General features: G+C 41.1%; 2 protein-coding genes and 2 long non-coding RNA genes across 9 annotated transcripts; 2 read left to right on the top strand and 2 right to left on the bottom strand.

Annotated features, from left to right (window-relative positions):
* The first annotated feature begins 32,844 nt into the window (after nucleotides 1-32,844).
* On the top strand, nucleotides 32,845-54,882 carry LOC310761473. Of its 5 annotated transcripts, none has more exons than XR_014547520.1 (5): nucleotides 32,845-32,973; nucleotides 34,613-34,683; nucleotides 37,580-37,711; nucleotides 39,642-39,732; nucleotides 54,397-54,882. It is a non-coding gene; the product is annotated as an uncharacterized lncRNA (long non-coding RNA). The 5 variants fall into 5 exon arrangements; XR_014547521.1 differs by having other exon boundaries at nucleotides 37,576-37,711; XR_014547522.1 differs by lacking the exon at nucleotides 54,397-54,882 and adding an exon at nucleotides 46,087-46,416 and having other exon boundaries at nucleotides 37,576-37,711.
* A 6,180-nt stretch (nucleotides 54,883-61,062) lies between these two features.
* Nucleotides 61,063-106,515, top strand: CXADR (CXADR cell adhesion molecule). Of its 2 annotated transcripts, XM_083611310.1 has the most exons (8): nucleotides 61,101-61,401; nucleotides 87,527-87,687; nucleotides 88,036-88,234; nucleotides 89,385-89,537; nucleotides 91,872-91,994; nucleotides 92,110-92,248; nucleotides 94,219-94,405; nucleotides 105,984-106,515. In XM_083611310.1, exons 1-8 carry the CDS (start codon nucleotides 61,347-61,349, stop codon nucleotides 106,023-106,025), a joined length of 1,059 nt encoding a protein of 352 aa, XP_083467436.1. In that variant the 5' UTR covers nucleotides 61,101-61,346; the 3' UTR covers nucleotides 106,026-106,515. The 2 variants fall into 2 exon arrangements, with proteins under 2 accessions (XP_083467435.1, XP_083467436.1); XM_083611309.1 differs by lacking the exon at nucleotides 105,984-106,515 and having other exon boundaries at nucleotides 61,063-61,401; nucleotides 94,219-98,213.
* On the bottom strand, nucleotides 92,033-129,144 carry LOC310761462. Its single transcript, XR_014547509.1, has 2 exons — nucleotides 129,036-129,144; nucleotides 92,033-92,194 (listed from the first exon to the last, which is right to left on the bottom strand). It is a non-coding gene; the product is annotated as an uncharacterized lncRNA (long non-coding RNA).
* Nucleotides 129,145-136,302: 7,158 nt separating this feature from the next.
* Nucleotides 136,303-139,612, bottom strand: LOC310761440 (glutamate--cysteine ligase catalytic subunit-like). The gene has a single exon (XM_083611297.1). It carries the CDS (start codon nucleotides 138,494-138,496, stop codon nucleotides 136,628-136,630), a length of 1,869 nt encoding a protein of 622 aa, XP_083467423.1. The 5' UTR covers nucleotides 138,497-139,612; the 3' UTR covers nucleotides 136,303-136,627.
* Between the last annotated feature and the right edge of the window lie 4,567 nt (nucleotides 139,613-144,179).

The raw sequence follows: 144,179 nt of genomic DNA, 5'->3' as shown, positions 1-144,179 counted from the left end.
ATGCCTTTATCTTCAAATTTCATTCACTCCTGAGTAGTCTTATTAACTCCAGTAGAATTTTACTGAGACTAATGAAGAGTAGGGATTGCAATCCTATATCATCTTACCAGGCAGTAAATGCCACTGAAAACTATGAGGCTTCCCTTTGAGTTGACACATCTAGGATCACACTATATGAGGAAGGACAATTGTTTCCTATCTTTGACAATAACTCAGACTGTTCAGATATTCATTATCTTTGGTAGACAAGCATGCAAGTGGGGAGTAGGCATGAGTGCACCAGCTCTGTTCCATCGCCCCCATCCCTATTACCCCCCAGCAGCAATGGGGACAGGGAAGCCTCCGGAAGAAGCACTGGTGATGCTATTATATATGAAAAACTTGTATAACATCCAGCTCTAGCTTTTAGAACCATCTGCTGCTCTAAATTGAAAGCTTCGGTTTTTATGGGGAGAACAATATCATGACCTTACATCTTTATGCACATGAATGAGCTAAAATCAAAACTGTGTTCCTAACCATTATTTTCAGTAAGATGGAATTTACTTTTTATGTGACTGTGCGTGCCTATGGCGGTAGAAGTGTTGCCTGATCTTACACAATCTGCTGCTGACTTAGAAATAAGTTCCACTGCTCAATGGGAGCTTATTCTGAAGTGAGCAAGCGTAGGATTTATTGTTAATGAAATATTTTGACAACAATGTATGGTGTTACTAGACTTACACAGCACTCCTAGGCATGTTTCTTTAGAACTAAGTCCTGCTCCTTTGGTGAGCTTTACTCCCTAGTAAGAATGCATGAGATAGCATCTGTGATTTGTAAAAAAAAAAAAAAAAAAAAATCCCTAGTTAAGTAGTGCTGACTAAGAAAGCATCAAAATGCTGCTAAGAAAGCTTCAATGGAGTTCCACACATAGTGCTGCAGGTTAATTGAGTAATAAACAGGTAGGCAGCATGGATATTGAGCACTGACCGTTACCCTTTAAGCGAAAGTAATTTCACTTTGCACATTTTGCAAAGTATTACTATATATCATTAAGTATGTGTGTGAAGTTTAGTTGTACACATTCTGATGCATGCTGCATAAAGAAACGGGCAGAGATTAAGACCAGAAGAGGCACAATGTTATTATAGCCATTATTTATTCTAGATTAATGAGAGGAAAAACAAAGCTACTTTGGTTTCATGTGGCGTACTGAAAAATCATTCATCTTAGAGCCTAGACCATCTATTCTATTCAAAATATATTGTGGTTAGTTGGTTTATCCACTTAGAAATGAATGATTATGCCAGTATCCAGTGATATCAGTTTTCATTACAGGGCAGTCTTCCAAGCTTGACTGTATATTTTTATTTCTTCCTTTTGTGCAGTTTTTGGTTCAGTGTTTTAAGTTGCAATCCTAACTCCACTTGCCTGGGAGTAAACTGCATTGAATTCAATAGCATTTACATCTCAGTAGACATGGTTAGGTTTGTGCTGTCAGCAAGAAAGTACAGTAGGCCTGCAACCTATGCGCATTCAGCTTTATGTGGGTGGCCAAAAAATTTTTAAAAATCAAATGGGAGGGGAAAGGGGCAGGGTTCTTGGAAATATGACTTAGACAATTCCACCCACCATTGAACTCAATGGGTTTTGACTATATGCAACTCTGGCTTTAAGCTTCATCCTCGGAACATAACCTCCATGTAAGTTGCAGGCTTACTGTGTGTCCTTTGACAAAACAGGTATAGGAAGGCCTTTTTTGTGCATTTAGCCAATAGTCAACCCCCATTTCCTTGTTTGCAGGATGGGACCACAACTTGAAAGTTGCTTTTCCATCCTCCGAGATTATAATTTTTTAAATCTTGAATTCAGGTGATATTTCAGTGTATTGTCTATGCAAGAATATACGGTGCATCTTGACACGTTACTTCTGCTAGATGAGATTAATTAAAATTTGAAGTGAATTTTAGGGTAACATATTGTATGCCCTTCCCTTCATTTCAAAGTATGTCCATCAGGTCATTACCATGTACAGAACTCTGTATTAACTATGGAAATATGTGCAAGATCTCACCATCATTCCAGTATTAAAATGGCTCCTTTGAAGGTTACATTACATCCTGCTGATCCAAACCTGGGAACATGAACTGATAAAGACTGAGCAATTACTTCATCAAGAGCGTTAAAAGACTCCGATGTTGTGTTTTATAAGGTCTTTTACATGGAAGAATTACTCACACTTCTGCATTGCTACTAAAAAAGGAAAGGAAGAGTAATATCAGAATGATTAGCACACTAACCCTTGGGGGGATTTCACCTCTTTGCACAAATCAGATCAGATAATGGGAAGGTTTCAGATGTAATTCTGGCTGTGCACCCACTCCTGTTTACTCATCACCCAGTGTATTCCCACCACTTCTGGGTGTGTGTGTGTGTGTGCACAGCATTAATCACAATCTATACTCATTCTGTAATTATTTGGTTGTTTCTTATGAAATATTGCATTATGATGCATTCCCCCCCACCAGCTTTGGTCTCAGTTGCAAGAAAGAATGACATAGCTGTGTTTTGTGCTGGTAACATGTACACAGCCTTGTTTTTTCATCCAGGTTCCAGCTTTCTGATACTATAGACATTGCATTTGCAGTCTAAGTCACCCTTGGCTTATTTTACTATAAAGACATATCCTGCTGTGGCATCAGTCTGTTCACATGAGCGCTGCTCATAGGGCTGAAATTGCCAATCATACATTTGAAGTAGCCATCAAGAGGAGAGTGAGTAAAGCAGGGATGGGGAAACATGGGGCCCTTTAATGTTGTCGGACTTCATCTCCCACCAGCCCTGGTCCCCATTGGTCCAAAGGTCAGGGATGATGGAAGTTGAAGTCCAGCAACCTCTGGAGGGTCACCTGTTCCCTGCCCTTGCTGTTTCTGTGTTGCTGTTTCTGTGGCTGCATCAGAGGTGGGGCTGAATGCCATCTATCTGGAAATAATTGCTATTAGCTTCCTTCCCTCCCAGAATTCTGTTCATTGTGCAGCTTCATTATAGAATAGTAGCTGAATTTGCTTGTTTTCCTTTGCCTTCCAATTCCTTTAGTGCCTTGCCTATGAAACTGGCAGCCATTCTGGCAAGGATTTGTCTATTCCACTTTTTGACCATGCTTGCTAGTGTTTCAAAAGCTTAATTAATAATAATGATGATGATGATGATGATAATAATAATAATAATAATAATAATAATAATAATAATAATAATGTCCCACAGAAAAGAAGTAATGTGACCAAGAAGCAGGTTTCCCCACCACAATCTGGAGATCTGCCATAAAAAATGATCTGGGGGTTCTGAAAACACATTAATTAACAGACTACTTGGCTAAAGCACCAAGGTTAATGCAATAATGGACTCCAATCTGCCATTATAACAGGCCCCTTGGACTGATCTTTGAACAAAAAAATTATTGGAATATCCAATGCATTGATAGCTCCATCTTCTCATAGGAAGGAAAGAAGCTGCCTGTCACAGAGCAAGCCAGTCAATAAATTACACAGTTCAAGCTGGAGTTAACTCTTTATTAGCAAAACATGATTTTCACAGTCTTGGCATAGTTTCAGGCCTAATGAACACAGCAGCTCATGCCCTGTAGGTCCTACTCCATGAAATCAGTTGCCTCCCCACAGCTGTCCATGTCTCCTCCTGTACAGGGCTTCTTCCAAACAATCATAGACTTATCCTGTGTGCTCCCTGTCTTTGCTCTTCCCACTTCATGCCTCTCCTGGTGCTGGGAGTCAAGAGGGAGGGAAGCTTGCCATAGCAGGAGGGGGAGGCACCCATGGCTCTTCACTAGCCTGATGCATGTCTGCATCTAGACCTCCCTCCTCCCACTCGCCTGCTTCATCTTCTCCCTCTGATTCTGGACATCTCTTCACCACAGGCTCTCACAACTCACTGAGCCCTGTTACCCCTTCAGCTTTTGACACCTCCTGTTCCCAGTCTTCTCCCTATCCTACCACCAAAGATGTGGTCTGTTCTTCTCTTGATGGTTCCCCAGCTGGTTCTTTCCACCATTCCTCTGTATCCAACCAGTCCATGACACTGCCGTATACCAAGTCAGATGATTGGTCCATCTAGTTCAGCATTGTTCACCCTGACTGGCACCAGCACGGGCACTCTTCAGGATTTGATACAGGGGACATTCCCAACCCTACGCGGAGAGGCCAAGGACTAACCCTCTGACCTTCTGCATGTAAAGCAGTTGCTCTGCTTCTGAGCTGTGGCCCTTCTCTTCTCTTCCCCTTTGTTTTTTTCCCTTTTCTGGCACAGTATGTATATGGCCAGAGGCCACACTGAAACAAATGCCATTAAGTGCTCTACCATAGCACTTTTCAAAGGATTAGGTTGCTGCTGGTAGACTTAGGGATGCCAGTGTGGGAAATTAATTCCCTTCATGTTTTACATTTTACCTTCCAAAACAACATTGTCTTTATGAGCAAGGCTAGTATCTCAGGAAATATTGCAACTACAATATTGCACAATGTAATTGGAGACAACGTAAAGCCCCAATATGCAGTGACTCCAAGAAAAACAAATTAATTCACATTAAGGCAGTATTAGATTGATCAAAGGTGACATAAAGGGGAAAACACATTTAAAAATGGAAGCTAGGAGGGAATGTTTTTTATTAAGACAAATGAGGGCACTGCAGTTACAAAATGCAATTCTCAAACAGAAAGTTTCTGGTCAACATTTGAACCTGGGGCAGCTTCACTGGTGTCAACTCATTTACACCATTATTTGGGCACAACATTGTTGCTCTAGAAGATGGATGGAGAGCCAGAAATTAATTATCTAGGTAATCATCTTTTGCACACCACCAACAATTGTATTTGGTAATAGTTTCAAATTCTCCCTGACTCGTATTTAAGGGACTAACTTTCTTGACTTTAAACTTGTTGTCCTAGCAGAGAATAAAAGAGATGCGGGGTGTGTGTGTGTGTAGAATGATAGTTGCTATCACACACACACGCATGCACGCACACACACACACACACACACACACACACACACACTTGTCTGAGCAGTTAGATGCTCCAAGAGTGCAACATGAAGTTGAGTTTGGTTTCCTTTGGAAGGAAATCACTGGAGGTCTATTGGTGTTTTGTAACATTTGTAAGTATACAGGTATAGCATGTGTGAAGGCACCACTTAAACACTCTAACAAACAGCCAAAGTCCGCTGCTCCCACATCAGTTCATCAGAGGGACAGTCAGAATCCCAAGATGCTTACAGAAACCAAACTCAGCTCTATGGAACAGTTTGCATGCCATAGTGGATGCCGTTTACAGGGCTTAGTGCAAACGTAGGCTCTCAGAAAGAAGATTGTAGACACTTTGCACCTCCTCTGTTCCCACTGTTACTGCACTGCCAGGTGCTAAGCCATGGCTTGGTATGCCATCTAAATTATGAGTTGTGGTTTGTCTCCTCCAGACAGACAAGCCACAAGATGTCAACCAATAACAAATATGGGCCACAGCTCATTGTTTTTCTGGAGTAAGACAAACCATAAGCCCACATTTGTAGACAACATGCTAAGCCAAACCATGGCTTAGTACAGCAGCAGCAAGATCAGAGGAGGAGCAAAGTGGACAGACTACAGAAGCCAGCATGCTCATATTAAGTAATGGTTTGGTTTAATGATAGGTGCAAACCAGGTCACTGTCTATTCCATTATCAGCCTCACTCAAACTGCAGTGGTTTTTTTTTAACACAGAGAAAGCCTTGCTCTTCCCCACTTGGGACTTCAGATAGATCAGCTCTTCTGACCATCACCTAGCCTTCTGAGCTCCCATGAAGACACATCAGCAGAACATAATGAGCTATCAAGAGCAGGCTTTTGTCAAGTCCTCAGGGCAATCCCCATTGATGCACCCACTTACAATAATCCTGCACACTCCACGTTGACCATCCTATGTTGGAAGAGGTGGCAGATCCAGGCCCCTGAGGAACACACTGTTGCTACCTCCTGCACTTGTTGCCTGCAGGAGGAATGGAGCCACTGCTGCCACCACCTGCTCCTCTCCAGCCTACTCTTTTCTCCTTCACTGCCTTCAGCATGCTGGGGTTCCGTGGGCAGCCTCCAGTCACCTCAGGTGGCAGAGGAGGAAAAGGCAGTGGGAAAGAAGCATTTTCTATGTTGCCTCAAGCAGCAAAATGTATTGGGCTGGTCTTGATGCAGGGAGCCTACTTGTGTAGGAATGCATGAAGAATAAAGGATGTCAGGGGGATGTAATAGTTGGGGGTGGGCTTCACAAGCATGGCCTGGTCCCATGTGAAGAGAGAACAACTGGAGCCTTAGGAATTGGTTAGAATAAATATTCTATATGAAGAAATCTTGTATATTTGGTATGACTTTGTAACATTTCTGTTAATACTTAATAATTATTTGGAGCTTGGTAATCCAAAATGGAGTCTTTCAGATTGCTCATCATAATAAACTGTATACACCATCATGTTTTATATGCTTTCCACTGCCTACAGTTTTGCACATCCCTTGGTGTTCCAGATAGACAGGATGGAGGAATTCTACCATATTAAAATTCAGTCCACATTTTCACAGATGCCTTTGTCTTTTGCTACACTGAATCTGGCTGGAAGCTGTTCAGAGGTAGAATTGATATACAAGCCTGAGGGGAAAGTAAGCTTTGTGCTAGTGGCAGAAATTTCAATTTTTGCTTGGATTCACAAATTGAAAATGAGAGCCTTTGCTCCCCACTTTCAGCAGAAATAAATCTTCCTAAACTGAACGGCTCTCTGTTTTTAGGCTTCAGCAGAAAGTCAACCTATTCAAGTATGCTGTTTGCCCCACTCTTCCTTGTTAAACATTTAGATCCCTTTCATCTTCTTTTTTCCTTTTTTTAAAAAAAGAATTCGCTTTGAAACCTCACATTTACTTTACAATGATCATGACAACCAAGGAAGCTATAAGTGATGTAGAATGGAAAGGAGCTTACATCGATGGCAACAGTAAATAATTGCACACGGTCATATAGTGGATCCTAGAAGCAGTTAGACAGTGACAGATTTATAGGTATGTGTAGTTATGCAGAATTAGGGGCCCCCTGCACCTGAGCACCCACCCCAGTTATTGGTACACATTGTTAAATGAAAGTATGCCTTTGAAATGTGACTACAAGCAATCATTAGTGGCCAGTGGGGTGGCAGGGGGGGCACCACTTCCCTCTTGCCTTCCAAACACAGCATGCTGCTGGCACTTACTGGAGGGGGGGCTCAGGGTGATGCCAGGCAAGCTCAGCACTGTGCTGCGCAATGGAGCCGATCCATTGGTCTTGCAATTGACTTGACTGCACAATGCCAAGCTCCCGTTGCTTCACTCTTCTCCTCTTCCTCCAGTAAGTGCCAGTGACATGCTGTGTTTGGAAGCTCGGAGAGCAGAGCTGCCTTTCTTCCACTGATAATTTCAAACAATGAATTACCATTGTTGGATTCTAGTATTTTAGTATGTTGCGCTGTTTCCGGTCTCTCACAGTAAAAAAGCAAAAAAGTATTGTAATATCTTATGCCTAAGAACTTTATCAGATGCATGCTCATAAAAGCCACAATGAGTGGCTGTAAATTCATATGCTGACATATTTGCTTCAGCAGATGAACACGGTTGCTCCTCTGTAATTGCTCTCAAAGTATATTAGCTCTTTTCCTCTGCATAGGCATAAAACATGTTTATAATGCGAGCCTATACAGCCTATAAGCAAGTTCTGTTAAATTCAGCAGTACATGCTCCCAGCTCCCAGTGTACAGGATTGTAACCTGAATCATATCTGTAAAACCAAAACTTAAGCTTCTGATCATCTTGGCACAAAGTCCATTCAAGCGATCCCCCAGCACAGCTCAAAGCAAACCAATCTATTTTTGTTTCAGCATATTCTGTTTGCCGTATGTTTTTATTCTTGCGTTACCAATGTGCTGTGTATAAACTGGTTGTGTAAAATGTTTAGCTGTCAAAAGCACAGTGGTGGGCAAAGCTGAAGTAGTGCCACTCCATTTAGTAACAAGGAGAGGGCGGGGTGTGTGTGTGTGAGAGAGAGAGAGAAACAGAGAATGTGATATTTGGAGGTTTAGCACACCTTAGTGGACACAGCTAGTATTGCTGTGCATTTTTCCTTTTTTTAAAAGAAAAAGCAATCCAAACAAAGGCAACTACCATTGTCTTAGGATTTCTAGTTGTACAGTTGTTAATAATTTGAATTATTTTTTTTTCTTTTTACATGAATGCAACTGAAATCCACATGATTTCTTTATATACACCTTTCATCTTCTGGTCAAATACACCATTAACAGGGAATCCTTACAGTTTCATTGCTTTCTTAATACATTGAAACCATTAGCAGCTCCACCACATCAGTATCCACAAAAACCTTACCATGGACCTGTTCTCAGAACAAAGCCAGCACATGGTAATTCTGAGAACAGCTACAGGCAAAAGGCCAGCTCATTTTTACTTCCAGCTTCTTCAGCTCATATCACATAGTGTTGTGTGTGATGTTGCTGCTGCCGCTGCCCTCATATTAAATTCAACCAGAATAATCATTTGGCACTGTGTCCCAAACATTAAAAATAAGTGATGTGACAAAAGCTGGGTATGGCAGCAGTATTTAGATGTCTACATCATCATGAGCTGAAGTGAAGGGTGAAGAGGAGTTGGCATAGCTGTGCCGGGTTTTTTCCTGTGGACTCCAACATACTTAGGTCATCTTGTAACTAGGGCTGGCCCTACCATTAGGCACAATGCTGCAGCCACTGAAGGGTGGTGGTTGGACAGAGCTGCGCTGCTCTTCTGTCATTTTAGAAAAGGCAGGATTTTGACATGGCATTTGCTTGAGTATTACCAGTATAACCAGGGTACAAATTGGCACCTCAGGAAAGCATCTTTGCCCAATAATGCATTTTATGTGTTCAAGAAAGGAAGAGCATTACTAGATATTAGTGTTGATGGGGCAGAGTTACATTATTCAACAGCAGCTATAGACCAAATTTTGAAAAACTGTGCACTGCTCAATTTTATCCATGGTTTATAGTTTTGTTCTGTTTTTAGATGGGTTTTTGAAAGTTGCATTACTGGTGTTGTATTTTTAGATGAATTTATAGTGATTCCCCCACCACATCTGTATTTTATATAAACCCTTCTAGATACTTCTTTTTGTACCAAGCGTAAAGGGTTTTTAAAAAATGAACAAATAAACAAACGATGACAAGGATTGCTTCTGGGACGGGTGAATGTGTCAATTTTGGTATCTCTCATTTTCTTGTTTTTCCAGTCTTAAATTCATTTCTCTACATTTCTACCTCATCTTGTGTGTTTTTTTATTTTAAAAAAGTCATCATGAAAATTTATCAGCATTTCTGTGCAAATTTGTCCTACTATACACAGTTTTATATGCAGTTTTGCACAAAATGCACATTTTTGCAAATCCATTTCAAGTAATTTAATGCATATTTGTATGTTGCTTTCAAAAATATGTACATTTTGTGCACACTTTACCACAGGATATGAATTTATGTACGCCTTTCTAAACTTTTAAAAAGATAAAACTTTTGAAAGCTAAAATAATTATTTGGGCTGACACAATCTTTATCGGCTACATATCAGCTATAGGAGCTGATACTTGGCTGGAGAACTGCACTGCAAAATCTGGATAAGTTGTTTGATCACTTAAGCATCTTCTTCTACAGCAAAGGTGGGGAACTGGATGCACCCGACATGGGCCAAGTTTGACAGATGGGTGGGGCTGTCCACCATTTTGTGGACCCTGTGTTATGTGCAACACTTGGAAGTCCCAACAATCTGCTGATAGTCAGGTCTGCAAAGCATCATGCACCGCTCTCTGAAACCACACCTGATCTTTGGTGCTTGCAAAATGTCATGCATAGGCCTTTGCAGGTACCCTTATGCCCCACCCCCCACAACAGAGCAGGTAGGAATGGTTTGTCCAAAATGGCCTCATGGGACTAATTAGACCAGCAGGCCAGAGGGCCTCCCTGCCTGCCCTATATAATCCCATTTTAAATATACATAAAATCTTAGTCCCATCTTAAATATACAAAAATATAGTCTTGAATTATTATTAATATTATTAATTATTAATCTATTATTAATTTGTATCAGGAGCGGAGGCCACTAATTGCTTCTGAACGTCGAGGCTGGAAGATCTCAGCGCCCTTCCAAACATTTGTTGGCAGGAGATTAAAACAGCTACTATAGCTGATATGTAGCCGATAAAGATTGTGTCAGGCCAGATAATTATTTTAGCTTTAAAGGTTTAGAAAAGATAAAAATGACATAACATAAGGTAAAGGTACCCCTGCCCGTGCGGGCCAGTCGTGTCCGACTCTAGGGTTGTGCGCCCATCTCACTTAAGAGGCCGGGGGCCAGCACTGTCCAGAGACACTTCCGGGTCACGTGGCCACGTGACGAAGCTGCTCTGGCGAGCCAGCACCAGTGCAGCACACGGAAACGCCATTTACCTTTCCGCTATAAAGCGGTACCTATTTATCTACTTGCACTTAGGGGTGCTTTTGAACTGCTAGGTGGGCAGGAGCTGGGACCGAAAGACGGGAGCTCACCCCGCCGCGGGGATTTGAACCGCCGACCATACGATCGGCAAGTCCTAGGCACTGAGGTTTTACCCACAGCGCCACCCGCATAACACATAACATAAAAGAAACTAAAAAGACCGGAGGTCAGGGTGGAGCTTTCTCGGTGCCATTTTGGGCAGAGGTTATTGGATTTTTCATACAGCGATCTTCGCTCTAGATCTTATGTAACCTGTGGACCCTTTGCACCTGGAATCCACTATGGCCATGATTTTCAGTTACCATTTTATTTCATTAATCTGTCTGTACCTAACTATCACCCATTATTCACAAAACCAGACTAAATGTATTTCCTGTCCCTGTATATCTGTATTATTTTGCTTTTGAAAATGCTTTTGTGGGTCTTTGGACCGAAATAAAGAATGTATTAGTACAGTGGTACCTCTGGTTAAAAACTTAATTCGTTCTGGAGGTCCGTTCTTAACCTGAAACTGTTCTTAACCTGAGGTACCACTTTAGCTAATGGAGCCTCCTGCTGCTGCTGCGCTGCCACCGCACGATTTCTGTTCTCATCCTGAAGCAAAGTTCTTAACCCGAGGTACTATTTCTGGGTTAGTGGAGTCTGTAACCTGAAGCATATGTAACCCGAAGTACCACTGTATTACCAAATGACCTGATAGCTGCACACAGCTTAAGAGGTGGTGCCATTCTGGCCCAAATCTGGATATTACTAGAACCGACAGGTGGAGTCTTCATGTTGCTGGCCAGGGGCTTTCCTTGTAGAAATGAAGTCACGCCCTCTGCATAATTATTTTGGAAGTTAGTTGTGCAAGTCACAAGGAACTTGTCTGGTCTTCCTTGTGACTTGCACATATTAAGGCAGCAAAAGCTGTAGTCATGTTATAGATTGTACGTTAAACACACACACACACACACACACACACACACACAGAGGGACATGTTTGGTTTTCATGGTGGTTTACCAAAGCTCAAGATAAAAGATGAGTGAATGATCTCGTCCTCCTGCCTGCTAGATCTTTTTAAGGCAGGACAAAGCACAGAAAAATCAGACTTTCGCCTGCTGCTATTCCTATAATTTGGATCTGTGCTGTTCTGAAATAATCAAAGATATCCATAATAGATGTGATTTCTAAGATCTTCTCTATGAGTTCTCCCCCCCCAAAAAAAAGCTATATTGTTTCCATGGATGCTGCCGTATAATCTAATTATTCCTGATGGGTTGTCTATTGTAGCCTAGGATTCTTCAAAGGAAAGGAAAACAGCAAGGTAGATCATTTCAGCAAAATTCTTTTATTTGTTAGGGACAATGTGTCACAAAAGCTCTAGCTGGGAGGGGACAGAAATCTCTTCTGAGCTTTTTTTCTTTGAGAATCCAAGGTTCTATACTCATGTAAAGCAGCTCTGTGTACAGTATATTTTATTCCTTTCTTTTCCTGGACGACAGAAGACAGTCCTCTCTCTCACCCTATGAAATATTTATGCCTTTGTATTGTAAGATTTACTGTAGACCAGGAGGAGTTAAAACAATCTCAGGCAATGCAGCCCAAGCCTTACACCTGCAGCTTGTGAAAGGGATAACGCCATTCATCCCAGTAGGGTATCTTTTCTTGAGAAAGACATGCAGTGGTTGCAAGGGAAGGGATGTACACATCCACCTCATTAAAGTTAATCAGCTTTCTGTTATTAACACTGGGACCTCAAAGCCCTGATGAAAATCAGTGCGGAAATCTTGCTGATCTAAGAGTTACCCCACTGCTCTGTTGTTGACCTTGCCCATTGTCCTGGCCAGTCTTAATGCCAGCTGGATACATAAGGCAGCCCCTGGCAACAACAAAATATACATATCTCTTCTTCCCTGCTTCATGTGTGTCCAGTATGCTTCGTGTATCCAACAATGACATCTGGCAACATGCAACTCTGGCTGTTAAGGGTATTATGGAATCGTCACACATTTTCGCACATTGCAAGGACTGTGATGCAGGACAACAATGAATCCATGCTCTTTTCTGATATCAGCCATCTGGATTTCCTAACTTTTCGGCAGCATCATGTTTCCAGCTGTTCTGGAATGTATGACAAATGGCATTTTGTCTCCCAAAATGTCAGGCTGGGTAGAAATGGTCAAAGGCGTTCTGCTTATGTATGATTTGACAAGAGAACACACGTTTGAGGTAACAGTAGAACCATAGTAAATATAGGCCAGGCATAGGCAAACGTGGCCCTCCAGATGTTTTGGGGCTACAATTCCCATCATCCCTGACCACTGGTCCTATTAGCCTGTTAACATCTGGAGGTCTGAGTTTGCCTATGCCTGATATAGACGAATAACAGCTATAGGAAGGAAACTTATATCCTGCTGAATATCATTAGCTTCACTGCTCCCAGCTACCCAAAACTTTCTGTTTACTGCCACTAGTATCATGCAGGAGCTAAGTGGCTGAGCTGTCAACTGGGAAATCCCTGCTTCAAAGCTACTATGAAGTTACTAGGCAAGATATTCGGAGGAAGGGAGAGGGACTTAGTTGTATCCCGAGCTAGCTTCACAGCTGTTTCTGGCTTGCATTGGGTCCAATCCTGGCCTCTTAAATGTGCCATCCTGAAGCTGGCCAGGTCCATCCTTCCCTCTCACTTTCCACCACCATCATTGCATTGTCAATAGCACAGCTCAGGATGCTACAGCAGTTCCAATACGCCTCAGGCTGCATTAGCTATGGAAACAAATGGAGAAAGGTATGAGCTGTTCAGAGTGGATCAGACTGCCTCGGAAGGTGCTGGGCTCTCCTTTGTTTGAGATTTATAAGAAAGAGGTTGCAAGGCCTCCTTTCAGGGACACTACAGCACTGGCAGAAGGTTGGAGAGCCAGTTTGGTACACTGCTTAGAGTGTTGGACTTGGACCTGGAAGAAAGAGGTTCAGATTCCCACTCAGCCATGAAACTCACTGAGTAACCTGAGACTGGTCACTGCCTCTCAACTTAACCTACCTCACAGGGTTGGTGTGGAAATTGAATGAGGAGGGAGAAAACCATGAGCTCCTTGGAGGAATGCAGCAAACAAACAAATGCTTTGTGATCCTTCCAGCTATGAGATCCTTCTATGAATACATGAAATGTTAGGAACACTAACTAACTAAATGGGGGCTTGCTCCCTCACTTTCACACATTTGTTTATTAATGGATTCAAGGAGCCGGGCAACTAGTTTCATGGATACATGAGAATGTTGGCCATATGTTACTTGGATAATTGGCTGCTATGACATTTGACAAACCTCTTTCCAAACTGAGAAAGGCCTCAAAAGCACTTTGTGGTATGTGGTAGGAGACTTTGCTAAAACAAAACAAAACACTGGGTACATTCAAAAGCCTCTGACATGTCTAAATGAGCTATTTGAATCCTAGGTTATATTTCTTGCACTTCATTTACAACTTTAGGTACCATGACAGCATTAGAGAACATCTGCATTGTAGTTGGCTGTATGTAAATGCTTTGTATTTGGCTTTCACATGTTAAGTATGAGGCTGTCAATGTGGTTGAGATCCTAAAGATAATGAACACATATTAAATAAGAGACATTTAGGCTGCAATCCTATACATGTTCTCCTGCGACCAGGCTCCTCTTAACTCAAGGGAACTTCTGAGAATAAGCCTGTGGTGTGCAGGATAATTAGCTTACACTTTACCATATTTATCTGTGGTGTCTAAGCACTGAATAAAGTCAACCTAATTACAGAGTATGTAGAGCTAAACAGATATATTACACTGAAAGAGCCTATGATTTTAACAAAAGGACCAAATTGCCAAATAACTAAGTTGTTAATTGATTCCAATAGTTTGGCAGATTTTGAATCACTAGCCCACAAAACAAAGAGATTTCTGAAACCACTTTGTTCCATGTGTAACTATCTGATTAGCAGATTACATAGACACTGCTAAAATAATTACTGCATGTGCATCCCTAGCTTTATATGAAGAACAGTATCTGGAAACTTTCCAAACTGTTACTAGCAGTGACATGTTCTTTAACTATTGCTAAAGCTATAGTTACTTTGATAATGTGTATCAAAGTATTATGCAATTCTTTAGGCAATGCCAAATATATGTGAGCCATTAACTAATAATACACTTTTTGTGCCAAACCACTCATCGCATGTTTGAAATTGCTTGTTCTATGTCTAATCATTTTCTTTTGCTGACAGTGCCAGTATCTGAAACAAGTTTCCTTTGTGCAACTGACACAGATTTTGAAACGCATGCATATTTCAACCAATGTATGCTATTCAGTCAGTTGAATAAAAAAAGAAGTGTACATTCTTCTCATTTGATCCTCTCCCTAACTGAACTGTGATTTAGTCTTGCTTATATGTCAGTATGATGAATAATGCAATCTTAAGGAGCTTGGTGACTAACCTATATCAATTTCAGGTAAATAAAATGGCTTTTTCAAAAGAAAGAGGTACAAAATCAAACAAAGTCCAAAACATTATCAGCCAAATGTACTGTACCTCTTCCATGGAAGAAGCTATAACAACTACAGTAGCAGCAACAACAAACTTTATTTTAAGAACAGACTTACTGGCTTGGGTGGTCGCACACCTTTAAGACAACGTTTTACACATTCTGAAATCTACTTTTCTACACAACTCTTGTTTTGTATCTGGCCTAATTACTAGGTCTGGTTTATAGTCATCCTAGGCTTGGCCTACACCCTATTGCAGCCAACAGGCAGGATATCATAGGACAAACATGGCCAAAGTAGTGTCCTCCCTACAATTCCCATCAGCTCAAACCCAATGATCATGGGAGTTGCAGTCCACAATCTCTGAAGGAAACCAAATTGGCTATCCCATCATAAGAAGTGGGCAACACTACAGTATGCTTGGGAATACACACTCTTTAGTCCTTGCCAATCATGCACAACTTTAAGTAGTCTGAGGCCGAATACAGAGCTGAGTCGTAAGAGTGCAAGCCTGTGCATGACTATGCAAAAGTATAGTAAATCCCACTGAGTTCAATGGGCCTTGTTCCTGGGTAAGAGCACATAGGACTAGAGTCTAAGGCTGCCATCCTAAATATGCTTACCAGGGAGTATGCATAAGTGTTATTGGACACAGTGGAATTTTGCTACTGAGTCATATGCATCAAAATATTATGTAATCCTTTAGACAATACCCAGTATATACAAATCATTAGCTAATAATGCACCTTTTGTGCCAAACTACTCATCAGATGTTTGAAGTTGCTTGTTGTATGCTTGCTCATTCTTATTTGCAAATGTATCTCTCCTAACTCATCTCTTTTCTAGATAAATAACTCCATCTATTATATTTTATGGGGCAAACAATATATTATACACAGTAGCATGCAATGTTTTCTCATTTTTAAAAAAACACACACCAGAAGGCTGTCCTGGAATCTGTCATGATACAGTACTTTCCTATTATAGGGTAAATTGGGTAGTGGCTGCTTGTATCCATGATTTACTTTGATCAGTAGGAAGCCCCAATGTGTTTTGAGACCCAGATAGGAGAGTTTTACAATACCCACCCCCTTGACCCCATTAGACTGCTTGTTTCAGTTTCTGCAAGGCTCCTATATGGCAACTCTTGCCTTCCTTTTTTGAAGTGGTGGTGACTTTGGACAGGCATCAGATCTGGTCTTTTGAAGTTTATTTTCACTCTGTACACTAGCACCTAGTGTAAAACAAGGAAAACCAGTCCTGGATGGGGCTGACAATCAGGTCCTCCAAAACTACTGCTGCTGGATTTTGCTGCAGTCAACACTTCCTTTAAGTCTGCTGCTGGGAATGCATCCAAATAGATGTGAGTGGTGGAATCAGAAACTGTGCATTTCCAAAGAGGATCTATTAACTCTCAAGTGGCAGATGATTGTCTGTTTCAGTATAACTGGAAGCTTTCTTACAGTGCAATCCTAAACACATCTATTCAGGAGTAAATACCATGAGACACAGTAGGAACCAATGTCCCCACTGTGGAAGGACATGTGGGTCCAGAATTGGCCTCCACAATCACTTATGGACTCATTGTTATAACTGTGTTTATGGAAGGCAATCTTACTTGGCTACGAGTGATCGCCAAAGAAGAAGAACACATATTTAGGATTGCACTGTTAGCGTGGGTAGTATTTTGATATATTTTTGTGACACTAGATTGTAGAAGACTATCTAATGTTCACCTTCATTACAATTGCACCGGATAGCAACAACCACTGAAGAATTCAGCCACTCAGATAATCATGCTCACAGGATGGAAAGAAAAAATAACTCATGAAGCATAGTGCAATGAATCACACACTCTGTTTGGAGGTTGTGATTAGTGCGGATGAAAGCTGAATCCAGCCCAAATCATATATTTTTTCAGACCCTGCAAGGAATTCATTTACCTGTGTGAGAGGCTTTGACCTACAAAGCTCCTCACTGCATGGGATCTGCAATCCTGAGGAACCACATCTCTCTGTTGCAGTCTGCATGTGTGTTATAGTCCAATGATCAAGCCCTTTGCCATCTTCCTCCCTTGTAAAAGGTTATCATCCTGATAGTAGAAAACATGATTTCTAATGCAATGCCCCACAGGTTTTGAAATGACCTGTTTCTAGACATCATAAATTTTACAATAAATCACCTTTGTTGTGTTATCTGTATAAAAGTGTTTAAGCTTTTACTACTGTCTTCTGTCCATCCAACATTGTTAAAATAATATCATTTCAGGTGCTGTTATGTTATACTACAGTGGTACCTTTGGTTATGAACTTAATTCGTTCCGGAGGTCCGTTCTTAACCTGAAACTGTTCCTAATCTGAGGTATCACTTTAGCTAATGGGGCCTCCTGCTGCTGCCGTGCCACTGCCACATGATTTCTGTTCTCATCCTGGGGCAAAGTTCTTAACCCGAGGTACTACCTCTGGGTTAGCAGAGTCTGTAACTCGAAGTGTTTGTAACCCGAGGTGTTTGTAACCTGAGGTACCACTGTACTCATTATTCTGATTGGTGATGGAGGGGAAAGCAATACAGATACTGCACCCATCTCCTCCTAGGCAGGGCCTATAAAATGAGATGGCCTACCTTTTGCAGATTCTTCAAAATAGTAGTGATTGACACATATGAGACCCTATGGGGTGGGTCAGCAGTTTTATTAAATTATTAATTCCAATTTCACTCATACAGTATCTAGCAGAAAATTAATGACTTTATACATTTGTGAAATGGGTCAGCGTTTGGTGAACTTTTCTCACAATATTTCAGTAGCCACCACTAGAGGGATCTTTGTCTAGCAGCTGGCTTATCAAAACCAGAACCTACAGAGTGGAAGAACCTATATTTTCTAATGAGGGTTTTTGTTTTGCTTTTTTTAAAAAATGGAGATAACATGCACAACAAAAATGAAACACAGCATTGAACTGTTTCCATACAAGGATGCATGCAACTGTTAAATTATTTATGTTTTATATAATATACAGTGGTACCTTGGTACTCGAATGGCTTGGCTCTAAACAAATTGGCTCCCGAACGCAGCAAATTCGGAAGTAAGTGTTCCGGTTTGCAAATGTTTTTTGGAAGTCAAACTTCTGACATGGCTTCCGCAGCTTCCGCTTGAGTGCAGGAAGCTCCTGCAGCCAATCGGAAGTCACGCCTTGGTTTTCAAATGATTTCGGGAGTCGAACAGCCTCCCAGAATGGATTAAGTTCAAGAACCAAAGTACCACTGTATACCCTGTCTTTCTAATGCACATAGTGCATCCTATAAATTCAAACCATGATATAAATCTATAAGAATATCAGCAATATAAAAATAACACTACAGCGATAAAAAAAAAATTCTTTCGGCTATTTAGGTCCTGCTCTTAATCTGATGCTCTCAGGGTGGGTAGCAATAAGATTTAATAAAACACTATCAAACAATACAAACACCAAAATACAGAACAAAATACTTTAACCTGGCATCTGGGGGCAAATTTGTCCATCAGCATGATATGTGTCAATCAGCATAGTGTGCTTGATGGCTGCCTTATCACCCTGGCTAGGAGCAAAATTCCTGTTGTATGACACCGATTCCTAGCCAATGCCGATTTCAGAAACTAGATACGAGAAAGGAAAAGGCAGCTCGTAGAAGTCTGCATTTCTCAGTATGCATACACATGATAACCAGATTTCTACGGAAACTGAATGGGAAAATTAGGTCCGGGACTCACAACCTTTGCTTCTATTTCTACAAAACCAATGATGGTAAAATTTTGTACTTTTATAGTTCGCCACCATTTAACAAGGAGTGTTTCCTTTTCAGGTTTAGCTATCCCTTCTTCCTAACAGATACTAAGCTGCAGGAAGCTGGAGCAGGTAATTCCATTTCCCCTTTCCTCAATTTTCCATTCTTATTTTTCAACTGACTCACACTGTCCTCATTAGGCTGTTTTTTTGTTTTTTAAAAAGACCCTTGTGTGTACTTTTGCAAACTCAGGCATTCCATTCCCTGTTTTGGCTCCATTCCCACTGACACTCACCCCTGGCCACTGCTGCTTATTTAGAGAATATTACCAGGGGAGACATTCCAGTGCTACTACAGCTGAACCTGAGAGATTTCCCAATTTAAAAAAACAGGATATATATTCCCTTAAACAGTGCTATTTTTATAGAAAAAAATGTGCTGGTACTCACCATGAAGTTATTATAGTAACTGCCACACTTTTAACATTTTTTGTGGGGGGGGGGAGATGTGGGTACTGCATTGCCTGGGGAACCTCCAAGAAAAAAGCACTGCCCTTAAAAAATCCATACTTGTCCACCTACCAATTCATCTACATCGGGAATGGGGAAATGATGCCACTCCTGATGTTGTTGGACTCAGGCTGCCATTGGTCCTCAACTAGCATGGCAAGTGGCCAGGAAGGATGAAAGCTGCAGTCCAACAATATCTGGAAGGCCACAGGCTCCTCGTTGTTAATCTATATAGGAGTGTGTGTTGAGACAAAGAGATAAAAAATAATATTCCGTTTATTTACATTTATTACTTGGCGCTGTGGTCTAAACCACAGAGCCTAGGGCTTGCCAATCAGAAGGTTGGCGGTTCAAAACCCTGCAACGGGGTGAGCTCCCGTTGCTCGGTTCCTGCTCCTGCCAACCTAGCAGTTCGAAAGCACGAAGTCCAAGTAGATAAATAGGTACTGCTCCAGCGGGAAGGTAAACGGCATTTCCGTGTGCTGCTCTGGTTCGCCAGAAGTGACTTAGTCATGCTGGCCACATGACCCGGAAGCTGTCTGTGGACAAACGTCGGCTCCCTCAGCCAGTAAAGCAAGATGAGCACCGCAATCACAGAGTTGTCCGCGACTGGACTTAACAGTCAGGGGTCCCTTTACCTTTACCTGGTGTTAGGAAAGTCATGCTCATTTTTCTAGGATATAATGAGCTATGAAACATTTATTTTTAGGCCTCTGAAATTGCACGTAAGAGGGTGAGGGGTTGTTTTTTAAAGCAAACAGTACACTTGGTGCTGCTTACAAATACATATTGGTTGATTGCCGACTCCAGGAGGCTGACAGAGGCGTCCTGAGCTTTGTGGCAGGGGCCTTTCTCTCCCCCTTTGTTCTGCTTGCTAAATAGAAGCCTTTGCTTAAATGTGACTGTCCATGAAGTGTCTTCTCATGGCATGTAGTGGCTGCAGGGGAGGAATCACTATGCAGATCAGCTCCCACTTCTCAGAAATGCCTCACAGACACTTCATACAAGCAGCATTTTTTTTCCTTCCTGGCCTCCCACTTCAGCTTGTCATTTGAGGTTTCATTCAGCCTGGTGTCAGGTGATTCATGTCCCTGAAACAGAGTGATGTATGTAGGTGGATGTCTGTGGAAAAAACAGGGAGAAAAGCACAGAGATAAAAATCCTGAAAGCTACTGCACAGCCTGTGTGCTTCAAAGGGAAAGGGATACCTGACAGGCTCAGCTCTTAAGAATGGGGAACTCTCGCCCCAATGCTTGTCTTTTTAGCTCTCTGCCACTTGCATATTCTCATGGCCTATTCAACCTATGTGTAAATAGACTAGGAATATACTGAAGAGCATAGCAGACCCTCCAAGTATCCCTATTTTCAAGGAACGTCCCTGATTTGGAGAAGCCGTCCCGGTTTCTGATTTGATCCTGGAATGTCCCACTTTTCCTGGTGAAATGTTGGACGGTATGGAGTTATCCGACCCCCGAGCCATCTGAAAGCAATCCTGTAGAGGGAAGTCTTTTAAATGTTCGATTATGTTTTTATATATGTTGGAAGCTGCCCAGAGTGGCTGGGGCAACCCAGTAAGATGTGTGGGGTATAAATAGTAAAATTATCATTATTGAGTGGGATGTCCCTATTTTCATCGGAGAAATGTTGGAGAGTGTGCGATAGGCCAGGTTTGGAGACGGGACAAATGCAGATTAATACCCAGCAATTGTAATTCCCACTTTCTCTTTCTAGTTCATGAAATCAGTAGGGTCTACTTAGTACCCATTAGGATTTCATCTGAGAAGTCATTTCCCAGCCTGTGTAAAATATTTCATGTGCATCAGAAATGAAGAATGAACTAGGAGGTCTGCTGGCAGAAAAACGATGCGCTGGGCATCTCTTTGGACCATCTGCCAATCTTAAATGCTTATCTTCATCAGTACCCATGGGCGTTATTGGATGAGCATTCAGGCAGATAGTTGGCTGAATTCAGAACTTGCCAGTAGATAAAACTGTAGCTTCACTGGCTCGCTAAAGCTAACAGCATTAGGCATGTTATTGCCACACCATTTGGCATTTTCTATTGCACATAAATGCTCTGACTGGTATGGAGACTGCAAGCAGCTATCTCCTACCATAATTCCTAAATGCTACAACTATTATTGTTGTTAGGATCAGAAAAGAAACCTATAAAAGAAAAAAATAAACCTAAGCAATCTCCCCATCCCGTCACCTGACTTCCATTCCAGCGGATCCCCAGCCATGGCTTCCGCTCATGGACATAGCACCTGGACTCTTTGCATGGTTATTCCTAAAGGTTTTATTCCAAAAATCAACACATGGCCTAAACTTAGATCAAGCTACAAGTTGCACAGTTCAGAAGTCTGATTGTTCCATGCCTTAGTCTGCCTTATTCTGCAGGCAGAAAAGTAGACCATTCACTTGTATTTTATCTTGTGTTTTGGTAAATCAGCATGAAAACCACTAGGCAAGTGGGTCAATGATATGAGAGATGCACCATGTTTGGAAGATTCTGCCTCCTTGTTGTATAAAATTAACAGTGTAGTATGGCCTGGGGTAAGTATTTTATTTTATTTATTGCAAAATGAGCTACCAAACCCATCCAGGCCAGAAGCCCTGAAGTAATAGGCAAAGAAAGCTTTTGTAACCTGTTTTTGATCCTATGCAAGGCTGCCTCCATCCTGTTTTATTTTTTATTTTTTAAAAATTCTCTACATCCTGTATCTTTTTCAAAGCATTGGCCGGGAATTTTGAATTCCACTTACTCACCATAAAATCTTTGGTTAACGTTTATTAAAGATTTAGCAACCTTAGGTGGATCTAGGGCCTGTTGGGGTCCTTCCCCCCCCCCCAAGCTATATTGTTTCCATGGATGCTGCCGTATAATCTAATTATTCCTGATGGGTTGTCTATTGTAGCCTAGGATTCTTCAAAGGAAAAGAAAACAGCAAGGTAGATCATTTCAGCAAAATTCTTTTATTTGTTAGGGACAATGTGTCACAAAAGCTCTAGCTGGGAGGGGACAGAAATCTCTTCTGAGCCTTTTTTCTTTGAGAATCCAAGTTTCTATACTCATGTAAAGCAGCTCTGTGTACAGTATATTTTATTCCTTTCTTTTCCTGGATGACAGAAGACAGTCCTCTCTCTCACCCTATGAAATATTTAGGCCCTTGTATTGTAAGATTTACTGTAGACCAGGAGGAGTTAAAACAATCTCAGGCAATGCAGCCCAAGCCTTACACCTGCAGCTTGTGAAAGGGATAACGCCATTCATCCCAGTAGGGTATCTTTTCTTGAGAAAGACATGCAGTGGTTGCAAGGGAAGGGATGTACACAGCCACCTCATTAAAGTTAATCAGCTTTCTGTTATTAACACTGGGACCTCAAAGCCCTGATGAAAATCAGTGCGGAAATCTTCCTGATCTACCCCACTGCTCTGTTGTTGACCTCACCCATTGTGCTGGCCAGTCTTAATGCCAGCTGGATACATAAGGCATTGTTCTTAAATACACAAACTTATTCATTTAAAATATTTATTTGCCACCTTTTAAGGTAATCTCTCCCCCCAACCCCCCCCCCCCAGCTTTTATATACAAGATAAGATATGACATTACAATCTCATATTTCATTAAAATAAAGTCACTGAAAGTAGCAGCAACAAATCATTTCATGATCCAGCCACACACTTGAATAAAACTAGTTCAAACCATTTAAGACAAATGGAAAGTATTAAAACCCAGAAATTCTGCTTGGCATCTTAACTAAAAGGAGCTAAAAATGTAAGTTTTTGACACCCAGTGTAAAGCCGATTCAGATGTAGCTACACATCTATTCCACAGATACAGAGGCACCATAAAAAAACCGCATTTCTAATGGTTGTCTCTCTGATTCATTTTGAAGGTGGCCTATGAGACGACTTCTGAAAATGATATCAAAGCCCAGGCTAGCAGTCACATAAGCACATTTTGAACTTTCGGTACCATGGCAGCATTAGTAAACATCTGTATTGTAGCTGAACATATGTAAATGCTTTATACTGAGGGTTTAATGTTGTTATTTATAATGTTGTCAATGTGGTTGATATCATAAAGCTAATGAACATGGAAGAGACTTTGAGGCTGCAATCCTATACACATTTTCCTGAAACAAGCCTCGCTGGGACTTACTTCTAAGCCTGCTCTGTGTGGGATGTAAACAGATGTATTATACTGACAGAGTCTCTGATTTTAACAAAAGGACCAAATTGCCAAATAACCAAGTTGTTAATTGATTCCATTTGTTTGGCAGACTTTGAATCACAAACCCACAGAACAAAGAAAACTCTGAGAGAAACTATCTGATTAGCAGATTATATAGCTATATCTAAAATGATTACTTAATGTGCATTCTAAGCTTTACATATATGAAGAACCGTATCTGGAAACTTTCTAAACCATTCCTAGCAGTTATGTTGTTTGTAATCATAAAGCTATACTTATTTTGATACTGTGCATCAAAATATTACATAATCCCCAGTATACACAAACCATTATCTAATAGGACACGTTTTTGTGTAGATATCCATAGAGCCCTGTACTTTGTACACACACACATACATACTGTGTCCATCTTTCCATAGGCAGCACCTGTAAAAGAAGTTTGAGTCACAATTTGCCAGTGCTGAAGCGCAATGTCTTAAAATACTGTTTTATTCTCTTTTCTATAGGAATATAATAGCATTGAAATGCATGGGTGTCAGTGGTTCCTTGTGGGTTCGCAGTTATATTACATTCTTAATCCAAATTTCTCCTGTATCATTTGCATTGTAGTAGAAGTATCTGGTTGAAAATTCATAGATTCATAGCATTTGTGAAATAGACCAACATTTGGTGAACTTTCCTCTTGACATTTCATTTTCTGCCACTAGAGGGATCTTGCCTAGCTTATCAAACACAGAAGTTTCATTTTCTGAAAGGGAATGGTTATTTATTTATTTTTTTAAAAGGTGTAAGATGCACAACAGAAATGAAACACAATATCAGATTGTTTTACATACATGTTCAACATTCACATGTTCAAATATATTTTTTAAAATAATCCATACTCTGCCTTCCTAATGCACTTGATATTTCATGTCAATTAAAATCACAAAACAAAAATAGAATCACTTTACATGATGTCATATAACCTTCCTGCAAATTCATGAAGAAGTTGTCTAGAAACAGCCTCTTTTTAAAGAGTTCCTAGAAGTAGCTGATATATGGGCACCCTTGCACTTAGATGGGGATTGCGTTCTGGGGGCCTCACAGGCATAAGTGAAATTATGTAAAGTGGGGGGCACCCAATTTAACAGGATGGGCGTGTGGGGAGGAGAGAGAAAAAAATTGTTAGGATTCATTCCCCGTGCTGCAGTCATGGGATTGTTTATATCACATGATGGTGTATGTTTTCATTCCACATTGTGGGAAGTGACTGAGACAGGATGTTTGTATTACTGTGCTTCCATAATGTAGGAATTTTGTCCTTTGTCCTTTCTCTTTCCTGTTTGATGCTGATGAGGAAGGAGCTGAGTTAGAATGCTCTGAGTGTATTATATGTAAATAACGTAGTTTAGCCAAAATGCTGCGCTATTGAGTCTGTTACGCTGACTGCCTCTGCTCTGCTGATCCTGAAGTGTGCTAATGCCTCTTGGTATTAGTCGCTGTGATGTTTGGGCTGGAGAAAGCTTTTGAAGCTCCTGAACGACCGACTAGGAGGGAAAGAACATGCCAGTCGGGCATGTGTCTCTGCCAGACGCCACTCGTATGTAGAACCTTCTGACAGTAATGGCCTTCCAAAAAGTGTTGGACACCAACTGTCATTGGACCCAACTAGTATGGCAAGTATTCAGGAATGATGAGAGCTGCAGTCCAACAATATCTAGAGGGTCATGGGTTCACCATTGTCAATATACATAGATGAAAAGGAAGGAGAGATATAAAAAGGTGTGTTTCAAATTGCTGTTATCTCATGCCTGTTGTTAGGAACGGCATGCTTGTTTTTCTAGGATAGGAAAGGGTATGACTTAAAGTGTGATTTATTTATTTTTATCTAAAATAGTATTCTTTACAGGTGCCAGAAACTGACAATTGCTGTAAAGGCATACTCATTTTTCTAGGTAGAAAGGGCTCTGAAATATTTATTTTTAGGCCTCTGAAAACCTTGTTCTTTGCAGGTGCAAAAACTGACAGTTCTTGTAAAGCAAATGGTACATTTTGTGCTGCTTACAAATATATTTTTGGTAGGCAGCTGATGCCAGGAGGCTGATAGAGATGTCCTGAGCTGCGTGAATGTAAGATACTTGAATACAGCATTCATGAAGCGCTTTATCAGTGACGCTACAGGCTTTGTGGCAGGGGCCCTTCTCTCTTCCTTTGTTCTGCTTGCTGAATAGAAGCCTCTGCTTAAATGTGACTGTCCATGAAGTGTCTTCCCATGGCGTGTAGTGGCTGTAGGGGAGGAATCACTATGCAGATCAGCTCCCACTTCTCAGAAATGCCTCACAGACACTTCACACAAGCAGCATTTTTTTCCTTCCTGGCCTCCCACTTCAGCTTGTCATTTGAGGTTTCAGTCATCCTGGTGTCAGGTGATTCATCTCCCTGAAACTATGGGTATAAAGGTAGATGTCAGCAAAAAAATGAACAGAGTGGGAGAAGCACAGAGATAAAAATCCTGGATAGTTACTACACAGCCTGCGTGCTTCCAAACCTGACTGGCTTGGCTTCTGAAAGTGGGGAGCTCTCATCCCAATGCTTGTCTTCCTTCAATTTTTAGCTCCCTGTCAGTTGTGTTGCAGCAGATAGCTTGGCATGCAAAATGGATAAGATTTTAAGAATGAAAAAGAAGCACCTCTCTACCTCAGCTCTTCAAAAGCACTGGAAAAACAGATATCCCTTTTGAGATGCCTTCAGGTCCCTCATTCAGTCTTCACCTAGTAACCTACTCCAACCCGTTCCTGCTGCAGTTTCTGAAATGTCTTCTAGGATCACCAAATATACAATGCAAAAAATACAGCAATTTGTCCCTCCTGAAGATGTTACCTATAAACACTATGTTTACTGACCCGGTTTTTAATATCTTATTATTCCATAGTAAAATTCACAGCTGCTTAAATAATTGGGATGTGTGTGTGTGTTGCTTCTCATTCACTCCTGCCAGATTGCTGGAAAACAAAGCCATAGTCATGTCATCTGAACTCCAAACAAACCATGAATACAAAGTGAACAACTAACCCTGGTTGCTTATAGAGAAACATACTATGAAACTGGGTCTGTACAACATGACAAACCAGACAATAGTTTTTTTCTTAGGAGCATGACAATAGAGGACTTTATTTTATCTATGGTTTAATAATGTGATGTGTGAACTAGGCCAGTTTGTGCGTGCTTCATCTGCAGAGTACATGCCATTACTTTTTGCTCTTTTGGGGACCAAGCTTTGGAAAACCAATCTTTGGGATCAATCTCTGGAAAATGAGAGATTTGGCAGAAGCCACCCACACTTAACCACTCTATTTGTCGTCCTTTGCCATCTGCAATCATGCATCTTAGGTATGCTTTGAAATCCCTTGCACAATTTTCAGCCAAGAATTCTGAACAATTTGATCACAGGCAACATGCTATTGATATCTTTGCCTTATAAAATATAGCCAGTAGGTGGCAATACTATCCTAAACATTATTGTTAGAATGTGTTCAGAAATGAAAATCGAAATAAATGCATGAGAATAAATACAATTGATGGTAATTTGCTACAGCAATCAGCATTAATACGTCCTTGTGCCTTTGTTTCACATTAAATGCCTCTAGCACTCAGCTTTTTATCTGGCTATTTCTATTTAAGGATATGATAACAGCTGCATAACAACATACAAACATATAAAAATAGCTACATCAACAGTGCTGGTCTACAGATGTGTCCTCTTAAATGCACCAAGGATGGATGCAAGAGCCAATCACGGCACTGGTCATGTCTCATTGTTAGCATTTCACTCAAGGGCAATGCTGCTCCATCATAACAATTTGTTCTCTGCTGTGTGAATGTACATATATGTTTATTTACTCATAAAGAAGTAGTGGCCATAATGGACAAAAATCTCTTCTTTGCTGAGCATGGTGTCATGCACAATGGAGATAGTAGCTGGTCCCTTAACAATCAGCTATAGAAAGAAACACTTTGCCTCTTTGTATGTGAAAGCTACCTGAAAGTCTAGTGTACTTTGTAAAGCGTATAACCTGGCAAAGGTGTTTTGAAATGGAGTTGGAAGCCAACAACTCATGTTTGTTGTTCCTAAAAAGTAGTGTTATGAGTTTGGTGGGGAATAGACTGTATGCCAATGCCTAGGCCTCACTTCTAATTCCAGGAATAGCCAAAATTGCTCCCTGGTAAGGTGATGGTAATTCAGGGGATCAAATAAGGAGCTCTGTGTGAGATGGCAAATGGGTGAGACCCCCTCCCCCAACTCGTGGGAAGTTAGAAAGTCAAAATCAGAGTTGAGAGCAGGGAGGACAGTGATGTGAACTACAGTGGAACCTCAGGTTGTGGATGTAATCTGTCCTGGAGGCACGTCCGCAACTTGAAGCGTTCACATCCAGAAGCGCTGCGTCTGCGTACGTGCGCGGCGCGATTTAGCGCTTCTGCACATGCGTGAGTGGCAAAACCTGAAAGTAACCATCCCGGTACTTCTGGGTTGCCATGGGACACAACTTGAAAAGATGTAACCTGAAGCGGACGCAACACGAGGTATGACCGTAGAAGCAAAGCAGCAAGCTGGAGAGAGGGAGAGAGAACAATGCTTGATTTCTGTTTGAATCCAAGGCTGCAGCTATGGAAGAAGCAAGACCTTCTTGGGAGGTTGATGCTGTGACTCCTCCATCGTAGGCTCAGGTTGTATATATGTGTAAATAAACCATATATCATAAAGACAACACAGTCTCCGCTATGCCTCATTCCAAAAGAAAACACAGAGCCTGGGTAAGTGCCTTGAACTCCTGGAATCTTGCACTGCTTGGAGATTGGGGTGGTGGGAAACAGGCTACAGACAGGGTGTACTGTATAACCAATACATTTGAAGTGCATGCACAGAGAGAAAGAGAAAGGGAGTGGGGAGAGAGGGTGAGGAGAGAGAGAGAATGCAAAGCATCCTGAGAACTGTAGCGTGTTAAAAGTGCTGAGAACTGCAGCTGCCAGGGAACCAGGCAGAAAGCCTTCTTGGTTGTCACACCCGCCTTGTAGAACACACTTCCATCAGATGTCAAGGAAATAAACATCTATCTGACTTTTTAAAGACATCCAAAGGCAGCCCTGTACAGGAAGGTTTTTAATGTTTGAAGTTTGTTGTGTTTTCATATTTTGTTGGCAGCTACCCAGAGTCAGATGGCTGACATATAAATGTTGTTGTTATTATTGTTGTTGTTAACCACAGTTCCCACGATCCTTACGGGCAGATGTGCTTTAAATGTGTAGTGGATACACCATGAAACACAACTTTAATGCTAAACCATTTATGAAGGGGAAAGCTATGCAGCAGGTTGCTGCTTGCAATGCAAAACTGAAACTAAAAACATGGTGTGTGACAGCTGACTAGGCCAGTTCCTGGTATGGCAAGCCAAGAAGTCCGATACACTGTGGTTCCTAAGAGTGAAGAAGAATCTAACTTCAAAACATAGTAAGGATACTTCTTTCTACCAATAAGTTCCTTTCTCTTCTCCCCCACACTTGTCGCCTAGCCATTCCTCACCACCACCCCATTTCTCGTCAACTTGCGAAAATGGCCTGGTCTGGCAATCATATAGAGTTCATGAAAGGAAAGAACTTGGATTTTGCTAGGCACATAGTTAATAGGGAACTGATCTGCAAAAGGCAAATGAGCTGCAGATGCTTGAGAGCTAACTTTCCCCTGCCCCCACAAAGCATATAGCCACTGGGCTGGGATATTTGGGAACTGAAAATTGTCCAGCTGGGAGCCCCTTTCCTGCTGATACTGATCTGAGGAAAATGAAAAAGGCAAATGTCCGTTGCTGCATTTCAATCATTCAGTAAAAAAAGAAAGAAAAAAGAAGTCAGAAGAAGCCATCATGGATATGCTGCATGAAGTTTAACCTCCTACACCAGAGCTTTCCAAACTGTGTGTTGCGACAAGTTAGCGTGTTGGTTGCAGTGTGTAGATGTGTTGTGTGAATGCTCCCCACGCTCCCACCAGGGCTGGAAAGAGGTTAGTTTAACCACCAGTTTACTAGTAAAACTGAATTACTGTATCACAAAATGATGCATGTCTAAAAAATGTGTCACCAACATGAAAAGTTTGGAAAGCTCTGTCCTACACTAAAAATTTTTGGTGTGGTTAAAGATGTTACCATACATACTTTGAATCTCTTGTTCTTTGATATCAAGATAGCAATAGCTGCAGAAAATTACCTTCATATTGATTTAAGAAGAACCTGTTTGATCGGGCCAAAGATTCATCTAGTCCAGCATGCTATTGTCTCAATGACCAACTGAAAGCTTGTGGGAAACTGGCAAGCATGACGTGAGCACAGGACCCTCTATCCTCCAGTAGCTTCCAGCAACTGGTACTCAGAAGCATTACTGCCTCTGACCATAGAGACAGAGCACAGACATCATAGCTAGTAGCCTTTGACATCCTCCATGAATTTGTCCAATCCTCCAGTCATCCAAGTTGGTTGCCATCATTATAGAGGCAAGGGCCATATGTAGGTTATTATTCAGCACATGTAAATCCCCGGCTTTCTTTCTAGCTGATAGAATCAGCGGGGTCTACTCAGTACGCATTAGGATCTTGCCCTAGAAGTCATTTCCCAGTCCATCTAAAAAACATCTCATGAAAGATGAACCAGGATGTTTGCTGGCAGGAAAATGATGCACCAGATGACATCTCTTTGGACCATCTGTCAATCTTAATTGCTCATCTCCATCAGTACCCATGGGCATTATTGGAGAAGCATTCAGGCAGATAGAAATAGTTGGCTGCATTGAGAACACGCCAGTAGATAACACTGCAGCTTCACTGGCTCGCTAAAGCTAACGGCATTAGGCATGTTATTGCCACACCATTTGGCATTTTCTATTGCACATAAATGGTCTGACTGGTATGGAGACTGCAAGCAGCTACCTCCTACCGTAATTCCTAAATGCTGCTACTGTGTGCAGGGAGTGAACGAGACTAGACAATAATAGCTGATGTGACATATTATCTCATGTTTCCGTTGGGGGGGGGACTCTGCTATTTAAAAGTCACACAATAAGGATGCCTCAAGCAAACGAGCTAATTTGCAAATTGACGAAATTCAGACATTTTGCACTTATTTATTTATTTCCAACATTTAAATCCTGCCCTTCAATGGTCGATCAGCATTCTTAGAGTGGCTTAAGAAAGATTAAAAAGAGGGAAATATTGCAAAACAAATGAAATAATAAAACAGGAGCACAACACAGGATGAAAATTCCAATCATTCCTATCACTGGCTGGCCTGAGATAAGGAGACCAATGATACTCAAACACATATCACTCTATTGCCATGAAATAAATGTTAATGATATTCAAATGTCCAAATGTAATAATATGTCACTGATTCGTACCTTCAGCACACTGAAACATGATTTTGAAAACTCCAGGTTGTAATGGTAACATACAGAAGCACAAAGTAGTCACATTGCATGCCAGCACTCCTGACAGAGATGCAACATACCAGTTAACCTGCACAGTTACCTATGAATATGTTACTATTGTGATGTAGAGACATCACTATGGGTACATTTTTATTTGCAACCAATGGTATTGGGCTATGAGCAGGACTTGTTGGCATGCTAAAGTCTCCATTACCAGAGAATCAAAAGATCCAAATTCTAAATCAGTAGCCAAATTAAAACACACAATTCTCTAACTGAGAATTACTGGATGACTATATGTCGTTTTCCAGATGTAGAATACTCTTCTAGCTGTTTCAGAGGAAGCCACTGTTTGCTCTATTATGGCTACAGTTAAAGATGTCCCCACGGCAATATCTTCATTACCGTGAGGCAGCCATATACCTAGTCAGAGCACTGGTCTATCCAGTCATTTACACTTAACTGGTGGGAGATATTCAGGGATTCAGACAGGAGTCAGTTGAACTTGGGATCTTCCACACGGAATGCAAGTACTCTTCCACTGAGCTATGGTGCTTCCAAGGTTTATTAATACAGATTATGTTGAGGAATGCAGTTACTTAAATAAAAGCAAATTCCACTGATTGGCTTATCATGAATGATAAATAACGAGGCATGCAAGGCCATTGTTCCTTTTCTGATTACTTCTCTAGATTTATTCTGTGTATTAGTTTCCAAGCAGGCTGGATTACTAGGATAATCCATGCAGGCCGTATGTTCTAAAATTTCAGCAGTTGTGCATTTTAATCCTCTACAAAGATCTAAGAGAAAGATAACATGCCTCCACTCTCCCTCTTTTATTGTATTGCTTCCTTTAAGCCATGAAAATGAAGGCAAATATTTTCCAGCTGGTCCACATAGAATAATAGAGTACACATGTGTTATAATTAGGATAATATTTATTGGGTGTCAACAGTGTACTGTGCGTTATACCAAACATTAAAAACATTGTGATTTGTGCCACATTGGATTGTTGGCATCTGTCTGTCTCGAGAGACAATGGAGTGGAGGGTGAAGTCAAACTGCTGGGTAAGCAGCACTGAAGTGACCTCCCTGGGGAGCAAATATAAGCAATGTGTATGGAGATCCTGGGCTGCCAGACAAGACCCCCGCCCCCCGTCTCACTGATGTGGTTGAAAGGAAAGCAGAACAATACGTTTGGCACCAGCTTGACTGCAAAAATTGCTGGCAAATGAAGCACCATCCATCCATTTTAGGGACTCCAGTCTGGATTATTGTTGGTTTTACTTCTTAGGCTTTTCTTCTCCCAAAGATGTCCCACAAGGGCTTAGGATCAGAGTTTTCCTTCCAGATGGGCTACCTTCCCAGGTTGACAAGCCCCACCTGCCCCTTACCTCCCTCTACAGCATGTGAAGGAACCACCTTCTTAACTGTTGGACCCACTATTGGTCTTGTCCGCTCAATCTGCCGGAGCCTATCTTCACATGCATGGGAAGTCCTTAACTCACTGAGGGTTTGAGACCCATGGGCTACCCTCACCTTGTTTAGCTGGCAGATGAAGCCATTCCTGAGGTGTGGTTCCTGTCACATGCTGATAGCTTCTAGGAGCCACAGATGGAAGCTGAAAAGTGCTGAAAGCCTACATCTCATCAAGAAGTGATCTGACCATAACAAGGGATTGATGTCAACGTGCCCCGCTTCCAGATCCTCTTCCTGCCCAGTCAAGAAAACATGGTCCAGAATGTGGCCTGCCACATATGTTGGACCATTGGCATGTTGGGACAGCCCCATGTCATAATGACAGCCATGAAGTCCTGTGTCCACCTCAAAGCCAGTTGTTTCAGCATGGATGTTGATGTCTCGCAAAACCAGGAGTCTGGGAGTCCTCAACATAGCCTCCAAGACCAGCTCTGTCAGCTCATGTAGGTAGCAAGGAAAGTGGTGAACCAGCAGAATCCCTGACCTTCTGCCCTGATCTGCACCAAGTACCAGGTGGGCACAGCTAGGTCAGACCAATTCCACCCAGCTCATGCACCCAGGTTTCAGAGATGCAGACCAGATTGGCCTCCTCATACACAATCAGATGATCAATGTCTTATTCAGAGCTGACCTATCATTCAGCAGCAACAGCCACAGACCTGAGATTGGCCTGATAGGACAACCACAATTCCCCAGGTTGGAGGAGGAGCTGGCACACAGCAGTCACTGCCTGCCTGTGCTGTATGCCTCTTACCTGGCCTGCCCCACCTGTCACACCATACCTCTCCTTACTTTGAACTATTGCAATTGCACGCCCTATTATCCCCAGCTTCTCTCCTCCCAGACAAATCTCTCTTTCCTCAGTAAAAACAACAACAATCCACACAAATGAAAAACAGTTAACCCGCCAACAATACCTCAACCTAAGATTTTGAAGCTGGAGTCAGTCAGGGCCCCATCCCTCAGCCAGATGGAAAAAGGCATGCAAGACAGGAAGGAGTTCCCTCAGGACTGATAGCCAAGTTGATCTCCAACCTCTTTCCAGAAGGATAGTTTCCCAGCTTCCATTACAGTATCCTTTTTCAGCTCTCTGCTAGTGAGCTGGTTTCATTATACAGTCATACCTCGGGATAAATATGCTTCAGGTTGAGCGCTTTCAGTTTGTGCTCCGTGGCGACCCGGAAGTAATGGAGCACGTTACTTCCGGGTTTTGCCACTCGTGCATGCGCAGATGGTCAAAATGACGTCATGCGCATGCGTGGAAGCGGCGAAACGTGACCCGCGCACGCACAGACGCGCTGTTGCATCTTACATTCTGTTCAGGATGCAAATGGGGCTCCAGAACGGATCCTGTTCGCATCCCGAGGTACCACTGTAGATGTCAAAACCACTGTTGTTAACAGTCAGAATCTTGATCTCTTCAAGTCAGACCTTTGCACAAACAAGTCCCATTAAATACAGTGGGGTTTACTTCCTGGCTGCCATATTTCACCAACAGTGCCCATGTAGAAAATGGGTTCATTTATTGTTAAATCAATATGCTTCCTAAGGGAATCTTTCAAATCATTTACAAATAATGGCTGCGCACCTTCAATCAGAGATACTGCACACAAACTGAATTGACATTATTGATTTCAGAAGTCCTCCTCCAAATTTACTGAGAGACAGATTTGACCCTATTGCTCAGAAACTGCTTATGCTGGAGATTAATGCTTAATACCTCTCGATAGGATGTTACTTTTTGCATATGCTTCAATGATCTGTTCCCTGGTTGTATTAGACTATAAAACCCACTGTATCTGAGCATTAAAAAGGAAATACCAAGGCAACTACGGTACATCTGAAAGATTTTATATTAAATAAAACACTGTCTCCAGGTTTTGTTAGTAGAAAACCTTGTTTGTGGTCACCAACCTGATACCCACTAACAGGAAGCACAAAGTAGGTTATTTGATACTGTTTAGAACCATCTGTCTAGTGTCAGTAGTTGATCCAATAGCAAAAATGATTTTGCTTATGTGTGTCTCTCCTGATGGCACTATATATCTCAAACTTCTGTTCCCATCTATTGCCTTGCTTTCCTATTCCCAAGATACAGCTACATATTTGTCCCATGGCCAGGTATATTCCAATCACTTCTCTTTTTCATTAGATTCTTGTGAACCCATGTAGGTCCAAAGAATGAGAGATAGACTGGATGGGAGCCAACAAACTACAGCTCAGGTGCGCAGAAATAATTGTAGAAGGCTTGCCTGTTCTGGGAGGTATCAACCAGAAATTCAGATTTGCAAAATCCTTTCCCCTATTTAGAGCCTAATGTAATACCATGTCGTAAAAGCTCGTTCCTGATTCTGCTAAATGTATACATTGATCCTGTCACTGAAGTTTCCTTTATATCCAGAAATTCACCACATGCTGTTTTGCACCACTGTGTAAAATCCTGTTCTCGCTAACCATGTAGATTTAAATATCAACCAATGGAAAATTACACTTCATGTAGCTAATGGTGGACTGTAGTCCAAAAGGGGAAGGGCACAATAAATCTGTTAGTCTTCAAGGGAGCCCTTTATAATAACAGCCAACCCTTTGAAATAATAATGAAAAACACAAATCAGCTCTCAATGCCCCCCCTTCACCATTATCCAACTGCAAGCAGTGATTTTCCACTGCTGTGGTGCATGATTAAATGTAAAGAATCCATTCAACACACTATACACCATTTCAGTCTCTCCACAGAGAACGGAAAATCCCACCCCATTTGTTGTCTTGATACAGATATGAAATAGTAGGTTGACTGAAACTACAGAGCTTTCAAGTTACTGAATTCTACACTTATCTGAAACATTCTAGCTTTAATTACTTTGGACCTCACTGAAATTAGTTTGTGCAGATAAAAGAAACTGTAGAATTTTGCAGGGTGGTGAACTTGCTGCTTTTTTCCATCTGTCTCACTGCTAACAGTATACTCAATAAACAGCTTGGTGGCCCTTCAGCTCAATGCCCAAGGCTAGCACCCAGCTCTGCTACCACTGTTTCCTTCTCTCTCTGTTCTGATGCAGAAGTACAGTGAATTATCCATCCTTCCTAACAGTATACATAACATGCAGTATCAGTCTCCACCCCATTGTTCTGCCCGGACACTGAGGTCCAGCACCGAGAGCCTTCTGGCGGTTCCTTCACTGCGAGAAGCAAAGCTACAGGGAACCAGGCAGAGGGCCTTCTCGATAGTGGCGCCCACCCTGTGGAATGCCCTCCCATCAGATGTCAAAGAGATAAACAACTACCTGACATTTAGAAGACATCTGAAGGCAGCCCTGTTTAGGGAAGTTTTTAATGTATGGCATTTTAATGTATTTTTAATCTTTGTTGGAAGCTGCCCAGAGTGGCTGGGGAAACCCAGCCAGATGGGCGGGGTACAAATAAAAAATTATTATTATTATAATTCGCATTTCAGAAAAAATCCAATTGCTTAGTAAGCGTGAACATTGTTGAATATGGCAACTGTCATTTCCTTAGCAGCAGCAATTATTATACATTAATTAGGCATTTAAACTGCATCACTTTAAATTAAGATGTGTCTTTCTGAGTTTAAGTCCCTATGAAAATTCTGTCATTGGTTTTAAATAAGCTTTTCTCCCCCTCTTTAAAAACCACTTTATTTTCTTTTTGGATTCAATTGATAGCCAGGTGAATGGCTACTAGTGCAATTCAATGTGCTGGTTATGACCTATAAATTTTATTTGAATTTTTCATTTCACTTTTAATTTGTATACCACCTATCTATATTACTATACGCAAGGTGATTTACAAGCTGAAGAAACAGCAACACATACAACAAAGATCACACACCTTATAACAATCTGCATTCATTTTGGCTCAGGTCAAGTTATCTGAAGGACCTTATTCCCTCATATGAACCTGCTTAGGCTTTGAGATATTTGGGGAAGGTCCTTCTCTCGGTCCTGCAGCCTCACTGGCACACTTGGTAGGGACATGGGAGAGGGCCTTCTCAGTGGCTGCTCCCAGACTTTGAAACTCGCTCCCTAGAGAAGCTAGACTGGGTCCCACCTTGTTGTCCTTCCGTCGGCAGGTGAAGACCTTATCTGTAAGGCACCTTGAGTCAGAAAAAAAAAGCTGGACAATAAACAAATAAATACATAAAGTGAGTGATGGTAAAGAATGGATCTGTGGCTGACAGAGTTAAGTACACAGGTTTGTGCAACTTGAGACAAATTAATATCAATTCATCATTACAACAGCCAGTGATTGCATTCACATGTAACATTAATCAATGGTTTGGAGATATAATGGTGAGCTTCCAGAAGCTCAAGAGAAGCCTCTGTCTGTCATGTCCCCTCCTTCCCTCTTCTCCTTTCACACATCTGGGAGGATTCCTGCTGCGTTTAGTTTCACTTTTAATGAATATTGGCTTAGTATTACGTATGAACCAGGTAACCTGGTTTAGAACAAAGCATTTATTTTTGATTACTAAAGAAACCAACTTCAAACAATAGATTCTGAAGTTGGCTGGCATAACTATCATTTGTTTTAAAGCATGGTCTATTGTTATGTGGAAACCACGTCAATAAATTGCACAGGATTAACACCTCACTTCTCAACAGAAGCAGGCAGCATGGGAGGGTGCTGCTCCTCACTGGACCTCCAGCTGATCGTGTTACTACTGCTTACCAGGAGGTAGAGGGGGATGGATGAAGCAGTGCTGAGACTGGAGCAGTGCAAATATACTGGTAAGTCAATCCAGTCCTCCCAACTGCAAGTGCAATGGCACCATGCCAGACTTGTGCTACCTCACCCCTTCTTCTTCATCGTCTGGTAAGCAGCAGCAACACAATGACAGTCAAGTGAGCAGTGCTGCCTCATCACACCAACTGATTTCAAAACTCTGTCTGAGGAAAATCCTTGTTCCAAGAAAAGTATCTGGCATCATTCCCAGTACATGGATTTAGAAGAAGACAAAACTAACTTTTTCTTTTTTTAGCTCACACAAATTTGGTTTTCTTAGGACATTGAGTTGTTCATAAAAAATATCAGAGTACTGTTTGCAGTTCATGGGCTATTAACCTCACTGTTCACAATGTTTTCATTTGTACCCAGACAGCTGTGTTTGCAGATATGTGTATCTGCAAACTGAGGCTATCACCTCATGCATCTTGTCCATGAAAGCTTTTCTCACAATAAAGCTGTTTTTAAAGTTCCACAAGATGACTTCTTTGGAATTGTACAAAGAAAGGTACCTCTTTAGAACTAATCTAACATTATCTCAAATAACTCTCTGCTACTTTCTGCTAGCTTGATTCTTAATGTCATAATTATTATTTTTGAAGAGTTGTGGCTGATTCAAGAATACTTTGTATAATAATTTCTAATCTTATGGTTATGACTCATCAGAGCTGTACATAAATACTCAGAATAACCCTAAGGCTTTTTTCTCTACAGTAGGAGCAGAAAACAATAATTATTATTTTCAGAAAAAACATGGTATAATTTTAAAGAAACCATCATACCATATTTTCCGCCCTGGTACACTTCTGTCATAGTCAGCACTTCTATGTGATAAGCCATGTGGTTCAATAGTGAGCCATTTGACATCTGATCTTGATCCATATGGAGAAGAAGTACTTGTAGCAATAGAATGGATTTCATGAAAAGCTACAATGACCCTGAACCAAAAACAAAACATTAATCATCACCCGTTTGTCTGTTCTACAGAACTGGATTAATATATATGATACTCACAAAGAACTTCACATTTTATTAGGCTTATGAAACAAAGACTAATTTGCCAGGGGCAAATTAGAAAGAAAATATAAGCTTCATTAAGGGAGATTAATTCAGAATAGACAAGCAGCAGCGCTGGAAACCTCTCAAAGTAGAGAATGAATTACTGTGTTGTCAGCAATAAGCCAGCTGTCAGATCTCCGTCATCCAGGTCAGTAAACAAATGAAAACATACATAAGGGCTTCCATCAGCTAGCTGACACTGATGTCTGAGGCATGTCTTAACACACCTTAAATCCCTAAAGTTAGCATATGCAAATCCATAGAGAGTTGCTTAACATTCACATTCCTGAGCAAGGATATACTTAAAACCACCGCAAGGGAGGGGTAAAACGCCTTATTACCATAGAATCATCAGTGCACAGGGTTTATTACAGAGTAACATAAAGACCATGAAAGCTGATTCGTATAGTCAAATTTACAACCTAAGTGGGAGAAATATCAGAGGGAGAGACAAAGGATATAAGAGAAATGAATTGCCATGACTAGAATTACACTCCCTTTGGTTTCATGTAAGGCTGCCTCATGGGATGAACATGGAACATTTTTCTGGAAGTGAAGCATTATTGGCCTCTGGACTGGCCCTGCCCATCCAGGCAGACCACTGGCCCCTCAAGAACAGGAAGGGGATGGGTTGCAGCTCAATGGTACAACACATGCTTCCACGCAAGGTTGGGAAAGATCTGAAACCCTGGACACAGCCTACTTCCAATCAGTGCTGAACTAGATAGGCAAATTGTCTGACTTAGTATAAGGTTGCTTTTTACGTTTCTATGTAGGGGCAATAAATGGCTCCCTTATGGACTGGGACCTTTCCTAACAAGTTCTTACTCGGACTAACGCATCCCAGTGTGTTCCTCGGTGCTGAGCCTTGACGATGTGTAAAACAGGCTTTCTTTTTGCTTACAGTGATAATGCGTGCGATCTTTTGTTGTCATTTGTCCATGTTTTCCTAACTCTACAAATGGCAATATCCTGGAGGAAATGTTGGAGAAAGATGCCTGCAACATCTATAACTGTGTTGCTTCTTGAAGCCATAATCTAAAGTGCATAGAGATATACTAAAAAAACCCAGGTGCCAACATGATCCTTTTGATCTTCATAAAATGGCATCCTTCCACTGTTGCTCTTTGAATGACACCTATAACTACCTTCAGGGGATGGCTTTCCTATTAGAGTGAGGCATCTGCCTCAGTGGATGCTGAGGAGCAGCAGCAAAGTGTTGGAGGACAGACTATGTGGACTGCCATTTGCCTCCTAAAACTGTTGACCTTAGGTGCAATGAAGGATACTGTCCTGCCACCAGTTTTGAAGTTTGATTCAGCTGCCAGTCCAGTTAGTTTCTTAATATGAAATGAGTGCCATCTTCTCCTTCATTTCAGGCCACAAAATGCCTTGGGTTGGACCCTGCCTACCTCTGCAGCACATGCTGATCATTTCATTGGTTTGGCCCTTCCTCCTCTGATGCTTCTGGTGAGCTGTGTGCCAATTGCTTGTCGGTTTGTTTATGTTATTATACAAACATCTTCTGTATAATTAAGGGTTGTTTCTAATTCTGCCATTCTGCTTGTGGAATAGATTTGTGAGTGCGCAACAGAACTTCTGCTCCATGCGGCTCCTGCGGGCTTTTCTACGAGGAGGGAGAAGGGACTGACTGGCCGCATCAGTCCCTTCTCCCATGGCAAGAGCCGCGTTGAGCTTGTGTGTGGCTCTTGGGGGCTTTTCCTGCCTTCCTCCCCCCTGCATTCGCTCCATAAGATGCACACACATTTCCCCTTACTTTTTAGGAGGGAAAAAGTGAGTCTTGTGGAGCGAAAAATATGGTAATATCGAAATTTGGATTTAGAATTGTGTTTTTTTTTTAATGTATGTTTATATTTTAAAAAAATCAAATGATAAAAATTATAAAAAAGAATGTGATGTTCTGTCTCTGTAATTTGTGTATGATAAAAAAAGTATACAAACCTATTTTTGCACCTGCATGGTTGCCATGACTAAGCATCCAATCCTGGGAGCATCCACTATATTTGTGCATACTCGGAGGTTGCTAACTTTCTTTTTTTTTTTGATATTTGAATTTTTATTGATTTACAAATAAAAGATAAACAAAAAATAAGAAGAAAAGAAAAAGAAAAAAAAAATAGTACACGTTACATGTTTCACATCAGATATTTCACATTTCCATCTCTTATAAGACTTCCTTCAGCTTGTCCGTAAATCATTCGTGGTAATAATTAAGATTACGCATTTCCTAGCTTATATTGACAATATATATCTCTCTCTCTTCTATTCCCTTTAGTCAATAACTCTTCGTCTTTCACAATGCTTCTTTAAATCCCCTTAACGTTGTTTGTCCCTCACTTATATATTCCAGGTAATCTACATATTTTCCCCAATCCTTAATGAACTTTTGGTCTCTTAAATATCTAATCTTTCCTGTCAATTTATCCAACTCCGCGTAGTCTAATAATTTTGCTCTCCACTCATCCACCGTTGGTATTTCCTGCTGTTTCCACTTCTGGGCTAGCGTTACCCTTGCTGCTGTAACCGCGTAGTACACAAATTTACAATCCTTCTTTTGTATCTCGTTCCCTAGTATCCCCAATAGGAAGATTTCTGGTTTCTTTAAAAACGTATATTTTAGGATCTTCTTGAGTTCAATATATATTTTTTCCCAGAATTCTTTCACTTTTCTACACTCCCACCACATGTGGTAAAAGGAGCCTTCCTTGTCTTTGCATTTCCAGCACTTATTACAAACCTTGTACATTTTCGATAATTTTATAGGTGTTATATACCACCTATAAAACATCTTCATGACATTTTCTTTTATTGTCGTACATGCTGTAAAGTTTAATCCATCTTTCCACAGTTTTTCCCAATCTTCAAATTGTATACTATGGCCCACATCTCTAGCCCAGTGAATCATAACGGACTTGACTTCCTCATCTACTAAATTCCAATCTAACAACATCTTATACATTTTAGATAAAGTTTTCACATCATTGTCTATAATTTCCGTCTGAAATTTAGAGTCTTTATCCACATATCCTCTTTCTTTGCTGTCTTTTTTAAACATTGCATTTATTTGGAAATACTGTAGCCAATCAAATACTAGTTCTTTAACCTGCCCATAAGGTTTCAATCTCCATTTCCCACCTTCTTTAATTAATAATTGGCTGTATGTTACCCAGTTACTTCTCATATTAATCTTTTTCACACTTAACACTTCAAGAGGTGATAACCAGTGTGGAACTTTAGGCTCCAACAGGTTTTTGTACCTTTCCCATATTTCAATTAGTGGACCTCGAAAGATGTGGTTTTCGAATCCCTTATGTACTTTCCTTTTTCCGTGCCACAAGTAGGCGTGCCAACCGAACCTGTTGTCGAAACCCTCCAGATCTAGCAATTCATTGTTCACTAACTTGACCCAGTCTTTCAGCCAGCAAAGACATGATGCCTCATAGTATAATTTCAAATCTGGCAGGGCAAAACCTCCTCTTTCTCTTATATCTGTTAACAATTTAAATTGAATTCTCGGTTTTTTGCCCTGCCAAATATATCTTGAGAGCACCCTTTGCCACTCCTTAAAGACTCCATTCCCCTTAATTATTGGAATGGTCTGAAATAGAAACAACAACCTTGGTAGCACATTCATCTTAATTGTGTTAATCCTTCCCCAAAATGACAGTTTTAGTCTTCCCCACACTTCTAGGTCCTTTCTGATTTCTTTCCACACTGTTTCATAATTATTCTTATATAAGTCTATATTTTTAGGGGTTACCCAAATTCCAAGATATTTAACTTTTTTAACCACCTCTATCTGTGACTGTTGTTGAATTGTTTCTATTACCCTCTGATCCATATTTTTGGCTATCATTTTCGTTTTCTTCTTATTTAGTTTGAAGCCTGCCACATCTCCGAACAGATCTATTTCCTTTAAGATTTCTTCAATTGTAGCTATGGGATCTTCAGTCATTATTACCAAGTCGTCTGCGAATGCTTTAATTTTGTACTCATTATGACCGATTGTTACTCCTTTTATTTTTTTGTTTTGCCTAATTGAATTCAGAAGGACTTCTAGCACCGTTATAAATAGAAGTGGGGAAAGTGGGCCACCCTGTCTCGTTCCCTTCTGTATCTTTATTTCTTCCGTTACTACATTATTTATGATCAATTTAGCTTTCTGCTCCCTATAAATTGCTTTTATCCCATTAAAAAAATCTTTGCCCACTTCCATATATTCCAAATTTTTCAACATAAAGTCCCATGCCACATTATCGAATGCTTTCTCTGCGTCCACAAACATCATTATAGCTTGTTTGTCATACCTGGCAGACAGATATTCTAACATATTAATTATGTTCCTTATATTGTCTCTCATCTGCCTGCCAGGAAGAAAACCCGCTTGGTCTCTGTGGATAATTTCTGATAACAAAATCTTCATCCTCCTCGCCAGAACTCCTGCAAAGATTTTGTAATCTATATTCAGCAGTGAAATCGGTCTATAATTTTTGACTTGGGTTGGATCTGCATCTTGTTTTGGAATAAATGTTGCTAACTTTCATCCTTTGGTTATCCCAGGCCTATCTAATCAGTTTGTAAGCAAAACAGATTAAAAAATGGTCAGTCAGAGAATGATGCATTGTGATAAATGATCCTGTGGGCACATGGACAGAAAAGGAATGTTGCACCAAAAAATAAATAAATGAAAGTTCCCCAGGTGCACTTTAGAAGCATGTACCGGTATGTGCTAAAAAAAATGGCAATGATTTGAAAGCTTGGAATATAGGAGACCTATTTGGTCCCAATTTTTCATTCATAAATCTCACTCAGTTCCAAATTGCAGTGGGGCCATGCCTCTAATCATTAATTTAGATTCTTCCGAAGATAATTACCTCACGTTAAATTATACTCACTGTAATTGTCTGAGCAAAATTGGTAATTGGGAAACTTGCTATACTGTAATTGTAATGCATCTCCCAAGGTATGTTAAAAGTATGCTTTAAGCTGTCACAAACAAGCAACACCTTTTCTTACCTTTCAATCTCTTTGATGTTTACATACCTGCTAGAACTTATGCAAATCTCTGTTTAAAGACACACATCCTGGCAACACCCCCGAAAGCTGTTATTAGTTTTAAGCATCAACTTAGGAAATGACTTGAGACTTATTAATATGCTCAGTATTACACAAATAGTTCATGGCAGCAAAAGGAGTTAAGTTTAGTAATATAATTTTGGGAAAAGAGATCTAGCTTTCGAGCTTCCCTTGTTTTGATCGTATCCATCTCTCTATTTAAGTCAATGTTTTTAGGCCAGCTAATCAAAAGTAGCAAATGTTTGAATGTGAAAAAAATGTCAAAAAGACAATAAGTATTGTGGGGTGTAATGAATATACTCAATTATTTTAGATAGAGCTTTGACCAAAAATCCACATCAACTACTGGCTGTAAACAAAAAGTTATCAGTTTTTCATCTTTTAACAATCCTGTTGTCTGCCAAAAAAGCTGAATGGTACAAGGACAGAAGTAGTCAGTGGGGGGTTTCCTGTAATTGAATGGATAAGCAGAAATGGGATGCGGTCAGCATTTCCAAGCTATAGAACGTCTAATTCAGCAGGCAATACTATGTAACTTCTGCAATGTGCTTCTAGCACTACTACTTGCCTGCATTTTGTTTCTTTTAATCATTTAAAAATATTTTTGTTTTGCAATTTTAGTATTTATTATTTGTTAGATGCTTTGAATATTTTACATGGAAAAGAGTGATGTAGTAGCAAATACCAAAAGCTATCCCAGAAACATTACACCAGCAGGTACAAGAAAACATATAACTGGAAAACATATCATCTGGCAGAACAGAAATATTTTTAATTTATGTCCAAAAGTGGCCAAATAAAATGTCATTCATATTTTGTAGGGGCGGGGGCTAGTAACGAAATCATCCAAACAAGCTCGAATTATTCATAGGGGGAACTACTGGCGGACCTACATTTTTGGGGGCCTGAAGATTGAACTGTTATGGGGCCCCTTTCGCAACCAGCAATGAGTTCTGGGTAACCACTGTTATCTTCTTCAATGGAATTGTTCCATGACGGATCACCACACCTTTACAACATCTGTGCCACTGAGTCTCAAACTATGGTATTGTTTAAACATTTACAACAAAAAATTGATCAATTGCAATCGTGCAACTCAAATTGGGTCTACTAGACCCAATTTTGAATCTCAAGCTTCATTAGTTTCATAGTAGATATCCCCCCCTGGGGGGGGCGGTACTTGACTACCAAAAACTGATAAGTGAGAATAAATGAGATCACTTAACTACCGACAAAACAAAACCTCTCTCCCTCTCCCCAGGCAGCAGCCTCAAATTCTCCAGTATAGGTAAGGAAGGAGATGAAGGAATAAATAAAATCACCTTTGGCGTCCCTACTCCAAAAACAGAATCTGTGAACAATACCCAGTATCAGAGACAGTAGTGATTCCTTTTTTTCAGTACTTTTTTTTAAAAAAAACCCTCTGTTGATTACAATTGTGTAATTACTCTCTGCAGCTCCCTGTTCCTGCAACTTGTAACAGAGTTCATGGTACAGTTCTGCTTCTGAACAGTGTGTGAATTGAGCATGTCAAAGTTCATTTTGATAAGGGTTTATCCTTTAACCACAAACCGCCTGTCAAGCAGCAGTTTTTTTAGCACTTTCGAGTTTCAGTGTTTTAGTTTCAGTGTTTTAGTTTCTTACAGTAGCAACCCCCACAAATGTATTCATTTATCCTATTCATTTGCATTCTTTATGGATTTTTATAATTTTGGAGTCCCTCCAATGATGTTTCCCTTTTCACATGTTCAAATTAGGGTCGACTGAATGTGCATAGACTGGGGTTGGCCTGCTGCTGTGATTCCACTCTTCCCTCACCTGCCTTTCCAAGAGTTCAAAATGGCTTACATCCATTGGCGGAGGAAGGGGGTGCGGTAGGTGTGGCCGGCCCCAGTGTCATCCCTGAGGGGGGTGACATCGCCGCCCTGCCCGCCCCCCCCCGGGACGTTCGCCCTGCCCCTGTGGGTGGCTAGCCCTGCCCCCGGGTGCACAGCATGTGCGCCGCTCCAGGTGCCGGAGCAGCTAGCTTCGCCTCTGCTTACATCATACACACAAAATGTCAAAAAATAAATTAAAAATATGAGAAAACCATGGCATTTGTTCTCCTGATAGCTGAATCCAGTGTATACTCTTTCTACTTGATGGTTATGCCAGGTTGTCTGTGGATGTTGCATTAATGCTACTGGATTTAGTTAACTTTGGACTCCTTCCCACTCTATGATTAACTGAGGTTGCATACACATGAGCAACATAAAATGCAGCTAGGTCATTCTTTTTCTCAGTTCAGATCGAACCTGCTTAGGGGCGAAATGCGTCAAAATACAGTATTTCATAAAGAATGCCACAGAATAGATATGGATTGTGCGGCCGACCTCGTGTGTACACTACTTCCCAAACCAGTGTTGGGAACACTGTGGGTGCAGAGAAAACAGGACTGCGTACACCGCCCAGGCAAATGATTATCTTGATTAACCAGGTAAATGATTATGTTAATAGAATTAAGCAATTATAACTACCAATGTTTCCAGGACACTTTAGTAACGATTGGGGGAAATTTATAGTATAAATCAGAGTCCGTATCAAATCCTATTTTCAGTGTCACTAGAAGCATATTATGCAAACAAGTCTTTAGCATTCTGAATTTCAGTATGAGGCAGTAGTTTCGCTAGATAGTAGTATTTTGGAAGGCAATGACGTAGGTGTCTGTTCTTTTTTTGGCTTGATCAGCTTTATCACATGCCATTTATGGAGCTCTCCCGGAACTCCACTGAAGGTTCTTTCTGAAAGCGTGTGGTGATACTCGTCAAGAACAGTTTGGGAAATGACTCAAAAGCGGCACACAACTGATGCCTTGTTCTAGCAACAATGTTGGGACACTCTTCGGAATCTCTCCAGTATTCTGCCTTGATGACTTGCTTAATTCATTATTTAGTATGTGAGACATGTATGACAAATACGTCACGGACAAAGTTCATTTTACTAATTGTTTGTCCTTTGACCAAACCACACACACAAGTGAAACTGCAAATCATTTGGCAGCGTCAGGTTTCTCTTTTATGGTATGTTTTCTTTGGATTTAGGTTTCCTGGTGGAATAAGAAGTACAGCTACACCTTCCTTCTAGAGTCTGTAATAAATCCTTTGTCCCTTTGCTTTCATTCTTCCTGGGTTCTTTTTCAGCTATTGTTTGGCTAGCTAATTGACCAGACTAATTTCAATTTTTTTTTGTGGGAAATGAGATCCCTCAATGCCAATCTTTGATACAAATGATGTATTTTAAGAACGTATGTTGTGTATGTGCTCATAACACTAGATTTCCCTTCCTTTACCTTGCACCATCCAGATGTTTTGGGCTCCCATAAGATGTGTTGCCTGAGTGTGATGGAAGTTGGGAGTCCAAAACATCTGTATTGGGCTGGGTTGGAGAAGGCTGCTGTAGATAGAACAAAACAGGGTCAGAGTTCCAGAATACAGTGGTGGGTTACAAACACCTCAGGTTACAAACACCTCAGGTTACAAACACTTCAGGTTACACACTCCGCTAACCTGGAAGTAGTACCTCGAGTTAAGAATGTTACCTCAGGATGAGAACAGAAATTACGTGGCGGCGGCGTGGCGGCAGCGGGAGGCCCCATTAGCTAAAGTGGTGCTTCAGGTTAAGAACAGTTTCAGCTTAAGAATGGACCTCTGAAACGAATTAAGTTCATAACCAGAGGTACCACTGTACCAGGTACTGTATTTTATTTTATTTTTTAATGTGTGCAAGGGCTCTAAGTAACCTTTGTGCATACTCAAAAATCCAATATTTACTGGTTGGTGGAATGACAGAATGGAAGGGGTGGGACTATAGGCACATAACTTTTCTCAATCTGAACACTTCATGTCATTGGCATGATGGGAAAAAGTGCAAACACTCTCTAAAAAACAGTAACATGTGACTTGTTATGTGGATAGTTCTCTATAATTTCATTATAGGTTTTCATTTTACAAAAACATCATTGAAATAGCACCTATAGCACTATAAACGGAAGGGTCCATGGTGACAGCATTAGAAGAATAGGGAAGAAAAGGGCAAAGTCAGTTCTGAAGAGGTTTGATGCTGGACCTGACAGGGAACATATACATGCTCTAGTGAGAGGCAAAGGGTAAACAATTGCTTGGCTCCATTCTGATTTGGATACTGTAGTTGATATAAATCTGGTGGATGTAACTTTGGCCTCTGTTTGTCCATGTTTAATGGATACTTTTCAATTTGTACAGTCTGAAGATGTGCATAAGATCCTTGGTAATGTGAGAGCTACCACGTGTGCTAGATCCTTGTCCTTCCTGGCTCAACGAAAGGGCCAGCGGAGGTGTGGCTGAGTGGGTGAAGGGGGTGGTCAATGACTCCTTACAACAAGGCAGGGCTCTGGTGAGCCTAAAGGTGGCAATTCTGTAATAGGGGCTGAGAACCCTTAACTGGGTGCTCTTAGTACTCATACCATTCTATATTTCCTAGGAGGCATTTAAGAAGCCCTTGCAGTTAAACTGATAGAGTTCTTTATAGTAGACATACTCAATGTGGGAACCAGGACATCTTTGGAAGTAACTGCTAAGGGAAGTATATTCTTCTTCACCTATTCTACTTTGCAGAATGGTCTCTTCCATTGTTCCCAAAGCAAAATATTTGCATAAGCCAGAGTTCCCTAATGTGGTCTCTTGCATACCCTCCAACATTTCTGCAATGCAAATAGGAAGTCCCATTCCATAATGATAATTTTACTATTTACCGTATACCTCACACATCTTATTGGGTTGCCCCAGCCACTCTTAGCAGCTTCAAACATATATAAAAACATAAGAAAACATTAAACTTTTTTTTAAAAAAACTTCCCTATACAGGATTGCCTTCAGATGGCTTGGAGGGGTTGAATAACTCCATACCCTCCAACATTTGTCCTTGAAAATAGGGACATCCTACCGTACTCTCCAACATTTCTCCAATGCAAAAAGGGACATCCTTGGGAAAAGTGGGACATTCCAGGGTCAAATCAGAAACCAGGATGGCTTCTCTAAATCAGGGACCTACCTGGAAAATAGGGACACTTGGAGAGTCTGCTCTTGAGGTTTTTGCCTGGTTCCTACAAAGTTCCCGAGCCCCCCACCCACTCACTGCCCCCTAAGCATAAGATGGTGAAGGTCATTATCTTCCTCTCCCTTGAGAAGCGCATAGAGCTGAAGTAGGAAATGGGAAGACTGATACCTTTTCCCACTTCATTTTTCAACTCTGTTTGCTTTCTAAGGCTCAGATTACCGTAGTTCTTCTGGAGTGGACTTATATCAAGATTGCCTGGAAAAGCAAAGTACAGTATAATTGTGCATTTGCATAGGGGGCTGACCTGGTGGTGGAGGACAGAAGTGACCAGAGAGGATGGTGCCCACAGCACTTCCTCAAAAATCCAAATCTGCCCATGGGCCTAAAAAAGGTTAGCCACCCCTGGTAAACTTTCAAATTGTGCTGTGCTCTTTAAAACCCCTGTTTTAGATTCAATGCAAGAAAACAGGGGACCTTCAAAGAAGGAAATTCCTTAAATAAACCAATCTGAATATTTAAGAAGGAATCCTTATTGTTCAGCATCTCTGTGACTACTTAAAACAATTGAGCTGGCATCCATGTTGACTCGAATGCAAATAGTCCCTGCAGGCTATTTGAGTTAAAGAGCTGCTTGTTTTATTCAATTGCACTTTGGATTTTTATTTAGTTCCTCCCTAGGGGATACTGGGTTGATGTATGCTTGCTTTCTCAACTCATTATATTCAGCTATTATACATTCACTAATCCTTGTGTTTTAATTAGTAATTGCAGAACTCGGTGTAATTGGTTTTTATTGTATTTTTCAAATCATTGTAACTCTTCTATTTCACATTTTTATTTTGTGAAAATTGTTTTGAAACTAGGTGGGGCCTGACTTCTGACCCTAGAAACTCATCCACAGATAGCGTTCTTACACACAGGAATTAGCATGTTTGCTGGCTGTCATAATCCACCAATGCTATGACAGTCCCAACACAGAAGAATCTGAAGAAAGGTATCTAAAGAAGGGTATCTGAAGAGGTGTGCATGCACATGGAAGCTTATACCAAGAACAAACTTAGTTGGTCCCTAAGGTGCTATGGACAATTATATATATCTATTTCAGCCCCAATGCAGTAAAACAGTATACTATGATTGAGGCCTATTGCTCATGATGAACATTTTAAAACCAAGGATTCTGACTGAATTTCTTAAATATATGGTTATTTTAATAGACATTGCTTTTATTGTGCCTGGTAATGAATAAATATTCAAAATAATGTGCAAATTGAATTGGTTTGGAAGAGTCATTCATTTATTTCTTCACAAAGAGCTTTCTGACAATGAATGTCTTGAACACTCTTTCCAAATAAACTCTTCCACTAGTCATGAATTTTAGGGGCTGCTTATTTAGATTTGTAAGAGCTTTGATTTCAGCTTCAAGGCCCACAATCATGTGCATTCATATTCTTTCTGTGTTTTTCTTGGAATTGTGGGAATTGAGTAGCCCTGAGCCAGTTTTTTTCATTTTATCATTGAAGCATCACAGGGACAAAGCAAATGCGAAAGGCTTGGAGCAAATATCCTTCGACATATATTATCATTTTGTAGATTTTCCAAACAACCCTGTAGCATCTGATATGCCTTTGGTGTGGTTATGAGTATGGGTTTTTACATTAGATGTACAAAAAAAGTTGTGGGAATTTAGGACATACTATACAGTACAGCTTCTTCCTTAGGTTGGTAGAATTGGAGTAGTTTTACAAAAGCATTGTTGAATGTTTGTTGCTTGCTGCCACACAAAAAAAGCACATGTGCAAAGCTAGCTTGCACAACTATTTTTATTCTTCATAATGCACTAGAAACAAACTGTCATTATCGACTGGAATTCTAAGATTAAGAAATCATATAAATCATAGAAGAAGAGACTACTTGCTGGAAGAGTACTGTAGTCTACTTCTCTAACATAAGCCATGGCACACAGCAATAAGGAACCATATTGTGCTGGATTCTTCAGAGGTGGTGCTAAAGAGCTTTTATCTTAACACATGCTTGTAGTTTCCCCACTGTGCTGCTGTTATGAGGCAAGCCATTTTGAATCTGCATCCACTTCATTGTAAATGAACAACATGCTGCAGGAGATATGTTTGAGAAACCTTCTCACACAGTGCAAAACAATTCTGGAAAGTGTCCACAGTATTAACTGAACACCCAAAACATCGCACATTTTATCTTCTTATGTGAACTACAAAGCTAAACATATATTAGGCTTGTCATTTTGAGGCATCTTGGAAGATAATTGATAACACTATTACTGATGATTGTAAGGCTGTGAAAAATATTTGGGTAAATTTATTAATTTATTCATCATAATTTATAGGCTATTTAATAATATCTAAGTGCTTAACATAAAATAGCAAAAAGATAAAATAGCAAAAATACTATTTGTTAGAAAACAGAGAGGCATGCATGCCATTGTATTGGCTGGAGAAATCAGTATTCCCAACTCCAGTTTTCAGAGCAACTATGCTAAAGAGTGACTTTCCTTCATTTCTGATGCAATCAGGATTGTAGAACCTTTTGTTTTAGATGGAGCAGAGGATATGGGAGGAATCTGATAATTAGGTCTGACTTCCTGCCCTGAGGCATGATAACTTTGCCCAAAGAACTTGTTTTCCAAACTATTTTAGAATGTTTGTAGCTTTCTTCTGAATCTCTTCCACTATAGGCTCCATAGGTCAAAACCAGCACCTCAAATTGGGCCCAGAAAACAACCAGCAGCCAGTGCAGTCAGGCCAGGATCAGGGCAACAAGGCTCAAACTGTTTTGTCTTGGCTGCCAAATTCTGCACAAGCCAGTTTCTGAACTGTCTTCGGAGATAGCCCCCCACTCTTAATACTGTCATATCCTTTCATTTTAAAGCTAAGTGTCTGTAACCTGGCTAGACTGAAAATTTAGCATAATGAAACTTTGCAGCTCAATGTTGGAAATAACAAGTTAAGCCGTAACAAGTGCTTGGCAACCAAATAGTAGAAAGGATACATTTGGGTGTGTATGTTTGATTGGCTTTTGCTTACAGAGACTGAGAGCACCAGCTGAGAGCACGGAAGTATAGAATCATGAGTATTGTAGAGTTGGAAGGGATCTTGAGGGTTATCTAGTTCAACTCCCTGCAATAAAGGAATCCTGTCCTGGGCGGGCTCAAACCACCAACCTTCTGGTTAACAGCCAGATGCACTGAGCCACTGTGCCACAGGAGTCTTAAGGTTAGTGGATATGAGCTTTGAAAATCAAGCTGGAACAAGCAACCTGAGATTTTCTATTTTAATATATGGAGACTCTGGGCCTACATAATGCATGTTCCCATGTTTGTGAAGTGGTCAATATTGAGACCTTTTCTGATAGCTAGAAAACAGATTTTGGCAATGCCATTCTCGATCCTGTTGGGTAGGATTTTGCTCTCCGACCCATGTCCGTACAAAAGGAATTCTTTCTCTGTGCCAGTTCAGAGAAGTCTATGTGGTGAACTCCTAAAGAGGCAATGTGTCTGCAGTACTTCCTTTTCACATCTCACCCTTTTCCTATTTTTGCTTGCTACAAGGATTCCTGGCCAAGATAATTGGTGTGACCATCACTCCATCCTTGCTCTCTCTCTGTGTGTGGGGGGTGGGGTTAGGGTTAGTCTTCTTAGGTAGGATAAATCTTCTCTACAATTTCTATTCCCCTTTCCATAAATATAACTTTCTTTTAGAGAAATGGCACCCTAGCTGTGTAAAACTCTGATTAGGAAATAAAACTTTTAAACTTTCATTTTTGGTCTGGTTGTTTGCCTATATATTCCAATGTGAAGAAGGACCTCAGGCTGTGGTTATTTGTAAAGAAATCTGCTGGGCTGTGTCTCAGGCCTGATCACTTTGGCACACACAGCAAGGCTATTGTTTAATAAATTAGCAATCCAATTCTGGCCCCAAACTGGATCCTAACAAGTAAACTGAAGGGTGGCGTATATACTGTGATCTATTTTGGAACTCATTTGGGCCTTGAGAATTATGAAGGAAAGGAATGAAACATTTTTGCAGAATTGATGACACATCTATTTACCATTTGTTTTGAACTATAGATTGGTTTCACTTCCTTATTACTAATCCACTAAAAATGATTCTTCCATGTGTCATTTCAGAAAATATAAAATTATTAGAACACACAAAGAAACCAGCAATGAGCTATTTTAAAGGTGGGATTCACAATTCAGTTTGTATAAAAAAATTATCTCCATTGCTTTCTCATTGCCTATCCTCAATAACTGCTTGAACAAAGGTTCACTGTAAAGGACTATGCAACCCTTTAAAAGGAACCTTATCTGCCAAAATAAGGTATTGTTTAACCTTGCAGTAGGCTTTCCAGAGTTAGCATAATACAGCAGACTGTTGAAACCTGCCCAACCTGTTTTAAATGTTTTGAAAGCAGTTTGCATAGCTTGCTCTTTAAATACACATGTTGTAAAGGGTTTCAGGTGTTATTTCAGAAGACAGGTGCAGCAGCTTAAAGAACAAGGTATCTTAGGGATTACAAACTTATCTGAAACTACCATTGAACTTAATAGTATTTATTTCTGAGAAGATTTCTTAAGTAGACATGTATAAGATTGCACTTATAGTCTGTTCCTGATAAAGTAAAACAAGTGAAGTGTCACTCTTGAAAGAAAATGGGCGATCACAAATTTTAAAAGTGTGTGTGACATTTAGATATAGCTAAACAGTTTTATTATTCATATACCCACTTATCTAAGAATATGTACCATTGAACTCTGGTGCAAAAAACTACTCATTGTGGTTTATATGTTGTAACACAGGTTAACATTTAAATTCTATGAAACAATTACAAAAAAGAGAAAGGGTTCACATTTTTTTAAAAAAGCATAAAACATTTGTATGCCCCGTAAAATAAATGCCTACTGTAATAAAAAGGTTTTTATGTAGCTAGCAAAAAAAAGGGCAGGAGAGGGGAACCAACCACACTTTATGGGGCAAGGTGTTTCGTAATCTGGATGCAGTCTTAGAAAGGGCACTGTATTGTCCCTCCCACCAGCTGTACTTCCTCTCTAGCTCACAGTCCAATTCTAGCTTGTTTCCTTGGCCTGAGACTTTAGTGAAACCTACTTCCTATTAAGTGCCCATAGGTTTTCTTCGCCTTGTGGTCTACAGTCTCACTTCTGAACCTATGATCCATGGACTATTGACTTGTCTATTTCTGCTTCTTTCAGCCACACTGTTTGACTGATACATGATCACTTCACTTTCTTACTACACCTTTGGCTTTTATGAAATTATGTAATTGGGGAGTCATTATCCCATTAATTTCACACTGAATTCTTGTAAAGTATTCATCAGATTCTAAAGATGTTTCATTATAATCAGACCTGAGCCAAGTATCATTTATTCTAACCACGTGACCCTTTCCTTGGAATAGATAAGTTGTGGTTTGCTTTCATGCCTATTCTTAGGTACGGAGTTTCGATAACTATAGTTCAACTGCAGAAACACTGTGGGGTTTATTTAATTAATGCTTGCTCCATGCTAATCACCATGGTGCCTTACTGTGTATATCAGGCATAGGCAAACTCGGCCCTCCAGATGTTTTGAGACTATAACTCCCATCATCCCTAGCTAACAGGACTAGTGGTCAGAGATTATGGGAGTTGTAGTCCCAAAACATCTGGAGGGCCAAGTTTGCCTATGCCTGGTGTGTAGTATTGCAGCCAATATTGATGGAGCTGCGTTCTCCTGAGATATGATGCTGCTTGTTTCTCTCTTTCTCCCCCCCTTTCCCCTGGGAGAGTAAAGAAAGACTCTCCTCTTCAAAAGCCTGAAACTAAGTCATTCCATTTCTTCTTACCTCAGACTCTTACTTTCTTCTTTTGCTTTTTGGCAGTGCAGTGCTGGAGGGCACATCTCCCTCAATATGACAAGTACTTTTTCTCCACAGGACATTCATACTTTCAGGGGATGGGGGCAGGATGGACACCTGTGTTTCCACTGCTGTTCCTCTCAACGGTATGACCAAATATAAGCAACCTGTCTGTGAAGCAGAAGTTCATCAAATCCCCCAAATATGTACCATGCAGATGTGCCTTTATCCACTCATGGCTTCCCATTAAAATTAGTCATTAAAAACCATTCAGACACCTTTCTCTTCCAGTAGTGTTCATCATTTAGCTAGTCAAAAAAGAGAGCAGGAGAGCCAGTGCCTGTATCACACACTTGAGAGTAGACTGAATAGACATGAGAGTAGACTGAGTAGAATGCAGGTGAGTAATCGGACCACAGGCTCCCAACTTCATTTTATGCAACCCACAAAGCTCCTATACCTTCATTTCCCCATTTTACTGACTTGTGTTTGTCCCTCGCTTTCTATGTAGAAGCTTGTTTTAACATGTTTCCCCTTGTTGTATGGCTTTAGGAATCAAAGTTTTATTTTTCTCCTTTTATTTTTCACACACACGCTGAGTGTGTGTGTGTGTGTGATATCGAAGTCAGAAAGGAATTACCTTCACTGACTTTCCAGAGCAATGGCTGTAGTGGTTCGTCAGAGAACAGGGAAGCAATAGTATTTCCCCTTTTCTTGAACATGATGTATAAGTGACCATGATGGCTACAATAAGCGATTTAATGATGAACAATGATGTTGATGTTTAGGTTCACATAATTTTACAGATTTAAGCCCCCTAAAGATATCTTGTCCATACCATTTTGTAAAGAAGAAAAGACTGCACTAAATTCAATTAGCTTTCATCTTTTCTCCATAAAGCCTCTTAATTTTAGCGACTTGCTGAGATACAAAGATCTCATTTCAAGCCAACAGGAATATCATTTCCCATTCACTCATGGGAGCAGATCTGTGAAGTCTAAACACAAGAGTTTCAGTTTCCAAAATGCTGTATAGTATTACATAAAATTACTAGGTGGTGTTATGTTGCATAAACATGAAGACCACCAATCTAACAAAGATAGCTTTTTATTTTTCTGTGCAGGGTATAATTACCTGATTAACTATTCCATCATGTACAATTTATGTCAACAGGCCACGCAACCAGGTTTTTCACTCATCTAGTCTATAAAAACAAATTTAGACTACTACTGGTCTTCAGAACATCAAGGAGAGTGATGTATAGTCAAATGTATATTTCCAATCATCTATGATCACTCATATTAAATAGAAAAATACCACTGCAAATCTGCCTAACGTAATTCACCCCTACTCTCTAAATACCCAGGCTCTCACCCTGAGTGGTGCCACAAGCATCCATAGCAAATGACTCTCATTTCTTATCCACATTCGGAACGGAGAACAATACATACACAAAGGAAAAGAGAATGGCAGTATGCCATAGATTGTGTTCCTTTCCCCTTCCCAGTCCTGGGGAAGCTCAGGAACCTCAACAAGAAACATGCAGATGGCTTTACTGGCTACCCACATCTCTCTTCTCCTTAGCAGCTGACACAAATAGTGTTCAAGGTCCTAGACTGTATGCATATAATCATTTGTACTGGGAAATCAATGTGTCTTGCCTCCTAGTGTTCCCACTGTCCAAAGACTGATCTGAACTCAGAGCACACCAATTATTAAGGTAAGGTAGTTATGGGGGCAGATATCTCAGTACAGAGATACTGATTTCTCCTCTCTCCCATTTTTCCCTTTTGCAATATGCAAAATAGTTCACATCAAGCAAATAAATTAAATCCCTTGCTTAAAGAACAGATGCAGGTTGAAATTTCCAGATAGGTAGCCATATTAGGCTGCAATGCCAAAACCAGCAACAAGTTTTATTGCAACACAACTATAAAAAAATTTGATTCTATGATAAAGACTAACAAATGTCTCAAACCAGGGATAGCTGCCCAGATTTTGCTGGACCACAGCTCCCATCAGCCCTGATCATTGGCCATTCTGGCTGAAGCCAAATGGAGTTGCAGATCAGGAACATCCACACCATGTTGGCTACACTGTTGTAAATTTAATCTGATGGTTGACACTAATCAGCTGTGTTAGGGTTGTAGTCAACATTAGTTCTGCTCAGAGTAGACCCTGACAGTAATGGACCTATGTTAGTCATGGATACAACTTTTACTCTTCAAGGTGCCACAATACTATCTGTTGTTTATTCAAGTTAAAGAGATTCATGTTGTATCTAAAATGGCTAAAAAGACATTGGCTTTAGGGCTTGCTTAGTAACAAAGACTCACGATCAGTCTAATTTGGCAAGCCACAAGTGCTTATTGTAATCTACCAGACTTTTCTTTTGGGGAAAAAACATACCTTTTAAAAAGCAATGCTAAATATATAAATAACCCCTTACACAAACATTTGTTTTGCCTGATCTGGAGGAAAATCTGAAGAAGCTGTTAAGCACAGTGATTGCCTTTGTAAAGGGTAAACAGTACTTTCAATTGTACTCTCAAGGAAAAAATGACATGCATCTACTGCGTCCCCTGTAATTTTACCAGGAAAACAGAGACTCAGATTTGGCAGGTAAAAGCTGTAGCTTTATCTATGGTAATATAACTAATGATTTCAAAAGATATAGGGGACATTTACATATTCATTATTTCAGTAGAAATGGAGGCATCCTGATTCTCATCGGTGGGAGCCATCTACCACAGCAAGTGACTAATAACCACCTTTTTGTTAGCAAGAAGAAAATACACCCTCTTAGGTAACAACCCATTGGCTCTATTAATGTCCATAGAAGGCATAAATTAACTTGGGTTAATAGGGCTAGATTGATACTACGAAGGAATACTCTCAGACTCTGCCCAGTCATTAAAACTCATTTTAGTAACCACAGTTGCATTGTTCTCTATACAATGCTGTTTCTTCCCACTGCAGTTTAACTAAAACCCCATTCCTGAGACACTTGATGCTTTAGACAAAGTCCCATGCCTTCAGCAGAAATACAAAATGATGCTTGTGAAAGAAAATCCAAATATATGGAATTCATCAGTTGTGATACCACTTCAGTTTTTCAAAGTGTCTTGCTGTTCACTTGATTTTTTGCAGCTTCAGACTATATATTATTATTTTATTTACTTTCCCTGAACAATTGTGTCTCTTTTTTCACCATGCTGTCTGTAATTTACAATTCATGAACTCTGTGTATTGGGGAAATCCTCCTTTAGTGTCTGTGTAATTTAATTCAGATCTTTCCTCTTCATGGGATTTCTTCCATGCAGGGACCTTATTGGGGATGGCCCCACAAGGTCTTTTGCACCGTAGCCCACATTTCCTGGTCTGCTCTGTGCCTTTTTAAAAACATATTTTTTAAAATAGTTTACTTACAGAGCAGTTGAGCATCCTGTGAAGCACAGTACAGTTGAACCTTGGAAGTTGAACGGAATCCATTCTGGAAGTTCATTTGACTTCCAAAATGTTCAAAAACCTAATTGCGGCTTCTGATTGGCTGCAGGAAGCCAGTCAGAAGCCGTGGAAGCCCCGTTGGATGTTCAGCTTCCAAAAATAGTTCGCAAACAAGAACAGTCACTTCTGGGTTTGCGACGTTTGGGAGCCCAAACCTTCAGGAACTAAGCTGTTTGAAAACCAAGATACAACTGTACTAGTGAGACTCCAGCTACCTGTCTTTTTCATTTGCTCAGAGACATCTATCCATATAAATTAATATATGGGTATTTTATACCAATTTGTGTCATGCCTGGGCCCTTAAGTACCTAGCTATTCCCTTACTCCCATTTCCTCACAATAGCTTTTCTTTTAAAATTCTGTGAGGATTTTTTTAAAAAAAGACACTGTATGTAGTTCAACATTTTGCCATAAAGTAGACCCAACCAGCCTCCAGAAATCAATCCATGTAGACACTGGGCCACCCCAAGCAAAGAGCATTCTGTGAGGGTGTTTATAAAGGAGTAGTTGCAGGTGACTCTTGACAACGAGCCAAAGCACTTCCAATTAACCATGGCGCACTGTTTCATAATAAATTATTACTGGTTGAGGTATTCAGTTTTGTGGGTGGATTTAGGCATAGTTAAATAATCAGTCACTTGAACTACAATATGAAATTGTTATAGGAGAGTTAGGGAGTTCACAAACATGAATTTAAGGAGTTGCTGTAGCTGAGGGGCTTTTTTAGCTGAATGCTTTTAGCTGAATGCAAAACATATCACCATTAGAATATGGTTTGACACCATGTGACAGAATGAAGAAATCTCTTCAGTTAATACACAATCCCATAGCTGTCAACTTTTCCCTTTTCTTGCGAGGAATCCTATTCGGAATAAGGGAATTTCCCTTTAAAAAAGGGAAACGTTGACAGCTATGCAATCCTTCCTCCTAATAAACTATCCTTCTCAAGCAAACTCCTATTAAACTGTTTCTCATAACATTTTAAAAACACAAATACACTTCAAATGTTCAAGGTTTAGTTAACAATGTACCATCAGCTATCTCTATCTACTTGTCAGCAAAATTATATTTGCCAAGCTCAGTGTCTATTCTGAGAATGGAGATAACTGGGCACATGCAAACACATTCCAGTCCTAATCCTTCTTTCCAATGCACATTATCATCCTTCTTTTAACTGAATGTTAATGTAGTGGCTAATGTTGGCCTTTAACCTTATACTTTTACCTATTAGATTTCTTACCTGCCCTTTACTATCAGGTCCCAGGGAAGGTTATAATGCTGAACTATACAGACAAACAAACAAACAAACAAGTTACAACCATAACAGCATAGCCTGACACAAGTCATTGCAGCGCAATCTGTCTACCTCATAGCACTGCTGTTCACGTGAAAATGACATCCTGAGCTCTAGGGAGAGAGCCAAGACTTTAAGTAAGTAAGTAAGTAAGTAAGTAATAATAAAGGCTTGTAAATACACACTCCAGCCTAAGGTGTATATTTTAGACCACACTGCTGTATAAAATCCTGAGGTCCTGATCAGAGTTTAGAACTGTTTAGACAAATCAGCAGCTCTAGTTTTTAAACATTTGAGTTCTCACAATGAGTTTGATAACATTTCTAATGCACTGTTAGTGCAACTGTTTAACACGAGTGTTGGTTGGATCTCCAAATCCACTGAAGTGGTTGACAAGTGCAAGTGTGTCGGGGTTTAACAGAGAAATCGAAGCTCCTCTTATGCTGGCTGGGGAGAAGGGTTGGATTGGGTGGACGGGTCCCTCCGCCCAGTTCTGCTGGCTAAACTGACCTGTTGGTGGAGCGATGCAGGTGTCATTCTGCCAGTGCAGAATGTGGGTACCCTATCTGTGGGTAGGAGTGCTGTTGGTAGGGTAGGCAGCAGAAGCCCCCCAAATGAGGTGTTCTGGAGGAAAGAAGGAGATGCTGAGCTGGCTTGGGATCCACTGGCTCTGTTGGCCCACTTGCTGTAGTAGTAGCTCTGCACTGATTATTCAGCCCCTTCTTTCCCTCCTGGCTACTATGAGAGGTAGAGCTGTAGATGCAGCAGTAGCCATGTGGCTCTCTTAAAGCCCCAGCAGTAGGAGCAGAAGATCTGGATTGCTCCCTTAGACCTGGAATCTTTTTTCACTAAACAAGTTCAGTGAGGAAATGCCTAACAGTTCCTTAGGGCAGGGATGGGCAGAAGGTATTTTGGCATCCGCTAGTAGATCCCTAATAATCTGCTATAGGTTGGGAAGGGTTTCTGACTCCCAATTGCTTTACAGTTGCAACAATGCAACTTTTTTCATCTAAGGTGCTGAAATGAATAAAGCCAACAAGGCTGGCCTTACCATTAGGCAGAATGAGACAACTGCCTCAGGCAGCAGACTGAATGGGGCAGGTAGCATGGGTAAAGTGTTGGAAGGTAGAGCTATACCCTACCCTAATCTGCTGTCTTCAGGTGCTGTGGAGATGTTGTCCATAGCCAGTGCTGGGGTAAGAGTCAACTATCAGTATGTCAGGGTTCCATATGTGGAATATCTTTTTTTTTTTCTTTGCCTAGGGGTACAAAATATCTTGGGAGTGGAATTTTGTGCAAAAAACCCCGTGATCTTCAGTCATCTCTGGAGCTGAATTCAAACGCCAACATGTGCTCAGAAGCACCCTGTTCCTTAATTTATGGTCATATCCACACCATCCCTTTAAAGCACTATTATGACACTTCAATAATTATGGCTCCTCCCAAAAAATCATGGGAACTATAGCTTGTTAAGGGTGCTGAAAACCCCTATGCACCTCCCAGGGCTACAGTGCCTTATGTAAACATAGTTAAAATGGTGTTGAGTGTGGGCCTTTGTGCTGTTCGGTTGGGAGTGTTGCTGTAGCAACTCCAGCTTAGTTAGAGCATACCTACCTGAGTGCCACATGGGCAAAAAACAAAACATGGGGATTCTGCGGAAAATAAATCGAACTCGCACTCCTTAATGGAAATTGGAATGGCCCCACTTCACTCACAAACAAGATATCAAAAAGGGGCAGGGGAACTCACACCGTTTATGTGTGAGGCTTTTCTTTTCTTTTTTAAGGTGCTAAGGAGCAAGCAACCCTAGCCATGTCTACTCAGAAGTAGATCTCATTGAATTCAACGGGGCTTACTCCCAGGTGAAGAAGCAGCCGCGCAGCTTTTGCAGCCATTGTTGAGAGAGGAGCGCGCGCGCTGAAAGTGACCGCAGGGGTGTGCGCGGCGCTGCCTCGCCCGGCGGGCATTGCTTGCTCGGTGGGAGGCTGCAAGGTAGGTGGGTGTGAGCTCAGCCCAGTCAGACGCGCAGGCGGGGAAGCCCGTCCTCCGCGGCGAGTCCGGCGCCTGCCTCAGCCTCCCATTTGTGCCAGCGCAGCGGAGCAGGCGGCGGCGGAGCCGTGGCCAGGCGGAAGTGACGGCCGCTTCACCTGCTGGGCTTGCGAGGGTCGGGCCGAAGAGTGTCCGCCGGGAATTTACTCGGGAGTCGCCTCAGCTGCTTCTCCCCGCCATGGAGTCGCTGCTGCTGGCGCGCTTGCTGTGGAGTCTCCTGTTTCTGTGCGCAGGTAAGGAAAGGAGGCGACGGAGCCGGCACCCTGAGGGGAAAGAGACCCCGCTTCCTCCCCCCCACCCCGCTTCGCTTCCCCGACACTGTTTTCCCTGCGCCCCGCTTCGTGGCGGCCCCCGCCCCACCTTCCGCGCGCGCTTCCCGGGCGCTTCTTCTGCCGGTCTCCGCGGGAGGAGGTGGGGGAACAAAGAGTCGGAGTCGCGGTGGGCAGCGCGCGCGCGTGGGCTGATTTTCGCGAAATATGGCTGGAGGTCCTCAATCACTCAGCGCTTGGGCTGCTCCAAAGTATTGCCTACAGATACCCGCGCGCACTTTCTGAAATAAAAATGTTTTCGGAACTATGGATGAAAAAGAGAGATACGAGCGCCTCTGCTTGGCGCGAGGTACTTCGCCTGTTGGCGGCTTCCCATGTAGCTTTAGTGTTTTAAAATGTGATGTGTGCAACTTCTCTCTCTTTTTAAACCTTTTTTTGTGGGCTTTGTTCCTTGGGGGGGGGGCGGCGAGGGCGCGCTCAAACCGGACTGGCCTCAACCTGGGCTGGCCGAGCTCCTCTCTCGCTCTGTCTCTGGTGATTCACCCGGGCTGAGGTCGAAGGCTTTGTTGTGTGTGCTGAACGTCCGTCCGCCGCCCTTCCCTTCCCCACGCCCCATAGCGAAGCCCTCCCTCCTCTAGACTCGGCTGCCAGCCGGAATTTGTGTGTGTTCCTTGCGTGGGATGACTTCTTCTCTTAACAAAGCAAATAAAAGCAAGGCTTCTTCCAGATCCTAGCACCGCCATCTCAATCCGCACAATCCAAACGCGGCAGACTGGCTGTGCCTTGGAAGGTGCAAGGCAAAAAAGGAAGGGAGAAAAAGATTTTGCCAAACGTGGGCTCTTCGACAAGCAGCCAAGCCGGCAGCGCCAGGAGGGCTCAAGGGAGAGAGGGAGGAGGGGCAAAGCTCTCCTTGCAATCTCTGTGATCTGGGCAGCAGCGTGGTCCTTTCTTCTACTCTCTTCCCCTGTGTTTCTGGGAAAGAAAGAAAAAGACACCGAAGATCTTTTTAAAAAAGCAAAATATTGTGCTCTTCAGTTTAGGATTAATTTTTAGCCTCTCTTCAGAATTTGACTCTGTGACTGTAGATTGGGAAGCTAGTTGAATACTAGAAATAAATAGGATTAATAGCTGCATGTAGAGTAGGTCCTTTTTTTTCCCTTTTTTTTTTCTTAAAGGCTGAGGCTATTTTGCGGCTTGAACATGTGAACTCAAAGGCTGCCTTCATCACAGTGATTTTTTCCCCTTGGTATCTCTAGGAAAGAGAACCTGTATTACCGGCTGTACTGAAATAAATCCATAATGCATGGCGAATGCATGTCTTTTTACTTTGGCACAATTCACAAAATGGGCAGGACTGTTTCTTAGTGGTTTGATACGACTTATATTTAGAAGATTCAGTTCCTGAAATCTGCAGGAGGAACAAGACTGGCTGGAGTGTCTATGAAGAAGTCTGGCAGTCTTGAGGCAGTTGCACAATGCATAGATATTAGTGCACATGTGGTTGGTTTGTTTTTAAATGGAAGTCATATCCATAAAAAAATTGAAGTGGCTTTCTTCTAGTGTGTCGTCTTGTATTGAACTTGAGATACTGATGGAGCATCTTTGGAAATGAGTTGATGTAGATGTTCTGCTCCATGAAAAATGCTTTGCCCACCAAGTATTGGGACTGGAGCATAGGATGGTGGGAGTTTTGTGTGTGTTCTCCAAGTTGTAAATATCTTTGGTATGCTAACTTTTCAATAACCACAAACTAAATTATAAATGTAAGTTTGCAATCTGGATACCTTTGAAAATATAAAAGTCTTTTTGAAGGTTTTCTTCATAGAACTAGTAATGTAATAGTGGACAATTCTCTTCATTTTGAGAAATTGCTTGAAATTATTTCCTCTTCTCAAAACCTAGCTATTAAATTGCATGCAACAATCAGAATTCAATGCATGCAACACCTGTGGGGTTAAAAGCTATGCAAAATAAAAGCTTTTCAACACTTTTCAGCCCTTTGTTTCCTGTTGAAATGTTTTATGCTATTGTTGATGTCATACATGCTTTGGAACATTACTCATGGGATAAAAATCCTGTCCAGTCATCAAATAATATTTTGTTCAAAGTACATAGAAGTAAAAAACTGATTCAAGTTTTAAATAGGGGTCTCCATAAAAGGCGGATCTACACGGATCCTCATGGATCCTCCACTTTTTAAAAAATAATTCCAACAAATGCAGTGTCAAATCACACCTAGAAGGCACGCCTACAAACTGGACTATAAAAAACGTGGATCCCACACTTTGCCGCCCTGCAGCACCACAAAAACATGGATCCGAGGCACGGATCCTCATGAATTCATATGATTTTTATATTGAAACAAAATGAAAACACCGTGCTACTGTAGACCACATCTTAATCTGTAGGAGGAACCAAAGAAATCACGCATCCACTGTTTCGTGGTGCCGCAATGGCGCAAAAACATGGTTAAAAAACACGGATCCTCATGAATCCTAATGATTTTTGTACTAGATCAGCCCAAATTCACTGTCAAATTACACATCATGGCCAGGGGCACAGCATCCACCACAGAAATCACAGGTCCATGGCTTCCTGGCCATACCGTGGCCCAAAAACGTGGTTTTCAAGCACGGATCCTCATGGATCCTCACGCTTTTTGCATTGGGCCAACCCAAACTCACCGTCAAATCACACATCATTCCCAGGGGCACAGCATCCACCACAAAAATCATGGATCCACGGCTTCCTGGCCACTCCGTGGCCCAAAAACGTGGTTTTCAAGCACGGATCCTCATGGATCCTCATGATTTTTGCACTATATCAGCCCAAAGTCAAAATCAGATCAAACATCATGGCCAGGAGCACAGCATGCAACACAAAAAACTCGGATCCACGGCTTTCTGGCCACTCCATGGCCCAAAAACGTGGTTTTCAAGCACGGATCCTCATGGATCCTCACGCTTTTGCATTGGGCCAACACAAACTCAATATCAAATCACATATCATAGCCACGGGCACAGCCTGCACCACAAAAAACTCAGATCCACGCCTGCCTGGCCATACCGTGGCCCAAAAACGTGGTTTTGAAGCACGGATCCTCATGGATCCTCATGCTTTTGCATTGGGCAAACACAAACTCAATGTCAAATCACATATCATAGCCACGGGCACAGCCTGCACCACAAAAATCACGGATCCACGGCTTCCTGGTCATACCGTGGCCCAAAAACGTGGTTTTCAAGCACGGATCCTCATGGATCCTCACGCTTTTTGCACTAGATCAGCCCAAATTCACTGTCAAATCACACATCATGGCCAGGGGCACAGCCTGCACCACAAAAATCACGGATCCACGGCTTCCTGTTCATACCGTGGTCCAAAAACATGGTTTTGAAGCACGGATCCTCATGGATCCTCACACTTTTTGCATTGGGCCAACCAAAACTCACTGTCAAATCACACATCATGGCCAGGGGCACAGCCTGCACCACAAAAATCACGGATCCACGGCTTCCTGGTCATACCGTGGTCCAAAAACGTGGTTTTCAAGCACGGATCCTCATGGATCCTCACGCTTTTTGCACTAGATCAGCCCAAATTCAACATCAAATCACACATCATGGCCAGGGGCACAGCCTGCACTACAAAAAACTGAGATCCACGGCTTCCTGGCCATACCGTGGCCCAAAAACGTTGTTTTGAAGCACGGATCCTCATGGATCCTTACGCTTTTCGCATTGGGCCAGGCCAAACTCACTGTCAAATCACACATCAAGTCCAGGGGCACAGCCTGCACCACAAAAAACTCGGATCCACGGCTTCCTGGCAACTCCATAGCCCAAAAACATGGTTTTGAAGCACGCATCCTCATGGATCCTCATGCTTTTGGAGCATCTCCACGCCCATTGTTCTGCCCAGACTCTGATGTCCAGCACCAAGGGCCTTTTGGTGGTTACCTCACTGTGAGAAGCAAAGCGACAAGGAACCAGGCAGAGGGCCTTCTTGGTAGTGGCGCCTGCCCTGTGGAATGTCCTCCCATTAGATGTCAAAGAGATAAACAACTACCTGACATTTAGAAGACATCTGACGGCAGCCCTGTTTAGGGACGTTTTTAATGTGTGACTTTTTAATGTATTTTTATTTCATTTTTTGGGGGGGAAGCCACCCAGAGTGGCTGGGGAAACCCAGCCAGATGGGCAGGGTACAAATATATTAGTAGTAGTAGTAGTAGTAGTAGTAGTACTTTGTAGGATTTGATAATCTTTATAGGTCTTTTAAATTTCTAATCTATCTATATATCTATCCCCTCCCCCTTTTCCCTTTCTGTACTTCCCTATCCTTATAAAATTGAATATATATATTTATTTTTAAAATTTATGGCTCCACAGTTTTCTTGGTCGCCCCATATTCATTACCCGATCACCTATGCTGCTCATGGCCAGATCACTTTGGGGCACTGCCATGCTGTAAAAAGATTCTCATGAAGCACAGATCCCCATGGATCCTTAGGTTTTTTATGTTTGGTCACCCTGAAATCACTATCAAATCACACATGATGTATATGACCACAGAATGAACCACAAAAACCACAGAGCACAGCCAAGGAACAAACACTATATTAAATACTTTAATCCTCATGGATTGGCATGATTGTTAAATGGACTCCACCAAATTATATTGTAAGATCACACCAATGTCCATGGAATGACTGAAATCCAAACACTATCTGAAATGGTTCTGCATTAGCAAGAACATTGAATTAAAATGACATTCATATTCATAGCTTCCACTGTGAAGAACAGCACCTGGAAATTTTTGACGCTGCTAAACCTCAAGAATATCCAAGGCAGAGATTGTGATGATCTTACCTGTGAATGTAAATTATCAAACCAACTAGATGGAGACCACCAAAGTAACCATGAAAAACAATCACCTGTCTCGCGTCAATTCAGCTACAAATGGTTCTGGGACAAAAGTTGGTTGCTTTGCGGGGGTGGTAATTATAAATGGAGGTTTAACTGCAAGTTTTCTTGCCAACAGATTTTGTCAGTGCAAACTTTGAAATAGGGGGTTTCCAACGTGGTGCCCATGGGCATCATGGTGCCTGCTGACAGCTTTCCTGGAGTCCACCACGTGTTTTTAGAAAAAGAACAGGATTAGTGGTGAATTGTGCCCAGCATGACTTCAGATTGTTCATAGTACATTTGATTGACTGCAGGGACTTATGAAGGGGCAGCGGGGTGATGGTGCCCCGGGGTGCCATGCTGGGGGGAGAGTGACAGTACGGTCGCTGTACCGGCTGCCACTTGTGCGGCGTCCATGTGGGCTGCCGCTCTTGCGGCAACTGTACAGGCAGCCCCTCTCGCAGCGACCGTATGGGCCATATGGGCAGCTGCTCTCGCGGTGACTGTACAGGCTGCTGCTCGCGTAGCGTCCATACAGGCAGCCCCTCTCACGGCGGTCATACAGGCTGTATGGGCAGCTGCTCTCCTGGCGACCATACGGGCTGCCACACGCACAGCGGCCATACGGGCTGCCATGCATGCACAGTCCGTACAGGACATTGTGTGCGCACCCATCAGCCAGGACTTGTTACCATATTATAGCTGCCACAAAATCTATCAGCATGCCACCAGAACCAGGGAAGCCTTGCCAGTTGCAGCTCACACAGTTGAAGCGAAATAAAAGACAGAAGAGTAGATCGGGAAGAAAGTTCCCCAGGCTGCAGGAAAAGATAACAGTAGCTCCAGCAGCTGACTCAGTGCAGGCTGCTGAGGGGTTTGACTCCTTAAGATCACCAACTGACTATGAGACACCTGGAAAGCACTCAGCCTCAGATGACCTCCACTCCAAAAAGTGGGAAAGAGGATTTAACAGTGACCAATATTGATTCTTTTGATAGCAGCCCCATATTCTCAACACAAAGTGAGAAGTGTTTGGACAAATCACTGATTTGTACATCAGTTTCCCCATGGCACAACTGTACCTTCCCCACACTCAGTCTACAAACCATGGGACTTGTGGGTTCAGTTGGCAACATCCGTGTGTATGACTATGACATAACCACACTGAAAGGATCAAACTGGATAAATGATCGCATAATAGATGCCTTTCTTGCCTCCAGGGTGATAATGGCCAAAGAGCTAGGTCATGATGGAACAATTTTCCCACTTACCATACTTGCCACTTCATGCAGATATGTCAAAGATTGCCAGTGTAAGCTCTGAAGAACTGTTTGAGATTTGGAGTGCTAAAGAAAGATGTTTTGATTATTCCAGTAAATGACAGAGAAGTCCACTGGATACTGATAGTAATCATTTTTGAAAGGAAGACCATGTTCTATCTAGATTCCAAACATGGATTGAACCACTCTGTGATTGATGCAATAACATCCAATTACAGTTCATACAAAAGGATATGGCTGCCATTAGACCCTGGATTGCAAAAGAAATAATACAGTACTGTGAGGAAACCTTTTTTTAAAAAAAGTAATATTTATTAATAATTTCAAAATTACAAAAAAAAAAGAAAATAGAGAACAACTACAGTACATGAAAAGAGAAAAAAAAGAGAGAAAAACGCAAAAACATAAAAACCAATACAACAATACGGCAAAAAAGGAAATAAAACAAAAAACACAAATCCCGGGTTACATATCTCCAACTTCCATTTGCTTGTTTCATTGACCTCCTCACACCTCCCTTTTTGTATTCTAGTTTAGTTAATTATTTCAGCAAATTCTTTCCATCTTTCTCAATTTTTGTTAAATAATTTATCTTATCAATTTAACCTATTATTTAACTCAACAGATCCTTTCCATCTTTCCCCATATTCTGTTATTCAAATTACCTTAATTTATTTAACCTTGTCTTACCATAAAACGCCTTAAGGCTTAAAACTTAATGCTCAGTTATCCATAACTCCTGATATATTCTGCTAGAGTCATATAGTTTCCTTCTAACATTTTCCCTAATATTCATTCATTTTAGGCTAATTCCCCCAATAAAAAGTTTTCTTTATAAATTTTCTTCCAATCTTCATCCAGCGTCTCTTCTTCCTGGTCCCGGGTCGTGTCAGTCCTTACTGTCCATTCCATCTAGTCCATCAACCTGGAAGTCATATGTCCGAGGCTCTTAAGTCTCTTCCATGCCCCTTCTGCAAATCTTCTTCTTTTTGTTTATACTTGCCCTTTTCCTTGTCGATTGTTGGTCTCTTTCTTAATTTCTTCCCTTTCTCATTGGGGAGCAGATCTCTGGGGGATTCAAATCCAAAATTGTCTCCATCTCCCTTCATCAAAGCCGCCCATTCCCCACAGTTCCACTCTCCACAGTCATCAGTGTACTCCAAAAGATATTTAAAAGCATATTTCAAAGTCTCTCCAAAGTTAAGAACCTCCTCAGCTCCAGACTCCCCCTGGCCCACTCCAACTTCAATCTTCAATGACAGCGGTTTATGCTTCTGTAGGGACTCGGGTCTCTCCATTTGTAATGTTTGAGATGCGGCCACATCCTCCTCCATTATCTTCTGCACTTGCCCAGTCAATACAGGTTCATAGGTTGGTCCTTGAATGGTTTCTGTCTCAATATTCCCTGCTTGTCCACAGTTATTAACCACAACAGTCACCAAGTCCATTTTCGCATTCATCAAATCCATCTTTTCATGCATCTGTTCCAGCAAGGCATTTGTCTTGCATAAAGCAAGCACCCAAACTTCCTTCCTGCTCATACTTTATCAAAGTCAAACAAGTCTGGTCCCACGATCTTAATCTGACAGTTGTTGAGTCCTCAAGTAGACTGTAGCAACAATTTAACAGGCTCCCTCTAGAGGAAGCAATTTCTATTTGTATCCATTTCTTTAAGGCAAGTCCAGCAAAGGAAAATTACTTTAATTTTTCAGATATTTTGTTTCATTAGAATGCAAAAGGCAACATTGGAATCAGTTTATTTCTCTTCTTTAGTTATCTGTCAAAATATTCCATTCACAGTCAATGAACCTCTCCCATTATTTCTGTCTCTGACACCCCGTTCCTGTGGGAAAACCTATTTCGAAAGACAAGACAAATAATTTCAAGTGGGAATTGATGCTGTTCCTCCCAAAGAGACAAATCTTGAACGAGAGTTACATTACTGTGTCTCGATCATGCCCAGAGGGATGGAAGGATACACTAACCTATTGCTCAGATATTTTACCTTCCTTGTTCGAAGGCTGCTGGTCACTATGTTTCTTGAAGGAAGGGTGCAGGAGGCCCAGTGGTGACCTAACGTTGGTTTACTGTGAAGGAAACTGCAAGGACTGGTACCACTGCTTTCACATAGCCATTGATTCAAAAGATCTTCCAGAGGTTTTCATGTGTCCAGACTGTCAATCCACTGTGGCCAAATAGATTTTGAAACTGTGAACTGTCATATTCCACAGGTTGGTATAATACAGCAAAATCCAAGCATATAGTTTTCATCATCATGGCAGGGATGGTCCTTTTCCATAGAATTCTTATTTATGGAGTTAGTTTTTATATCCTGCTTTTCTCTACTTTAAGAAGTCTCAAAGTGGCTAAAAATCTCCTTTCCCTTCCACCCGCACAACAGACACCTTGTGAGGTAGGTGGGGCTGAGAGAGTTCAGAGAGAAGTGTGACTGGCCCAAGGTCACCCAGCAGCTGTATGTGGAGGAGCAGGGAAGCGAACCCAGCTCACCAGATTAGAGTCCACCCCTCTTAACCACTACACCACAGAAACGTATCTCTTAAAACTCTGGAGCAAGCTGTTCAGTTCAGCCTCATAGTGATACTGATTTGTGGAGGGAAGGTTGGTGATGAGCAAGATCTGTTCCCATTTCCCAACACAGAGACCATAGAGCAGTTTCTTTTGGGGGCTGATCCTGCAGAGTGTTTCTGTTCAGAATTTCTGTGGCAGAAATTGGCTAAGTGCCTTTATAAACATTCAGCTTCTCAAATCGAACCCCATCATGAATCTTTCAGGTGTAGCTGTTGGAGGTGGAGGGCAGAGAAGGTGCTAGTCCTTACCTCCCTCCTCCCAGCCCCATGATCCGTTGCCCAATGGGCTGAATTTCAGGGCTTTTGCATGTAAAGGGCAAGCTTGTTCTTTACTTGTTTAGATCTTTAAACTTGGGAACAGATATTTGGCTCCATGACCACAATGACCAAAAGGGTCAGCTTCTAGAGGACTGTAAAGATCATGATTGTACTTCCCCTACCCTCAGCCCTAACTCCGTTGTGTATTTTTTGTTATGAGACTGAGTGTTTGGGGCTGATGCCGTAGCATTCTTGTCTGGGGGCTTGATGGAAAAACAGAAAAGTGTCCCTCACCTAACTCTCCAATGCCCTTCAACAAGAATGCTGTAGGAAATATTGCTAAGCCCAAAGGGAGGCAATAATTTGCTTCAGCTCACCTTGTTAATGGCAGAGCAAAAGCTATGAGTGTGTCATTCTCAATCAGTCTACTTTCAGGACTGATTTTAGAACCCTCTTATATCAGGCCACATGGTCACTGGAGGTGGCCCCATCATGCAAACATGACTATCCACACAGGGACCATCTATTTTTGTTTTTTTCTGATACTGGATTTTAAGTTACAGATACATCTTTTAAAACAGCTGTCAGTATATCACACTGTATTCCACTTGCCTTCCAAAGGAACATGTGGCTCTCCCCACATAGCGGGTTAGGTTGAGACTGCTGATCCAAAGTGATCAGTAATTTTTACGGTAATTACAATCCTGCTTTCCCTTGTACCAGCTTACCTTGACTTTGGTAAGGCCTTTGAAAAGGTCCCCCATGATATTATTGCAAAACAACCAGTAAAATGTGGGCCAGACAAAGCTACTGTTAGGTGGATTTGTAATTGGTTGACGGGCTGAACCCAAAGATTGCTCATCAGTGGCTCACCTTCATCCTAGAAAAAAATGACTATTGGGGTTCCACAAGGTTCTGTCCTGGGCCTGGTGCTATTCAATATTTTTATAAATGATTTGGATGATGGAATAGAGGGCGTGCTAATCAAATTTGCAAATGACTGCAAACTGGGAGGAGTTGCTAATACACCAGAGGACAGGGTCAGAATTCAAAATGACCTGAATAGCCTAGAGAGCTGGGCCAAAACCAACAATATGGAGTTCAATAGGGAGAAATGTAAGGTACTACACCTGGGTAGAAAAAATGAAATGCACAGGTGGGGGACACTTGGCTTGACAACAGTACCAGTGAAAGGGATCTGGGAGTCTTAGTCCACCACAAGCTGAATATGAGTCAACAGTGTGATGTGGCAGCTAAGAACGCCAATGCAATTCTGGGCTGCATCAATAGGAGTATAGTGTCTAGATCAAGTGAAGGAATGCTACCACACTATTCTGGTTGGTCAGACCACACCTGAAATACTGTGTCCAGTTGAAGAAGGATATTGTCAAGCTGGAACATGTCCAGAGGAGGGTGACCAAAATGTAAAAGGTCTGGAATCCAAGCCCTATGAGGAGAGAATTAGGGAGCTGGATTTGTTTAATCTAGAGAAGAGAAGATTAAGGAGTGATATGATAGCCATGTTTAAATATTTGAAGGGATGTCATGTTGAAGAGGGAGCAAGATTGTTTTCTGCTGTTCTAGAGACTAGGATGCAGAATAATGGATTCAAACTACGGGAAAAGAGATTCCACCTGGGCGCGGTAATCCAGTCAGGGAAAAAGGGAGGCATACTATGTTTAGGGCACTGTTTCCAGCCCCTTCCCCTTTTCGGGGTGAGCATAGTGGATCCTAAAAGCGGCTGCTCAGTCATGGATACAGCTGCTGAGCTGCTCAACTGCCTCATTCCTTGAGTCAGAACGACTGAACGCCCATGTGTCGGTTCATGACTAGGGGCTTCACATTCCTGCCCCCGTAGCCATTTAGTGATCGCCATGGGGGGAGGGTTTTGGGGGGTTGGGTTGGGTTTTTGGAAGATGCCTGTGCGTGAATTTGTTTAATGTGTGTAGATCAGTGCACACTGACCAACGCACAGTCTTCGCAGTAGGGCTCTGTTCTGATGGCATGAGTAGTCACGACGAACTGGTGGATCCTATCTGCTGCAGCCTTCATCTGCCTTCACAGCCGTTGTAACACACTGCTTGTTATCACCCGTCTGTTCTGCCGTTGAGGACTTCTTGGATCATTCTTTGTCTAGCTCCTTCCCTGTTATGTACTAAGCTTGGATCCTAGAACAATAGGCAAGTAGGATCCTAGAATGCAAGAACTGACTGGCTTGCATGAAAAGACCAATCAGGCTCCAGGAGGGAAGCAGAATCAGCCAGTCAGACGGGACTCATTGTGTAAATAATGTATATAAAAGCCTGAGGTTTTGGGGGAAATTCAGTCACTGTTTTACAAGCTGCAATAAAGAGCATGAAATCACTACAGGACTCTGAGCATATTTAATTTTCTTTGACCTTACCACCTTGGGTGACCCTGCTGGGAGTACGAGATTCCCAACGGCTTCGCTCACAAGGGTCATAGGAATGTGCAAGCCCACTCACCATGACAAGTGAGAGAACTGAGATAGATTGCACTGAGCCCTGGTCTCATTAGACAAAGTGTTCCACCAAAAAGGCTCTGGCTCTGGTTGAGGACAGCTGGATATGTTTTGGGCCAGGGACCACCAGTAGGTTGTTGTTAGATGAGCGTCACACTCATGGGGATGTATTGGAAGATAATTCCCACAGATAAGAAAGGTCACAGACTGTTTAGGGCTTTAAAGATTAGCACCAAAACATTGAACCTGATTTGATACTCCACCTGGAGACAATCCAGCTGATGAACAACCAACTGAATGTGGGCTCTCCACAAAGTCCAAGTAAGAACTCATGCATCTGCATTTTAGACCATTTGGAGTTTCTGGAGCAGTCTCAAGGGTAGCCCTGCATCTCTCTCTCTCTCTCTCTCTCTCTCTCTCTCTCTCTCTCTCTCTCATTCTCTCTCTCACACATTTATACCCTGCACTCCCCGGCTCAGGTGTACAGCAAGTTAAAGTAGTCTAGTAGAGTGGTGCCTCGCAAGATGAAATTAATTTGTTCCGCGAGTTTTGTCGTCTTGCGATTTTTTTTCGTCTTGCGAAGCACGGTGTCGGAAAAGTTTTGGAAAAGCTTCAAAAATCACCAAAGTCTTCAAAAACCTCAAAAAAGGCTACCACACCGCGTGCTACGAGTTGCTCCTCGAAGTCAAGTCGCAACTGTATTAACGGTGTTAAGAAAAAGGAAACAAACTTGCAAGATGTTTCCGTCTTGCAAAGCAAGACCATAGGGAAAATTGTCTTGCAAAGCAGCTCAAAAAACCAAAAACCCTTTCGTCTTCCGAGTTTTCCGTCTTGCGAGGCATTCGTCTTGCGAGGTACCACTGTATGCAGGTGACTACTGCATGGATCACCATGGCTAGGTTGGAAAGGGACAGGTACGGTACCGATTGCCTAACCTGACATAGATTCGAAAATTCAAGTTTGGCTACATTTGTGACCAATGCCTCCATAGAGACAGAAGCATCCAGGATCACACAGGGACTCCTGATGGCAGCTACAGGTGACTATTGCGCCCCATGAAGAGCTGGGAGCTGGCAAACCAAACTGAAATTATTCTGGCCCAGCCATTTTACGCCCATCTTTAAAGGATAGAGATTCAGCCGACTACGTTTCCTCCATCCCAGCACACCCACCTAAAAATTGGCCAATATATCCAGGGTAGCATCTGGCCAGGGCCATGAAGCAGTAGATCCATGATGTTTGTGGTCAGATCTGTGGTTATGTACAAGATATGTTAATAAAGGGTGAATTTGGGGTTCCCCAATGCAAAAAGCGTGAGGATCCATGAGGATCCGTGCTTCAAAACCATGTTTTTGAGCCATGGAGTGGCCAGGAAGCCATGGATCCGTGATTTTGGTGGTGCAGGCTGTGCCCCTGGCCATGATGTGTGATTTGATGGTGAGTTTGGGCTGATCTAGTGCAAAAAGCGTGAGGATCCATGAGGATCTGTGCTTCAAAACCACGTTTTTGGTCCATGGTGTTGCCAGGAAGCGATGGATCTGAGTTTTCTGTGGTGCAGGCTGTGCCCCTGGACATGTTGTGTGATTTGACAGCGAGTTTCGGTTCGCCCAATACGAAAAGTGTGAGGATCCATGAGGATCCATGCTTCAAAACCACGTTTTTGGGCTGTGGTCTGACCAGGAAGCCGTGGATCCGTGATTTTTGTGGTGGATGTTGTGCCCCTGGCCATGATGTTTGATCTGATGCTGACTTTGGGCTGATCTAGTGCAAAAATCATGAGGATCCATGAGGATCCATGCTTCGAAACCACGTTTTTGGGCCATGCCGTTGCCAGATGACCGTGGATCTGAGTTTTCTGTGGTGCAGGCTGTGCCCCTGGACATGATGTGTGACATGACAGTGAGTTTAGGGTAGCTCTATGCAAAAAGCGTGAGGATCCATGAGGATCCGTGCTTCAAAACCACGTTTTCGGGCCATGGATTTACCAGGAAGTCGTGGGTCCATGATTTTTGTGGTGCAGGCTGTGCTCCTGGCTATGATGTGTGATTTGACAGTGTGTTTGGGGTGGCCCGATGCAAAAAGCATGAAGATCCATGAGGATCCGTGGTCCGGAACCACGTTTTTGGGCCACGGTATGGCCAGGAAGCCGTGGATCCGTGATTTTTGTGGTGGATGCTGTGCCCCTGGCCATGATATTTGATCTGATGGTGACTTTGGGCTGGTCTTGTGCAAAAATCATGAGGATCCATGAGGATCCATGCTTCAAAACCACGTTTTTGGGCCACGGTATGGCCAGGAAGCCGTGGATCCGTTATTTTTCTGGTGGATGCTGTGCCCATGGCCATGATGTTTGATCTGATGGTGACTTTGGGCTGGTCTTGTGCAAAAAGTGTGAGGATCCATGAGGATCCGTGCTTGAAAACCACGTTTTTGGGCCATGCCACTGCCAGATAACCGTGGATCTCAGTTTTTTGTGGTGGATGCTGTGCCCCTGGACACGATGTGTGATTTGACAGTGAGTTTGGATTGTCCCAATGCAAAAAGCGTGAGGATCCATGAGGATCCGTGCTTGAAAACCACGTTTTTGCGCCATGGAGTGGCCAGGAAGCCGTGGATCTGTGATTTTTGTGGTGGATGCTGTGCCCCTGCAAATCATGTGTGATTTGACGGTGACTTTGGGCTGATCTAGTGCAAAAAGCGTGAGGATCCATGAGGATCCGTGCTTGAAAACCACGTTTTTGGGCCATGGAGTGGCCAGGAAGCCGTGGGTCCGTGATTTTTGTGGTGCAGGCTGTGCTCCTGGCTATGATGTGTGATTTGACAGTGTGTTTGGGGTGGCCCAATGCAAAAAGCATGAAGATCCATGAGGATCCGTGGTCCGGAACCACGTTTTTGGGCCACGGTATGAACAGGAAGCCGTGGATCCGTGATTTTTGTGGTGGATGCTGTGCCCCTGGGAATGATGTGTGATTTGACGGTGAGTTTGGGTTGGCCCGATTCAAAAAGCGTGTGGATCCATGAAGATCCGTGCTTCAAAACCACGTTTTTGGGCCACGGTTTCGCCAGGAAGCCGTGGATCCGTGATTTTTGTGGTGGATGCTGTGCCCATGGCCATGATCTTTGATCTGATGGTGAGTTTGGGCTGATCTAGTGGAAAAATCATGAGGATCCATGAGGATCCGTGTTTTTTAACCATGTTTTTGCGCCCCTGCGCCCCCCCGAAACAGTGGATGCGTGATTTTTTTGATGCTTTCTACAGAGTAAGACATGGTCTACAGTATCATGGTGGTTTTATTTAATTTGAATGAAAAAATCATATGAATTCACGAGGATCCGTGTAGATCCGCCTTTTACGTTTTTCCTTAAATAGCAGCCTAGAATCAGACACCTGTTTTTACTGTGTGGTAATAAAAGTGACGATTGATTAAATCTCATTTATAAGGCAATACTATTTTAACTTTGGTCTGATGTCAACAAATGCTTTCATTTTATCCGGAAAACTAGTACTTATAAAATAGATGGTTCAGAAATGGATTTCTTTCCCAATTGTCACAGAATTATACCATACACAGATAACTTAGGTTGCTCATCAAGTGCTGCACTGAAACTTAATCATCATAATTCCTCATGTAACAATGAAGGCATATAATAACACTGACCACTAGTTTATAGTTTGTTAGCTGGTAATTAAGAATTTTCAGAATTGAAAACAGGGTTGTACAGTTGAAGGTTTGCAAATTTTGACTTGGATTACTAGTTAAATTATTGTTTGTAATCTTCATAGAACTCTCCCTGTAACAGACCTTTGGAATTTGCAGATACATTTAGGAAGAGCAAGTGCTTGCTTGCTCTTCTGCTAGACTTTTGCAAATGGAGAAATGGGTTCTGGCACTGCCAGCTTCTGCAAATGTCTAATGGGGAAAGGGAGTGAATCCATGACTCCTTTTCTTCCTCCCAATTCTCTGTGGTGGAACAGGAAATGTTGGTAATCCTATAGTAAGAAAAGCTGCAAAATCCTATAGTAACTAAAGCTGGGGATATAAGGGGAGGGGAAAGGAGTAGTTTGTTTTCTGTTTTTTTACTTACTACAAAACCCAGAGGTGGGACAGAACTCACAGCTTTTGCTCATTAAACGTTTATGGGGAGAAAAGGGCAGGGTAGTTAATGTCTCATGAATGGAAAAGCAGGGATTGATTGATTGATAGATTTATATTGATTAAATTTGTATACCGCCCTTCATCTGAAGATCACAGGGCAGATCACAACATTAAAATACATAATAAAAACAAAAGCAAATCAATAACCCCTCCTCACGCAACACATTTAAAAGGCCAAATTCTGAGCATTTGTAAGGTCTTACTTCAGTGTGCATTCTTTTATGTTTAATAAGATCAAATGGAGAAGTAAATCCCTTGTCGCAGTCTGAGCGTTCTTATGTCCTCTCCACTTCATGGGTTCTGTGGTGTGCAATAAGCTGTGTGCTGCTCTGGAAGCCCTGCTCACATTCCAAGCATTTATAAGGCCTCTCCTTGATGTGGATGAGTTGATGTCTAACAAGGTTTGATTGAGAACTATACCCCCTACCTCAGTCTGAGCACTTGTGTGGATTTTCCCTTGTATGTCTTCTCTAATACACTTTAAGGCTGTTCTTCAATAGAAGCTCTGTCCACATTCTGAGCATTTAAAAGGCTTCTGTTTAGTGTTGGTTCTTTGATGCACACTAAGGTTGGAATGAAAAGTATACCTCTTGCCACAGTCCGAGCATTCGTATGGCCTCTCCCCTATGTGGGTTCTCTAGTGTGCTTGAAGGCTGCTGCTGTAATTTAAGTTCTGCCCTCGTTCTGAGCATTTATAAGGCCTCACTCCAGTGTGGGTTCTTCCATGTTCAGCAAGCTTTTCCTTGTAACAGAAGCCTTTCTCCCCACATACTTGGTACACGTACGGCCTCTCCACAGTGTGGGTTACTTGGTGTAAAGTAGGGCTTTGCATGAAGCGTTTTTTCACACAGTTCACATTTATAGAGATGCTCTTCAGATGTGGGAGGGTGGTTGCTAGTAGCAAGCAGGTGAGTTAATGTGCAGAACCTTATATATTAGAAAGAAATCAAATTGGGAACACCTAATAAACAGTTAAAGTAAGTCAGAGCAGGCTTTGTAATTTTCCTTGTTACATCTGTTTAATGCAATGGCTCTCAGTATCTTAACCACATTTGATTTCTGATTTCCACAGTTGATGGCTCGACCACATGTTGCACGGATTCTTGTTCTGCATCCTTCTTACTAGTCCCTAGTAAGAGTCCCTAGAGCATTTCAATGCGTGGAAATGAACAGGATAGTCCATTGGTGGTGAAAGGGTGTCTCCCAGGAAGTGCAAAGCATTCCACTTCTACTACAATGCGGCTCACTTGCGGCCAAAGCACCTGTCAGTTACAGGTGGTTGTGATTGGCAAGGAACCTTCTTTTTGTGGGAGGAAGGATATATGTGAAGACAGATTGTGCCTACTAAAAAGTTGTGAATTGCTGGATTGAATGATTGTTGGCTTCACTTTAATTATTTAAAGGATTTTTATCCTGCCCATAAGCTAAGACTTCCCGAGCAGCTTACAGATCATTTAGTTAAACCCAACAAGACAGTCCCTGTCCTCAGGCTTTCAGTCTTAACTTTGGGCCTGTACAGATAATGCAGTGCAAATCAGATCTGATCCCATGTGATTAATCCTAGACATTCAAACTAAAATGTGCACACAGTTTTCAGACGGAAAAAACACATTTCTCAGCAATAATAATTTTTAAAAAATTAAGATGTACACAAACTGTTCACCAATCTTTGTGTCTTAATTTTTAATTTCATTATTTGTTAATTAAGGAAGAATGCTAAAATTCCCATTTTTGCAGTTCTTGTCTGGCAGGCATAACATGTCTTAAGTATCTGATAGCTAAATATTTTATTCGTTTTTGAATTTTGTTCTAGCCTTATGTGTCTAAAATAACGAAAAGACGCTGCAAGGTTTTGTTTTAGAGTTTGTCTTCCCTCTCTAATTGAGAGTTTTTATTGAGTGTTCTATGTTTTAGAAACTTCCTTTCATTTCCCTCAGTAATAGTCTCTAGAGGTCTCTGGAAGTAATTATATATTACAAAGGGAAATGTGGTGGTCTTAATTCTGTGTTTTCTTGTAACATCAAAGCAGTGACAGGGTTGGCAGTTGCAGTGGTGTGGAGATGGAAGGAGGTGCATAAGCTTTCTGCTTCCTACCATTCTCACTGCAAATGCCCAGCCCAGCAAATGTTTACTGGTTTTCCAAAGATGTGGGTAGGATGTTAACTAGCTACCGTGTAGTTCTGCTCTCTCATTGTTAACCACTTTCTAGGTAGTGTTTTCTAGGCAGGCACTGGGCAGCCAATCTGTAGTGGCAAAGGTTTGTGGCAACACCTATATAGGAGCTGGCCGGTGTGACTACAACATAGTCTTCTCTAGGACAGTCCAGCCTCTCAGGCCAGGTGGGTTGGGCTGCAAGAGTACTTTGACACAGAACCTGCGAGCCGCACACTGAGTTCAAATTGTAATACAATAAAATACAATATATACAAAATAAAAGGAGGAATCAGAATACAGTTGTACCTTGGTTCTCGAACGCCTTTGTACTTGTACGTTTTGGGTCCCAAACGCCAAAAACCCGGAAGTAAGTGTTCTGGTTTTCTAATGATTTTGGGAAGCCGAGTGTCCGACGCGGCTTCCACTTGAGTGCAAGAAGCTCCTGCAGCCAATCGGAAGCCGCACCTTGGTTTTCAAATGGTTTCAGGAGTCAAATGGACTCATAGAACAGATTAAGTTCGAGAACCAAGGTTCCAGTGTACATAACAGCTTCTAACACAGCACATTATTAATGTTTACAACAACCAGAAAAATCATTAAGTGGTCCACCAAAGACCCTCAGCAATTTTCAAGTGGTGGTGGTGGGGAGAAAGTTGGGAACTACTGGTATTGAAGATTTACTGAGGAGAAACTACTCAGGAAGAAGACTAGGAACTTTAGTTGACTGGAAGTTTTAGATCAGAAATAGCAGCAGTGGAGTTTGTTAGCACTGTCTCGCCAACAATTGACTAAAACATCCACGGATGGAGATCTATTTTCTCCTTATTTAACTGATACCGCAGCTCCCTTCTTTTCTGGGTGCAAGAAGCTTGTATGTATAGTAGTTACCTTCTCGTTAGTGGTGCCCACCCTGTGGAACGCCGTCCCATCAGAAGTCAAAGAAATAAACAACTATCTGACGTTTAGAAGACATCTGGAAGCAGCTCTGTTTAGGGAAGTTTTTAATATATTTTTAATCTTTTGTTGGAAACCGCCCAGAGCTGCTGGGGAAACCCAGCCAGAAGGGTGGGGTATAAATAATTACTACTACTACTACTACTACTACCACTACCACTACCACTACTATCACCTATTGACCAATCCTATAATGATGATGATGATGATGATAATAATAATTTATTTATATCCCGCCCTCCCCAGCCAAAGCTGGGCTCATTGCCATGTCCTTTCTGCTTCCAAAAAGGTAGCAAATATCAAGTGATGCTCGGTTAGCTCCCTTAAGTGCAGACCATTTCCTATGTAGGATTGTTTTAAGGATTGTAGCATGGATTTCTATAAAATATGATTGAGGTAGCCTAACATTTCTCTAGTATTTTGTCCTATGCTCATGATTCCACTAATGATATGCTCAGTGCCAGAAAACTCTTGACAGTGTGGATGCCGTCAAAAGAGTTTCACATATGGTTAGAATTCACATTGAAGCAAAGACTTATGCTGGCCACCACTGATCTCCAAATGCCCACACTTACTGCCTCCACCAATTCCATAAATGAATAAATGCATACTTCCTAAGGGCAGGGTCATGCAGCTAAAATACCTTTTTTAGGTCGTTATCATCATCATCCCTTTCCTTGTCCTAATTTTCCATGTGTAACATTCTCTACTTAATGATAATAGGGCTTTGTTAGGTATCTATTTTTTTTAAGGTGTGGGAGGAGAGAAATGTCGCCCTGCATGACACTCTAGTAAAGTGGCTGTTACTGCCCAATTGGAACTGCTACAGCTTGCACTGCAACATGGGGCAGTTGGCTTGCACGGTAGCGACATGCAGAGTCTTCAGCTACTGCGAGCCAGCTTGTTCGTGCAGTACCACAGAAGCAAAGCCCCCCCCCCCATGGCTGTCAGAGAATGGGGAGAAGGCAGGTCAGCTGATGAGGGAGGGGAGTGTGGACAGGAGGCAATGGCAGCACACAGTCTGGAACTGTTCCCTGGTGCGTTGCAGAAAGGATACTAGGAGGAGAACTTCCCAACCTCTGCTGCAGGTTTGGCTTGGCTGTCCCCTCCCAGTCTTGCCCACTTAATTCTAGAGTGGGGGTGCCCCCCTTTCATGCGAACGCCACTCTGTATACTCCTTCCCATCTCTCTGAGTCCCTTCCTCCTTCCCTCTCACCTGGCTGCTCTTGGCTGGCCCAAAAACAAAGGTAAAAATAACAAAACCGCAATCTGAGACCAAAAGAAACTCAAACCAGCAACCACAAAAAGGGGCTGTTTGGGAAAGCCGTCTCTTAGCATTAATAATAAGGACGATAATGATTATTATTATCCTATTCCAAGTACTTCCACAATTGGGCCTTTGTTTTTTACTATTCTGCTGAAAAGTGTGAGTACCTAGGATTTCAAGAACTACGCTGTCAAGGAAAGTTTTGCTCATCTGCAGAAGTTTACATTTGCAGCTAAACTAAAAAAAAATCTTCTCTTTACCTGTCAGGTTGCTTAACAAATACAGAGACTCTCTTTGGGAGCTGCAACTATATTTAACATAACTGCAATACAATCCTCCTCCTCATAGAGGTGTCATATGTCCTTGGGAACTGCTGTTAAGAGAGTTGCCTTAGAAACATCTTCAGTCTCTCCCAAGTGGCACAATAGGTACCTGGATTCTGTTTGGCTACTATATTTACTTTTTCAGCCAAGAAGGGATGGAAATAAAAGCATGGTCACACAGAAGTATATTATATCTAATCATCCATCCCAGGTTACTTCATAATGTATGTAAAGTATCAATTTCATTTTTTTTGGGAAACCCACTCCATTTATCCATTCTACAGTGCTGGCCAGTATCTTCAAAAATACCTTTAAAAGCTTAGTGAAAGGAGGTTTTCAGCTGGTGCCTACAGTCAGATGATATCAGTGGCAGTCAAAACCCCAGGATGGAGGATGTTCTGTAATAAAGTTGTCGTTTCTGAGAAAGCCCCTGTCAACTCCTAGACCTGCAGATTACAGAAAAAGGGGGTTCCTCCAATTGATTCTCAAAGCACCAGCAGTACAGTATGGGAAACACATTCACTCAGGTAATTTGGTCCTAAGCTGTTCAGGGCTTTTTTATATGTCAAAACCATCACTTTTAATAGGGCTCCATAAGAAAAGGCAGACAGTGCAGGTCTCCCAGCACTGTCATTCCACGGTCCCAAGTTGTTAGGCCTATTAGACCTCCAGCAGCTGCCTTCCTTATGCACTAGCTGCAATCATTTCAAGGGCAGCTCCACATAGTACAACAAATGAAAATGGGTAAAAGCCCTGCTAGATCAGACCAAAGGTCCTTCTAGTCTAGCTGCCTGTTCTCATTGTGTCTGTTCACAAGCCAGAAAATGAGCACAATAGCACTCATGATTTCTAGCAACTGCTTATCCTTGAAGTCATGATTAGTAGCCACAGATCACCCAAACCTCCATGATTATGTCTAATTCTCTTTTAGTTGGTGGCCACCACCTCATCTTGTAGGAGTGAATTCCATAGTTGTACTGTGCACAGTGTAAAGTAGCACTTCTTTTTGTTAATTATTCAAGAGTCTTTGGTGAGAAATTTTATTAAAAACTTAGGTTGTGCTGCGAACTGCATGTCTTGCAGTAGGGTGCATGAAAGACATTACTTTTCCCACAATCCAGAGAAACCTTGTGAATATCAGAGTCCTCCATTCTTTCTGGACAACCCATAATTACTCCAATTTGTAAGTGTCCTAATGGGAGATAAGACAGACTTTTCCTTTCCAGTAGAGGCACAGCAATGTACTATTTCAAATGCATCTCAAGAGTACCAGCAAAGTACCATTTCAAGCAATGAACTCCTCCACCTTGATGCAAGACTTGTCAGCATCAAGACAGGGACTTCAAATCAGTTTTGGACGATATATTGCTATATTGCCGAGCCCTACACTCCAAAACTCAGGAAAGGCCGTGACATTCTAGGGGCAGGACAAAAAATGGCCGGGGCAGCAAAGCACCAGTCACACTGTTCTCAAGTTGTGTTGTGTTGTGTTACAAATATGACGTTGAATTTCATGCACTGCAGCACAAACTAAATCTTAGAACCACAAGAGAATGTGAAGTCAGTGCACAGGGGCCAGAGTGTTGCATCAAACAGTCAAGTTGGCAAACATGCATTGCTGCACATGTCAGCAACTGGTGAGATAACAAATAACGCTGATGCCATAGGCTCCCTCATTCTGTTGATAATTCTTTTGACCACAGGACTGACTGGCTGGTGCTCTCTTTTACTGCAGCTGAAAGAAAACAAATGTTTTCTGAATTTGATAAATGTGTCTCAGTAGAGCAAGGCCATCAACTGTTTGTTGCTAGGAGAAATGTTTGGTTAACTTTTAATTAAATTAGATTCTGTATTTGTTCAGAAAATGCTGTGAACACACTAGTTTTTAATAATGGAGATATATTTTTATTTATATATTTATAGTTTTATTTTTTTTATATGAGAACCAGGAGTATATCTGTTCAACTGCAGAAAACATTAAAGCTGTGCTGTGAAGTAACGTGTTAAAAAGTATTTGCTATGACATAATTTACTGTGAGGACTGTACTGGTAAGGACTGCATCAAACAATGTATAGTCCCTGGTAAGGACATACATCAAACAATGTATAATTTTCCAAGTAAAATAGACAACAGCTCATGTAGTAGGATTTGACTTTCCTTGCCTCTGCCCAGTAGCAGGTTTTCAGTGTCTGCCTTGGAAGGTTGCTGGGGTAAGTGTGGGCTCTCTGAAGCAGATTTTGGAGATCCCCATTGGGTTGCAGAAGGTGAAGTCTTCTTGCATAAGTAATTCTTCTCTTCCAACGTTGGATTCCTCCCAAAACTTATACATGAAATTTCAGTTTTAATTATGTGTTTGATTTATTTATTGCTATCTTGACTTTAAAGATCTATGAAGATGCTGAAAACAACACAGTTTGGTTCTGTCCATGCTAGCTTAAGAAAAGAAATAGACATTTGTAGTGTAGACTATGAGCTTGAGTTAATTACAGGCAACAACTGTCTGATGCACGTCTGTGCATGTGTACATCACGGCGAACTGGAAAAGGAGGTGGGGTGGTCTTATGTGTGCTCTGTTGTTGCACGCATTGGCCTGGAATGCAACCTCCACACAGATTGGCTGTTGCCTGTATTAGAATGTAGTTCTCTGAATATTTTACTTTTTAGTAATTAAGTAGTACCCTAATTTTACATGAAGGAAACTAGTGTGAAAGCTCTTGTGGTGGTATGCTTTTCATGTCTACCTGGTCTGCTCGTATATCTAGCCCAGTGTGGTGCCCTCCAGTTGTTTTGGACTACAAACCCATCAGCCCTAGCCAACATAACTGCTCTGACTGGGGTAGTGAGAGTTGTAGTCCAAAACTTCTGGAGGGCACTAGGTTGGTAAAGGCTGTTTCCTATATAGCTATTAGAATTATAAAGTTAGAAGGGACCCCGAGAGTCACGTAGTCCAACCCCCTGCAGTGCAGGAATCTTAACATGTGGTTCTCCATCCAAGTTGAAAACATACAGGACCCTGCTTAGCTTTGGAATTGTGCCAGCAGTTCTATTGCTGCAACAGTAGGAAGATGAAGTCTATAGGGAAAGTCAATGCATCACTTACCTTGAAAATTGCCCTACATTGGTGTTCATATGACACTTCTGTAAATCATGTAGACTGAAAACAGAGCCTGGTGAATTCTTCATTGTGACCCTAGTGCTTCTGCAGCACCGGGCGTATTGATCGTTGCATTATAAGCATGAGTTGAACCACAGCTCTGGCACAAAACCAAGAAAATGGATTTGGTGTTTGCGCTTGCATCTTTCTAAGATGTGCATCCCGTTCAGCTCTAACATTGCATGAGGGAGCTTTAGAACTGCAAGATTACATTTCATGTCCAAGTAACACATTCTGTCTACAGAAAACCCACACTTCCATACATGTGAAAGCTCATGTGAGCTGTCCGAGAGAATGAGAAGAGCACCACGGTACCACCAAAACATTATGGAAGAATTTCATGTTGGAATGTTGGATAAATTTGAGGGGAGGGGAGGGGAATAAGATTTCTATATATATCTAAAAGGGCTTTTATCCCAGATATTTCTGGCAATATATCTGTGTTTATGTTTTATTTCCTATCTTGTCATACCTTTGTAGAAAACAGTATTGGACAAACAAAAATCTGTTTTAAATATAAATCTATATGTTACAGCATATGTTATGGATTAGTGGCATTTAATAACTCTAGTAGTGTATGGTGGTATAGCAATTCTTGCGTGACTTATCCTTTGTTACTTGGATGTTAATGTAAAAACAGTAGAAATCTGTCATAAAAATCTAATTGGTAGCAAAAAACAGTATAGGAACAAGTTTGTTTCTTTTTTAAGCATTGCAGAACACACCTCACCATTTATATGGAATAATTTTGAAAACTACTTTTCACTTTTTTTTTAGAGTTGAGAACATATATTCTTATTTAGAATCCCCAAATTTGTACAAACATTTCTCTTGGTCTTTACTTAACTATCTCTGAAAAAGTTCTTTGGCCATTATGCAGATGTTGTAATCATTTGCTTGTGTCAGAAATGTGTGTGTCAGAAATTTATTGTCCTTCTGAGTATAGCATGCAACTGAGGATTATGCTGATGTTCCAGGAGGAGATGAAGCAGAAAAGGCTGCCAAAAGCATTAGATCTGAAAACTCATTTGGGATTTTATGAAAATGCTAAACTACACAGTTGTTTAAAATTAAGCTGTCTTTGTCTGAAAATGGAACTTCATGATATGACTGTAGATTTACTGTGTTCTCTTTTGAAGAACGATGTGAGAAATGTCATATGAATTCACTGAGAAATAGCAGTCATATGTTGATAGTCCTACACTTAAAATTATATAACTTGTGAAAAATAGGAGGAATGAAGTAAACGTTTCCTGATTCTAGTGAATTGTTTATCAAACAGTGGCCTGTTTCTCGTGTTACATTAAGCCATAGTTAAAAGAAACGATGGTTTAATGTGAAGAAGCTGCATGTACCACTGTCCAAAAGTCCACACTTCACTCCTCTCCTGCTCCTGCTGTGCTGTAAAAGAAACAAGCCAGAATCTCACCTTTTCATGAATGAAAACATGAGCTTGTGGTTTTTTTCTAAGCTAGGTTTGTTTTGGGGGGAGAAACTAATGATAAGTCCGTGTTCGCACATGATGACAAGCCAGACTGTGGCTTGTTTCATTTCCAGCAGGGGAGGAATTGAAGTGCAAATAGCAGTGCATACAGCATGTCCACATAACTGGTTTACCATGTGAATTGGGCCAATATGTCAATACTAGATTATTGTCTGAATTTGGACACATGGGAGTCTCAACGTTTGACATTACCAACTTACGCCCCCCCCCATTTTCGTGGGAGAGGGGGTAGTTCAGTAATAACACAGAGAGAGTGTTATGTACTGAAGTTCTCACCCTGGGCCAGCAGGGGGATACTGTAGATAGTTTTCACTCAGGTCCACATATGCAAATAAGAGATTGAAAGTGACATTCAGTGATTGGGTAGTTACAGAAAATGGTTACTGTTGCGTTCTAGTGGAGCTCTATATAAGCAGGCTGGCTGAACCCTTCAGTTCAGTTCTTTTCTGGCCTGTGAATAAACAAGAGCTATTTGAAGAATTGCTGTGTCGTCTGATATATTCACCCACAACTTAACAGAGAGAGATTTATGGCTGCTCAGAATGACTCCATGAAGTTATTGCAATGAAAGTGCTCAACTTTGCCTTCCTCGTCCCTTAATTTTATAGCGTGTCTCTTAGATTGTAAACCATTATTGTAAAATGGAAACTACTTTTGCTGTGATAAAAGGAGGTAGATAGTATACTGTTACATCATTATGCAGGTACCGTGGTTGTAGAATTCAGTCCTACTTGCTTTAGCCTGCACAGCGTTGCACTGGCCTTTAAGTATAGCAGAGTAATGAAAAAGGTATGCAACATCTATTTAACATAAAAAATTCTTCAAAAGATATGAGTAATGTTTTAGTCCCTAAGGGCAAACAGCTAATGTAATCACTGTTTCCTTTGTACCTTGCAATACATAGAAATGCAAGAGGTTTGCAATAGTTGGTTCCAAGTCACGTGGTTTATTTAGATGTCTAAAAGAGAGAGAAGCTATTCCTATTTTCAAAGTTGTGCATACAATATATTTTCATACTTTTTAAAACTTCTAAGGTGTTACAATTTTGGTTTGCTTCTAGATCTCACTGAGGGCGTAACAATAACATCAACTGAACAGACGATGGTAACAAAGGCTCTAGGAGAGAAGGTTACTTTGCTCTGCCAGTATACTCTTGCAGCAGGAGATGAAGGACTACTTGACATTGAATGGGTTGTCTTGGAGCCAAAAAAGGAGCAACCAGTAAGTGAAAACCTTTATTAAACTCCTAGGTCTTCCATATGTTTCACTTCCATTTTGAACGTAGGTGAGCCCAAAGCTGAGACTAAGAATTCAAATGTTTAACCTAATGTCCTTCCAGAAAATAGTTCTAGGACATATTTATTTACTACTGGGAAAAATCGAAATCATATTGGATAGAACATACATAACTGTAGAGCATGAGACTCTTAATCTCAGGGTTATAGGTTTGAGCCCCATGTTAGGCGAAACACTCCTGCATTGTAGGGGGTTGGACTAGATGACCCTAGTGGTCCCTTCCAACTGTGATAACTCATATACAAGATAGTCATCTGTCTCTTTTCCTTTCAGGTAATTATGTACAGTCAGGCCACGGTTTATGATAAGTATCATATGGCTGGGCGGGTACAGTTTGTTAATCAGAACCCAGCTGATGGAGATGCGAGTATTGATATCCTGAACTTACAGCCGGCTGATAGTGGCACGTACCAGTGTAAAGTGAAGAAGGCTCCTGATATGCAGACCCACAGAGTTCAGCTGATTGTACTTGGTAAGATATTTCTAGTTTTGCAATTGCATAAACTGTACATAGTGCAGGCTCGTGACACTCTTTTCTGTTGAGAGCTGTATTTGCTTGGAGATATGTGTTGGCTGCATGTTGGCAGGGGGCAAGGCTGCAGCAGCAGCATGTGGAAATGGGGCCAAAAGTAGGTGTGTCCGCCCCCCCCCCGCTTTCATCCCTTTTCAGCAGTCTGCGGAATAGGGGGAATAGATAACTCTTTGCTTGCAGAGGGCTTCCAAAATTCTGAGCTGCAGGTTGCCCTGCTTTAGTGAGTTATTAAAGGTAAAGGGACCCCTGACCATTAGGTCCAGTCGTGGCCGACTCTGGGGTTGCGACGTTCATCTCGCTTTATTGGCCGAGGAAGCCAGTGTACAGCTTCCGGGTCATGTGGCCAGCATGACTAAGCCGCTTCTGGTGAACCAGAGCAGCACACGGAAACGCCGTTTACCTTCCCGCCGGAGCGGTACCTATTTATCTATTTGCACTTTGATGTGCTTTCGAACTCCTAGGTGGGCATGCATACAATTAATATTACTTTTTATCTGATTTTATAAAGTGGCTGTAAGTATTGGATGAATAGTTGGAGATTTGCTAGTATTTATTTTAATTCATATAATTTATATATCATCCTTCATCCGAGGATCATAGGGCAGTTTATAGTATTAAAACAAACAGAACTATACCACCACCCCTCCCACACAGTTTAAAAGGCCGCAGTCTAAGCACGGTAAAGAGGAGTTGTTAGATGGACAGTATTTAAATCAGCCCCCTTATTATCTTGCATTAGCTGGGCCAGGAAATAAAGCATTTTGCATGCCATATTTCAGATTAAAGGGCACAATGACCATAAGTTTGTTACATTTCGAAGCAAGACATAGTACAAACTGGTGGGTGGGACAAATATGTGGTGTGATATGCTAAGAAATGGCTCTGTAGTTGGTCTCATGGAAGAAGTAGCTTAATCTTTTTGAAATTGTAGTAACAATTTGTTGGCAAACTACTGATATTTGAAAGAAAATAAAATATGTGTCTAAAATGTCTGTGATGTGTGTATAGTTTATGTTGCGGCTACATATACCATTTAATGAGTACATAGTTCTAAGTTTGCATTCATAGTACAATAATATTCTTTTAATAGAAAAACCTCAAAAGACCAAATGCTATGTCGAAGGATCGCAGGAGATTGGAACTGATGTTACTCTGAAATGTAAATCCCAAGGAGGCACTCCCGTTATAAGCTACCACTGGGGGAAGATGGGTAAAGAAGGACTTCCGGACAGATCATCACTGAGTATGCTTCTATATTATTACTGTCTTTTTCATATTTGAACACGAGTGTCTGTTCCCTTCTAACTTCAAATGCTAAACTAATTACAAGCAGAGCTTTGAATTTTAAAGAGTTGATTTTTAAAAAATTGAGTCTGCTCTGCTGAGTTTCTTTAAAGAATTTTCCAGAGATGTTTCCTTGGGCCATGAAGGTAGTAAAAAAAAAAATGCCCCCTGGTGAGCTCTGGAACTTGCCGAAAAGAAGAGTTATACAGTGGTACTTTGGTTTAAGAACAGTGCTGTTTATGAATGATTCAGTTTACGAACTCTGCAAAACGTGGTGTCCCGGTTTGCGAACTTTACTTTACTCAGTCCAAGAACAGAATCTGAATGGTGGAAGGGCACAAAAATGATTTCTATCATGCATTTTACTGCAGTGATTTCCAACCTTTATGAGGATGCTTTTTTAACCTCAAAAAATTAATGGTCCCCCACATGCTAATTGTTGTAATTTTATGCAACTTTAAGTCGTATAATGAATAATGAGCAAAAAAAGTATGAACACAGTAGCATTTTTAAAAGAAAATGCAAATGTGCCAAAATCAAAGAAAGCAGCAAGGATTTGTTTATTTATTTCCTCAGTGTACCCACAAATCAAAACCTAAGCAATTAATTCCAAAAGGTATTGCATATCAATTTATCTATAAATTCATTTATTTCTCCAATATGCCCCTTGATGAACCCAATGAATACATTCAAAAAGGTATGAAAGACACAAGATAAAATTATTTATTTCCCCAGCACACCCAGTGATCAACAACATAACTAAACAATCAAATTGAACCAAAAATTTATTTCTGAGTAATACCCAAAAGAATTATAAAGAAAACTTTAATTGTATATATGTATACATTATATGTATATAATTATATGTATACATTATATGTATACATTATATGTATATAATGTATACATTATATACATTATATGTATATAATTCTATATATGGCAATTTATAGAATCATGACTCTCTTGTATTCTTCGGTAAGTTTCCTAATCACTGTAAGTAAATCTACTTATATATGCAGTTAATTAGATTCTATTTCATTTATAGTTTTATTTGTTTTGTTTTTTTAATAAGGTGGCAGGCATGAGCAGCAAATGCTGCTCAGAACAGCAGGCAACCCTAAAAGGTCTGATGCCCAAATGATCTCTAAGACAGAAAACTCCCCCAAATCAGCAAATTTTATTCTTTAATAAAGCACCAAAAGTAATCTCCACTGCTGCCGTAACTGAGGAACTCAAATGCAGCCAATAATTAGTAGGCAGAAAGTCCACAGCATGGAGATCACTAAAATTAAATTGAGGGTCTACAGCCCTCTACAACGGTGTATTTCACCTTCTACAATAAACCCTAAGTGTTGTGCATCATAAAAGGCCCGAAAACGCCAAATGCAACATGCCTCTGCTACGTTCTTGCAACTTGCCACCAGGTTTTCCCAAGTACACCTCACAGCAACAAAAGAAAGTAGAGAAGGCATAGACCAGTGCTGTTGAACCATGTTCCCACAGTTTCCAGCGGTCACAGTCTCCTCAGGGATAACGTGGCACTCTTGGGAATGTTGCTGCAAAGAGGTACAGCAGCATAGGAAATCATCCAACTGCAGACTTGGAGCAGCGTTACCCATGGATCCCTTGGGGGTTCCTGGCCCTAAGGTTGGGAAACAGTGTCCCAGTTCCTTAAATATTTTGTTAATTTTTCCTATTAATAAAACTATAAAAGCAGGCTGTTCTCAGCAGTCAGTTAATTAATTTTAATAGAAATTTTCATTGGATAATACTAATAATGTGAATTATAAAAAAGCTTGGAAGAAAATAGTATCCTCTTGTAATACTATGAAGCTTATCCAGGCAAGGTAGAAAAACCCAAATCTCCTAGATCAACCTAGATTAAATGGGTGAGTAAATATGTGGAGGCAGGAGTTTTTCCAGACACCTTATGAAAAGTCAGTTTAAGTTATAGCTAGTAAACATCTAAATAGCAGTAGCAGATTTGGTTGCTAATCAGTTTGGTACCTCATAGCTACTTCATCTTGATTTGGAGGGTGATTATAGCAGCAGCCCCAAGACTATTCCTAATAGGAATGGGGTGAGTGAGTTGGCAGAGTGAGTGTCTCTGAATATGTTTGGAAACCAAACTTCTTCTGCACCTTAGCTGTGCTGAATTATTTTGTGTAAGTAATATGCACAGTCAAAAGTTAAACACGTAAGAACATAAATCCATGCTTTATTGATTCTTCCTACCGATGCTACTTTTGACAAATTCTAATTAAGTTTATATGTATATATATATTTACAGATTCAGATACAGGTGATCTTTTGATTAAAAATGCTTCTCGGGCTTCCTCTGGCACATACAAATGTGTAGCTTCCAACAGAGTTGGCGCAGATGAGTGTTCTCTTGTGCTGAATGTCACCCCTCGTAAGTATTATGTTTTGAAAGCAAAAACATAGAAATAATAATTTGGTAAAGCTTTATCATTAAACTGAAAAATTAATTCCTGCCATCTCATACATCATTGTTCTATTTGTTTTAGCGGTGAATAGAGCTGGAACCATTGCTGGAGCTGTAATAGGGACTCTTTTAGGACTCTGTTTATTAGCTTTTATCATCTTCTGTTGCTGCAAGAAACAAAGAGAGAAGAAATACGAAAAAGAAGTGCATCATGATATAAGGTGTGTCATTCTGGCATGAGAAACTAGGCATGAGCTCAAAAATTTAATTGTCAATTTTACAAAATGTTTTGACAAAGGCATATGCATGAAATACCAGAAACGTTGACATCTACTCATGTACTTCTTTGACTACATATTTTTCCCTTGTCCTGCCCTCAGTTTGAAAGCTCAAAGTTACTTATAACTTATACAAACAATTTAAAGAATATTAAATATATAAAATAGTGTGTATAGGGTTTATAAGACTAAAATATCCTAACAACTTGCCCTGTGGAAAGTAGTACATAAACTACCAATTTGAACTATTTCACTAAAAAATCACCACCTTGCTTAATCTATACAAACATCCTTTAAATGCAGGGGAGACTATGTAGTGTATGTGCCAAAGTTGGCCCCTAAGAGGCAGTTTCATAAATGTGTAGTCATTCCTTAGATCAAGTACCTGGTATAGTATTTCATGCTTCAGCTATTTAGTGGTGGCGGCAAAGAAAGTTTCTTGGCCATCATTGCATTCACAAGTATCCATCCAACACACCATTGCAGAGTTACCTGACCAAGAGAGCCTTGCTTTGACACCATTGAAGGCCTGCTGTAACAACTTCTCCATCTATACTGGATCAGTTTAGGTAGTTGCAGCTTGAGGATGATGTGGACAAGCTGTAGGGGTTGACTGGGTGGATCCAGAGGGTGCTTAATCTTCACTGGGGATTGGAGAGTTATCTTCTGCCTTGAAGGAAGCAGTGGTGCTCCCTCTCCTTAAGAAGATATCCCTGGACAATTATCACCCAGTGGCAAATACCCCCTTCCTGGGCAAGGTGCTCAAGAAGGTGGTGGTGGTCCAGATTCAGGCATGCTTGGAAGAAGTTGATTATTTAAATCCATTCCAATCTTGAGTTCAGGTTTGGTCATGGCACTGAAACTGCCTTGGTCTCCCTGGTTGATTACATTTATTGGGGGAGAGATGGGGAGAGTGGAACTCTGCTTGTTTTCTTCAATTTCCTGGTAGCTTTCAGTACTGTTGACCACAGTATCCTTCTGAAGTGTCTCAGAAGGTTGGCGCACTGTTTCAGTGGTTCCACTCTTATCTCCAGGGCCATTTTCAGAAAGTAATCATGAGAGGCTACTATTTAGTGCCATGGGAGTTGTCCTGTTGGATCCTGCGGGGTTCAATCTTGGCCCCCCATCCCATGCTATTACGCATCTTTTGCAAAACCTCTGGGAGTTGTCATCAGGATATTAGAATTGTCATCAATATGCAGTTGACTCCCAGCTCTGTCTCTTTGGTCTAGTTGTGGTGTTAGATTGGTGCTTGGATGAGGGGATATGCTGGATGTGGGCCAATAAACTGAAGCTGAATCCTGAAAAGACGGGTGTTGTGTGTTCCAAGTTCTCATGTGCAGGAGGTCGGGAGATGGCCTGCCTGGACAGAGTTGCCCTCCCCTAGAAGGGGCAGGTTCACAGCTTGGAAGTGCTGTTGGATCATTGCAGGCTCAAGTGGATTTGGTGGCTAGGAGTTCCTTTTTTCACCTCTGGCTGGTTTGCCAACTCTGGTCCCTTCTGGACAGAGATAACTTTGCTCCTGTACTCCATGCTCTGGTAACTTCCAGATTGTATGGAACTGTACTTGAAGGCAACTTGGAAACTGATTGGTCCAAAATGCAGCAGCCAGACTTTTGGCTAGGCTTCTGTTTATATCCCATATAACCCCTGTTTTGAAATAGCTATACTAGTTGGCAGTTCATTGCTGGGTCCAATTCAGGTGCTCAGGATGGTGCTTAAAGCCCCAAATACCTTAAAGACCACTTTCCCTACAGACCTCAGGTGCCAGGATAGGCAGAGGGGGGCCTTGAGGCAATGTTTCATTGAAATAAATGGTACCAAGTCAATATGGATAGGGATGTTTCTAAGTGTTTGGGTTTTCCTTCCTACAAGACTCTTAAGTAATTTTAAAAATCTGCTTAATTTTTCAGAGAGGACGTTCCTCCTCCGAAGAGTCGTGGTTCAACAGCCCGAAGCTATATAGGGAGTAATCGCTCTTCTTTGGGTTCAATGTCTCCTTCCAATATGGATGGATATGCCAAGACTCAATACAACAAAGTACCAAGTGAATACTTTGAGCATACTTCTCCTCAGAATCCAAATTTTCAACCACCAAAGGTAGCTGCACCTAATCTAAGTAGAATGGGAGCAATTCCTGTGATGATTCCAGCACAAAGCAAAGATGGTTCCATAGTATAGTACAGCATTAATTTATACTTTCTGCAGTTCAGTGCATTAACTTGTTCCAGTTCTACACTTTTAAATATGCACAGAATTGATCTCGAGCACTGACAAGTGCGCTTTGTTTACCACCTTTGTACCAATTTTGACCATATACACTAAAAACTGAAACTTTTGAAGAAAGTTTTGTCGTCTCTGAGTAAACATGAAACACTAGCAATATTTAAATTCTGTATGGGTTGTTAAATGAACCCTTTGCTCTGAATTTTTGATAATATTAGGAGATACTGAACTGTATGACATGAATTGTTTGTCCTTACATTTTTAGAGTGAATGAAATATATTCAGCATCTGTTACAGTGATGGAAATGTCTTGTGTTAAAAAATGGACGTAAATTCTTGTAATATAGACCCCGGAATATTTTTATCAACAACTTTAAACTGAATGAATTTTCAGTTCCAGCTAGACACAACCAGCTTGGTTGATTTTTTTATTTCAGTTGTTCAAAAGGCACTACCACTGGTCTCTTTCTCTTGTAGGAAGATAGTAATTTACTATGACCATGCAGCCACTAAATATATCTTGTTCTGCTTGCCCCATGAGCATAAACCTCTTTATTTTTGGATACATAACACTGTGTGTGTTTGCACAATAAGCACCTGATTTTTTAAAAAAGAAAATTTAAAACTGAAGTCTTATTTCTAAATTAACACTTGGCATTCTGTAACCAATACTTGCTGCATGTCAGACACTCTGAATTTCTGCGGATTTGTGTGTGCAGAAGTCTGAATTGCGGGTTGGTTTGTTTGTTTTTTAAAAAAACCCACTATCACTTGTGTGTTCTTGGGATATTTAATATTGCTCTTTATGTTGTGTAACGATAGTGAAGGACTTAAGGATTTTGTCCCCTAGCTTTTCTGCAGTATTGATACCTTCAATGGCTCTTTCCAATACCTTCTGATAATATTTTTTGGTTGTTCCTCCCATCTGTGTTCCTATACTATTTTAATTAGAAAACAGAAAAGAAAAACCTAGGAGGCCATAAAAGTGAAACCTCTACTTAATTTATAGCCTTTTATCTGTTTATTTAAATAACCAGATGAATTACTAGGAAGCCATTGATACTGAATTTGTATAGAAATGTTCCCTGTCATAATTCCACGGATTTAAATATCAGCAGATATTTAAACTGCCATTGCAGTAAGCTATATTACTGTGTATTATTTGCTCTGATGTTAGTAAATACAATGTCTGCATTATCTGCTCTTCCAACTTGAAGAAATTTGGATTACCTGTGTGTGTAGCTATGAAAACATCAGATAAAAAACCAATGCTGTAAATATCTGTGATTTTCTTAACTTGGGTAGATCTGATATTTTCATGTATTATAGTGAGTATTGCATAACTTCACATCAGGACTCTTATGTGAAGTACATACGCCCTGATGAATTTTGGTAGTGAATAGATTGTAAGTGTGTAAATAGTATTCATATACTGAGATGTTTTAGATTATCTGATGCCGTTGGATTGAATATCCTTTTTTTTTCATCTGTGCCTTTTCAATAAACTTTACATCTGATTGTAAGTTAAGTTTTAATTATGGAATATTCTGGTGCCTGACTTTACTTTTCTTAAAGGTGCTACAAGATGAAGGTATAGTTTTCAACACAACACTGTGACTTAATTCCTTCTTACTTGATGTTTAATTTTTTTCTCCCTTGCCAATGTTTTGGATGTTGCTCAGTTGCCTACATAATGTCATAATGTATTTCAAAATGACTCCTTTTTGTTTGTTGCTGTGTCTATGATACCTTCATGGGGATTGTTACTATTTCCTGTAAAACTTGTTTATCTACTGTGTTGCACCAGACAGATGGATGATTAGGAATTTAACATGTGGCTTTTGAAAAGAGGAGACAAATAATAATGACGATGACGATGACGATGATGATGATGATGATACCTAAACATGCAATATGAAAGCAAGCCTCCTTTAAATATGTAACATGGTAGAACCATTGTTTTTTTTTTGAGGGGGCGGGGAGCACACACTGCTATTCAAAAAGGTTACCCTTCTGCACTGTTTCTGAAGTAATACAGTCCAGATTCTAGAAGTCTGCCACACTGCTTAAGTAGATTAACTCTCACTGAATGATTTAAAAATGCCGTGTTGCACAGTTTATAAACATGGGGTATATTCATATAGCATTTTCTCAGTACTCTCTACTTGTGGTATAAATGGGCAAAAGGCATAATTGTGTGGTAGCACACCAGTCAGAAGAATTTCTGCATATTTATTAACTTGTCATCTCACATGAAAGTAATAAATGGGTAGAATGAAGGATAGCACGATGAGCCTTCAAAACATAGCTCTTAGGCTTTGGGACCTTGACAGTGTCTGCTTGTTTATAAAATTGCATGGAGATTGTAGTAATAGGAACTGACATAGCAGATCTATATGTTTTAGGTAAGAAGTGACTTGGGACAGACTTTGCTCTAAGCACTTAACTTCTAGACCCTACTGAATAACCAAAACACCAGTCTGAAGGACACTGCTATTATAAACATGATAAGGTCCGAAAAAGTTTCCCGTGGTAAACTGTCAGATTTTCTTTAGGCTGTGTGTGTTGTTGCTTTGACAAACCAGGAAGCAGGAAAAGGGAGAGAGGTCATGGCCTGGGATGGCACTGTGCCCCTGCATACCAATAGTGTCAACACAGCCAGTTCATTATTGTACTAATTTACCAACTGGATGCTGATGATCTGTAGAGGAGCTGTGCAACAACAGCACAATCAGTGTTTGAGAGAGGGGAAGCTGGTATGTAGGGATTAAGGTTAATATGGTCTGCATTGATTTGACATTTAAAAAATAGATGTCAGATACTGATTTATGTAGAAGAAAAAATAATGTCATCCCAGTTGCTAGATGGGAGGAGGTAGCAGAATAACCTAAGTAAAAGTCTTCAGATGATATAGTACTTCTGCTAAACCTCTCTCTGAAAGGCAGCAAGCAGTTAAATAAAAATATTAGCGCCATCTGTAAGGTAGTTCATTCACAGCAGTTTCGTATGTTGTTGATTTTAAAATGGCAAATCTTTTAGCTTAAATATAAAATCGCAGTCTTCATGAAATACATTTGTTTTCAATCAAAAGATGGTACCTAGAATGATTTAATAATTTTAATATATTACCATACATTTAAGCAAATAAATATTTAACAGTATCCCTGATTGGCACGCCCTCATAACATTGAACTGATAATAGTTTTAAAAAAGGGATTATTTTTAAAAACGTCAGTAACAAAGTTTTGAATATCATCTCCTTGGGTTTGAGCCTCCTCACTGTTGATGGAGGCAATCTTGATATTGTTCCTCTTACGAAATAATTCATTTTTCTTGGCATGTACAAGTCGTTGTCGCACAAAGGGTAATTCATTTGTGGTAATTCATTTGTTTAAAGGCAATGGGATAAATGTACTTGTGGACCTTCCTAGTTTTTGCTCATTATTAAGAATGCTTAGGCCCATTTGGTGTTAGTGTATAACTCAGCAATTGGAGCAATAATACAGGACATTAATGAGGCACCGTGATAGGTTTTGGATTTGGCAATGAATGCAGTTTGTATGCAATTTGCTTTTTCAGACTTCTGAAGTACAAGCACTGAAATTTGTAGGACAAGTCCCAAATTGTTGTAGTTTCATGACTTATGCATTACTTGAAATAAAGTTGTTAGTGAAAACTATTATTCTGATACAGTGTCTGAGTGTGTGTTCTCTCTGTACCCGCCCCCATCTTCTCCTGTAAGTAATTTTGAAAGGATTATTCGTTTTTGTGAAAGTTGATTGTGGTCTTTCTTAATATTCTGCTTCTTCCTTTAAAAATTAAGATAGAAAGTAAAACCATGCGGAAAGCTGGGGCAGTTGTCCTGTTTATTGGCATCTAACTGTTGAGGTATAATTTGTGTCAGCATGAAAGATGTCAGCTTATCCACAAGCCTTTTTGCAAATGTATTCTAACACATCAGACAGCAAACTAGAAGGAATTGTGGGTTTAGGGTGGCTGTTAGCTATATTGATGCACACTTTCTACTGTGCTAATGCAGTTGCCTTTGCATCCAAGGGACAGTGAAACATGGAATTAAACCTTAACACTTCCCAAGTAGGTGCCTAAGCATAATTTGGACTCGACGCACCATGAAAGCAGCCAACATTAAGCTTCAATCATGCCTGGCTGTGTGTGGAACTTCAGCTTTCAATCTGCACGTAGTCCAAAAGGGAAAATCGTAATAACTGCACACCCAGTATGGCCAGCAACCTTGGGATATTTTTATCTTAAGTATTTATACTCCTGCATATTTGTATTCCTGAATATGCTCAATACTTAGTTGATGTGTGCTTTCTATGTATTTAGTAAGTTTTATGTTCTCCCTTTCATGAAAAGGAAAATCACATAAAATATTTTTAACGCAATGCAAATCACATGAACTTTGTATTTCCAGAGGATGGCAACATGTTTTATGAAAACAAAGATGGCTTGTAAAAAGTAATGGCTTTGTTATTGCATATCTGTTCAGCCTTGTGATTATTATTGGATTTTAGATATTTTAACTACAGTATAATGTATGTTGTCAGACAGATGATTGAATGAGTAGGTGTGTGAACATTGAAACTATTGAGGTGTTTTTTTTTGTATACTGTACCTTCATTATATAGAAAGAGCAGGTCTATCAAGAATGGAGTCTGGAGTAAGTGTCTGGATGTTATTGTGTATATATTTTAATTATATTTTGGTTTTTTACATTTCTGTTGTGCAAAGCACTTGGAAGCACTTCTTGGGAAGCTGTTTATAAATCCTTCATTAAATCTCTTTAGGATTTTCAAAAATTGGTAGCAGGCATGATAGTTTATTTTTTTTCCAGGTTTTCCACAAATAAGAGTCTGGATTCTTGAAAGTAGCTAGCCCTTTTCATTGTTGTAACAGGAAGAGAGCTTAGTACATTATTTGCTTTCAGGATTTATAAACTGCTTCCCAACAAGTGTGTCTGTAGGAAAGACATGTAAAAACAAAAATCCATATGCAATAAAAATAAATTTATACATAACAATCTAAAACCACGTATTAAATCATACAGATTCCACTTGCTAGTAGTAAAAAATGGCTGAGCCTCCCCTAAGGGAAAGTTTCAGTAACTATCTAAAAGCAAAATACGAATATTTGTTCACAACAGGGGTTCCTGTAGTGTTTAAGATTGGGGTGAAACTAATGATAAGATACTTTCCCACCAGTATTACAGAGATTTGGAAAACTAGAGAACATGAGAAAACCCTAAACTCATTCATTTTTTTGTAACATAGTTTTTATTCATTTTCATCTGTTTAACATTGTTGCAATGAGATACATATTCACTTTACATTAGAGCAACAGTTACCTAAAGTTAAAAATAAAACAATAAACACCCAGATAAACGTTTCTGAATATATTCACAAAGTTAACAATTACTACAAATACTACAGATATGAAATGTTTATTAACGTTAAATTGGCGACCATAAGCAAAAGGTACTTCGTATCAACAACAATTAGAATTTATAGGGAGGAGAGAAGGGAAAAAAATAAAAATAGGCACTTTATTCATGCCAGACTGTGCTGTAAGGTATGGGTACTGTTCCCAGGCTGCATACAAATTCTAAACTCATACTTTTAAAATTCTCTTTGTGTGTAGAAATTTGTGTAGTTTTCCCATTCGGGGTATGATTGCAAAAGTTCTACTTTTGATTTAAAGAAAAACATGTCGTCATAACTTCTGAAGCCAATTTTAAGATTATGGGTTGAGATAAAAATTCACAAAGCCCAGAAAGGCTTGCCCTCAAAGCTTGCAAAGGATAGTTAATGATGCTCAGAAATCAAAACCTGAGAATACTATAATTGTTATACTACTGGTCCTGTAGTATAATGCAGCTCTAATAATAAATTATATCCCACTCTTACTCTGAAAATATGAATAGTAGAATTCGTTTGTTGTCAAAGGTGTGACGCTTGATAAAATTATAAATCAATTTAGGACTTTCATTCCCTTTCTGCTTATATCTTTTTCTGTTACTTTTATCTAATTCGCTATACTGAATCATACGGGTGCCAAGTTAATAAAGCACAAAAGCTATGCAAGGCTTTGGACTAGTGAATGATTACTTTTGAGGCTGAAGCAAGCTGACATCTCTGGGCACAGCTGGTGAATTGAGGAACATAGTTGAGAGCCTGTGTTGTAGCTGCCAGCTTTCTCTGTGCTAGATGCTACTGCTTTCTGGTAGTAAATAGATTACCCTTTCCCATCACCTCTAATTCTATAACCATCCATACTGTAGTATTTCCAGTAATACAATATGCTTAACAAAACAAACGAAAGAGGAAGTGCAATTTGTTAGTCATGGGCAACTTAAAACCATCAGGAGCGACGCCTCATGCCTTTCATATGGACTGAAGATTTTGGGTGTCACGTGGCAGTACAGAGTTTCAAACAAATATGTGCTCTCCCACATTCCAAGCATGTTTGCACTCCTTTCTCAGTGACACCTATGCTGGCTTGGTCATGTGCACAGAATGGAAGATGGCAGGATCCCCAAAGATGTGCTCTATGGGGCTTAAGACACCAGGTTCATTGGCAGACCAACTGCGTTACGAAGATGTCTGCAAATGTGACGTGAAGACTGGCAACATCAACCCTGCCGTGTGCAGACAACCACAGTGCCTGGAGACAGATAGGTTGCGTATCAATAGCAGTGACCAGAGAAGGAACGACTGCTGTAGGGAGCACAGAGAGAAGAAACACCATGATTCATCTGCAGCAGCACAACCGGGCGCCTTCATTTGCCCCAGCTGCAACAAAACAGGTCTCTCCCATATCTTTGTCTACAGCAACAGCAGGCGCTGCAACCTTCCAACAGTTCAAAGGAGCAGCCCTCCAGTGTCTCCTGGGACAGACGGATGCCAACAAATATCTGTGGGACTTAACATCTCTCTGGGAATAGGAGTAGAAGCTTCAGGGAATGGAGTGACAAATATTGGATCTCAGCCTATAGATTAATACTTTCCCCCATTGAACTGCAGGTTTTATTTAACCTTGGGATACACTGGTTCTTAACATAGCCTAAGCACTGTGGCTCATGCACTGGTAACCCTAAGGCTGGATTTTGGCTGGGGCGGGGAACTTTCTTTTCACACCAAAGGCCCCATTCCCATCTGGGCATCCTTCTGTGGCCTCCATGCCAGAATGGGCCAAAGGCTAAAGTGGGCCAAGCAAGTAATGCAAGTTTTTCCTTGGTACAGAGAGTTGGTTTTTACACCCACACCCACCAGCCCTCTTCTCCATCCAGACCACAGAGAAGCAGAAGTTAAAGGACACATTCCAGCCAAACAAAAACATTCCAGCCAGACAAAAATCCCATCCAGAGCAGGAAATTGATCAATTATCCAGATCAATTATCCACACAGCACCTCTGTCTTTACCGTAAGCCCCAGTTTGGACAACACAGTAAGGCAAGCTTTGGCTTAACTCAGAACAGGAGAAGCAAATATGTTGTGAGTCCATATGTTTTCTCCAGGAGCCCACATGTTTTCACAATTTCACTAAACCAATGTTTGGCTTAAGTGTGTCATGCAAACCAGGCCACTGATAAGTACCTGGACTGATGTTAATAACCAGGATTAGAAAAGGGTGCACAATGGTGGAGAATCAGAATGACGATTGAAAATGAATTTGCCAACATGAAGTAAATGTTCTTGTGATCTTGCTTGTTCCGTTTCCACGTATAATAGCACAAACAGTAGGCTGAAAACTGGATCTTGGGTTGACAACCTAACTGCAAAATATTTTTTGCCTGGGGGTGGGGGGAACCAAGCCGTGCTGCTCTATATATATATATATATATATATATATATATATATATATATATGTTGACAGGTACTTTTTTTTAGAATGGGGTGGCCTAAATAAAATATAAACCAGAGACTTGACCTCTGTGGTAAAGTAAGTAGCTCCTCATTGTTGCAGTAAATGTTGCTTAATATTGGTTAGAAGCTGTAGAAATGCTTTTTAGTTTATGCTGCTTATCGTCTTAAAATGGTGAAAAGTTTAGGTGTATGACATGACCCATTTGTAGACCCTAGTGTATTGATTCCTTTTGACTTTAGTAAATGTGTAAAAAATTCCCTTGTGGGGTTGGGGGTTGGTGTAAGACTACTCAAAGACTACATAATCTCATAAAAGAGTTTGTCTATACAACATGCACCAACCATTTCCCAACTCGGCTGCTTATAGCATTATTCAGTATTTCGCAAAGCATTTTAAGTAAGTGGAGGAGGAGGGGTGCTTTGCAAATGCATATTGTCCTTTAAATAGGCTGACACTGCCATACCTGAATAATAAAACTGCATTGATAGAGAAAATAATTCATTCACCCTTGTGGCATAAATTTCATTGTTTTACTCTTTTTGTAAACAATTTGAGGTATTTCTTACAATCAAGTGGCATATTAATTTTATGAAAAGATTTTTCTTTTAGTGATTGCATATCACATTTTTGAAGCATCCTATACCACTGCTAAAAGTTTTGATTTAGGAAACATTTGGCTTGGATCAGCCAGGATTTGTTAATGCGTAACAGACTGTCTAAAATGTTTTATTCCCCTTCATGGTGATAAAGCTTTATATTTTCTTCCTCTGAGTGATGATACTGTATAAACTTTCTTTTAAAAACTGCATTGGTTCTATAAAACCAATTTAAGTTTCATTTCCTGTTCATCTCTATGGAGTTCATTTCAATTCCACATAGTGAATTTCTGTATCTTGAATATAGAACATCCTTGGTTAATAAAATATTATAAGATGTAATTATTTCACAGCATTGAATTTTGAAAGAGTTTTGGCATGCAGCTGTTCCCATAGTGTGTGTGTGTGTGTGTGTGTGTGTGTACACACACACACACACACACACACACACACACACTATAATGGAACTAAAAGGGCTGATATTTCACCCTGCCATTATTGAAAAGATGAGTAGTTCAGCTGAAAACATACTGTTCACCAAACACCTAAAATTCCACTGTGTGAAGTAAGGGACATTTGTGTTTTTTGCATGAACCGATCTGTTGTTCTCACTGTGTTAATATAAACTTTCCTGATATACCAATAGCTATAAAGCCCAAAGTTAAATTCCTTTTATAGCAAAGCTGTCAGAGGAAGAAGCCGCTGACATGTCAGTTCATCAAAGACCAAACTTATCTAAGGCACTTGGAAAAAAATCTTTTTTGGTTCACTGCCCTTCTAGGGAGATATAAATTCCTGGGACAGGTCTTAATGCATCAGATGAGAAGACTCTGGAAGCAGGAAAGAACACTTCTCTAGAGCAGAAATAGTACACCCTGATCATGCCAAATCATACAAAAAGTTGAGACATCAATTCTCCCTTGTTTCCAGGGATGATGTGCTTATAAGGGAAAGAGGTAGTTTTGTTGGCTGAGAAAATCCCTTGGTTTAAGATTCCTTGTGACAGGGAGTAGACCTAAATTGAGCTAACCAGGGCATTCTGCTTTATTTGCTTCCAGTACTTCTAATGAATACTTGCAACATTAATATCCTTTAAAAGTCTGTTACGTATCAGACAGAGGTTCCCTCTCTTATATTTTTTATTCTTGCTGAAGGCCTTCCTTTTCCAGCCAGTATTTTAAATGACTATCTGTATTGTACTTGAACTTTTTAAAATACATCTTTTTATTGTAGATGTTTTTCTTTTTAAAATTGCTTTTAAATGCTTTATGGCAAGCGATTCATAAATGGAATAAAGAAAGATTTGTGGCTATTTTGGCATATCCATTGTTTCTTATGCTATGTTGTTCCTGTACGAAGTAAAAAAAATCCTTTCCCCTTAACTGGCATCTATTTCTTAAATATTTATCATTCTATGTTTTCCCCATTACCACTGTTTTGCACCTGGCTCTGGTTGAGGGATTTGGGTATTTTAGAAGAAAAAAACCCCAGTAGATCCCACAAGCCTAAATTCTGCTCACCCCTAGGTCAATGAGTTCCTGCCCATACTGAAACCTGGGACATTGTAGCATGCAAATTAGTTTTATGTTAGTGGGCTCTCATTAACTACCATATTTATGCGATTCTAATGCACCAGTGAACGTAATGCGCACCTCAGTTTTCAAAAAACGCTCTAAACCAAAAAAGTATTAGCTGGCGCCATCAAATCTAATGCATACCCTAATTTTTGTGACATAATTTGGTCCAAAAAGGTGCACTTTACATTCAGGTCAATACAGTACATACCTATTTTTTAAATCCTAAATCAGGGACTAGGACTCACTTTGCATATATGCAAGGGATTTAAGCTGTAAACCACTCTTGAGAGCACTGCAGTGTTGAAGGTGTAAGATATAAATAAAATAAAATGTACAAATATTGAATTTAGGCATAAATAGGAAATGATTTTGTCCAAATAGTTTTGCAAGTGCTTGCACAATCAGCAAAATATCTTCTGGATAGTCATTCTTCTGTTCTTTAGCTAAGCTGGATACATCCCTCCCACAAGTGGAATCTTAGATCCAGACCATTGTGCAAAATTCAGAAGGTTTTAAGGCTTAATAAAAGACTGTCTGAAGCTTATAACACTGAGTCTTCTGGGTTCCCCCCCTCTAAAAAAGTTTTTTTAAAAAAGAAAAAAAGAATGATCATTAAAATGATAACAGACCTAGACCTAGAGATGAAAGCAGAATGAATAAGAATTAAAAGAAGGCAACAGCCTTGGAGACAGTTATGCTAATAATGTCAGTGGAACATCAGCTTGCAGAACTTGATAAGAATTTGGAGTGAAAATTTGGGAGGGAGATGCAGCAGTCGGAGAAGGAAAGGTTTAAACTAAGATACCTACACAAATTAAAAGTAGGGGGTCAAAAATGTCAATTGTTTTGTGTTTTTGAATTCTGCCTCATACTCGTAACCTTGAGTTCTACATCTTGCTTCCCACCTGCTCCTTCAGTCTTTAGAATTGGGAGTCAGAAGTACAAGCGATTCTGCAGTGTTTCTTACTTTTGTAATGTGCACCATCTTGTTCAGAATGATTTGATTATATGTAAAAAAGAAAATTCATGTATAACATATTCCTAATCTGGGATGGAAAGAGTAGTAGCACTTGTGTTTGTGAACTAGGTTTGAGATACTCTATATAAAACAAACATACAACAGAAAGAATCCTAAGCCACTTAGTTTCATGAATATTCTTTTTGAATACGTAGAACTGGTTTTATTGGAGGGGAGAATTTAGATCCTGGAGCATTTATACAATTTTAATTTCATTGACTTTACAGTTTGAATTAGACTTGCAGTTATCCAGCCACGACAATTTTACAGCTCAAGGGTGTCTGGATTAATTTTTTTATATTCCAGTTCAAATTGATTATTTATACTTGAATATACTAGAGCTCTGTATTGATTGATAATATTTTCTCTATTTATAGTATGGCCACGCAAGCAGGATGGGTGACATAACAGTGGTATAAACTTGAAGAAACAACTTGTTTGTCATGAATTTCAAGTTACGGAACAAATGAAGTACTCTGTATTTTGTCATAACTTTTAGAATCTACAGACAAGATGGTAATGTAGACTAAATTTATATTGCAGGTAGCATTTGGCCTGCTGAATGTTTACAACATGTTTTGCTTTAAAGATTTCTTCCATTGTAATAATCCTAGACATGAATATGTGGGAAAATATGAAGGTTAACACTGGATCTGCGTACAAATTCAAAAGATCAACCCAGATAACAATGTAGCTCATATTTTTTGTGGTTAATTAATTCAATCTGTTTGCTTAGATTTGTATGAAATTACACTTAGCAATGAATTAGTATGTTTGAAGCAACATGTGCCTTCCATACTGTATATTTTGGTGCTGTCTTTTTTAATCTTCTGATTTTTTAAACACAAACACACCTTTTTTTAAAATACTTGTGCTTTGTAACACTTAATAAAATTTTGTACGATGATACCTTACATGTACAGCAAATGTTTATCCATTGAAGTTGGAATTGTAATCGCCATTGATTTCTATGATTTGCATGGTGGTTCAGTAATTTTAAGTGTTGTGCTCTTAAGATTTTTTTGCAGTGAACCTGCTGACTGCTTCTTAGATACTGTCATTACTCGCACTTCGATTTGGGTCTTGAAACAAATAAGAAGCCAGTGCAATTGAATAATATGTTCACCACCAACTTTCCTTCTCAGGAGGGGGAGTCCACAGAATTCTGTATTGGCTGATATTGCGACGCAGGAAGAATAGGCTGGAGTGGAGAACATCTGGCTTACAAGACATATAAAAGCCACCCATTTACTTCCACTGAGAAGCATTTTTCCCAAGCCTAACGCCCTCCCAGAGGGCTATTTAGGAAGGTTACAGCTATAAAGGCAAGGCTTAGTCCAGGGGTCGGCAAGGTTTATCTCACCTGGGCCAGTTCACTCCAGTGGAGATCCCTCCATAGGCTCCATTGTGTGTGAGGCCGCAATTTCTGGCGTCTGCGTCTGCACAGATGCAATTTCCGGCACTGTGGAAGCGAGTCCCTGCACTGCACTGCTGCTTTAGCACAGCGCGTGGGGACTCGCCGAGCGGGCAACTCGGTTCGGGGCCCAGTTAAACGACCCCCGTGGGCCACTTGTGGCCCATGGGCCTTAGGTTGCCTACCCCTGGCTTAGTCCTTCCCTCCTTCCTCCATAAAGATCGCACCGCCCTCTGGCAAGACTCCTAATACAGTTTTCAATACTTTGTGTGTATAAGAGAATATGAATGGAGGGGAACGGAGTCACATGATGTGTGGATGTGTGTGAATTGGTGTGTGTGGGGGGAATAGAGGAGAGAGAGAGATGCTAGCCCTGCCCATTTTAGTACTGGTCCTGCCCACCATTGGCATGCAGTCCCAGAAGTTCATCCATGAGGGAATTTGTTCCTGAAAGATGTTTCCACCACACCTTGTACCTTGCACATTCATCTAGATGGGTAGATCTGTTGACTCTCTATCCCTACACTGACCCACTACTATAGTTTCTGTCTTGCCTGGATTAAGCTTCTGCTTCTTAGCACTTAACAGCACTTAAATTAGCATTATGTGCTAGATGTTGGCCTCTGTTAGCTTTTAGGGGCTAAAGCTCAGGTTGAGATGGAAACAAGACCTCTGCTGGTTCAGTCTTATCTAAATTGCCTTTAAACTTTTTTATTTATTTATTTTTTGGTAAAAAGTGGCAGATACATTTAATTAATAAATAAATCTAAAATTAATTTATCCCAACAGACCTTTTTGTGGGATGTTAATGACTTGGTCGGATTCTGATACTGGTTTACTGGTACTACTGACTTTGCCATAATTTTTTATCTGTTTCTGTTTTATTGTTTGTTTGATGATTTGCAATTGATACTTTTTTCGCTTTAATTTCTTGTACCTTGCCCTAGTTTCACTGTGTGAAGAAAGGCAGGCTAGAAACATTTTTTATTAAAAATTAAAATAAATAAAATAAGATTAAAATAAACAAATTCTGTTCTTTTAAATAGCTTCTGTAAATAATAACAAACTGAAGGACCACATCTCAGTGGTAGAGTATCTCTGGCTTGTATGTAGAAGGTCTTGGGTTCATTCCTTGGTAGCCCCAGGTAAGGCTGCCTGAGATTCCTGTCTGAAACCCTGGAAAATGACTGCCAGTCATCATCTTGTATGGATCAGTGTCCAAATCAATACAAGGCAGCTTCATATGGAGTCTCAGATTATGCTTTTAGCAATTTGGTTGCCGCTGTATACATTTTCTTTAGTTCACATAGCAACGTGATGTTATCTGCTACTAGACCTTGGAACTTGAAAGATGTGCTAGGAAACTGAAAATGAACTCCTTTTCAGTGCCTCTTCAACACTTGTATCTTCCCTCGTACTGAGATTTGAAGCATTTTTTACTCATTTTATTTTACTGTAGTAGTAATATTCTAGACCCTGAGCCGATATAAACTAATTTTAGCATGACCTTTCCATCGAATGCTGGGGGGATGCTTCTATTTAAGTTCATAAGGTACCTCACCATTCTCTCCCATCCTTCAGTACCAGTAGGGACATTGAGGTGTTGCCAGTTTGCAACATTGTTAGGTGGATTCATGTTTAATTTAAATCCAGGTGATTAATGAAGGGAGGAGGGAGATTGGCAACCTGTGCAATACTTCCCTTGAAGCTCTGTGTTGGGAAGAGGTTAGAAATAAACAAGAAGTTCTTGGTATGTGAAGCCTGCTGTGTGGAACAAAAAGTGCCTTGCTGGCCATAATGTTCGTTCTGAATAACAAATAAAGAGGTAGTTTTGTATGACTTGATGAAGAAGCAGGAGATTTTGATCTAATGTTATATTATGTAAGGTATAATTGAATATTTGATGCCATGTACAAAGTATTGAAAATGACACTCGTAGCTTAAAAATTATTTTGGGATAATTGCTTTTATTGCTCAATCTCAGATTTCCTGAAATAGATTGCGACACAAGCAGGTCAGCTAAGACAGCATTCTTTCATTCTGTTAAAAACAACAACTGGTAGTTGCTCTTTCTTCCTGCAAACGGTGTGTGTTGCTCTTTCAGGCAGAAAGCAGTAGTTTATTACCAGGGATTATCTCTTTCTGTGGGCTGGCTGACTCACCCACAGAAAATGTGCTTATTCAGGAAGTCTGCAATCCTTAAACCTCTTGTTTGGAAACAGATCTCTTGGAGGTAATTGAACAGCTCTGACTCAAGAGAATTGTGGGTGGCTGTTGTAGTCTGGAGAGGATGGGGGGAATGTGAAAACTAAAGAAGTCAAAATAAATGGTTAATGCGGAGAATTACAACAAAGATCACTCAGAGACCTAAAACATGGAGCAATTTGGATCACAGATAATGCTGCTGAAATTGCAATTAGCTGTTCACACCCTGGGACCTTATGGTGAAGGGTGGCTAATTAAGAGGTAAAAAAGAAGGTAAAGGGACCCCTGACCATTAGGTCCAGTTGCAGACGACTCTGGGGTTGCGGCGCTCATTTCGCTTTACTGGCCAAAGGAGCCGGCGTACAGCTTCCAGGTCATGTGGCCAGCATGACTAAGCCACTTCTGGCAAACTAGAGCAGCGCACGGAAACGCCGTTTACCTTCCCACCGGAGCAGTACCTATTTATCTACTTGCACTTTGACGTGCTTTCGAACTGCTAGGTTGGCAGGAGCAGGGACCGAGCAATGGGAGCTCACTCCATCGCGGGGAAGGGTGGCTAATTAAGAGGTAAAAAAGAAGGTAAAGGAAAGGACAGGACCCCTGGACGGTTAAGTCCAGTCAAAGGCGACTATGGGGTTACGGCGCTCATCTCGCTCCCAGGCTGAGGGAGCCAGTGTTTGTCTGCCCACATCATTCCGGGTCATGTGGCCACCATGACTAAACTGCTTCTGGCACAAGGGAACACCATGATGGAAACCAGAGCGCATGGAAACGCCGTTTACCTTCCTGCTGCAGCAGTACCTATTTATCTACTTACACTGGCATGCTTTCAAACTGCTAGGTTGGCAGGAGCTGGGACAGAACAACGGGAGCTCACCCCGTCACAGGGATTTGAACCACCGACCTTCTGATTGGCAAGCCCAAGAGGCTCAGTGGTTTAGACCACAGCGCCACCCTAAACAACACCACACTAAAAGCCTACATACCAAGACACAGTGTGTTCATGACCCATCATACATGTATCATGAACTAACTCTTTTTACTTCACATCAGCTGACTCCAGCTTCCTCCCCAAATGTGTTTTAAGTTTATAACTATTTCTAACAGTAGTATGAGGCTTTGAGGTGGAAGCTGCTTGAAGGCTATCTGCTAAAGGAAATTGCTGCTTTTGCAAAGGAGCTATTTCCTCGTCTTCTTTTTTCCCCAGCAGCACCTCTATCTAAACCTCCTTTTAAAACTTGGAGAAGCATATGCTTCTTCCAAAACATGTGACTCTCCATTAAATATAGGTCCACAGTAGAAAGGATGGGACTGTACATGCTTGGCCAAAATGCATAAGCTGGATGAAAGGTGTGGTTAAAGGCCCATCCAGTACAGTAATTAGATCTTTGGAAAAGAATAAGGGAAATCCAAGTTCCGATCCCCACATGGCCAAGAAGCTAGTTGACCTTGGTCTGGTTGCTGTCTTTCAGCCTAGCTGCCTCGCAACAACCAGGGGTGCTGTGCTGAGCTCTTAGGATAAAAATGTAATAAATGTGCCCCCTCCCTTGGATCCTTTGACCTGCTGTTTTGATTGTCAGATGCTGAGGAATAACCAAAGGAGAGATTTCTCCCACACTCTGCTTGCCACTCTGTGGCATTTGCTTACTGTCACATGGAATATTTAGCTGGCTAGATCATTGGTATACATTCTTAAATATTAGCAAATGGTGTGAACCCAAAGAAATCACAGTTTGCCTCTCATATCCAATTTGTTTTCAGCACAGCCTATGGCTAAGGTTTACATTTGTGTGCAAATGACTTTTCTCTCTGTTTTCATAGGTCATGAAACGGGGAGATTCAGAATATGGTTCATTTGTCTGAACTTTTGTAACGTCCTTTGCTTTTAGGCTGAGCTGACAAGTAAATATTTAAAGAGTTTGTCTCATGAAATGTAATCTGCATGCATGGAAAGTGTTGAGAACAACTCAAACAAGACATGGGGGGACGCTGGGGATTTCGGATAATTGACTGGGGTGTGTCTAGGTTGTCATTTTGACTTGCTCTTCAGTTAGAAGTAGCTTAACATTATGTGAAGTGAATTTCTGAGTTCTAGTATTCTTTCCTAAGTGTCTATTCAGGGTAACTGAGACATGGAATTATTATAAGAAGAAGAATAAAAAATACCCCAAGCCCAAGTAGTTATAATGTTAGTGAATAGTCCACGACATGAACTAGTGTCTGAAGGGGGTGGCAGGCTCAAAGAAGACTGACAGCTGCTAACAAATGTATAACAAGGTGGCAGAGCATACATAATTCATCTTATCAAATTCACTAAGAAGTATAAAGATAGAATTCCAAATATTGAGTTGGAACAACCTAATTAAACTCAAATGCGTGTCATATGGCTAATACCCTGGGATCCGTGCTGATATACAGGATAATCTCCTCATTAATAGTATTTAGCCAATAATGTAATGAGATAAAATGAGTGCTTAGAGCAACTAGATACCAATCAAAACCAAGAAGAACCTAATTCCCTGTATTTTTCTCATACCCTCCGTTTATTTCCTAGCTGCTACAATGGGTATTTAGAAGAAAACCTTTTATTAAATTAGGCCAAATGCTAAGTAATGCAGGCTTGTAATTTAGGATTACAATTAAATGTTCGTTAATGTTTCCGCAAGTCTGTTGATAAAGGGGGTAGGGCGCAAAGAGGCGAATGATAAAAATGTGCCTGTGTCTCTACTGAGGTGAACAGAATTATTTTTCCTGCTTCTCTGATCTAAGTGGAACTGAGCTGCAGCAACAACAACAAAGAGATCCATGCACAAAGGTTCGCAGTGTCTCAGTTGTCATGATGTGGTGTAGAATGGAAATCAAAAGCACTCTCCCTATGGGAAGCCAATGTTTTTCTTTTCCTTGAAACTGGCCTCTGAAGCCTTGTGGAAAACCTCTTCAATGCTGTGGTAACTTCCTGAATTCATCTATCACAGTCAGAATTCAGTAAAATGACACTGTGGCCATGCTTTATGGTTATATGGTGAGTTACTGTGTTTGTGTCTTTGTGTACGCAGACAAACAAGCCTAATCTAGTTCCATTCATTTCAATACACTGAATCAGCATTTAGTTCAGCTGCTTGTAGCAGCAAATTGTAGATGGTTAGGCTGAATGTCTCTTCTTGTGAGCCTCATTCTAATCATTGGGAGGCAGAGATACACATTGATCTATCCCCCTTATGTTGTTTTATGTATTTCAAAACAGCTATTGAATTAATTAAAGAAATTATGCACACCTTGTATATTTAAAAGGGAAGATTATTCGTATTCTGTTTAAGGGGGAATTAAGTCGCATTAAATGATGTAGCAAAACAACTGTGAAGGTAAGAAGCTGCTTTGCAGACCTCTAATTAGATGCTGATGCAGGTGGCGCTGTGGTCTAAACCACTGAGCCTCTTGTGCCTCAGAAGCCTCAGAAGGTTGGTGGTTCGAATCCCCGCAACGGGGTGAGCTCCCATTCCTTGGTCCCAGCTCTTGCCAACCTAGCAGTTCCGAAGCACGCCAAAAATGCAAGTAGATAAATAGGTACCACTGCAGTGGGAAGGTAAACGACGTTCCCATGCGCTGCTCTAATTTTGCCAGATGTGGCTTAGCCATGCTGGCCACATGACCCGGAAAAACTGCGGCTCCCTCGGCCTGTAAAGCAAGATGAGCACTGCAACCCTAGAGTTTTCTGTGACTGGACTTAACTGTCAGGGGTCCTTTACCTTTACCTTTTTAATCAGATGCTGAAGCAAACATGAACTTGTCATATCAGAAATGGTCCAGATATGCACTGTAGTTCCTGGAAAGACTGATTTAAACTTTATGATGAATTCCGTACTTGAAACAGGTGGAAAGGGAAGATTGCGAGTGGGAGGAGGTCAAAATGAAGTTTCTGAGCAGAGTGTGGCATTACTTTTGAACCACTTTGCTATGCAAATTAGATGGGAGGTGAGACGTTGATCTGAAAAGCGGATTGCTTTGGATTAGACACCCACCAAGACAGCAGTTTAATCTGGCAGCCAATTCACAACCAAACTAATTTTGCAAAGAACCTGCAAGTGAAGAACAGGCTGTCGCATTGTAATGAAAACTAGGGTGGCAGATTTCCTAGTAAGTGACAGATTGTGTGTTTGCTCATATGAAATTCTATGGCAGGCTTAGGAATGGCAGAGAGCAAGGGGAATGAAGCATCACTAGTAAGCAAAGATCCCACCCCTGCTTTTCCCATCCTTAAACAGAGGACACGTTGACTTATTCACCCCACCCCACCACTCCCAACAAAGGTTACAGAAACAGAATTTTGCTCTCTCCTTATATTTATGGTGCTGAAAAAGGAGCTACTAAAGAGGATTCTTCAGTACTTGAACTTATTTAACAAGATTTATGTACCTCTTAACCAGCACAAACTGATAACAGAACAATCCTAACTACAGGCAGACAGTGCCATCTTAAATTACAGTTGTATCTTGGTTTTCAAACAGAATGCATTCGGGAAGTCCGTTCAACTTCCGAAACGTTCGGAAACCGAGGCGCGGCTTTCGGTTGGCTGCAGGAGTGTCCAGAAGCCGCAGAAGCTGTGCCGGACGTTCGGCTTCTGAGGCAAAGTTTGCAAACCGGAACACCTACTTCTGAGTTTGCGACATTCGAATTACAAGTTATTCATGAACTAAACTGTTCAAAAACCAAGGTACGACTGTACCCTTATTTCAAACCCAGTTCAGGAGGAATTTGTTTTATACCACTCTTTTTGCCATTTAAGTTCCACTAGGTTCCTAGGTCACATAACGTGAGTTGAAAGGGGTTTGGAAAAGGTGCAAGCCTCTCCTTGTTCTGTCACTTGGAGTGGAGGGACTTGCACTGGCATAAACCTTTCTGAGCCCCCAGTGAATAGGGGTGTTTTATGCTGGCATATCTTTGGCTCAGCCAAGGTGAAGGACCTGATACCTGCTGAACCCAGTCTCAGCTGGGAAAGCCCAATATCCATCCAGTCCAAACTCTCACCCTGGTGGATCTTGAGTTTGGATTGTCCTATGAGTGGTTTACATAAAACCACACAAAATATATACAAACAAACTTTAAAAGCAAGTAGACATAACGCTGATCAAGATATAGATTAAAAACGAGCACTTTTACAGCATATACATCATAAACATTGCAGAGAGCTAGTACAAGGAAATAGATATGTTTAAGGTGTGTGTGTTTGTGTGTATGTTTGGTGTGAGGGTGTGTGTAATAGCATTGTTTCTCCAAGGTGATGCAAGCTTTGCAAAGAGTGGCTATAGGAATATGAAAAATGACAGGTGGAATTAAGACTCCAAGCTCCTCAGAAGGAATGAGGTCATGTTTGGCAAAATACATTAGTATCACCTACTGAGGCCACTAGAAATAATAAAATATGCTTGAAATACACAATACATTACTACCTGTTATTTTAAAAAATCTTTGGTGATTTAAAAAAATACATTATATGAAAAACAATTCTGGTATCATGTGAAAACTGATGGGGAAATACAAAGTTTCTTCAGACACATGAAAGATAAGTAGTGGCTGGGAAATAATAATAATAATAATAATAATAATAATAATAATAATAATTATTATTATTATTATTATTATTATTATTATTTATACCCCACCCATCTGGGCGGCTTCCAACAAAACACTAAAATACAATAACCTATTAAACATTAAAAGCTTCCCTAAACATGGCTGCCTTCAGATGTCTTCTAAAAGTTTGGTAGTTATTTTTCTCTTTGACATCTGGTGGGAGGGTGTTCCACAGGGCGGGTGCCACTACCAAGAAGGCCCTCAGCCTGGTTCCCTGTAACTTGGCTTCTCGCAGCAAGGGAACTGCCAGAAGGCCCTCGGCGCTGGACCTCAGTGTCCAGGCAGAACGATGGGGGTGGAGACGCTTCTTCAGGTATACTGGACTGAGGCCATTTAGGGCTTTAAAGGTCAGCACCAACACTTTGAATTGTGCTCGGAATCGTACTGGGAGCCAGTGTAGGTCTTTCAAGACCAGTGTTATATGGTCTCGGCGGCTGCTCCCAGTCACCAGTCTAGCTGCCACATTCTGGATTAGTTTTAGTTTCCGGGTCACCTTCAAAGGTAGCCCCACGTAGAGCGCATTGCAGTAGTCCAAGTGAGAGATAACTAGAGCATGCACCACTCTGGCGAGACAGTCCACGGGCAGATAGGATCTCAGCCTGCGTACTAGATGGAGCTGATAAACAGCTGCCCTGGACACAGAATTGACGTGCGCCTCCATGGACAGCTGTGAGTCCAGAATGACTCCCAGGCTGCGCACCTGGTTCTTCAGGGGCATAGCTACCCCATTCAGGACCAGGGAGTCCTCCACACCCGCGCCCCTCCTGTCCCCCCCCCAAACAGTACTTCTGTCTTGTCAGGATTCAACCTCAATCTGTTAGCCGCCATCCATCCTCCAACCGCCTCCAGATGCTCACACAGGACCTTCACCGCCTTCACTGGTTCTGATTTGAAAGAGAGGTAGAGTTGGGTATCATCCGCATACTGATGAACACCCAGCCCAAACCCCCTGAAGATCTCTCCCAGCAGCTGCATGTAGATGTTGAAGAGCATGGGGGAGAGGACGGAACCCTGAGGCACCCCACAAGTGAGAGCCCAGGGGTCTGAACACTCATCCCCCACCACCACTTTCTGAACACGGCCCAGGAGGAAGGAGCGGAACCACTGTATAACAGTGCCCCCAGCTCCCAGCCCCTCTAGACGGTCCAGAAGGTTGTTATGGTCGATGGTGTCAAAAGCCGCTGAGAGATCCAGCAGAACTTGGAAACAGCTCTCACCTTTGTCCCTAGCCTGCCAGAGATCATCGACCAGTGCAACCAAGGCAGTTTCAGTCCCATGATGAGGCCTGAATCCGGAGTGGAAGGGATCCAAATGGTCCGCTTCTTCTAGGCGTGCCTGGAGTTGTTCAGCAACCACTCACTCAATCACCTTGCCCAAGAATGGAAGGATGGATAGATATAATTATGATCTCCTGAAAGCTAGGCAATATCCTGATGTCCAGGTCATACAGATTATTGGTATGGGGGGCACTGCGACTCAGTGGGAGAAATCTGCTTTGCATGCAGAAGGTTGCAGATTCAATCAAGGTGAGTCAATGGTCTGACTCAATATAAAGCAAATTCCTATAATTCCCAATTGGTCTTGATCCAGCATGGTGGTTCTTGTGCTTCCTGTGACGTCTGTGTTGCAGGATGTTTCTAAACGTTGCCGAATAACCACAATGTTAATTTAGGGAAAACATGCAATATACTTTTCCTTCTCAAAAAAAAATAAAAATTAAAAAATCCTGGTCCACTATTCTTTTACCTTTTAAAATGCAAAAGTTAACCTCTGCACTGACTTTTAACAACACTTCACTGCAGACAGGCAACAATGAAATCCATTTATGGCCAGCATAAAATACAGATGAAGACATTAAGTTGTTTCTACATTAGTTTTTGAAATGTGATAAAAACTGATAAGGATTTCCTGCCAACTTTGATTAAGAATGCAAAAAAAGTAAGATTGGCACATTAGTTTTTGAAATGTGATAAAAACTGATAAGGATTTCCTGCTAACTTTGATTAAGAATGTAAAAACAGTAAGATTGGCGCAGCAATAAAACTGCTAGCACATTTGCAAAGCTAAGTATGGTTTCAAATTGGATGGACCGCATGCTGAGATATCTGCATGGCAGGGGGTTGGACTAGATGACCCTTGGTGTCCCTTCAAACTCTACCTTTCTATAATTCTATGTATCTATGATAATGGGAACTGGAGATGCAGTGGGTCTTTAGTAGATAGAACTGCAGATATATAATCTGCAGGACTGAGATATGCTTAGAAGAGAGAGGCTGTTGGAATAACCAAGGTTAGGATGTGAGAAGAGAAGAAGCATTGCTCTTTATTAAAAAGAAATATTACAGCTCAGGTCTATACTTGGAGAAGCAGAATCTGTAACAAGATGTTGCAGGGCATCCTTATCTCCCAGCAGGAGTGCTCCTGTTCAGAGTGCCAGCAGGTGTTTCCATTTCCTGTCCATTTTTCTTTCTTTACTGTCAATATTTCCTGACTACTGAGCATGCTCAGTGCTTACTGGGCTAGCTGGGCTAAGAGCCAGTTAGAGTGCCAGACTAGGAACTGGGAAATCAGGGTTCTAATCCCCAGTAGACCAAGAAACTCATGTGATCTTGGGCCAGTCAGAGTCCCTCAGCCTAATCTACCTCAGACGGTTATTGTGAGGATAAAATGGAGTGAGGGGCTTTCCTGGATTAGTTGTAAAGGCATTTTGTGACCTTCAATCTGATGGGGAGATGGAAGCCTGGGCAAAAAGATATGTCTTCAGGAAACATCCAAGGCAATGTAGTATGGGCAGGCAATTGGAACTGATGCAATAAACTCCTTGCCCCATTGCCTTGTGGAGAGCAAATTTCTGATGCTGGGAGCCTTCTATACTCACAAGTTCTCCCTGCATGGTTTCAGGTTCCTTCAGGTGCTATGGCCTGAAGAGAAATACAGGTAGAACAGGCCTGTATGTTTTAGCTCTATCACCCAGATCTAGGGGACTCCTCTGTTCCCTTCAGGAATTTTCAGCTGCTGTGAGGAACCTTGTGTATCTGTGGAGGCGTCCTGTATAAGAGGGATCAGGGTTCAGAAAGCTTCAGAACCCTGAATAAATGGGGGGTCTTGAATCATGGGGGCAACCTTCATGAGTACAGGATGCTCCCCTGTTCAAGCCCTTCATGATTTGGGGCTGGGGACAAATAATTTAGCTTTCCCTTTTGATTTTACACATGAGCTTCTGCATAGGGGTTGACTAGTTTATCCCAGTTAGTTGATCATGGGTTTCCATAATAACACTTTGTGTCATCAGCTATGCTTCATAGATTAAAAATGCAGAGAGCCATGTTGGTCTGTGAGGAAAGGAATGGAAACAGGAGAAAGTATAGTGATGCCTTAATGAGGAGGGCCAAGTGAATGTCACAAAACAACAGTGTAACTTTCATGTTTCACCGAACTTTCTCAGGCTGGGTGCTAAAGAAAAAGATGGTGTGAGTCAGTGGAGCAGCAACTGGGAAAGAGAATATTAAAGGTGCTGTTTGTAAAGGGAATGGTAGAGACATGTCTGTAATGTGCCCAGGCTTAAGATGGTGATTCAGGAAGCTCTTTACAGAGCAATTATGTTCCTTTGTGCCAAGTGTAGAAGATCTCAGGTGGCATCAAAGTGTACAGGAACAGCAAAGCAGTGATTGTTTTCCTTTTGAAAATAGAGAAGCACCTACAGTAGTTTCTCAGATCTACAGCTTTGGTAGTACAAGTGGCATTGATAGAGAGCACTCCATTTTTCAAGCAATTTCATAAAATATACTAGCCCTCTTACTGTCTTGGACACCTATCTGTGTAAATTATTTGTGGTCCAGATCCAACCAGTGTCATTCTCCAATATAATCTCCCATGTTCTCGGAAACAAAAAGTTTGCATAGTGTATATTTCCAACTGTTTCTTAACTAATGAATGAGAAATAGTAGTTGCTGAGGTCTTCCACTAGGGAGTACCATTGCACTTCTGAATGAGAAAGGCAAGTTGGCAAATGCTTCCATGGAATGTATGTACCAGAGTGCTTTTGGATTTTTCTGTTCTGTAAAATATCACCATCACCAATATCTTTGATAGCTATAAATAAATTTGTTCTTTACTTTGTTTACTCTTCCTGCCAGTGCCTGGTGGTTCATCTTAATGTAAAAAGAAACCACTGGAATGCCAAATTTCAGAGGGCTTCTTTGTTTTAAAGCAACTAGCATAATCGTAACTGTCCATAACTATGAGTTAATCTGAAAATTATTGTAATCACTGCAAAAAAAGCAATGTAGAGTCATCACTCATCACTTTACCACAATATCAAATTACTGCTGGTATTTTTGTTTTAGGGTTGTTGTAAGGAAGAAAAGGGCTGCAGGAGAACCGTGTATATCATCCACCATAGGCTCCTTGGAAGAAAAAAGTAGCATATAAATATATATAAAAAACAAGATAAAATAATTATCTGGACTTAGGTTGTAGGGTATTTCCAGCCAAACCAGAGTCATGGAGCAAAAAGGAAGGTTGGGGTTAAGATCATTGGTTCTGTAAGAATTCTGAGGATGCTACCTTTCTTTAAAACAAAGTTTCTAGACCTATTGGTGATGGAAAATGTGCATGTTAAGTATGACAGAAAGGGCTGCAGCTCAGTTGTAAAGCACAAACTTTACATGTAGAAGGTTCTAAGTTCAGCTTCTAGTGTTCCAGTTCCACATAGGGCAGGAAAGACTTCTGTCTAAAACCCTGCTGAACTGCTGCCATTCAGTGTAGACAATATTGTGCTAGATGGACCAATGGTCAGATTTGCTGCTATGCAGCTTCCTATGTCTATGACAGTTATGCATACCAGAAATCAAATAAAAACAAAATCCCTATGAAGTTTAATGAATAATTGTTCAGATTTATTGAAATTTCAGATCTACTAATTTCTCATCCTGACTTCAGCTAGTTTAATAGTACAAAGGGCAGAATCCTACTGCTTTTGCTAGTGAAACAAGACATTGCTACAGTTCACATGCCTTTGTGTAAAAATCTTGCTGATCCTCAACATAGCTCAGTTAAGTGCACAAGTCTTCTAAGAATGGAAATATTTCAGCACTTCTCTGGCTATTGGTTTCTTCCTGTCCTCTTTCACTGATATGCACTTCATAAAAGTGACACCCTATCACAACCAGTCATTCTTTCTTAGGCAGCTCTAAAAATACATTGGAAGCTGCAGATAAAAACTGGCCCCAAGATCCACTCTGTTTAAGTGCTCATCCTGGGAGCACAACCACCACAAGAATCATGCAATGTTAACATGTCTGCCCTCGCTGCGTCAGTGTGCAGCCGGTCACACTGGCACTACAGGGTGGCACAGAGTCACTCTGTTGGAAATAGCTACCAGCAGCAGACATCCTATGAGGGCATTGGGCCAGGTCGGATGCCATTCCAGGTAGCACAATCACAGCACCACACATTTCTTTTTAACGAAGGTACTGGGCTTTTGCAAACTTATCCACAGGATCAGGATAACAGGTTGATAAGGTAATTTATTGTATTGACTAGAGGTAAAGTTTTTTATTGTTTCATGCCACCCCAATCTCTGAGCAGTATGAGATTTCAGGGGTTCCATGTGCTCACCCGAGGTTCATATTTCCTTTGGGAACAAGGCACAGAGGAGAATGTGGTGTCTTCATGATATATGGTTTATTTACACACAAATATAACCTGAGCCTACGATGGATGTGCTTGTAGCATCAACACCCCAAAAAGGTATTGATCTCCCATAGGCACAGCCTTGGATTCAAACAGAAATCAAACTTTGCTCTCAAACATTGCTCTGAGTCTTTCTCTAGCCCATCTTGCCATCTCTCACATAGCCCCTTTGCTTCATTTATCTTAACTGCCCATCACCCAGGCTATCACCTCGACACAAGAAGTAAGCCTGGCTTATATTTTAACACTTGCTGGAAAATAAAAGCAAAATAAAATAAATTACTAAGATAACATAACACCCCCAGCGTTAATGCTTTTTTGTTTTAAATGACTCACATTACCAAGAGCTTAGAGGCAGGCAGTTATGACAGAATGCTTCTTTCAGAAGAAAAACAAGACTGAAATTGTATTTCCTTGTCTTCAATTTAAACTTTAAACTATGAATTAATGCTGCAAAGGTAGATAACATTATTATGTTATCCTTTAGTGGCTAGGGAATTGCCAAGTGCTTTAGTTCTTTGTCTCAGAAGAAATGAGACATGTTAAATTAACGAGACAATGACTTTCTTTCTGTGAGGTATAAAAATCAAAGTCTATTTTGCTTTACAGTGTAAATTAGTTTCACACAGATGTCATACCCCAGAAGAACAGCTTTATCAGAACTGCTTCAACTGTTGCTTTGCCTTACTCATGTTCTGAATATGTGTTGGGACATGGCCAGAAATGAGAAATGCAGTGCATGAGCACAGACAACCACAGCGAGGGGTTAGCTTACTATAAAGTGCTCAAGGGCACTTGATAAGCTAGTGGTCCAAACTAAACCAGACCAAAAGAAGTCCCATGCGAGTTATCTATTGCAGGACAATAGCATTTAAGTGACTTCAGGGTGCTGGTGCTGGTGTTTGGAATGTCACCCGGTTTGGAATGCCACCCTGTTAAAATATTGTCGACACCAGGGGTAGCCAATGTAGTGTCTTTCAGATATTGTTGAACTCCAACTCGCATCAGCCTTAGTTATTCTGGACAATGATAAGGTACAATGGGAGTTACAGTCCAATAACATTTGGATAGCAACATGTTAGCTACTTTCAGTCTACATTCTATGCAATTATGGACTATTTGTAAAGAACTGGAGCCATTTTTAAAGTGAACAAGCTATTAAGGTCCAGCAGAACATGTAATATATGGTCAAACTGCACCAGTACAGTGGTTCCCAATTAGCTAATTACTGAGGACTCCCTATTTTTCAAATCCAAGCCACAGACCCCCTACTTTGATCTCTATGGTAGTTAAACAATAACTATAGTAAACTACAGTCTTCATAAAAGTTTTCAGTGGAGTGCATAGCACCTGCAATAAGCTACAGACAACAACTGATTGAACAGAATTTGATCTGAAGCACAGCTTCTTTTTAATTATTTCCCCCCTCAGTCAGTCACTATCATTCTGCCACTCAGGCTCATGGCTTCATTATAAATATTTTTAAGACACTGCTAATTACATATATATATATATATATATATATATATATATATATATATATATATATTAGTATTAAACCCTGCAAATACCTTGTATAGATGCCTCACCAACATCTTGATCAAAGAAAATGGGGGACTTTAGCCAGGAAAAGCCTAATGTATTGATTTCCGGCAGATTATTAGCGTGCAAGCAAATTGGTCTGTTTCTAGAATAGGACTTGCACCAGACTTTCAGCCTAAATGTTGAATCTGAAGAATGATGATGATGACGACGACGACGATGATGATTTATTTGTGCCCCGCTCATCTGACTGGGTTGCCCCAGCCACTCTGATCTCCCTGCAGAGTTGTAACCAAACTGACAAACAGCTCTCAGCCAGCAGCTACTTATACTATGCCTGTGAGGGGACTCTATATTTGAGAAGCTTTAATTAAAATGCTGAAGGGGACTCTTGTTCCAACAAATTTCTATCTTCTTGGCTAAATATGAAACAAATATTTAGAATAGGAAGCATATACATAGGGGTGGGGGGAAGCCAGAAGTACCATAAATTATCGACTTTAAAGAAGTATTTCAGAACAGGTGCTGATGTATTTTGAAGTAGGCATTTGCTCATTTCTACAGCCTTCTACAATGGAAGATCAGATTATATGGAACAGCCAGCATTGGCTTTTGTACTCAGCTCCTGTTGTTCTGTTGCACAATAGCTGCTGGGTTTGTTTTCTTGTTCTATGCATGTCTCTAATCCTTTGAGTTATGCTAGCAGCTGGGCAAGTTCAGAGAACAGTGAACAGGCACACACATGGCTTGGATGCCAGGACTCGCCAACTCATCCTTCATGTCGCTCTTCTCCTCCACCCCCATCCTTTCTCCAGGTTCTCCAGCCAAAGATTAGTGTAGAGAGTTAGAAGCAATGTGAGCTAGAAGCTTAGAGCAGAGTTAGGAGTGATGCCATGGAGAAGGCAGGCAGCAAGCTGCAAAGCCAGAGAAGCAGAGCACAATGTTTAATGTCTGTTTGAATCCAAGGCTGCAGATATGGGAGAAACCTTTTGGGTTGTTAATGCTGTGAGCCCCTCCATTGTAGGCTTCAGGTTGTGTATATATGTATGTATAAATAAACCATATATCATAAAGACACCATAGTTTCCACTGTGCTTCATTTCCAAAATAAAACACACACCCTGGGTGAGTGCCTGGAATCCCTGGAATCTTGTACCATTCTGAGATTAGGGTGGCATGCAATAGCATTTTAGACCATTGCTAGGAATGTTTATGTTTAATTTATGCCTGTAGAATTAATGTTCTCCACATCGAGTGTGTATTACATGGCCTAAATATTTTAAAATTCACTAAGCAAGTACTTAAATTCTGTCCTCCTCTGAGGTTCTATCCTGATATGAAAACAAAACAAAGCTGTTTGACATGCTCCCTATGTTTTCCTGTGAACAATTAACTGTATTTAAGGATTTAAAAGCTTTGTGCCAGTTTTGTTTGGCAGTCACGACAAATGTCTTTTGCATTTTTAGCACTTATCTAAAAGCAGGAACACATCCTGCCTTGAAGCTTTTATTCATGACACCAAAGTCATTTGGAGCCTGTAGATATTTTTTCTAACACATTTTCCTAATATGGTTGGCACTATGTGGGTGCTAATCTGGAGTAGTTAAGAGGCTCAGTTTCATCTCCCATACAATGCACTAGAGGTATACTTAGGGATGATAATGTCGTTTGGCTAAAGCATCCTGTTTAAACTACATTCAGGATATGGTTTGGATTACTCAGGGGCAACTATTCCAAATAATGTAAGGTGATGATTTGCAGTTGATCCGGCTGCTAACATAAAGGGATAGTTAATTAATGAAACTACACAGCCTTTGTAGGCAGATGGGGAAAAACATAAGCAGTAAACTATCTCTCTTTTAGTCTGCTCATTAGATATTAAGAGTCCATTAACCATGTAATGCACTCATTTAAATTTTGGATAAGGCCTTCAAGAGATTTGAATTACTCTGTTTAAAAACCACAGAAACTAAAACAACATACACAGAGAGAGTGATCTGCCTAGAGAAGAACAAACACTCTTAGCTTGCCAGTTACTCACCTGTCCCCCAATTACAGAGTAGGACTGTGTACACACCATATATCTAAGTCACTACCTGAAGAATTATTGGAAGCAGAGGTTGCTTAGGGGGCTGGGAGTTGTAGCTCTGTGCAAAGCAAACTAGAGTACTCTCCCCCTTTGTGGGGGAGGGAAGAAGAGATGTCCTTTAAATGTATGGTGTGTATGCAGAATATAGACACTTGGCCAATATGTGGCTGTCAGCCTATGTCTTTGAGGACCAAGTCTACTTCTATGTCCACTAAATCCACTAGATCACACTGACTCATGTTAGGTCAAAGTCAAAGTTATACACAAATAACTTTGCTCACCTTGACAGGACCAAGAGACACACAAATGCTTGGCCTCTCAGACATTTCTCCTTGTTATCTTAGCATTAAAACAGAAAATAAGGCTAGCTGCAGTGAGGGAAATGTACTTAGCACATGTTCAGAGCCAATCTAGGATCCTCTGTGTAAATGCTTCAAGTATTTCTCATTTCAACATAGTATTTTATTTTACTGTAAAAATGGTTGCAAAATCAATCCAGAGGGAGTGTTTTCTGATGATACATATCATATGAAATGTTGGAAATACGTATTACCAAGTGCATGGTCGATTTCAGTCATCAGACATATCAGTCCTGCGGCCTATAAAAAGCCATGGCAGTATATGCCACGTTTAGCTGAGAGAAACACATGTTTTCTGCAGTGAACTAAATGGAATGTAAAGGCTGTTTTTGATTGTGTTTACTTAATTAAGATTAAAAAGACGTACTGCTGTATGTTCAAGCTGAGCCTTAGTCTGTGGGAAATGTCAGGCAGCATTAGGCTCATTGTCGACACTGGCCTAATTTCTGTTGATGTTAATTAAAAAGTTTTAGTTCGCCAAGTCAAGGAGAAATAGTGGTTGATGGCCCTGAAATTAATTTAGAAAGTGGCAACTTGCTTTGTCAATCCACCTCATGTACTTGAAAATAACTCAGCGGGTTGGAGGAAATAATCCTTCAGTTCAGATGCTTCCTGACTCCATTTAACACAACACCATGCCTGGCCTTCTTCAAAACCCTGCCAGTGCAATTCTCTACATGTCTGCTCAGAGGTAATCCCCACTGTGTTCAATGGACTTACTTCCAGACTAGGATGTAGATTTGTAGCCTGGCAGCATAATCCTCTGCATATTTTACCCAGAGGTAAGTGGTACTGTGGGCAAACAAAGCAGGATGAATTTTCACTAAACAAGTCCTCTGGAAGCAACACGAAACTATGAAACCAGGGAAATCCTGGCTGTGAATCCTGGAGGACCTGCTTCTTGCCTGGCAGACCTTTTCCCTCTGGTCTAGAAGGGCTGGGCCCTGACTGACTCCAGCTACAAAAGCTGAAGCTGCTGAACAGAATCTTGGACTGTGGGGTTAATTTGTGTGTATTATTTTTCTGAGGGAGGGGAGTTGTGCCTGGGAAGAGAGGAGCTAGGGAGAGGAAGGGACAGTTGCAGTGGTTCAGGGAAGGAGGAGGTATGGTGTGGAAGGTGAGACAGGCTGGGTAAGGGGTACACAGCACTGACAGTTAGTGACTCTGCCGTGTGCCCATTCCTCCTCCAGCCTGGGAAATTGTTGTCCTATCAGCCAGCTGTTGGGTCTGCAGATGCTGCTGCTGCTGAATGCCAGGTCACCTCTGAACAAGACCTCCCTCATCCATGATCAGATTGTGGATGAGGAGGCTGATCTGACCTGCATCACTGAGACCTGGGTGGATGAGCAAGGTGGAGTTTTTCTCACCCAATGGTGCTCACCTGAGTATTCAGTGCAGAATCAGGGCAGACTTGAGGGTCTGGGAGGGAGAGTTAGGTAAAGTCGTGACTGACTCTGGGGTTGCTGTGCTCATCTCGCTTTATTGGCCGAGGGAGCGGCGTACAGCTTCCGGGTCATGTGGCCAGCATGACTAAGCCACTTCTGGTGAACCAGAGCAGCACACGGAAACGCTGTTTGCCATCCCGCCAGAGTGGTACCTATTTATTTACCTGCACTTTGTTTGTTTTTTAAAATAATATTTATTGCTTTTAAAGATTACAGAAAAAGAAGAAAAGAGAAAATTTAAAGACAAACGAAGAAAGAAAAAACAAAACAAAACAAAAAAGTGAAAAAACACCACAATACAATACAGTATACAAATAATATAAACCCCAACCCAATCCCATTAAGCTAAACACATAAATAAATCTAAATAAAACAGTTTAAAATACATCTCTCCTTTTCCATATTCTATCCTTCATTTCCTTGTTTCCTCGACTTCCTCACATCTCCCTTTTTGTATTCCCATTCTTCTAATTATTTCAGCAAATCCTTTCCATCTTTCTGTTTTTTATCGTCTTATAAATAACATATTTTTAACCTTATTTCCCTTTAAAACTAAATTACTTATCTATTCTTAACTTCTTCTAACATTTCTACTAAATCCATATAATAACATTCCACGATTTTTCTAACAGTCATTAATTTTGCAAAATTTCTAAATGTAAGCTTTAGCTTCCCAATCTTCCTCCACCCTGTCCTCTCCCCGGTTTCGGATTCTGCCAGTCCTTTCCGTCAAATCCATATATTCCATCAACCTGGAGATCTTATGTCCGAGGCTCTTAATTCTTTTCCAAGTCCCTTCTGCGGATCTTCTTCATATTCTTTGATGCTCAGGAGCAAATCTCGGGAAAACTCCAACCAAACAGAACTTTTGTTCCTTCTGAACAGCTCAGCCAAATTTCCATACTTGAAACTAAGGTCCATAGGGTATTTCAGAACGTATTTCAGGATTCCTCCAAGTCCATAGGCCCCCACAGCTTCAAGCTCCTCCAGGCCCCAACCCATGTCCCAGATGTCAGTTAATCCCTGGATAAAGGGGTCTTTCCAACTTTCGTTCTTCAGTCCAAGCCAGGGTCCCATCCTCAAGCTCTGGTTTTTGCTAAAATCAATCATGCAGGGCCTCCATTTGTAATCCTCAATTTGCCTCTGTAGAACTGAGGATCCTTCTTGAGTTACTTTAAGTTTCACAACGGCATCTTTCTCCTTTTCCTCCACCATTTGTCTTGCCAAGATATTTTCCTGTACCAAGTCCATGTTGTTGCTTGCTTTTTGATTCAAGTTAGTCACTTTCTGTTCCCGGCTGTCAAGTTTGAAGATCATGTCATCTACATTTTTGTGCAGCTGTTCAAGTGAATGATTTATTTTGAGTAATGCAGTCACAATACCTTCTCCTATCAGCATTTTGAATAGTCCAAGGTCAATCTCTGATTCTCAGAAACTTTATCTTGCAGCTGGAGTTTACCCTGTTACACTCCTGTAACAGTTTCACATGCTCCCTCTAGAGGGAAGCAGTTTCAAATTGTATCAGTTCTTTCAGTCACAGAAACAGTTTCGATTTTCAGTTATTTTTCACCCTTTAATAAACTCAGAAGAGATCAATGGAAACAGTATCTTTCTAATTTTAAGTATCTGCCAAATCCGTTCTGTCAGTGAACCTTCCCCAAACGTCATCAGGCAGACCGTCCCCAGGTTCAGAGCAGTGGTAGTTTACTTTTCCCTCTCTCCTGCAGGTTCTCCCTAGGTCCACGGCTTCCCTCCTCTTCTCCTGCTTCCAAGGGGGGTTTGATATTTTTAACCAGTGGAATTTTAATCCTTTATCCAAAAACTTTCAGAGACTTTAGTTTGTAACGCCTTTGCTTCAATCTATTTACAAAAACGGGAGGCGGACTTCCTGTTTAGAGCCTTCCCGCTACTTTGCCAAATTAGAATATTTGAAGATCCAAATTTTCCAGTCTACTCACGGGTAGTTGTTTAAAGTCCAATTGTCCACAGGAAAAAGTCAGCGCTCTCCGGCAACAGCAATGCGGCTTCACTCCGTGAAAGAAGCAGTCGATTCAAAGCACCGCGCCACTCACCCCACGTCGCTCCGGATCCCCAAAACAGGGTTTCCCCGCGAGTAGGGGAGGCGCAAGAGGTGCCAGCCGAATCCCAAGTTCACAGGCTTCTCCCGCCTGTTATTTCTGTGGGTCTCCGCCTTCGCCGTGGCGGTCAGACCCTGCTTTTCACGGAGCAAGTTCCTCCCGATCGGAGGAGCTCCGCCATTGCCGGAGGCTTCAACCCGGAAGTCCTATTTGTTACGAAAAAGGAGCAATGCTGCTGAGTGCTCCAGGTGGCTGGAAAGCCAAACAGGATGTTGATGTTTTGGGACTGTACCGTGGGAACAAGGAACAGTCTATTATGTGCACTGAGCACCGGATGTTAGCTCAGAGTGTCACATGACCCTGTACCAGAAGTACATGGGTGGAGTTATTCTCTCTCTGCTTTTGCTGTTGAAAGAGTGCAGACATGTTTTCTCTGTACTGCTGGAAAGACAGAAATAAAGGCATGTAAATACATTTCTGTCTGTCTCTCTCCCCTCCCTGGGGAAAGGGGGGGAGGAGTGGTTGTGTTCTTCTCACGTTTGAGAAGGATCGGCCGATAGAGATCTGGCCTTGTCTTGCCGGGAGCCGAGACGGGGGAGATCAACAAGGAATCCAAGCCGGGCACCTGGAGAGTGGCCAATTCCTCTGAATTAGGCTTCAGATTCCGACACTATTTACCTGCACTTTGACATGATTTTGAACTGCTAGGTTGGCAGGAGCAGGGACCGAGCAACGGGAGCTCACCCTGTCACAGGGATTCAAACCGCCGACCTTCTGATCGGCAAGTCCTAGGCTCTGTGGTTTAACCCTCTCTCTCTCTCTCTCTCTCTCTCTCTCTCTCTCTCTCTCTCTCTCTTTCTCTCCCCCCCAGTTGGTGTGTGTGTGGGGGTCTAGAGTGTGTGCTGGTCAATCAGAACAGATTAGGGATTCTGCTGGTTTACCACCCGCCTTGCTGCTTAGCAGTCTCCTTACCTGAGCTGACAGAGCTGGTTTCAGAGGCAGTGTTGAGGACTCCCAGCCTAGTTATTTTGGGGAACTTCAACATCCCTGCCAAGGGGACTGACTGTGGGGTGGCTCAGCACTTCATGGTTGCCATGAAGACTGTGGGGCTGACCCAATATGTCACCATCCCAACACATGCAGCATACCACACTTTGGACCTTGTTTTTTCAACTTGGTAGGAAGAAGGTGGTCTGAAAGTGGACTTGCAGACACAAGATTTACCCACCCTGGAAGAGTGGCAGATGAAGATGATGGACTATATGGAATTGGCGGAAATGACTGGCAGAATCCGAGACTTGGGAGAAGAGGTGGTGGAGGAAGACTGGAAGAAATTTAAAGACTATCTTCAGAAATATTGTAAAATTAATGAATGTTAAAATTATGTTTGGATTGGCAATAAGTGGTATTCAGCAACAAAAGTTAATAAGAATATGCAAAAATGAATTGATAAATGGATGAAAATATAGAGTTATAATATGTTATGATATAGAGTTAAGATAAATGAAAGAGGGTAAGGATTTGCTGAATTGATTATGTAAATGGGAATACAAAAAGGGGAGGTGTGAGGAGGTCAAGGAAACAAGCAAATGAGCTTAAAGATATCAAAAAATGGATTTGCTTTTTGTATTTTGTATTTTCTTTTTTTCTCTTCTATGTATTTTTGTATTTTTTGTATTTTTCTTTTTCTTTGTTTTCTTTTCATTCTGTAAATCTCTGTTTTTTGTAAAACCCCAATAAATATCTTTTTTAAAAAAAGAAAGTGGACTTGCAAACTCCACCCATTTGGATTTCTTTATAGAAAAAAAAATCACAACATGAAACTTTATGAAAGAAGCATTTCTATGAGATGCTGACTTTCATCAACATTTCAGCTCATTTCTCCCTGTAATTCACTTCTGGGATGTGTGAACAAATATTTTTGTACTGAGTCCAGGATTTATTATCTCAGAATAGTTGATTATGTAAGCACCCGCCCTTCTATTGCCTCACAGCAAGCTCCGAGGATCATGCCATAAGTTGCTTGTTAATCAAACAGATGTTATATTTCTGTAGCTTTGCAGTTTAGATTGTCAACCCAGCGCCAAGTTCAGCAAGTGCTAAGCCAGTCTCACTGTCATGCTGAATGCTAATTAAACCAAGGTTGTATCATGCTTTTCTCTTTTGCTTGCCATCTGTTTATTCTGATCATTTCCCCCTCAGAAAAATCAGCTTTCCTTTCCTACTTTCATTTGCATGATCAAAATGCAGCATGCTTAATTATGAATTATAAACGTGCACATTTGAAAGCTAAATCAAGGGAAAGTAACTCCAAAAAGTGTTTCCTTTGAGGAGAACTGAAGATTTGGTGTTCATTTCCTTCAGATTTTGATTAGTTTAAAACGTGATGTAACGTGTGTGTTCATCTCACCAAATAATGCTAATTTTTTATTGTCACACAGTAAGCAAAAGGTAGCTGTGCTGACCAGAAAAAAAAAAGGATTAATGAGAAGAAGGCTGACCTGGGGTTAAAGTCACAAGGTCTGCAACTCATGGATTATGCAGTGGTTTTCAACCAGTGTGCCATGGCACCCTGGGGTGCCTTGAATGATGGCCAGGGGTGCCGCGGACAACACTGGTCTCTGTCCCTCTTTCCTTCCCTCGCTTCTCTGATACCCTCTTGCATCTCTGCCTCCCAAAGGTCTGCACAGCTGTTTGTTGCAGTAGCCCTGGCTACAAGCTCCCCAGGTGAATGGTGCATCTGGATCTGGCCAGGGGGTGTTTCCCAGGCCCCTGTGGGGCAGTGTGAGGAGGCACCTATCTTTGGGGCAGGGGGCAGCTCAGAGACCAGGGGTAGCAGCTGTGGCTTTCCAGAGGACTCCCAAGGAGAGGGGAGAGGAGAGGAGGCTGAGGGAACACTTCACAAGGGAGGGTGTTTGAAAAATGGTGAGAGACTGCCAGCTCTGCAGGCAGGGGCTGATCCAACTAGGCTCCTGAGCCCCACCGGGGTGCCACAGAATGAATGTAGTTGGTCAAGGGAGCCGTGGACTCAAAAAGGTTGAAAACATCTGGATTATGGTACAAGCTAGCAGATTTAATAGGTTAGGCTCTCATAAGTCTCCAAGGCTTCAGCGTTTAGCTGAAATTTTTCTCCACCCAAAACCTGTCTGCCTTCTTTGCTTTACACCCAGCCCAACAAAGAGTTCTGGAGAACTCTAAAGTTTGCTCACTATTTTTGATATTTTTGTGGGCCTAACAGACATCCTGTCACACTATAGATTATGGATATAGATTATACACATTTTTGTACACATTATTTGGCTGGAGACCTGTATCCCCAAATTAGATGAACTATGCATTTCGAAGGAGCATCGTGTTTCAAGTTTGCATATTGTTTCAATGAGAATTAAGTAGGTTCACATTAAAATGTAGACCAAGCCAAATTCTTCCCCACCCCTACAATGCGTAATGCCTGAGAGCAATGCTACTTTTCGAGATAAAGAGGTGCCGGAACTCACCATGAACACCTCCATCTTTCTCATAGAATAAAAACGAAACTCTCCATGTGAGGAGAGCAAGCTTTTGTAGTCTTTTTCACAGCCAGTAGTATCTTTGTTCCATCAGTTATTTGGTTGTTTAGAGGTTATATTTTTTAAAAATAAAATTTTTAAAAACGTGGGTGTTATTTAGAACTACTGCCCAGCAAAGTCACCTTTGAAATCTAAGTACCATTTTTCTTGTTGCTTGTTGCTTTCTTGTTGCAGCCAGCAGCGTAGCCTATGCTGCATTTAGAAACAGGCAGATACTTAACTGTTAAAAGTCATTTTTTTCTAGTAGATTCCTGGAATGTAAATTCTTGGCTTTGCAACTAAAATAACAGAAAACAAGTTGTGGCAATAAGTAAATATATATAAAAATCCCATCATCACCACAGCACACAGGAAGAACTTGAAGAATGTATGCACTGTGTTAGGCTACTTTTCTTTTTTTTAAAAGTGAGAGTTTCAGAAATCCTTCTGCCAGGAGGTAATGAAGAGGACCCAGTGGGTTGGCTTTTAAAGAGGATTAGGCAAATTCATGGGATGTAGGCGGCGCTGTGGGTTAAACCACAGAGCCTAGGACTTGCTGATCAGAAGGTCGGTGGTTCGAATCCCTGCGACAGGGTGAGCTCCCGTTGCTCGGTCCCTGCTCCTGCCAACCTAGCAGTTCGAAAGCACGTCAATGTGCAAGTAGATAAATAGGTACCGCTCTGGTAAGAAGGTAAACGGTCTTTCCGTGCGCTGCTTTGGTTTGCCAGAAGCAGCTTAGTCATGCTGGCCACATGACCTGGAAGCTGTACGTTGGCTCCCTCGGCCAATAAAGCAAGATGAGCGCCGCAACCCCAGAGTCGGTCACGACTGGACCTAATGGTCAGGGGTCCCTTTACCTTTACCTAGGCAAATTCATGGAATATTAAGCTATCAATGGCTATTAGCCATGATGGCTATGTTGTATCTTCACTGTTAGAGGCAGTATGTCTCTGAACAGCCATTACTGAGAACAGCAGGTGGCCAAGTGCGGTTGCACATGGTTCCTGCTTCCCACAGGCATTTGGCTGGTAACTTGAGAACCAGATGCTGGACTAAATGGGCCACTGGCTTGATCCTGCAGGCTTTTTTTAGGTTCTTAGTATTTAACAATGACTCATGTATGTATTTGTATAGTACACATACAAAACTGAAGGATGTGTATAGCAATGAAAACTAGTCAATGTGTTCATGAAAGCCACCCCTTCCTCCAGTTTGGCATGGCTCTAGATATGTTACAAAATACTTTATCACGCACTTTACAATATTTCAGTGAATAGCTAGCATTGAAATCCTCTTCAACTGTTGCTTTTTATGCTGACCTCTAGTGGACAAAATGAGTATTAAATGGAATAGAAACAAAACCAGAAGATTACAGATTAGCTGTTTTCATATATGAATCGATACAGAGCACCATTTTTTAAGCAGAAGGCTGCAAATCCTTGCAGGGGACCTAGTCCAGTTTGAAATATGGCCATTTGTTATCTTATGAGAGAGGGCTACTTTTTAATCACATTGAACCTGTTTATAGTGAAGTGTATATAACTGATCTACACCAGCAGGTATTTAAAAAGCTACGAAACATTTGCGGCCAGCTGGTTTATTGTGGCATAACTGAGATGAATTACTGTCCCTTATGGAGGATAAACAGAGCTGACAACCTAACTAAAAACTAAATATAATGGGTATGCAAAACACACCCTCATTTTTTGGAGCATTAAAAATATAGGATCATTCAAATGTAATACCAAACCATGGCTTGTTGGTATGAAAATGAATCCTAAGAAGCCTTAGTGCTTTGTGTTCATGTCACAAATGATAGTCTGCCCTTTTTTTGGTTATTCAGTATACTATGGTTTGCTACAAACTGTGTTTGAAAGTTTCCAACTACCATAAAGTTTCTAATTACTATACATGATGGCACAATGAAGGTGGAAGAAAACAGTACATTCATAAAACTAAAAAAATTCCTTCCAGTAGCACCTTAGAGACCAACTAAGTTTGTTATTGGTATGAGCTTTTGTGTGCATGCACACTTCTTCAGATACCTTCTTCTTAAAACTAGACTGTGTGTGGTATCCAAAAAAGAGTTCATTTATCACAAGGACTCCTGGCTGCACAACAGAACTCCTCCCTCTCTTTTTCTTCTTCCACACCCCCTAACACTGTTCTGTGTCTTTCCCCAGCCTTCTAGAGCAGATTTGGAGACGGCAAGGGGGCAGGTGGGGAGATGAGAGGAAGGGTAAGTTCCGTTGCACAACAAATATCCTTGCACTAGCAGAACCACCCTAGGGTTTACAGTCTTATAATAGTGAATGCAAGGAACAACCAAGTGAGAAATGGCTCATATATATATATATGAGGGAAACACTTTCAATTCTTTCTAAAAGCTCAAGAAACATAATCATTATATAACATTTAGATCACTGGGCTTTGCATACACCCAAAAATCCTTAAAGAATTAAAATGTTCGGATGACGATGACAACAACTACTCCTCACTTAAATCAAGCTCTTTTTTCTTGGAAAATTAGAAGGCAGTTAACAAGCAATCGTTTTTTGAAAAGGTATCCAAGATGGAGGAAAATATTACAGGCCAGCTAGCCTAATGCCTCTTCTGTCTAAACTGATAGACAGCATTGTTAAAGTATAATGATTAGAAGGAAGAGAAAGCCTTGCTAAGGAAGACACCACATGATTCATTTATACCCTGTCTCTTAGCCATGGGCCAAAGGTTCCCCACATCGGCATAGTGGGTGAGGTTCCCATGTTTCCTACTTGCATGTCATCTTGTTTTAAAGACATGCAGACATAAAAGTGGTGCCAAAAAAAGTATCTGAATTGACACCAGAAGGCCCAACTAACAAGGTCAACCGGACTACCAAATTTGGTACCGACTTTAATATCTGTATATGTAGTGTGCTCCGAAACAAGTACAGTGGTACCTCGGGTTAAGTACTTAATTCGTTCTGGAGGTCCGTTCTTAACATGAAACTGTTCTTAACCTGAGGTATTACTTTAGCTAATGGGGCCTCCGGCCGCTGCACGATTTCTGTTCTCATCCTGAAGCAAAGTTCTTAACCTGAGGTACTATTTCTGGGTTAGCGGAGTCTGTAACCTGAAGCGTATGTAACCCGAGGTACCACTGTATTAAATATCTTTTATGCTCAGTGGATAATTAAGTACCGTACTGTATTTTCTCAGTGGGATAGCAATCTGTACCTCAGAGCCACCCTGTGCACAGGAGTCATTGTGTGGATAAATCCTGAACTTGTGGATTAGCTGTCTTGAACCTGGCTTTAATTTCAAATCCTTTTTTTAAAAAAGGGATAGTCTACATGAAAGTGCTTGGGACTCTTGCTTTTTTTGCATTTCAAATTGAAATGGTGCAAGAGTTCATGCTTGTCCACAAGAGGGTAGCAAGATTACATAGCTGCTAATTTATGAAGATTTCAAGAATATGCCTGTTAGTGGTGCTTTTTTTAGGGCCTGTTGTTTTTCAAATGGGAACTTTGATCTAAATATTGGTTTTCAGGTGTCATGAATCAGATCCTGTAGTGTAAAAGCCATTTAAAAAGATGTAGGTCACTGATTTAATTGGAGACATCCTATTTTCGTTAGAAAAATATTGTGTTTTCGGCACCATGTGTCTTACAAACTGGGTTTAAATTTATGAAAACTTTTTACAGGAGGAAGAGATGTGTGATTTGGGTCTCCACAGAAACATGGAGTGTCAACACCATGTATTACAAATAGAGTGGAGGTGAGGAACAGGGTGAGGTACTTGCCTGCTCCTCCACCATGGCAGATGTTATGTCCAGGTAGAATATATGGCATGCTCTCCAGTATTCCCAGCCCACTGACCAGCAGAACCAAGAGATGTGATCTGATCCTTGATGATTCCTCTATCCCTGCCACAAGTGACCCATCTACTCTAATCTGCTTGAGGGTTGGAGGATCCCTCTGGAGCATATGGGGTGCATGTGAGCCATGGGTTAGAGAGAGCACCTAAAACTCCCTCTTTCCCCATTCTTCTGATTGATTTCCTCCACCAGGTAAGAGTCACCACTGGACACCATGCATGAACTGGGTCGGAAAACCATAATGAAGTATGAATATATTGGAGTTATGATAACTTTAAAACAGGATGAAAGTGGAGTAAAAACTAAGCACTTCTATAAACTTGGAGTTAAGAGGATGCTTTTTTGACAATTACCTAATAATAAATGATTCCCAAATGTCAAGTTACTTGGATGTGACTCAGCAGAAACTGTAGCTATTGGGAACTTAAAAATCTGTGGCATGAAGCCACTGAATGAAGCTGACAGACTTGTGGAAGAGACAAAAACACAATTAGTAGAGAAACATGTTGATTTTTACCCCAGCTTAGTAAAGAAAAATACTTTAGATTCATCATATCCCATTTACAACAGTTAGACAAACATCTATTTAAATCCAAGTTTGTGAACTGGGCTGCTTGACTGGAAACCTGATTTCACATATCAGCTTCTGGTAGAATCAGGAGCACATCACCTTCTCAAGGTAGAATGGGGAAAATATCTATGTGAATCAGGTTCTGGTTATTTCCTTAAAATATAGCAGATTGTTAAATGCCAATAACAAATGTTTGAGAACACTGACTCTCCCTGCATTGCCCCCAAATAAGCACATTAAAAAGTACCAGCTGGTTCACAATGTATTTCAATATAGCATTATTAAAATACATTGATGTTAAAAAATTTGGAAAAAAACATTTTACTATTTACATGTACTGTACACAGCATAATACATAAATATAAGACTGTGCCTATTGTAGGGAGTTTTAAGAGAATATTCTGGTGGATAGGCCCATCTTAAATGGAAGTAGAATCTATTTTGGTCTTCGCATTACAAAACTGCAGATATTTACCAGCAATGTAGCTATTGCTCCAGCAGAGAATGTGATATCCTTTCCACAGTTGATTAAGGCATTTCATAAAAAAGCATCAGTTTTAGTTTCATTGCATTTTACTTTGTTAAATCATGCTCCAAGCAGTTCAGGGCATTCAGCTTGTTCTTCAGCAATTTGGTTGCATTTCCAAATCAGACTATAATTCACCTCTTCAGTAATCACACTGTCATTTTTGTATGCTGGGTGGCTAGCGACAAATTGTCGCATCCATCGAGCAGCTGTCATTAACTCTCCTGATGCCCTCTTTTTTATTAGTTTCAGGTATTTTAAAATGCTGCACCTTGTATCCACATCCACTTCCACACTTTCAAGGTAAGAGTTTAAAATTGGAAGTAATCCAGGAAATGTTCCCTTCTTCCCATTGATAATTGTATCTATGCTCATTAAGATATACTCTTCGGCGTCTGTTTCTGGAACATTCTGAGCTGAGCCACATCCACCCACTGCAACATTTCCACATTTATAAATATCTTTTCTGAAATAAAACATGCCCTGCTGGACAGCATCTCGTTTCTGAGCCACTTTAATGTTTTCATCCACCTTGGACAAAGGAATAAGAAAGTCTAGTTTGTATGAGAGAATGACTCGTGTCAGCAACACCACAAATGCAACATATGCAGAATTTTCAAAGTCTGTTAACTGGACATCCATGGGTCTGAACTCAACCCTCCATCCGATATCTGAATTGGGAGGAGGAGGTTTAAATCTCATTGACTGCCAATTCGTGGACTGAATATTTTCAAAGTGGTCAGATTCATTTGCATCATCCAAGTGTAGTTTCTCTTCGAAGATAACCAATGGATCACGAATAAATAAGTGAGCAATGTGTTGGGCCAAAAGATGGTCAATGCCTTCTTTTACCAGCTGCTCATAGATTTCTTTATCTACTGCCAAATCAATGTCGTTGTATTTTTCACCACTTTCAGAGAGGTAAGCATCTATGGAATCATATCTGGATTTGTTGATTCTGTAGCGGTTGTTCTTTAATGGCTCCAACCCCTTCTCCTCCCTGGTTCTATCGTCTACCGATGCAGATATTACTCCCCAACGGCAGTCAACATCCGTCACATAGCCCCGGTAGAATGGAGCTGCTGCACTTAATGCCATCAGAATGGGACACATTGTGGCTAGCTGGTCATAAAGGTATCTCGCTTCAGAAATGCTGCAAGCCTGAAATGTTACTTGAAGGCAGCAGTTGCCCATTCCAAACCCCATAGCATCCATATATACATGGTCAGGCAGGGCTGCTTTTGCTGCTTCACCATCATCATTAGGAAATGTTTCTATAAACGGCGATGGGGTATTCCTGTCCTTAAATATTGGTATGTTTATCACTACTTTTTCTCCTCTTCTGTGCCGAATGTTTCTCGTTAAAGTACCAAACCTGGGGTGTTTGCTGATGGCTTCATCTGGGAAGAAGAGGGACTTGGAGGCTCCTGTCTCAACAGGCGTTGGGACACAATCTGGTACCGTAAATCCCGGGCAACCTAATCTTGGAAATGATGTTATAGTGCAAAGAGCTTCATTTTGTTTCAGCACTGATGCCACTTCATGCCGACGCTTTCTCATGTTCTCTTGCACAGTGTTAAATTCAGACATTGTTTCTCCATATGGCTGTCCAGGAATCCCTTCAACCATATAGCATCCATATTCTGGCTTCCACAGAGTTGGATGGTTTGAGTCTACCCTTTCAACCTTGTCTTGCAAAGTATGTGCAATTTCTTCTCCAGTTAAGGACAATCGTGCTCTCTTATTTTCATGGTCAAAAGCTACCACCATGTATTCTACCTCATCCCCCCACTGGAGCAAATCCTTGCGCCTTTCCCCGACAGCTCGGTAGATGTGCAAAAACTGGAGGATGCCGTGCTTGCGCACATGTTCTGCGTGCTGCTGCGTCTTCTCCCAGCTCAGCGGGGAGCCCTGTGTCAGAAGCCCCATGGCCCTCAAGGGAAGCCGTGAGGAGAGCTGAGATACCACAGGAAGGAGACATAGGAAGTGGCTGAGGGGACGGAAAGCTTGGCTGCCGAGAGGGTGTGGGAAAGAAGCAGATCAGCCGTGATGAAAATTATTTCAGATGGTGTAAAAGGCAGAAGAATTAGGAGGAGGGAGAGAAAGGAAGATATACTACTATTCTCTTAACTTCTCTTTCACTTCCATTAAGCTGCCTGGCCCCCAGGATGGAGTGGTCCCTGGTTCATGCTCTTATGGCTACACTGGAAGAAGAAAGTTTTGAGGAGGCTGTCAGCGACTGTGTATATATAGATGTACTGTGTATAGATGCGTGTGGTAGCAAAGACTGTGTCAGCAGCAGGGCACACTTGGTTAGGGGTAGAGGAGGGACATTGGTCCTTTATGTTGAATTTCTGTAATGGGATAATTTGCTTTGTCCTAGGTTGAAGGAGAGAGTGTACACAATTTTTTATATATAAATGAGCTGAGTGGGTTGGGTTGTTGTCCTCAACGCAAAGCCAACAATTGCAATCCACCAAACTCACATGCGCAGCGGAAATCATGTGACATATCTGTGGTATTGTCAAGGAGCATGGCTAGTTGGAGGCCACAGAAGGGCAAAGAAGTTCTGGTCTGCAGGGCAGGAGTTTGGCCCTTTTCGAGCCGCAGTCTTTAGACCAAGGGGGTGGAGCTTGGGAAAGAAGGACATGAAGAAGAAGAGATGCATGTAGTATATAGTAAAGAGAACACAGTGGTCAAGAAGATGGAATACTGGAGAAACAGAGTCATGGCAACAGGTGCTAGGCAATGGTTGTTAGCAGGGAGGCACGGCAGTTGGGAAATGTGGTTGCAAAAAATTGTTGTTTGTCTGTTTCAGTGTTTGCATCGGTGCCTTGAGCCACATCCCAGAAGGAGCTCCCTGAGCATTGATAGTAGGAGAGGTACCTCTAGTATACTGTTTTCGACACCTACCAGAAACATTGCATAAGCAAGTCTCTCCAGCCATGTAGATCTGACATGTATTTGAATATGTACATTTTATTTTATAAAGTATGCATTTAAAACTGTTGATTTTATTTTTTTGGGGGAAAGGCTACTTTGTTTTTTTAAAAAATCTCATTTTGTAGGTAATTTTAACGAATATTTTGTGTAAACTGTTTAAGGTCCTGACAGCTAAATAAAAAGCAATAAATCACAGATTCCTCTTCACTTGAACTCATGGCTTCATAACGACTCAAATGTTGGGCTGTGTGTATGTGTGCTTATTGGATTGAGCAGAGCCATCCCTCTGTTAGTTTCTGCCATCTTGGATAGCCTCCTGCCTGCCACTGCTGACACTGCCCAAATATCCTCATTCCTAATGTGAGTGCAGGTGGAAGGCCTACTGGCAATATTTTCACCAGCAGAACTTTGCAGGTAGTCCTTTAATGGGCACCCTCAGATAAGGATAGGGCCAGCCAACCCAGGACCTACTGAGCTGCTGTCATAACTGGTGTTAGCTGGATCTAAGCCAAATCAAAGGCCTAATGAATGCAACAGCTGGAAGCTGGTGCAGCAGTTGGGCCCAATCTGCCTACTTCTTCACTTTCTGCTGCCCCTGCTATGAGTGGGCAAGCTGGAGGTTCAGCAATAGCTCTGCCACTCTGCAAACCACAGTGGTTGCCACAGCAGCGAATAGTTTGCACTGTAGTCCGTTCACAGTCCAAACTCTAGATGTCTCCCTTGAACTTCATCTCACTAGGACCCTTGCAGAAAAACCTGAAGACAATTGTTTTCTTCTGCTAGCACACACTGTACTGAGGTTCTGTGGTGATCTCAAAGTTCACCCTGGTCTTCAAAGTGCTGGTGGTGATCATGACACTGCTCTCAGTATTGTGTATGATAGCCTGTTTATGTTCCTACAAATTTTGCTCCAAGGGGAAGAAGCCCTGAAGGTTGGTGATGACAACAGGGACAACAATGAATCTAATGGTCAGCTGAATAGAATTATGAATGTTACTCAGGATTTGGTGTATTACATGAGCAGAGACAAGAAATTGACTCCTAAGCATATTCAACTTTCCTCCACAATTCACCAAGCAAAGAAGCAATAAGTTAGTGGAACTTTTTTTTTATACAGCTGAAGAATGACATGAATTATGAACTATGAGCATAACTTCAGAGACAGCACATGTGTTAACAGATCAATGGACTGAAATTCAATTTCTGAGGTGGTTGGTAGTCAAATTTTTAGATGTGCCAAAAATGCCACAGACAACAATAAAGCTCATTTTAAATAGAATAGTATCATACCTGGCAGCAAGTCAGGTGTCAAGTCCAAAGTTCAAAGTCTGGGGGATCAGTCGACACAAGCAAAGTCCAAAGGTCTGGAAATGCAGTTCAAGCTCAATGCAAGTAACCCACACTTGAAGTCCAGCAGTCAGGATACAGTCCAGAGTCAAACCCAAAGTACAGTCCTGTAGAAATCCAGGAGCATCCAAGCCAAGGCCCATCAACATGGGCTGTTGAACAGACATAGCACCTCAGCTCTGCTTCCCATTTGTACTTTGCATGCTGACTTCAGCAACTGGGCTTGATGAGGCATGTGACCCTCACCTGTTCCAAGCCACCTCTAGCTGAGGAATCACATCCTTCCTCTCAGAGCTAGTGAGCCCCACCTGGCTAGCTAGTCAGCTGGGCTGTGGGTCCTTGCCTGCCTCTTAGAGCACCCATCCTGCTGCTCCCTACACTTCAGAGCCCAGTGTGTTCATGGAGAGAGCAGCCCTTCTGGCTCTGGTGATGGTTTCTGCTGCTCTGGTTCCTGTGCATTGGCTCCCATCCTCTCATCATCCTCCATCACCCTGTGAGTACCTCCTTTCCCATCCCCTGCTTGCTATGGTGTGTCCCAGTCCTGGATACACCCTTCGCCAGGTTCTTCTTCCTCCTCCCCATTGTGCTGCCAGTTCATGACATAGAATCATAGAATTGTAGCGCTGGAAGAGGTATCCCAAGGGTCATCTAGTTCAACCCCCTGAAATGCAGGAATCCCCACTAGATCATACATGACAGACAGCCATCCAACCTCTACTTAAAAACCTTCAAGAAGGAGAGTCCACCACCTCTCATGGGAGTCTGTTCCACAGTCAAACATGTAAAAATAATTTCCCCATTGAAACTACATTTTATGTACTTTAATAGTCACCCTGAAAAAGGTTGTACACCACAGAAAAAATTGCAATCACGGTTTTATGAACTGATTTCTTTTTTTAAAAGTTCACAGTAATCCTTGAGAAAGTGGCTACAAAATCTGACATGAAAAATGTGAAGGGTTTGCTATATTGTGCACAGTAACCAGAAATGTGAGAAATTGTTGCCATTTTCCAAGATGGCAGCCAAACTAATGAGAAAAAATGCTTTGTTTCTAATATCCAGATTAAAATGTCAGAATTTGTACCCAACATTATTGATGAGCACATAAGCCTGCTTGGTTAATTTTGCACAGATATGTGAAGGGTTCTCATGTAGCCCTGAATATCTGTATGTGTGAGCAAATGTGAGCAAATTGGAACACCACAACATTTAAAAATCTGTTCCTATTTACAGATAGTTTAAATACAGCTCTGTAGTTTTAGTATAATGATTAATCATTACATATATTTGATTATATGTAACTGAAAACAGCAGGAGACTCCAAAATAGAGAAGCTGTGTGTGTGCATGTGTATATTTCTGTTGTATGTTTAGTTTCCAGTGATTTATAATGCTTTGAAAACCTAATAAAATAAACACAGGAAAAAGGAAGCTAGAAGCTTATTAATTTATTGGTAGGAAGCTATCAGTGGGATGCATTCAAAAGGAAATGTTACTAGTGAGAATATGAAATAAAAAAGAAGAAACTCTAAACATTTTTTAAAAGAAGAAGAAGAACAAGAAGAAAGCTTAGAATACTCTGACAAGTTTTTTTTTAAAGAAACATATCAGGTTCTTTTCTCCAAAGAGAGACTTTGGCAGATACCTGCCTAAAATGTAAATAGAAATATTCTAGAATCAAGTCAAAGCTTTAGAAGTGTAAATAGAAAGAACCTGCTGAAAGAATTCCAGAAATGCATTTTTTAAAACAGCAGAAAATAAACATGTTAAAGGCATAACTTGGGATGAGTTTATGCTGCTTATGCACCTCTTATCAGAATACTATATAATCGATGACATACTGGAATCAAGTTTGCCACTAGGTGGAGACTTTTGTCTAACTTCTTTTATTTTAAACCTTGTTTTTCCATCTCCCAGAACCTGAAGATTTTTTTTTTTTAAACTACTGTTGGCTGTATTCTGACAATGCTATTCCTTTTGCTGTTACTGTCCCTGCATGTGACAGGAATGGGTTGTGGCTGTAATCCAATCTTTTCTTGGCAAAGAAGTTGCCAACTGCTAGTTGAATGGAAAAGGATCAGATGGAAAGGGGAATACATACTGCTTTTCTCCAATAACCATTCCTAATATCTTGTTTAGGCATTTCTTTTGAGCATATGGAGGAAGGTGAATCCCTTTGAACAAAACAGGAGATGAAATTAAGACGTGGCAGCAACACAGACCTCTGAACTGATGACATACCAGATTTTCCAAAGCTGCATTTTCATTGAAATTCTTACACAATCTCCTTAAATGAGAGCAGAACTTCTAGACAAACAATAGTATATCAAAGTTGCAAAAGCAGAGTAAAGCTGAGACAGCTGTATAGATGGTTGTGGGGCTGTGCAAAGGCAGAACAGCTGATAAGAACATAAGCCTACAGTTGTACCTTGGAAGTCGAACGGAATCTGTTCTGGAAGTCCGTTAGACTTCCAAAATGTTTGAAATCCAAATCACGGCTTATGATTGGCTGCAGGAAGCTCCTGCAACCAGTCAGAAGCCACGGATGCCACATTGAACATTCAGGTTCTTCCGGGTTTCTGGTGTTTGGAAACAAAAATGTCCGAGTTCAAGTGCGTTTGACAACCAAGGTACGAATGTATAAGAAGAGTCTACTGAATGAGGCCAATGGCCCATCTAGTCCAGCATCCTGGCCAGAAATAATAAGAAAGGGGCATAAATAATAAGAAAGGGATATGTATGATCACCCTAGAAAACAAGAGAAACAAGAAACTGAGAGGAAAAGGGGCTAAGGGTTGGTTGGGGCATTGTTCCACCTTACACAACACATCCCCACTGGCTTTGATAAGTATTAGCAAACTATAGCATTAAGTTCCAAAGATGGTTAATGTTGAGTGGTTCAGGGGAAAATTCAGTTGTTGCATCAGAATGTCAGGGCTGGGCTATGGGCAGTAAGTCACAAGCTGGGAACTGGGAGTCTGGAATGAAGAGTGATCAGGGTCAGAGGGCGAACCAGGAAGAGCAAGACCAAAGAGCAGGATATGAAACACAAGACGCACAAGGGCTCAGGTGAACTTTGTTGCTCAAGCAAAACACCACTGGGACATGAAACCCTCTTACTCTCTTTCCTGCCCAGGAGGAGCCATTGTCCAGTCCGGCAGACACAGCCAGTCCAGAGCAGAGAAAGGTTTTCATTGAGAGACTGCAGCTATGCACTTTACCACATGGGGCAGTAGTCAGCAGTTGCTGACACAGAAGCTGTACACATTTGAAGCACCTTTAAAACATTTCTCCCTTCAAAATCCTTTGAACTGTAGTTTACC

This window comes from Podarcis filfolensis, assembly GCF_964270895.1.
Source record: "Podarcis filfolensis genome assembly, chromosome: 4".
NCBI lineage: Eukaryota > Metazoa > Chordata > Lepidosauria > Squamata > Lacertidae > Podarcis > Podarcis filfolensis.
The sequence above is the reverse complement of the archived record's forward strand: the minus strand, read 5'-3'. Positions and strand labels throughout refer to the sequence as shown.

Bases quoted from the DNA above. Each gene is read 5' to 3' on its own strand.
- LOC310761440 (XM_083611297.1), bottom strand. From the start codon at position 138,496: ATGGGGCTTCTGACACAGGGCTCCCCGCTGAGCTGGGAGAAGACGCAG.
- CXADR (XM_083611309.1), top strand. From the start codon at position 61,347: ATGGAGTCGCTGCTGCTGGCGCGCTTGCTGTGGAGTCTCCTGTTTCTG. The intron at 87,688-88,035 runs GTAAGTGAAAAC...TTTTCCTTTCAG, and splicing joins AGCCAAAAAAGGAGCAACCA to GTAATTATGTACAGTCAGGC. The intron at 91,995-92,109 runs GTAAGTATTATG...TATTTGTTTTAG, and splicing joins TGTGCTGAATGTCACCCCTC to CGGTGAATAGAGCTGGAACC.